The sequence below is a fragment of the Muntiacus reevesi genome, chromosome 2 (genome assembly GCF_963930625.1).
Source record: "Muntiacus reevesi chromosome 2, mMunRee1.1, whole genome shotgun sequence".
Lineage (NCBI taxonomy): Eukaryota > Metazoa > Chordata > Mammalia > Artiodactyla > Cervidae > Muntiacus > Muntiacus reevesi.
Window position 1 is genome coordinate 54978098 of NC_089250.1, and position 108658 is coordinate 55086755.

The following is a 108658-nucleotide window of genomic DNA, read 5'->3' on the forward strand; positions in this document are numbered from 1 at the left end:
GTGACCTTTCAAGGCACCATCCAGACTTAAGATGTTAGAATTCTCCCCTTTTGATTAAGAAAAAAGGTTTTTCTTGACACTTGAGAGTGGCTGAATCACAATGGGGGTTGGAGAGAAGGAAGGGAAGAGGAAGGGGAGAGAAGAGATGTGAAGTGCCACAGAGTCTGGGTTCTGAGTTAGGGTGCCAGGAGGTGGGGAGGGGCCCATGGTTTATTGCACACAAAAAGAAACTATTTGACAGTCCCGCTTCCCGACCTAAAGCAGCTGCCCGTGGTGCCTAAGGTTCAAGGGAACGAGCAGGGATGTGAACCCATGCCTGTCTGACTCCAAGGGCTAGCTGCATGAAATTGTACCACTGCTGAGGTCCAGGTTCTCACTCAGAGCTTGCTGATGAGATCAGGCTGCCAGGGCCAGACCCGGGGTCTGATGGAAGCTGTGGACACCAGCACCAATAATACTAGATGAAGTTCAAGACCAGCATTCCCAAAGCTTAATTTTTTTTTTTTAGTCCCAAATGTGTTCTCTAAGTCTTTTGGGGGACTTTCGTTTAATTAGAGAAGCAAGCAAGATCTGGCAGGGTGTGCAGAGACAGGTACTGTGGCCGCTGCCCTTGGGACAGAGGAGTGGGAGGAGACACTGAGAAGGGTTGCAAGGGACACATTGTTCTGACTTCACTGTTACTTCAAGAGACAGTGCTACACTTAGAAAAAGAGACATGAAACAACCAGTACGAAGTTTCAATCATATATCCTGGGACAGAAATAGAATGGGAAGAGAATAGAAGAGACAAGCATCCATGACTCATTAACCAGAACAGAGTCAAATGCCAGACTTGTCAATTCTTGACTGGGAGACCTCACACAAGTTATTCTAGCTTTCTAAGCCTAACTTCTGTTACATGGGGATGACTGGAACAGCATCAGCTCATGAGTGTGTGAGGCCAGATCCCTAGTAAGCTGATGACAACACAGCTTTCACTGGTGAGCCCCGGGGTCAGAGCTGCATCATCTAATCCTCATTCTGTCCCCTACTTGCTGTGGCCCTTGTTTGGTCACTTCACTTACCTGAGCTCAGTGCTCTCATCTGGAAAAAAAATCAAGAGTGGAAACAAAAATGTTAAGGCGAAGGGAGAACCACCTCCCAGGTTTGACCTGGAGACACACAGCTAATGGAAAGGAAGCTTCTCTACAAAGGGGAAGAGGGCACACAACTAGGAGCAGGACTACAAATGAGATCTGACTGACTGGGGCTGAAAATTCTCAAACTTCTTCCTCCTGAACCTTCCATCAACTAAAGACAACCTTGCTTTTGCTGGACCAAATTCTTCCCCTCCCTACAATGTGGAGACAGACAGGGTGGAAGAGTCAGGATCCAGTGTGAAGGGATTCCAACAAAAGGATTCTGGCCAGCTGGGAAAGTCCTAGGGTTCTCCTTTGTTACGAAGAACCTGGTTTTAGGTAAATTCAGGAGATGCTGCAGTGGCTGAAGAATCTACACAATGATAGGGGAGGCCAGGAAGAGGAGAGGAAGAGAGGATAGATTTGGGGTATCAGGAGATTTATTTGGGGGTTTGGCAGGTGAGAAGGATGGAGGATTTGAGGAGATTAGGGAGAAAAGGAAATTTGGAGAAAGGAAGCTTTGGGTTTCTAATAGGATCCCCATTAATGCTTGTGAAAAGAGGTAAGAAAAGATTGCAGTTCATTTCTAATCATTTTTAGTTGTGGATTTGCTTCTTTGAACATGATTCCATGCAAAGACAGGGCCACACAGGACACTGATGTGTGTTAGGGCATACTGCAGTGGAGTTCTAGGCTGACCTGTGGGAAACGCCTTTTTCACCATGAGGGCAGTTCATGAAACACTCTTACAAGCATTTTCTCTTTTGAGTTTCTACTGAACATTGTGAAAAACGCATAGTGTGGATTTTCATATGTGTGAATCTTTAGAACTGCGCCCATCATAAATACTAAACTCTGGCCACTCACTAAATGTTAGTTTTCATTATTGCATTAGTAAACTTGTTTAAGGAATGTGCACAAACACTCACTGTGTGCCGCACACTGTGCTTGGCAAACAAATGCGGTCATGCGTTAACTCCTGGAGGAAGTAGTACTGAAAACACTCCAGCAGGACGAACGGGAATTAGTTATGAGGTGAATGACCTGGGGAGTGTGTACGAGGCCCGGCAAGGATGAGGCGTGTGTAATCAGTGCAGCCACGGAGCTCTCCCAGACATGCAGTTGTTTGATTAAACCAAGTCACCACCGGCCAGAGCAGACAGAATCAATTGGCCTTGTTCCAGGGCAAAAGGCCAGGGAGGGGAAGGCTGGACCATTCTGGCCTCAAATAATCAAATGCTTTTTTCCTCCAAGGGTCAGCTGCCTAATATCAGCTCAGCTCTGCCTCCAGGGTCTGCATCAGTGTGAAACACAACCTTGGGGCAGAGGGGTTGCAAAAGCATTTGTGTTAGGGTAAGAGAGGTGCTTGGAAAGCAGCCTCATTAGTCTGTCCACTTCTCCAGGGCCTGAACCCCTGACCTGCAAGCAGCTCTGTGCAGGGTGCCCTGGGTTGGGGGTGGGGGTGGGCAGCAAAGGGACAGTCCTGTAGGGTGTGGCCTCTGCTTCAAGATCTTACTGAAATCTGCACACTCTACCCGAACATTTCTGAGTATTTTCTTTCTACTCTGTAATGTAACTGTGTGTGTCTTATGGGTTTCACAGTTGAAATGACTCTTTGCTATGATGGGTTGAAGGGTAACCTCCAAAAAAATATGTCCACACCTCAACCCCCGGAACCTTAAATGTGACCTTATCTGGGAAAAAGGGTCTGGTCTCTACAGGTGTAATTAAGTTAATGATCTTGAGATGAGATCATTCCAAGCAGACCCTAAGTCCAATGTCAAGTGTCCTTATGAGAAACAGGACACAGAAGAGGAGACACAGAAATGCCATGAGAAGGCGAGGCAGAGACGGGGTGAGGCTGCCACCACCATGGAAGTCCCGGAGCCTCCAGAGGCTGGAGAGGTGAGGAAGGCCTCCCAGAGTCTGTGGGGGAGTCCACCCTGCCCACCCCTGGATTAGACAGAGACCAGGCCTCCAGACTGCAAGATAATGCATTTCTGGAGCTTTAAGTCACCAAGCTTGAGGTAATTTGTTACAGCAGCCGCAGGAAACTGATACACCACCTGCCAACATACTCTCTGAATTACTTCCTTCCTGCTGAACACTGCCGTCTTGAAACGTGCTGTGATTTATGCGCTTACTTATTTACTTCCCATATTCCCGCTGGACTGTGAGCACCAGAAGGGTGTATTCTGGCTCCAGATCTGGTGCCTCATAGGTGCTCTGCAAAGATTTCTTAAATGAATACATGGAAGAAGGTGACATAACAAAGATTCAAACTCATCTTCGGATGTCAAGTAAACATTTTGTATTGTGCATGTGAACAGACTTACAAGATAGATGGAAGGTCGGTCAGCCAGTAATATACCTGGTGTGTGTTAAATAAACTAGATGGCCTTGATGGTGGAGCACACATCTCTTCTCCAAGCCCAAACCATTGGGTAAAATGGTTCAGACCTGAATAAATGGCTCACTGAGACCAAAGCAAGGTTTCTCAGCCTCAGTGCCAGTTACAGTTAAACTGTTGGAGCAGGATCCTTCTTCACTGAGATGGGAACTGGCCTCCCTGCACATTGTCATGTGTTTAGCAATTTCCTGTCTCTCCCCACCAGATGCCAGAAACACAGTCCTCACCCACCCAACCCCCAAGCCAGGTGTGACAACTAAAAACATCTTCCAGCATTGCCAGGTGTTCCATGTTGAGAACCACTGACCTAAGGACTCAAATGGACAAGTAAACTTGACTTCTTAAATAAGGAAGCAAGAACACCCTCCCCCAAGCCACATCCATGGACAGACATCCACCAGCCGCAGTCAGAACTGGGAGACTACCAAGGAACATGCATCATTTCAACTCGGTGAGAAGCTAGAGGAGAAGTGGTTAAGGCTGCCAGGGAGAAGGAGGACCCTCGGTGAGTGGGCTGTTCCAACAGCCAGGACAGAGGAGGGGGCAGAGCTACAGCCCTCTTATCACCACCAGCCCAGCAGGGCAGGTCCTGAAGTCCTGACCTGGGAGTCAGCAGTGCAAGTGGACGGAGCACACCAGTGACACATGCAGGGCCCAGTGAGCACCAGCGTCCATGCCCCCCCCCCTCACTGCTGCCGTGCCCACCCATGCCTGGAAATGACCACCGCCCAAGGGCGTCACACCCAGGCCGGGGGTGCGGAGACTCTGGGGAGACATGGGCAGTGCTGGAGTGGGGATGATGTCATCTAGGGCTTATGGGACACCTGCTCTGTCCTGAGCACTGTGCCATCCAGGTCAGGGAACCCAGAGAATATCAGTAATCACCAGCAGCCTCCATCTCCAATTCTGAAAAGGGCATAAGCAGGGGAAATGATCAGAGACATAACAGACGACTTTGGAAGACCTCTCTCAGCCCTTTATCTAGAAACCAGGTTAAAACTGATAAAGGCAGCAGAGGCTGCGGTAAGGCCATAAATGAAATGTGGTTAATATAGCAAATGCCCATGTCCCACCACTCAGCTTTAGGAAGTGCCACAATTGTTCTGTGTTTACAGCAGACCTTTTTGATTTAGTGAATAAAATAACACAAGACATTTCAAGGACCACTTCTGTTCCTCTCTTTCCCTCCCCAGTGGAAACCTGGATTCTTAAAAGTGGTGAACAGCCTTCCTTTTTGTACTTTTGATAACATATGTGCATCCAAAAATCTTACTGGAGTGTTGTTTTCTGTGTCGTTTTTATGCAAATCATATCTAAATGGACGTATTCTTTTCCCTTTCTTCTCCCTTCCCTCGTGTTTTGTTTTTGAGCATTTTCTAGGTTGATACGGGAGATCTAATTCAATCACTTTAACTGCCACAGATTAATCTATTGCATAAACTACCTTATCCAATCCCTATTAGAAGCTTTAGGTCATTTTTGATTTGTTAACCAAAACAACACTGCAGTGAAAATTCTTGTACATGTCTCCCTGTTCGCATAAAAGCGTTTCTCTAGGCTATAGATAGAGTGGTGTTGTGGGATTATAGGGTATAAATGTTTTCGACTTAACTAGATATTAACAAATTACTTTCCAAAGTGGCTGAACAATTTATACTGTAAATAGCAAAGCATGATCTGGTGCTTGCCAGAGTCCTATTTTCCCAAATCTTCAAGAACTGATTATCCCTACACTATTCCAACAATGCCAGTGCACGGAGAAACACAAAGATCACTTGGTTGTTTTTATGAAACCTGTATAACCTGGAAGCTAGGACATGGATCACCACAGAAAAGGTAGTTAGAGGAAGTTTCTGTGAACAGCTTGAACACACCATGACAATTTGCATAGTCCAGGAACTGTTCAGTTTAGCAAACTTTTAAAAACCCCTTTACCAAATTAACAAGATAAAGGGAAACAAGCTTGTGATGATTTCTTTTCTTACAAGTCATAAAGACACCTCATGAAATTTAGTACCCACTTCTGATACTTGAAATGGAAATGGAGAATACCTCCTTACAAATATTTTTAAGTACACATTTCAATCTAAAAATTACCATCATAATTCATTGTAAAAATGCTACAAGCATTCCACTAAAGTCACAAAATTGTGAGTACTCTTTGTCATTACTATTGTATAACATTTTTCCAGAAAAGCTAAACAAAGCAATTAGACAAGAATATAAAAGCAGTCGTGAATGTTGGAAGAGGCAAAATAATCATAATTTGTAGATAACAAGGTTGTATTTTTGGAAAAACTCAAGATAATAGCAAAAGCAGGCACCATGAGATGGGAGCCTGCCTCCTTCAGCCCTGAGTCTCCACAGCCCAGCACTGCCCTGACCCAGAGTCTGCTTGATAAATGCTTGTGGATGGGCGCAGGGTCTTGAGGCGGGCTTTACTAGAGCATGCTCCCTGCAAGGAGCACAAGCCCGTTATGGAATAAGGCACTACATGGACAAGCTGGACTGGGGATCATGAGATCAGACAGACGAGTTTGTTTACCTCAAAACATCTGAGATCCATTAACATGAGAACACACATCATGACCCTCCAAGAGCCCCCAGCCATCATAACCACAGAGCCGCTTGCTCGGAGCACTTTGGAGTAACCTGTATTATGGAACATTCTGGCATGGTGCATTTCCAGAAGAATATTCAGCATAGTATTAAATTAGGGGATGGGATTTGGATGGTCACTAGCTTCCCAGGTGTCGCTAGTGGTAAAGAATCTGCCTGCCAATGCAGGAAACACAAGACACGGGTTCAATCCCTGGGTCCGGAAGATCCCCTGGAGGGCATGACACTCATTCCAGTATGCTTGCCTGAAGAATCCCCATGGATAGAGGAGCCTGATGGGCTGCAGTCCAGAGATGACTGAGTCAGACATGACTGAGTACTTTGTGTATTGTTGTTAATTTGTCTTTGTACTTTGTGTTGTTGAAAATGTTTACAATGAGTGAGCAGGTATCATTTTACACACACACAAGATAAAAAAAGAGTAACACCAGAAGGCAATCTTTTGCTGTATCTCAAAACCAACTTTATTTTATAAAATCATGAGTTCTACTGAAGTTGTTTTGAAAGAGGAAAGGCCAGCTTGAACCCAGTGAAAACTTGTAAAATAGTAGAACCAGATATCCGGTACTTAAATCCCACCTCTCCCACCCACTTCTAGAGGGACTTTGGGGAAATCACTTCACCTCTTTGAATCTCATAATGTGACATGAGCTACCTCACCAAGTGAAGGATGCAAGGTGGTTAAGATGCAATAATCCCCCAATACTGTAGAGCAGGGAGAACTCTGCTCAGTATTTTGCAACAACTTAGATTGGAAAAGAATTTGAAAAAGATTAGATACATGTATATGTATAACATATGTATATATATATACATACACATGTATATGTATGAATCACTTTGCTATATACTGGAAACTACCACAACATTGTTAATAAATTATACTTCAGTATAAACTAAAATTACAAAAGAAAAAAATAATCATGTGTAACCATCAAAAAAAAAATCCACAATAAATATTAGCTACTTTCCCTGTCACTAATATTGATGGACTTCATGTAAATTGTACCATCTAAGTATGTTTGAATTTTTTAACATGTATTTTTATTTATTTGGCTGCACCAGCTCTTAGTTGTGGCAAGTGGGATCTTTGATCTTCATTGAGACAAGCAGGATCTTTTAGTTGTGGTGTTGGGATCTAGTTACCTTAGCCACTGGATCACCAGGGAAGTCCCTGTTTGAATATTTGAGTTAAATGTATTTCAATCTGTTTAAGTCATCCTTTTCAACACCCAGACCCCCAAGGATTGCTTAAGGACCACAGACAAAGGTTTCACATGTGTCCCAGGTTTAATCATGCTCACATTCAGCAGGTTCCTCCCAGCAGCCTCCCTTGTGGTGTGTGGTTGTGCCAACAGCCCCCTGCCCGCACGCCAGCAGGGGCTATGGCCATGCTGAGCAGCAGTCAGGACCCCAGCCTGGGAGGAGACTTCGGGAGGCACGTGAACACAGAAGTCGGTCCTACAGCTGGGTCTTCTGTTTGTAGAGCTGTCATTACAGGAACATCTGGATTCCTTAGATGATACTGGGAAAAGCAAAGATTATGTTTGGCTGGCTGGTGTATTTTAAGGGCTGTATCTCTTATTCTGCGTGATTCAGAAGTCATTAGCAGCTTAAACTTGATGCCTCCCTCAGAGCTGATTCCATGGCGCTCTCTGTCTTCCAGGGCAGGATGAGAATGTGGGGCAACTCCTTTTATTAATAAGCTACCATTGTCCACCCCAGATTTTTAGGCTCGATGCAAACAAAACTTTCTGTCCTTCTGTTGAATAATTGATCACATAAGCCAACTTTTTCATGGGGCCCCATGGATCTTGGGAAAGGCAAGATGGACAAGTCAGCCAGTGGCCTGAGCCCTAACAACCTGCACCCAAACAGTCCCATCCAGCTCCTACCGAGCACGAGAGGGACTACCTGGAAGAAAAGAGAAAAAAAAAATCAGAATAAAGACTAAACTACAGAGGAGTGTGGGACTGAAAGGATCTTCAGGCTCGTGACCGGCTTAATCTGTGCTTGGGTCCCACCTCCACCATGCAGCCTTCATTTCCATCCAGAATCAGCGCTCCCCTCACCTGCGAAGTGCGGCAGGTGACAGACCAGCCTCATCATGCTGTTGGGGAGCCCATGAAATAGACCACTCCCCAAGCCAGGTGTGGAGCGTCACACATACACACAAACACACACACACACACACACGTGAGTGCAAGAACATGTGCACCTGCACGCGTGTACACAGAAACACCTGAGCGATGAAGGAGGGTAAAGTGGGAACCGCCTTCAGGACGGCTGTGAAGAGTAAATGGCAGAGTGCGCCCAAAGCACGTGGACTGCAGCCTTGCATGTCACACAAGCTCAATGAACACTTATTATTGTTGTTATTGTTATTAATATTAGTCTGGTTTATATTTATTCACAAACCAAAATATGTCAAACTCTCCCCCCATCTCACCCTTTGGAATATACATGCTTGCTTTTTGCCAAGAAGAACTCTTGCCAAGAAGTGCTTTTGTTCTATGTATTTAGAAAACCCAGCCTAAACTATTCTTGGCTTTATACCAGGAACCGAGCTAACTCTGCCTAAGATAGCATGCAGACCCTCCCCAGAGGAAAGCCAATAGCCCCTCAGCAGACCACCACCAGGCACCACAGCTGAGGAGAAACTCCAGACCTCAGACATAAATTCTCCCAACCTTCTCCATATAAAATGGTTTTTAATTTTTTAAACTGAATCTCATTGGTTTAAAACTCCTCCATGTGATTCTACTCCTTTCCCTGGCATTCTTGTTGAGATCAGGAAAAATACAATTTTCCTTCCTGAAGAAAGTGCGGTTAGGTGTGCACTGATTTTCTCTGAGTAACACAGCCTCAGCCCTGTAATTAATATCCCGGCCGTCCGTGGCCTCATAATTAAACATGAGGCGCACAGGACGGGGAGAAGTCACAGGAAGGCAGGAGGTAAATCAGTGGGCTAGTTTCTGCCACCCATTCCTGGGAGCCACAAGGAAGGCGCGAGGGCCCCTGGGGAACAGGGTGCCCCTGCAGCCAGCTGGAGGTCGCCTGAGCCGACACAATCATTTATTTCCCACGGGGGCCTGTTTTCCAGGGTGCTTCGTGGAACATTAGACAAGCAGTGCCTGATAATGGCTGCAGAGTCTCTCTGTCCACCTCCTAACACATACACTGCCTGCAGAAGACACAGCTACTCCATCACCCGGGCCGGAGTCCATGCGAAAGGAAATGGAGGATTTGTCCTGAGTCCTTGCCCGGTGTTCGGTGAGACCATTAGTGTGTAGAAGAACACAGGCACGGAAGGTCTCAGGGAGGCTTCTTCCATGCTTGTTTCCATGGGTGTGGTTCCCCTCCCCTACGGAATGTTTGGCTCATAAATCTTCTCTCTCACACCAGATCCTCCCGTTCATGCTCACCCAGCATCCTGCCTACCTCCTCCGTTTTCCAGAAAGTTGGAGCCGTGTGGTTGGACTGGGCAAATGGACAAGAATAGAAGTGGTGCACGGGGCTGCCAGGCTGTGAAAGCCACACGCCTCCTTTTTCTCTGGATTCCTCCTCCTGGCACACTGCAGGACATTTAGTCCAGATGAAGAGGCTCTGAGGTGGCAGGACCCCCATTTAGTGGGACGGTGGCAAGCAGAGTTCCCCACCCATCAACACTAGGTGAGGGTGAGCCTTGTGATCAAGAAAGAACCCTTTCCAAGATGAGCCTCTGAGAGCATCAGGGTCATAGCCTACTGTACTCTTATTACCTCTTTAACTAAAATAAGCACCTACTATGTGCGAGGCCTTGGGTGGAACACCCAACAGCACAGTAGAAAAGATAGAAAAACAAACAAGTAAACATGTGTTAAGCAGTCTGATCATTTCTATGAAGGACACAAACAAGTATGTCTTGGACAATAGTAGGGCACCCCCTGTATTCTGCTTTAGGAAGGCCTCTCTGAGGAGGGATGATGATGATGATGAAATTCAAGAAACCTTCCTGGCCAAGTGTGGGAGGAAAGGCAGAGCATTGCGTCAGTGGAACCGTGTATGCAAAGGCCCTGGGGTAGAAGAGAGAGGGGGATTCTGGGAGGAGTAGAAGGGAAGCCAGTGCAGTTGCAGATTGCTACATTCGGTTCAGGCATGGACCAAGTGAGGTGGAGGACACAGGCAGGAACAGATGACAGAGGCTCCTGTTTCTCCCAGTGAGAGGAGAGCCCATTAGGGAATTTTCAGTAAGAGAGAGACATGATCTGATTGACTTTTAAAAGGACCACCCTGGCTGCTATAAGGAGGAGCAGGAGGAAGAGGAGAGAGCCTGTGGGCATCATCCTGGTGGGAGATGAGAGTGCTCAGGGAGAAGGGAAAAAGCTCAGGCTTGAGAAAACTGTCACGGAGACATAGTCAGGTGCCACCAGTGCTGCAGATATTTCTGCCCTGCGCCCCACACCCAGAAGTTCACAGCTCCCCTTGCTGAGGCCCCCGGCTCCTGCCAGCAGCAATTTGTGGCTTCCAGCCTGGTTCCATCGAAGGACGTTATGCCTTGACCCTAAGAAAAAACTGAATGTCCTTGGAGCCGGGGGAGGGCGTACTGAGGGCAAGAAGGCCTCTCATGTGGCTGCAGGTCACTGGAGGATTCTGAGCTCCAGCCGAATCAGGGGGAACTGCCCCTAGGCATCCGACACCCCCGTCTGCTTATCAGAGGCCCAAGATGCCAGGAATAAAACAAAGACAGTAACGGGCATGGCTATTTATCATGGGGTGTTACTTGCTGTGGAGTTACAGGAAGTTGAATTGGGAGAGGATTTGGAGAACATTCTGGAAAGAGCCGATAGGAGGGCTCTGTGAGTCTTGGGGAAAAGCAGGTGCCTGCAGGGCAGGCCGGACCCTGGGGCCTCCAGGTCTCCCCAGGACCGCAGGTGGGCAGAGCTCAAAGGCGGAGGAGAGGAAGAGCAGCCGTGTCCGGCACGGGGACCACGGTCTGTACTCAGGCCATGTGTCCACTTCCAGGTTCTGTGTTTCCATAGCAACTCCAGGCCCTCACCCTCCCAGCCCTACTGCTTCAGGCTTTAAATGGGCAAATGAAGGAGAGAGGATAAAATTTGACTTTTCGTTGAGTAGGACAGCGATCCAGGAATTAAATTGCCCCTATTTAAGGCTGTTCTCTCCCAGCCCTGTGAGAAGACGTGATTTCACAAATTAGCCCGAGAACCCCGAATAAGTTAACCCCTCGGAGGCAGGAGTGGGGCCCCTTCCACCACAGAAGGCTTGGGCCCACACGTTCAAGAGGCTTTCTGCCACCCTTTCCCCCTGGGCCTGTTCAAGTCACTTCAGCTTCTCTCCAAGGAGTCAGCTCGGTCTGGCCCGAGATGCTGCCAATTGCAAAGAGCCGTGAGCATTCAAAGTGGCGACCTGGGCGAGGAAACACAGAAAGGAGGAATTCTGTGTGTGACTAATGGATCCCAGACAGAGCCACTCCCCAATCACAGCCACGACTTTACAGTGAATTTCCAGTCGATTATAGCTGCCCAACTACAGATAGCTCTGCACAGAGGTGGCCAGTCAGGCTCACTCCCAGATGCCTGGGTCAGCGATTTCCGAAGCAGCCACTCAGCCGTTCCTGATCCTCCACGAGAGCCCGGCTCTCTCCTCCATCTCCCGGTCCCAGGATGGAATCTGGGGCTCCAGGTGTGGGGGGCTGCCCTGATCCGCAGCAGATGGCAGGCCCTTCTCCCCACTCTGCCTCCAGGCCCCCAGGTGAGTGAACTAAGAAAGTCTGTTTGAGTTCATTTGAGGCTGACAGGTTCTTCTGGTCCGCCTGACCTCCGCAAACACCTCCACAGTGAGATTTCTATTAGGGAAACATGACTTGAGAGTCTGTAATGTGCTTCCTGCCCCGATGCCGTGGTTTTAATTAACAGGGTCACCGGTGGCTGTCCCTGGCAGACATCACAGTGGAGGCCAGGGGGGCCTGAGGAGGAGGAGCAGAGCGGCTTCTGTCTGCCTGGATCCTGCCAACACAGAAGCTGCAGCTCAGGGCAGAGCCACTGTTCCAGGCCACAAGCGTATTCAGGCGGAACCCGAGCTGTTTCAGCTCCCAAGTGCAGTGGGCGCGCACAGTCCACGCCCCGGTGTCAGGCAGGCTGTTGGCTATCTCCAATTTGTTGCAGGATTGGCTGTGGTGAAATCCTGGTTGCAGCTGGCTCCAGGGCAGGCCAGGCTGCAGTTTGACCCAACAGACCCACCGGGCCTCCCGGGCCCCGGCATGAGTGCCAGCCTTGAGAAAATCAATCAGCTGCACTCTGATTAATTTCAGGCTCAGCTCACCCTGCGACTGGCACCGTGAGAGGCGGAGCCTACATCCCGGCCTGGCGCAGCTCTAGGCTGGACCAGTGTCCAGCTACAGCGTGGCGGCACAGTGCCCTCCCCTGCTGTGGTGGTGGCGGGGGGCTGCTACCAGACGACTAGCAGGGGAGCCCTGAGAGAGGATTTTCAGCAGCTGATCACTGGCAGTTTCCTTGAGGCGTTTCCTAATTTTCTGTTAATAACAAAGAGGCAGGGATTCATCGTGTGGACCCCTGTCCTCTCCCCGCTCTCAGTCTGTTTGGCCTCAGTCAATCAAAAGATGACCTCCACCAGCAGTTCAGACCAAGCAAAATACAGGCGCCCCTCATTATCCATCTATTATCAGTTCCTGAAAATGCTTTGCAGAGTGAATGTTCAGACATCGGAAGCTCAGATCCCATTATGTGAAATGGGATAAAACAATAACGCATTCCCGGACTGTTCAAAAACCCCCAACCAATTTTCCAAATATCACTAAAACACTCTGAAACACCCATATAACAACACACTAAGGGTTTTTGCATAATACAAGCCTGTAAAACACCTCCTTTCTAATTAGTCCACACTGAATGATCTCACAGAGGGGAGTGTTGAGGTGCAATATTTAACTGCACTGAACAGAATCAGATTCAAGTTGTATTTTCCTTCTCCACTGCAAAGGGCACATATAAAATGTAGCCCCACAAATGCAGATTGAAGAAAGGATCTCCTCAGGTTGAGCCCATTGGGAGTGCCCCCAGAGCCTGGCAGGAACAACCTGGGCACCACAGAGGGCTCAGCCCCAGGGCGGGGAGGCAGGGGAGGCCTGATAGGAGGAGAGCCGGGGTAGCGAGGGGGTCCCTGCGGTGTCCACCCGGCCACTCAGCTGCATGCCTATACCACGCTTTCCGCTGGCCCATCCTCTCAGATCAGTTACAGAGACTTTTTATTCTAGGGGTGAATTTGCATGAAATGTTGACTAGTCATTAAGGTGACTGTTCAGGTCATAGGAGTTTGGGTGGCATGGTGGTCAGTACTTGGACCTGTCTCCCAAAGTTCCTTGAACAATAGCTGTGTGTGACAAGAAAGGCAGTGACCATGGAGAAGGGTTCTGGCCCTCCTCTCCCCATTACCTGTTCCAGAAAATGGTACCTGTGCTGTTTCCCCGTCCACCTCCTCCCCGCACAAGCCCCAGGCTGGGGTGATGTCACCAGGGGGAGGGACCAGGCAGGAGCAGAAAGCAAGACAAACCCCCTGAGGGTGGCTCAGCTGAGGGTCTGGGAAAGAGAAAGGTTCTGGAAGAGGCATGGTGTGGAGAGGGGTGAGAGAGCCTGGGGAGCAGAAAGCCAAGGAAGAGGGTTAGGTGTGGTGAGAAGTCATAACTGGATCTTTTTAAAGTCCTTTGAGAAACCTACATTGAGACACCACTCACCTTGAGGGGGTTTTGTTCGCTGGACTGTGCTTTCCTAACTGGGACACTGATCTGAGTCGAGACAGGTGGGGCCCCAAGTTCCACTGGAAAGTTTGTTTTGGTTTTTCCTTAAATATCCTATGTTGTGCAGCAGTATCCAGTTTTTAACAGGACCGTGTGTGCCCCCAGGAAGTCTCATGTTTCAAGGGTGCCCCAAATGCACAGGCCCGGGTCCCAGTGCCCAGGCATCTTCTTATTGAAATGTGCTGTCATCCTGTCCAGCTGCAGGTGAGAACGAAGCCTACAGAGGGCCGGCAATTCCCTGCAGGCCTCCGTGAACCAGGGTTGGACCCAGGCCGGCTGATTTATGCAGGTATACATCTTCATGGTTTGTATAGGCATCCATATGCATGTACAGGTAGGCATAGGTATATATGTATGTACACATGCATGTGTGTCTGTGTATGCATGTATATACACATGCCTATATGCATGGGTCTGAGTGTGTATATGTGTATCTATGTGTGTATATTTGCATGTCTATGTTTATGTCTATGTGTGTATGTGTGAGTATACGTGTATGTGTGTCTATATGTATGGGTGTGTGTTTACATGTACTTCTCTGCGTGTGTCCACAGCTGCACTGTAAGATCCACACAGGCAGGAGGCAGGTGTTCCATGGCTGTGTCCCTGGAACACAAGCTCCCAGGACCCCTTAGTGACTACCTGCTAGGCTCACCTCTGGGTCCCCACCCGCCCTCTGGGCCCTGTCTTGGGGGCTCCCCGGCCTCAGCTCCACTGCACGGGTCCCAGTTTCCCCAGACACTGCCGGGACCTCGGCCGCTTCCCAGACCACATCGTGTGACTACAGCAGGCCAGGAGAGGCAAGGCCTTGAGAGGAGGCCTGGGAAGGAAGTGAAATCCCCTCTCACTTAACAGCCTAATAAGGATTTGAACTGAAGCCTGTGAGGAATTTTCAGTTTAACTGTTTTCTCAGGTGTGGAGAACACATCTCAGCTTTCCAGCACCAGGGGAGGAAGAAGTCAAGCTGGAGATGGAAGGATGCCGGCCTCTGGCACTGGCTCTGCAGGCCTGAGCCCCCCGCCCACCCCCAAGAGTCCCCAGCAAACTGCTCAGGGCCTCCCTAGACCTGGAGCTGGAGGCAGGGGAGGGGAGAGCATATGTGCAGGTGAGGGACGGGTCAGCCGTCTGCAGGAGACCAGGGGGAAATGATGTCATTGAGACACAGCGAGGAGCCGCTTGAAGATGTTTCCAGATGCCTGGGCAACTGAGTCACCTGGAGGGATGAACTGGCGGAAGGAGGGAGTCTACAAAGCTCTTGACCAGATCCTCAGGGATGTGTGTGGATGCACCAGGTTGAACCATACAGGCAATTTCACCTTCTCTGCAGGTGGAATCCACTCCTGCTCCTCCCTGCAGGTGCCCGGGCCCCCGTCCTGCCCCATTCTCCCCCCACCCCCGTGTATTCTGCTGTGGCTGGTTCTCAACACAGGAGCCACCCCACCTCCAGGATCAGGCCAGCCACCCCGTGCCTGGGACACCCACCCTCCTGCTCCCTGGGCGGCAGCTCCTTCTGCTAACTCAGGTCTCAGCCTTCCTTCCCCAAACACTGTCGCTAAAGCTGTCCCCCACATAAATCCTACTGGACAGCCTCTACCCTTCCTTAATCGGGTTTTCCTCTTTGCACCTAGCACCATCCTGCTTTATCTTAACTCCTCACAGGCTATTTCTTTCCATCCCACTGGAACGTGAGCTTTCTGGCGGTCACGGACCTGTCATGCGCTGGCCATGCTGCACCCCAGAGCTGGGAAGAGGACGGACATGCAGTCGAGGCCCATCAACCTTTAATGGTGAGTGAGTGATGAACCACGGCACCAGGACTGCCTGTTGGGAACACTGTCAAGGACTCCTTCTTAAAGAGAGCATCATGCCCTCACCACTCCCACCCTGAGCCTTGGTACTCTGGATGTTCAAGGAGCAGAGAGAAGGCCATCGTCTCTACAAGGGGCCCACTTGTGGAGCACGTGAACGTCAGTGCCTGCTGGGAGCACGCGGGAGCCCCAGGGCCCTGGGCGCCGGCCACAAAGCCTGCGCTGAGTTTGTTTAGAGTCCTGCTCAGAATGAAGGACGGCTCTCAGGCTGGAGACCTCTTAATACAACAAGCAAACACCACGGGGTTTTATAATGCAGCTGCCGCCCGACAGGCAGGGCGCAGGCTCCCTTTCCTGGCTCGCTTCTGCCATCTGCTGGCCGCTCCTTGACATGCATGGGAGAAGAAGAGTCCTGTTTCCCAGGCTCACACAGGCCTTTGTTTCCTTCCGGGAAGAATTCATTGCCAATTTAATCCTCCCTTGGCAAGAGCTGCCTGGCTGACCCATCCCTTGAGTAGAGCAGACTCTAGGCCCCAGGTAGACTGGGGAAAGTCACCTGACCCCGCAGCTTATGACTCCCCCACTTTATGTATTTACTCTATCAGCACTCGATATCAAACCTAAGTAAGGGGCACAGTTGACAGATGAGGGTGTGAAGTCAGAGAGACGCTGAGTAAGCTTGCACGGCAAGGAGGTGGAGCCAAGCAGTAAGGCTCCTGAGCACACATACCAACAACTATGCAAATGGCCCAGGTGACCTGCCCCTCCTACTCCAAGGGACCCCGAGGGAGCACCAAAGAAAGAGGGATGTGGGAAAAGTGGAGGACAGGGCAGAGGGGTCCTGCAATTCATCTCCATCCTCTCAGAGGCTTAGAGAAGCTTCCATCTTTTGACTTTCATCTTCTGATCTGGACAATCCAAGCATTGAACTGCATGATTTCAAGGTTCCATCCAGGGTTCTCTGGACAGAATAGAGAGACAGAGAGTATGATGGTTAGAGGACAGGCTCTTTGGTCAGACAGACCCATGGTAGACTCGGCAATTCCACTCAGTAGCTCTGTGGACAAGAGGGAAGTTGTTTATAATCTCTAAGCCCCAGCTATACGGATAAAGGTCCACATTGTCAAAGCTATGGTTTTTCCAGTGGTCATGTACAGATATGAGAGCTGTCCTGTTAAAAAAAAGGCTTAGCACTGAAGAATTGATGCCTTCGAACTGTGGGGCTGGGGAAGACTCTTAGGAGTCCCTTGGACTGCAAGGAGATCAAACCGGTTGATAAAGGAAATCAACACTGAATATTCATTGGAAGGACTGTTGCTGAAGCTGAAGATCCAATACTTTAGCCACCTGATGTGAAGAACTGACTCATTGGAAAAGACCCTGATGCCGGGAAAGATTGAAGGCAGGAGGAGAAGGGGACGACAGAGGACAAGATGGTTGGATGGCATCACTGACTCAATGGACATGAGTTTGAGCAAACCCCAGCAGACAAACCCCAGGAGTGAAGGTCAGGGGAGTCTGGTGTGCTGCAGTCCATGGGGTCACAAAGAGTCAGACATGACTTAGCTACTGAACAAGAGCAGCAGCAGCTTCTCCTGACCTATGGATTAATGAAGATAAAAGGAGGCCAAATGCAAAGTGGTGTACTGTGCTGGCTCAGAGTAAGTGCTTAATAAATATTACCTGTCATTATAACACTATTCAAGGCTCTGAGAAGTCCTGCAGGAAAGCACTCTGCTCGACTCTTGCTCAGCCTCTCCCCAGTGAAGCAGCCTGCAGTGCCAGCATGGAACCGAGCAAGATGCATCGTCGCACAGAAAGCGTTTGTCCTCATCAGTTTACATGGCTTCCTGAAAGTCACGAGAACCGCAGGCCCCACTGAGACAGAATCAGGGCAGGAACCTGGGCCTGTGGCTCCGAGCTCTAAGCTTTCTGCTGCCTTTACAACATCTCTCTACCCCGAAGGCACTTCTCACCACCAATAAACAAAGGAATTAGAAGCCATTCTCCCAGACTCCCAAAACTAAATATTTCACATTTGGATTCTGCAGTGCTTAGTTGTCAGCTTTACAGACCACAGGCAATTAAGAGTCCAAGCCCGGGAAGCCGGTTGTTAATAATTCTGTCATTATTCTCAATTTTCAGCACCACCACACATGAAACACCCATTTCCAATTTCTGTAAAGGTGCTAAATGGCTTTTGCACTGTGTCATGAAAGTTTACCATCAGCCAAATGGCTGCAAAGAGGCCCTGCGGTCCCCAGGCCGGGGGCTGTGAGAACTGCTGGTTGGCCTGCCTCCGGGCGATACCCTTTCTCTGTGTTTCATGCTCAGGACAGGTAACCTTCTGAGACGCGGCAGTCGTTGGTCACACTCAGGCTTGCAGGGCGTCACTGTCCCTCCAGATTTCACAAGGCCCAAAGCGCAGGATGTGAGCAGGAAACCACTCCTTCCTGCTGGGGCAACAGCCCAGAGCCAGATGGAGAAAGCTAGTGACCAGCCTCTGTGACTGGTCTGAGTTAAGAGGGAAGTGCGTGGGCATCAGGCCATGTCTGCAGAGAGAGCAAGTAGGAAGGTGGGCTTGAGGGCTGCTGAGGGTACAGGGCTGCATTTCCTTCTCACGATGAGGAAGCCCTTGAATCAGAAAGCAGAGCTTTTAGGAGCAGTGACAAGGCCTAGAGGTCGACAGCAGGAGATCCCTGCCCTGAAGCTGTGACCATAACCAGCACCAGGTCATGGCTACCGGTCTGCACAGTACGTCCACCAGCCAGCCTTCTGAGAGTTTTCCTAGAGTGACTGCTCCTGAGACCCCGTGGGCCACCCCTGTTAGTAAGACGGGACGCGGCGAGGCCAGGAGCTTGGGACGAGGCCCTGGGGATGCTGTCTGGCACTCTCCTGCCCGGGAGACACCGAAACTGCACGGTGAGTCACGAGGCTCCCCTCCCACGCTGCTCTGAGGAGGGAACGTGGTGACTTTGCTGAGTCAGGTAACTCAGAGGGGAGCATAAGCGTGGGCAGGTGAAGGGAACAGGTGAGGTGGGAGGGGGTGTTCCGGCAAGGGGAGAAGCTGTGACAATGGTGGCCTCGTGCCAGGAGGGGCCAGGCCACCACTGAAGGACAGAATGACGAGGAGTTGGGCATCAAGAGCCACGGGGAGGGGCCTGGTGGGCAGGGCCGTGGGCAGGGCAGCACCACAAGCAGGCAGTCAGGCAGGGTTTTGAACTGTGTGCTGTGAAGACAACATGTGGCCCCACCTAGGTGGAGGCTGAGAGCCCACCTCCGCAGGGAGAGGCCCCAGGCTTCTGTGTTCACGGGATGTTCTGCAGGACATGGGGCTCTACAAGCCTGCCCTAAACTGCCTGTCGGGAGAGGATGGAAGACCTCAGGAGTGGTGGATGTCCCCCTAAACACACACACACACATCCATACACATGCTTATACACATAGACATGCACGCTCGTACACAAACATGCACACATACACACTCATACATCTATACACACATATACACACACATGCACATACATGTGTATACACACATACACAGATATTCATACATTAACACATTTAAGCACACAGACTCACACATACCCCACCTAGGACACCCAGTTGGGGCGGGGCATGTGTGTCTCACACCTAAGGCTTCATCTGTTACAGAATCTCTAAGTTCTCGTCCAGTACAAGCATTTCCTATCTGGGTCCATTTAGTATGGTGATTAGCAGGCAGTGACTGAATAAATGTTCACCCACAGGTACTGATGAGACAAAGATGGATAAGAAATTTAACAGCAAACCAAACATCCAGGAGACACACCAGGTGCCCTTTTTGTCTACCCCCAAACTCAGAGACGAAATCAGGGAAACAAAGCTTCTAGGTCTGAAATGCCCAAGGACCCTCTCAAGGCAGCACTGGTCTCCAGTGGACATCAGTGCAGATACAAAGGCATGCTCTTGTACACGGGGCATTCTGACACAGATGTAACATGGCGTGCTGTGTGCCTGAAGCAAATGTTAATACTTCCTAATTTTTCTGACTCTAGAAGTAATATATTCTCTAGGCATAAAATTTAGGGTTTGTAGAAGCTTATAGAGAAGAAACCCAGCCAGTGAGCAGTAACCACCATAAATGGTTTAGATTACTCTCTTCCTAGTCACCTACCTATGCTCAGGCAGACATTTCGTCTTTTTTTAAAAATGGGATGTTTCGAGAGAACAGCATGGATATTATCTATAGTGAAACAGATCACCAGCCCAGGTGGGATGCATGAGACAAGTGCTCGGGTCTGGTGCACTGGGAAGACCCAGAGGAATTGGGTGGAGAGGGAGGTGGGAGGGGGGATCGGGATGGGGAACACATGTAACTCCATGGCTGATTCATGTCAATGTATGACAAAACCCACTGCAATGTTGTGAAGTAATTAGCCTCCAACTAATAAAAATAAATGAAAAAAAATGGGAATAATATAAAAGAATTATATTCTGGTTTTTCGTCAAAATTTTATTGTTAGTATTTTATCATCATAGTAAAATGTTTAACACTTGTAATGGCAGTGTATTATTCCATTTACCTGGAGGTACCATAATGGACCCCCTATTTTTAGACTTAAGGTGCTTCTAAGTTTTCATGCACATAGTTTGGGGAGAGATCTTCTTCCTAGACAACACTAGCCGAAGTCTCTGAACCAGTCCTCTCACTTGAAAAACAACAAAATCTGAACAAAAATGTAAAATCATCTGTTCGAAGATATCAAAGAGTTAACAGACTAATGAGAATATATGGGTCAAAATCTGGGAGAGAAAGGAACCCGTGAGGCAGGAAGACAGACGTTGGAGTGAACGAATGAACAAATGAATGAACAAGCTGATGAAGGAGGCACAAATGGGCCAACGCTGCAGGGCCTTTAAGCCACACACGCAGCTGCTCTGGCTCCATCTCCGTCTCTCAGCCTGCTGACTGGTCATCCGTCTTGCTTTTCCAGAAGCGGTGTGTGCAGAGAACAGGGCTTGTCTGTGCTGCTCAGGGTGTGCCTTCATTTGGGATCACGGAGTTTACTCAACTAATAAATGGATTGGGAAAGAGGCCTCTGCCTGGTAGACAAAACAAAGTGTGGAGCGGGTCTCGGGCCGACTCCTCCCGCTCCCAACTTAAAGCAGTAACTGCTCTCCCTGCGCGCTTTTTCCCCCTCTTCAGTCTCCTCCTGAGCACACGTGACACTGTCCGACATCCCTTCCGGAGGCAGTGAGCTTCCTGGCCACATCTCTCTTCTACAAGAATCGGGCTGTGAGCCTGTGTGAACATGTTTGCAGCTAACCTTGTGGAGTGTTATGTGAACGTATCTAATCCTCATAACAAGCCAGGGAGGTAGGAACCGCTGTTGCCATATTACAGAGACGGGAACGCTGAGACCAGAGAGGTTGATGTTACTTACTCATGGGCAAGATTTGCTCAGATTTAAACGCCAGCAACCTATGCCTTTTTGATCACCAGAAGCCTCAGAAACCAACATGATGATTTCCAAACAAATTCCAGCACATGTCTACTGCATTTACTCAGCCTGCTATATCCAGGGGCAGTAAGTTTCTTGGGTTTAACTTAATGAGATCTCAGTCAGTAAAGAATCTGCCTGCAGTGCAGGAGATCCGGGTTTGATCCTTGGGTTGGGAAGATCCCCTGGAGAAAGAAATGGCAACCCACTCCAGTATCCTTGCCTGGAAAATCTCATGGACAGAGGAGCCTGGTGGGCTATAGTCTAATGGGGTTGCAAAGAGTCGGGCACGACTGAGCAACTAACACTACACTATATTATTGGAAAAGATATTTTCATTCATTTCACTTATACATAAGCAGACAAAAGATTATATAGAGACACATACTGAATACATCGTGGCTATAATTATTCTTAAATAAACTGTTATCTTCTAGATCAATTAAGAATAAAAAAAAGAAAGGTTTTTATTTTACCTTGGCCTCTTCCTTCTCTGATGCTCTTCTTTCTTTATGTAAATATGAGTGGCTGACCTATATCATTGTCCTTCTCTCTAAAGAGCTTCTAACATTTCTTGCAAGGCAGGTCTACTGGCAACAAATTCCCTCAATTTTTGTTTGACTGAGGAAACCTTTATTTCCTCTTCACTTCTGAAAGATAATTTCACAGGATACAGAGCTGTAGACTGGTGGGGTTTTCCTGTCAACACTTCATATCTTTCACTTCTCTCTCTCGCTTACATAGTTTTTGAAAAGTTGGATGCCATTCTTATCTCTGCTCCTTGAGAGGTATTGTGTGTTCTTTCCTTTGATTTCTTTCAGGATTTTTTCTTTATCTTTGATTTTTCTGTAGCTTGTTTGAAAATGATAAGCCTAGATGTAGGTGTAGGGGCATTTTACCATGTTCAATATTCTCTGAGCTTCCTGGATCTGTAATTTGGTATCTGATGTTCATTTGGGGGAAGATCTCAGTCATTGTTGTTTTAAATGTTTCTTCCCTCTTTCTTCTCCTTTTATAATTCTCATTACATGTATGTCATACCTTTGGTAGTAGTCCCACAATTCTTGGATATTCTGTTTTTTGGTTTTTTTTAATCTTTTGTTCTCTTTCCTTTTAAGTTTGGCTGCATTCTGTTGAGATCTCTTTAAGCGCAGAGATTCTTTTCTCAGCCATATCCAATCTACTAACAATCCATCAAAGGCATTCTTCATTTCTCTCATGTGTTTTTGATCTCTAGCGTTTCATTTCAGTTCTTAGAATTTCTCTCTACTTACATTGCCCATTTGTTCTTACATGCTGTTTTTGTTATCTGTTTAAGCTCTTAGCATCTTAATCATAGTTGTTTTAAATTCATGGTTTGATAATTCCAAATACCCCTGCCATATCTGAATCTGATTCTGCTATTTTTCTCTGTCTTTTCAAATTGTGTTTTTTGTCTTCTGGTATGCCTTGTAATTTTTTATTGATAAGTGAATATGATGTACCAGAAGGGAAAAAGGAAATGCTGTAAATAGACCTTTAGTGATATGTTGGTGAGGAGTGGGGGAAGGGGATGAGTCCTTTAGCCTATTATATTCAGGTCTCAGTCTTTTAATGAGCCTGTGCCTCTGGGCTGTGAACTTCACAAACGTTTCTGACTTTCTTTATTTCCCCATAGGTAGGACAGAATGGCTGTTGTGAGCAGGAGTTGGGTATTTCCCTTCCTCCAGGTCAGTTGTGGAGGGGGTAGGGGGGAAGCTGATGAATCCCCTGGCGGACTCGTTTCTCCTGAGAGCAGACCTTATTGAAAACAGAATGCCCTGATGTATTTCAAAATGATTCCTTTTCCCCTACCCTCTCGGAAGCAAGAGTGAATTCCCCCAATCCCTCTCCTCTACCCGCCAGGCTCACTATGAAAACCTGGCCGAGCTCCTCCAGGTAAAATGCACACAGTGTCAGGACCCTGACATCTGGATCCTCGTGGAGCTTGCCCTTCTCAGACTTGTCCACACTGAGCTTCAACAGATCACCAGAGTTTAGGTTTCCCTACCCCAGGACTGACCACTGCGAGCTTTCTGCCCAAGCACGTTGTGTTTCTCTGTACCTCCTGTCAATTTCTCCAGTCTGAGGGCAACAGTCGGCCCTGTGACCTCACTACTCTGAAAGATCAAAGAAGAGCTGATGGTTTCAGGTTTTTCAGCTTTTTACCTGTTTGCAAGATGCACTGGCGTCTTTTAACTTCTTACTTGCAGAGCCAGAAACCAGAAGTCTCTAATTACATATTTCATATCATCTTTTTATGGTTTTCTCCCATTTATGACAAATGTTATTAGTTTTCCATTTAGAAGACATTTTCCATTTGGGAGGTTTACTTTTTAAGTCCATTTATTTTAAGGGGAAAAATGAGAGTGTGTTTGTTTTTTGTCTTTAACGAAGGAGATAACAGGACCAGTGTTACACAAACAATAAAGATCTTGAAGGTGGTATTTGAACGACCGAAGTTGGGGAGCTGGAGGTAGTGGATTTAACACAGCAGGACCTCAGTAAGTGTACTGTAAATTGGAGCTGTTGTCGTTAGGATTATTAGCCCTGGTTAGCTGGCCCAGTGTGAGCAGAGGAGCCAGCTTGTGCTAACCCACTTCGAGCCACCACCCTTTGGGAAAATAGATGGGCTCTGAGGGCAGAAGGGTAACTACACAGGGGACTGGAGCCACTGTGTTGGGTGGCAGTTCATTGCCTTCTCTCCGTGAAGCTTCCAAACAACCCCTGCTGGTGGTTGCAATCAAACTCCTCAACTTGGGCTTCCCTCCAGTCACAAAAATATGCCCCTTATGGCTCAAACAGATGCTCGTTGGGTTTTAGACCATGGGCAAATTAACAGACGAATTCATCCCCGCTCCATTAGGAACAATATTTCAGCCCTGTCAATAGCCACCAGCTCCACGCTGGCAGACAAGACCACCGACTGCTCAGGAGACCCAAGGAGGCAGATGGCATCCTTTGCCTGTGATCGTTCAGCAGAGTCCTGGGGTGGCAGACCCAGAGATGGGACACATCTCCTGGACACCTGGGCAGCAATCTTCCAGCCTCCAGAACCTCCCTGCCCTTCACAATCTGGTCTCAATAACCCAAGTTTTGACATCACACATTTCTCTGGTCAAGTCCTCCCCAGAATATTTCTGAGGATTCTAGGAGATCAGGGAGGAAGGCGTATCCTTTCTGACAGTCACTGAACCCTTCCTCTTACTTCTGTCCAGGACCCCTTATGTCTCATCTTTGTCATAGTTGGGGTCCACGCACTGCTGCATTCTATCTCAAACCTGAATATGCCTTCTTTTCCTTTCCCCAGTACATGACCCCAACCAAGGCTCATGCAGAGTTAGTGGGCATAAGATTGCACAATGCTTCTGAGTAGGGCTTCCCTGGTGGCTCAGTGGTAAAAGAAACCGCCTGCCTATACAGGAGACGCAAGAGATGCCGGTTCCATCCCTGGGTCAGGAAGATCCCCTGGAGAAGGAAATGACAACCCACTCTAGTATTCTTGCCTGGAGAATCCCATGGACAGAGGAGCCAGGCAGCTACAGTCCATGGGGTGGCAAAGTGTCGAACATGACTGAGCACGCACCCGAGCCTGCCTCAGGGGAGGAGCAATGTGATAAAGGCAAGGGATGGCAAATACAGACAAGTGGAAACAAGACTCAGAGGATAGGGATGGGTGAGCCAGCCTCATCCCATCACGGGAGCTCCAAACTGCTCTCCCCTGCCCCCAACACAGGGTCCTGTTCTCCCAGGGCCTCTCACCCCGCTTCCCTGGTGCCCCATACCTGCCTCAAACCTTCTTTCTCTGGGCCTCCCAATTCTTTTGGCCTCCCAAAAGAACTGCATTAGGGGCCACTGCTCAGAGGATCAGGAAGTGTAAACTACAATGGGGAACATTTCCATCCCCGAGAGTGAACATTTCTAATTGGAACATGGACTCATGTTTATCTTACTTTTCAGAATAATGTGGCAGAGATGTCCTTATTCTAGGCAATGCCCTGCACTTTGTCTCTTGTGACAAATAAGCCCCACTGTTTCTCTGACAGTGAATTTTCCTTCCACTTGGCAATGCAGTCAGCATGGTTTATGTGCAGTTTTCAAGCAGGACCTTCTCCTGGTCCTATTTCCTCTCAGAGTAGATCTCTGTGGCTCTCTGCTTCCATGCTGGGAGCAGTTTGGATGACCTCAGGCCAGCTGGGTTTTTTTTGGAAGGCTGCCCAAGAAGCTGCTAATCCCCTTGATCTTGGTCACAAATCTGTCATCTTCTATGTTGACCTTCTTGGCAGATAATCAAAATGTGCTAAATTCTAAAACCACTTTCCCTTTGGTGTCTGAATATCTTGTGGGTTTGGTGGGACTTCAGAAACCAGCAGGGGTAATTTGTTTCCTCTCTCTTCTGCCATTCAAACATGACTTTAAAGTCTGTCCCCAGAGTAGAAATAAAACTCGAGTGTGTGTGAAGCTTTGGACCCAGTGGGATGTGGCTGGTGAGGTGTGGGTCCTTATCCTGACATGTTGTAACCTACATCTCCCACATTCCCTTGACTGTGTGTTCCAGGTCAGGGATTGCCAGGAGAGAAATGTCTGGGCAGTTTGGAAGGCAGATGTGACATGGTATGAAATGGGCTCTGATGGGCCAGGCCTTGTGGAAGCTCCTGCCTGTCGCTGCCAATTGTCCCAGGGCAGCAAGAGGACCAGCGGCTCCTCCGGCTCCAGAGAATCCTGGCCCAGGTGCGTGACCAGTAATGTTGTAGGAAAGGGGACCCCTTCCAGGGCCCAAAACTGGGCTCTTGTCTAACACTCAGAAATGAATTGTCCTAGGAGACACATGTGAGACACGTGTGCTGACAAAGCAAAGAGATTTTATTGGGAAAGGGAACCCGGGTGGAGAGCAGGAGGGTAAGGGAACCCAGGAGAACTGCTCTGTCACATGGCTTGCAGTCTCGGGTTTTATGGTGAGGGGATTAGTTTCCAGGTTGTCCTTAGCCAATCATTCTGATTCAGAGTCCTTCCTGGTGGTGCATGCCTTGTTCAGCCAAGATGGATGCCAGAGAGAAGGATTCTGGGAGGTGGTCGGACAGGTGGTGTCTCCTTTTGACCTTTCCCAAACTCTTCTGGTTGGTGGAGTCTTATTAGTTCCCTGTTCCTTACCAGGACCTCCTGTCATAAAACAACTCATGCAAATGGTTAGTATGATGCCTGGCCAGGGTGAGCGGTTTCAATCAGTGTGCTTCCCCTAACAGTAATGTATGAAGGTGGCCAGCAAATCATTAATGTTATCAATTTGGGGATGCTATGAGACTGAAGCAGGTTCTAGTCCATCCTGTGGGCTCCAGTCTCACGCCACCCCACCCCTTGCTGCGTGCCCTGCCCTGCTGACCCCTGGGAGCTTTGGGCCAAACACCCAGCATGAAGGCATCAGCCTTCCAGAGGCTCCATCACCACCTTCATCACCACATAACTTCATCATCACGTCACAACCTCACCATCCATCTGAGAACACACAGGCCCCATAATAAATCTTATTCCAAATAGTTCACATAATTGGATCAAGGCAGCACAACTACTTATCAACACGGCCCCAGTCTGGATGGTCCTGAGGCCACAATTAAATTCTGGGGGTCACAGGTCGACGTGAGAATCAAGTGAAAGCCGCAGACTCCGTCACAGACATGTACTTAAACATAACACATTTTGCCCAGTGATAGTGGGTGTTAGTGGTTATCCCGCTTTAAGGTGCACACATAGCACCGGGGGATCTCAGACACTTACTAAAATGCAGACACAGGTGCTGCAGGCCTGAGGCGGGGCCCAGGGTTCTGCATTTCTAATAAGCTCCCTGGGCCGTTCTGGCACATTCCATCCATCGTTACCATGTATCCTGTGGCCATCTGTCCTCCACATGAACCGGCAAGGGGCTTTGTCACTCAGCTGTTACTTCAGCTCTCGCTGCTGAAGCGTCCAGCTTGCACCAGGCACCGTGCCGTGTAACAGAAGAGGGTGAGACGGCACTTGCCCCTGGAAGGCTTGCCTGTGGCCAAACGGGAAGGCAGACAAGCCAGGAGGTGGCGCACCTCGCCCGTGCCATGCTAGGGGGCCGTGTGAGGAGCCAGCAGGCCAGAGAACACAGCCCGGGCCTGGTGTTGGCCGGGCCACCTCAGCTGGCACCTGCAGACAAGAGGGAGGGAGCCAGGAGAATCTCAGTGTGACTGGGGTATAGGATTCCAGGCCAGGCGTGGGTGAGACAGGCTGGAGGGGCACTCCCAGAACCTGGCCGTCCCTCCGAGAACACAGCATGTGAAGGCTGCACCTCGCGGCCCAACTCTTAGGCAATGGGTGTGAATGGCCCACATTCTGCAACATCTTCCCAGAAGTATCATCCACTCTTAGGACCTAAATGAATATTGCCCATCTGAAGACTGTTTGCAATAAATGTCTTCACGGTTATTGAGAGTTTGCCCTGATCCCTCCAGCCCCATGCTTGATTTAAAATCCTTCCATCTGGAATTATTAGTTAAGGGCGGTTTAATCAAAGTAAAGATGGATGGTGGAAGCAGATTTCGCTGCTGGCATTCAGAAAAGCATGCTATAGTTCTTTAATCGCGGTTGAGTGAAGCTTACCCACTTTGAATTATTAGTTAATGGCATCTCTGCAAACGAATGATGTATTGGGCAAGGAAACTTTGCAAACGAACAGCAGATCCTGAACGGATGGGTATTTCGTCTGAAGCTGAAATGTGCGTTACTTGAACAATCTGTCTTCCTAGTGGAAACAAAGTCCAAATCAAAGGCTGAAAATTCAGCCTTGAGCTCAGATCTCTGTGTGCATTTGAGATGCTGGGGAACACAATGGGGTCCCTTAATTCCCTGTTCACCTATGTCGCAGAAAGCTCCCTCGCAGCAGGCCTGACCGCTTTGGAGCAGCCGTGGGACAGAAGCACGCTTTCTGTGACTGACTAGGTGGCCCTTCACTAGGGCCCTGTCCTGAAACAGCCGCCCAGCCAGGCCGGCACTTTTCACTGCCCACACACCAGGGACCTGACACCAGCCCCCAGCCCTTCCCAAGAGGGCCAACTCACCATCAGGGTCTCCTTGTCGGGACCTACCTCTACACTGCCTGTCATTACAGAGGTTCTCAGGGACCCCAGGGAAGGACGTGAGGGGGACCGGTCATCTCCCCAGGCCATCCTCCTCAGACGGCTCAGCATCAGATCCCTGGGGAGGGCTCGCTACTGCATGCAACACTGGCATCACCTGAGCCTGTAGGTCTGAGGCTGAGCCTGAGAACATGCACTTTAAGGAGTTCTTGGGTCACGATGTTACTGCTGGTCTTAGAGGCACCCCACTTTGAGAACCGCTGCTCTAGTCTGTGTCAGAGGCTCCTGGTCTAGGACAAAGGTCACCAGGAACCCAGCGGAACACCCCAGCAGGGACCAAAAGTGCACCTTCTATTTCAGCCTCAGGATCCTGGCCAAATCCTGCCTTCAAAAATAACCAATGAATGCTAGGATCATGACCTGGCCTCATTAATCACGGCCCATGAGATCCTGCAGTGCACTGAACCAGGGCTCCCTGCCTGCCCAGCCCTGGGAACATCAGCCCAGGCAGATCAGCAGAGTGTGGGAGGACTCTAGGCCAATCCCCACTCTCCCATGACCAGCAGGGTCATGTAGGCCGCCTGCAGGACCCCAGTGAGCAGAGGGTCCCGCCAGGTGCACTTGCCTTGAGGATTCATCACGATGGTACACGGAGAAGTGGGCTTTCCCAGTGGCTCAGTGGTAAAAAGTCCTCATACAATCCAGGAGATGCGGGTCCAATCCCTGGACTGGGAAGATTTCCTGGAGGAGGAAATGGCAACCCACCCCAGTGTTCTTTCCTGGGAAATCCCACGGACAGAGGAGCCTGGCGGGCTACAATCCATGGGGTGGCAAAGAGTAAGACACCGCTTAGTGACTAAACAACAGGGAGAAGCACTTTCGGCCTGGCACGTACTAGGGGCTCAATTAAAGCAGTGAGTTATACTATTAAGAGCTGCTCCACCCGATTCTGCCCCTGGAAATTTAGTGTCTGCTTGAAGAGATGGCCTGTGCTCATAAATCAGTTACACAACAGTCCTGCCTGTTTGTGCGGCTTCTCAGCGGAGCGTCTTCCTTGTTCATAGTTGGGGCATTAATCAGCTACTCCACCCTCTGCCCCAGGCTGGTCCACAGCAAGAGCTGGACAGATTTCCTGCCCACAGCCCCTCCCCAAGTGAACTGATTCATTTCCTGTCCACGTCTGTCCCTCCTCAGAGGCCGAGACCTGAAAGCATAATGCTCGCACCCACATCCCTGTGAGTTCTGCTGGTACTTGCAGGAATTTAAGATGCAGCTGCCCAGAGACATGGGGGCCCATTTCTGAAGCACTATGGGGTTAAAGCCCTGGCCCTTGGGCTTCCCAGATGGTGCTAGGGGTAAAGAGGCCGCCTGCCAACGCAGGAGATGTAAGAGACTCAGGTTTGATACCTGGGTCAGGAAGATCTCCTGGAGGAGGGAGTGGCAACCCACTCCAGTATTCTTGCTCCGAGAATCCCATGGACAGAGGAGCCTGGTGGGCTACAGTCCTTGGGGGTCACAAAGAGTCAGACATGACTAAAGGAACTTAGCATAGCATGCATGCTTACTTTCAAAGTGTTCCTTTGCAAACTTTTCCAGTAAAGTTTTGCTGTTAAGACAGTCAAGCCAAGAGGACTGGGTTACAGAGTTCTGCAAATCTCTTAAGCAAAGGCGCCAAAAGTGGCATTTCGCTCGAGCCTGAGTGCTAAGGCCATCCTGGCAGAAGCCAAGTGTGAGCCTCCAGAGCTGGCTGACCTTTGCAGCCAGAAGGCCTGCCTGCTGACCCTCGGTTATATCAGCTCTCCCCGGGCTGCCTCTGGAGAGCAGTTCTCTAAATGTAAGCCCTCAGCCCAGGACCAAGGTATTTTTATTTATTTATTTTTTTTAACCCTGGGCATAATTTATTTTTTGCATAGGCATAAATTAGAATTTGGAGATAAAAAAATTAAGAACCAATAGTGCAGCATTTGTGACAGGAGAGCGCAAACAAAACCTGGCTGCCTAGAGGCAGGGGCCGGTGCTGGAACAGCACAGGGGGTCTGTGGGGCCTCACCTTTGTTCCAGCCCCATCCTCTAGGAACTCTTCCAAGGGCACCCATCTATGCAGTAGCCCTTCCTGCCCCCTCCCCACAGGCCAGAATGAACCACAGAGGAAGAACCCAGTTAGTGCCCCCAGGCCCCTCTTGGCAGCCAGGTTACAAGGAACTGAATTCACTCAAGGCCCCACAGAACGGGGCTAGAAATCAAGCCCTTAGCTTCTCAGTTAAAAAAACAAGACCTTGAAAAATATTTACACAATAGAGCACGGCCTGCCGGGTCCAAAAGCTCCCACCTCAGCACCCCCTCCTTAACCACCCCCCACCCCCACCCGTGACTGCTCTCCATAGAAAATGAGTCAGAATAGAAACAATGAAGCAAGAGCTGAATGAGCCCCCAGGGGTGGCTTAGGATCAGGGGCCTGATGGGGTGGGGCAGGGCCGACAGTCTGCACCCCACCCCACCCCGGTGACACCATGGATGTCACTCTCATCGTGTCACTGGGCCACCACAAGAGCCCAGGGAGCTCTGTGAACACTGCTGGCTGCCCCCAGAGGACAGGTCTGCACCCCTACACCCTGGGGGAACGTGGCAAGCTTGCTCTGGGGAACAGGTGGGCCCAAGCGAGAGAGGGGAGCAGAGCGGGCCCTGGGCCCAGCATCAGGAGAGAGAAGACAACTGCTGTCCCCGGCAGAGGGGCTCCTATAGGCTCCCAGGCCAGACCCTCCAGGGTACAAGAAGGCCCTGGCCCACCTTGACTCAGGACAAGCAGTGTACAGAAGCCCTTCAGGAACGCTATGGGCCTCAGCTGATGGCACTGGTCCTCTCCCAGGAGCTTTGTGACCAAGGTATTTTTAGCCAATCGTGTGATGGCCACGGCTCTGAGGCTATGGTCAGGATGGGACCAGAGAACATTCCTGAACTGTGAGTCCCTGCTCTGGGCTGACTGGTTCCCATGGCTTCCTTCCTAACCCTTTCCCCAGAGCACACAGCTCTTCCTGACCAGTGTCAGGACAGACTTTGGCCCTAACGCCTATAACACATCATCCCTTTATGGTTAACAACACTGGGACACCGTTCCCCCCACTTGAAAGAATGTGGCGTTATTGACAAAAGAGCCACTCACACTCAGACAAACTCCAAGAGCAAGGTGTCCTACCTGGACAGGACAGAGACATCCTTGGACCCAGTTTCCTGAATCTTCAGCTCCCCTGGGCTCCCCACCTTCACCATTTGTACCATCCCTTTCACCCTCCATAATGGCATTTATCCCAATACACTTTCTTAAGGCAAAGTATTAGTTGCTAAGTCATGTCCAACTCTTTTGCAACCCCGTGGACTATAGCCCACCAGGCTCCTCTGTTCATGGAATTTCTCAGGCAAGAATACTGGACTGGGTTGTTATTCCCTTCTCCAGGGGATCTTCCCAACCCAAGGATCAACTTCTTTACCATCTGAACCACCAGGGAAGCCCTTTCTTAACCTGTGTCTTAACTTTAGCTACATTCCAAGCACTACCATATATAATATCATAGGATTGACATGTTATTATTTTCTCCCATGCCTAAAAGGAACTTTTATTAAAATTTGTAGAAAAAGAAAACTCTCCTGTGTGCCTCTGATAAGCAGTAATAAACCAGTGGAGAGGAAATCACACTGCAAACTTCACTGCACTGTAGCCCCCTTGGTTCACCCAGGGAAAATTATTTATCGCCAGGCCTTTGTACAAGTTATTTCCTCTGCCGTGTTCTCACTTTCTTTCCCCACCCCTCTCTCTCTTTCTCACACACACACACACACACACACACACACAGAGCCCTCTTGCCCTCCTGAATAATTGACACCTCCTCCAGGAGTCCATTTCCAAGGTACTAACCTCAGAGAATAGACATTCACCCCTCTACTAGCTTCTCCTCAGCCCTGGGTGGCCTGACAGTTTTATTACCTATTGTGCTTCGTGCTCTGGTGGCTCCTGGAAAAGACCCCTTTCTGTTAAGGGGTGATGAGGAGTGCAAGCTCTGGACTCAACTCCCCTCCTTATTCACTTCCGAGCTGTGTGGCCTTGGGTGAGTTACTTGTTTTCCCCAAGCCTACCACTGTCATCTACAAAGTGAGGTTGATAACAGAATGGGAGAAATAATGTAGGCAAACGTTTAACACAGGCCTGGCACTTAATCAGTGCTCAGTAGATATTTGTGGAATGCATGCAGTCTGTATACAGACTGAGCTTAAACAATATTCCACAGCCTATTTAAGAGCTCCTACAGGTTTTTGAGAAATCATTGGCATCACCATGATCACCATTTGACAGGTTCCCAGACCAGCAGCCAGACTTCCTAAGTCAGATCCAGAACCTGTATGTGTGCAAGCCCTCAGTGTGTTGTCTTGTTTCAGAACTCGGCTGTTTCTTCATAGGGACGGTGCTCAGCAGCTCAGTGGCCACTGACAGCCTGTAGATGGTTCCACAGATGCAGAGTCCCCAGGCCCACTCTCATTTTCCCATCACCCTCATACCCGATGCACCACTGCTTAACCTGGCCGTGGAGTTCTCTCTGGAGCTATGGCCACAGGCGGTAGATATTAGTATTTGGAGACCATTCCATGGGAATGTGGTGCCCAGATAATAACTAATCTGTTCGGGACCCTAAAAATCTAAGTTTGTTAATGTTGTTTATGATGATGGTGGTGGTGATGGTGATGGTGGTGGTGGAGATGGTGATGGTGGTAATAGTGATGATGATGGTGATGGTGGAGGTGATGGTGATGATGGAGGTGATGGTGATGATGGAGGTGATAGTGATGATGAAGAGGGTGATGCCAATGACAGTGATATCAATGATTTCTTGAAAACCTGTAAGAGAAGGACTATTGTTTTCCCCTCTTTACAGACCAAGCAACAGGGGCTCAAAGTGTTGAATAAACTTAATCAGGCAGGAGGTGAATGATGGATTTGATGCCAAGCCCTGGCTTTCTCCCAAACCATAGCAGATGTTCTAAACACCTACCACATGTCTTCTATTAATATATATAGTGTTTTCATCCCCTGTGGGGCACCACGGTTGGAAACATGATTCTTTTGTTAGGGTTACATTCAAGTTCTCCATAATTCTACCATCTCAATCAGAGTCTCAAGTTTAGTTCCTGACTAACAGACACAGGAATAGAAATCCATCTCATGGTGGTAGAGAGGTAACATGCTTTCAATCTGCGTGCGTTCCTCTCCATCTCCCAGTGAAAATCACTTGTGGCCAAGGGACCATTTCTAGCCAAAAGGATTAAAGAGCCACTGTGTTTCTTCATCTTTTCCCCACTGCAGCAAATTTGGAAGTCCAAATTGTACTGTTACTGGCCTTTGTCAAAATGAGAAATAAAGCTTTGTTAGGTTAAGGGAACTTGTGGATTTATCTATTCAAGCTGCTTGCTTTAACTTCCCTGACTGCACACAGAGATTAATTTCAGGGTTAATTTCTCATTCCAACTTCTCCCATTCATTGCAAAGCTCAGGCCTTTATTGGTGGCACTTTAATAATTAGAGTTACTGCATTATTTTAAAATTATTCTTAGTCTGTTTGGCTTTTGAGGAACAATTCAGTGTTTGCTCCATGTTTAAAAACTGACTTATAGAATGTGTCAAGTCTTACAGTCAATGTCACCGAAGTTATTAAAAGCTAAGAGAAGCAGACAGCTGCCTGTTGGGTCTTGATTTACAAGTCATGTGATGGATTAAGTTAATAAGCTTCCAAAGTAGGAGATAAAAGCTTCAGAAAGGCAGATCCAGAAAGTGAAAACACAAAGACAGTGCTGGCCACGCGGCCTCTAATAAACACCCAGAGAAGCCCAGAGTAGGGGCAGGAGTCCTATAGCTGCTCATCTTGTCCCATTCCTGCTCTCCCTCAACCTGTCTTCCAAAGAAACTTGCATATCCCGCAAAACTGTGCAAAAAATGCAACAGAAGAATATCAACTTCTGTGGAAATTACAAACAGAATTTCATGAATATCACCCTCCTTTCATCTAAAGAACCTAAGGAAGTTTTTACAAATAATTAAGTTCAATTAACCCCCAAATATTAAATCTCAGATGCCTGAATCCTTAACTGAATCTTTTTAAGGAGGAGAAATCCATTACATGCACAAACATAGACTCAGACGTTGATGGCAAGGAAGAACTTTCATGAAATTGGTCATTTGGATCAAAGCCCATTGTTTCCATCTTAGAGGTTCTGCTAGTCTTAGTTTCATCATTCATAACTGTTCTGCTGCAGCCCCTGTCCAGCTGGGGCCCGTCTCATCAATGTGGCCCCTTTAAGCCTCTCAAAGCAGGGGTAGCAGCTCATGGGGATCACAGGGGTCTCTGGGAAAGTTTGACTCCCAGTTAAAACTTCTGGAGCAATCATTTCATTAAAGGGAATTTTCTCACTTAGGCTTGTTTCTAAAAACTGAAATCAAGCACAGAAGTAAGCTAATTGGTACAGATAATTGTCCAGGGGGTTGTGGCATCATAAGTTGGTGCAGGACCAGAGAAATGGAGTTAGCCATTATTAGGGGTCAGCCTCTGTCCTTCTCTCTTGTCAGCTCCCCTCCATGCTGCCTGATATGGTCCCCTTGGCCCTTGAAACGCCACAGCTTCCCCTCATGGTTGCAAATGGCTGCCACTGCCCCTGCACTTACACCCACTCAGGTTCCCTACCCAAAGACTGGTGTAGAACTCCTGGGCCTGACCCTCATTGCCTCAGATTGGCCAATGTGCTCTTCTCTGAGCCAATTACCGCTGTGATCCTAACTAGCTTAGGTCATTCACAATCTACCTCTAGAGCCCATGTGAGCAGGGGATGAAGAAAGAGGACTGCCCAAAGGAATTCCCAGAAGAAGAGTGAAGAGATGTGTTGGAAAGACAGTCCTACAGACAGATTCCTACAATACCAACATACCAAAGTTCCTCTGCCATAGTTGATTCTGGGTCACATTGATGTCCTTGAAAATGCTGAGACTCTGGGGAGCTGAGGTGGGAAAACCATCCATCAGAACGGAACCTCAGTCTTACAAATAGATACTGATGCACAGATTGGGGAAGATTCCAGCAAGGGAGAGGCAGAGCTGGACCCCTTTTCAGACCATATGTCCTGCTGTGGGCTGTGCCTGGCTCTGGTCTCCGTAAATGCTACAGATTCCACATCAGCTTTCTGTTAAACATGGTACCTGGCACGATGAGCTCGTGTTGCTGGGTCAAAAGCATTTCACATATGAATTCTGTCTACTCCAGGTTTGTTTGGTCAGGGGCAAGCAGCTCCTCTCTAATTATCTTTATTCTGTTTTCAGTCCCTGCAGGAAGTGGCTTAAGAGCATTTTGACGACAGGGCAGTGTCACCCAGGGTAAGTGGTGGGAGGGGGGCAGCCCTGGCCCAGAGGGACCCCCTGAGATACACGACTGACCGCACAGCTTCTGTGTCTCAGCTAATCTGAGGGGGGGCGCTCTTTTAAAAGAGAGGTCATTAGCTTCCTGCCATCTGAACAGCATCTAAGATGGGTCCACATGGGTCTATGGCAGGGTTTTCCACCCTTGGCACTATTGGCCTTCTTGACTGGCTCATTCTCTGTTGTGGGCACCATCCTGTGCCCTGTGGGACGTTTAGCAGAATTCCTAGCCTCCACCCCCCACCCCCTGTCCATTCCAGGAGCACCCTTCCCTGAGTTGCAACAACTGAACTGTCTCCAGACATCGCCCAGGGCCCCTGAAACAAAATCACCCCGATTGGGACCCCTGGCCTGTGGAACATGCCTTTAAAGTACACCCCCCTCGAGTTCTCAGTGGCCGCTGACTCCAACTTCATTAAGCTGGCCTTCTCCCCACGGAGACAGCAAAATACAGAGTGAATTGCAACTGTCGGGGGTGGTTCATTAGGATGATGGGAATAAGAAGAACAACAAAATCACTCTTTTTTCCCCTCAGTTAGTTTTATAAGTGATCAATTAATGGAAACTGCAGCATCTGGAAACCACGAGTAGTGGACAATATCGTTCCTAAAACCCAGGAACTGCCCAGTGACCTTTCCCTGGTGTAGGCTCCTTCACGGGTTCAGATTTCTATGTGGATTTTCCTGATTGGCAGACATAGCATCCTCAGGAAATTACCTTTTTGTTAAAGCAAGTGTCCTGTTAACACAGCCTCCCCAGGTATGTGAATCCACTTAGCCACAGAATCCTAGGAGCCTGGTTGTGCACATCACAAAGTGAAAGTGAAAAGTGTCAGCGTTAGTCACCCAGCCATGTCCGACTCTTTGCGACCCCATGGACACCAGCCCGCCAGGCTCCTCTGTTCATGGGATCCTCCAGGCAAGAATACTGAAGTGGGGAGTCATCCCCCTCTCCAGGGGATCTCACAAGGCAGCGACTATAGAATTGATTGTTTTTAAATAGACATATGAGGAACATAGATGTCAAAGGAGCACTCCGCGCTCACCTGAGCCAGCTGCACGGTGATGTCCAAACATTTCCCAGGTTTTGAACGCCAGCCCCCCTACACCCCACTTTTAGCCCACAGAGCTATCACTCAGGCTAATTCCTCACCTGCTTACCCAGCGAGGCCCTGAATGACTTCTGGCACTTTCCAAAAGTCAAATCCCAAGCTCAAAAAGTACTGTGTGGCCAGAAAAAAAGAATATGTAAAATAATCTTGTCACAGGGGAGCAACAGCCATTTTGGAGAGTTTTAGAACCATAGTAAGTCATGCAACACAACGAATGAAACCTTCACTGTACAAATATTTGAACAAAATGGGAAAAAAATCTGTTCAATGCAGAAAACTAAACAAGGTAATTACTCTGAAGTATGACACACATATTTTGCTATGTCAATGTTTTTTCTATTTATTGGTTTGCTTTGTAGGTCATGTAACCTGCATTAATCAGTGCTAAGTTTCTGTGAATGACAGAACACAAACCCCGTAAACAGAGACAAATGTGTTTTTCGCTCATGAAAGCGAGGTGATTCAGGCCCTCATGGTCTCCAAGGTGAGGGGTGAGGCTTCTTCTAATACATGATTCCCCACTTGGAAGTCTCCATCCCCAAGGTCCCCAATAGCCTTCCTTCACGGCCACGTTCCCGCCAGCAAGGAGGGGAGAGGGCTGGAAAGACACTCCCCGCTCTCCTTCATCTCAGCATCTACTGAGACATGCTGCTGCGGTGTGAGGTCCATTGGCCAGAACGTGGTCATCTGGTCACATTGAGTTCAAGGAGGGCTGGGAAATGTCATTGTCATTTAGGGACGCCACTGCCCTTGCTCAGACTTGGGAAAGAAGGACAGAAGGGACAGTGGGGACGGGGGGACAGTAGTTTCTGCCTGCCACCCACCCTTGGGCACTCACCTATCTGTGCTCACCCTTCCTCCACCACAGAACACCCTCCCCTGCATCCCCCAAGGGAACCAGCTACAAGGCCCCAGCCAATTTCTGCACCTGGCTCCCAATCCAGGATCCCAGACAAAGCAGCATCCCCTCCAACAGATATGGATGAGGTTCTTCATGATTTCACAACCTACAAACTAGATCATAAGTTTCTGGTCTCAGCACACCAAACATAAGGTTGATGAGTACGAACAGGAGGATGCGGCCATTTGGAAAAAAGCAAAATACTGAACAGCGTCACCAGTGACCCAGATGCAGGAGCAAACCTGAGGAAGCAGGAAGAGTGGCAACCCCTCAGCAGCATCACCATGCCTGGCCTCACCTACGTCCCAGCTGCTGCCTCCCCTGCACTGGGCTGGGATGGGCACCCAGAGGATGCCCCTCCTGGGACCTGCGTGGTTTTCACAGGTTGCTCCTTGTTTTCAGGGATTGCTCTAGAGTTGAACAATCACAGGTTTTTTCAGACCAGGCTGTGGTTTCTTAGGCAAAGCACTTTTTCAAAAACATAAAGATGGCTGATCTATTTGTTTCCAGTGGGCTTTCTTTGTTGAGACATAGTTTATAACCCTGGAGCATCTGACCTTCCTCGTTGGCCTCCAATTTCACTCTCTCTCTCTCGGCTGACACCTTCCGTCCCTTGGTACATGCCACCACCCACCTCAAGTCACCCGAAATGACGGCCCCGGGTAGGAAGGCAACATCCTTAGAGAGACTCTTGCCCCCAGGCTCACAGATTGGTGGGACGGGGCACTTGTTTTATTTTCCACTAAGTGTACTGCTTTGCACAAAACCATTCCAATGACTGATGTCATTTGAGAGACACAGCAGTTGCTTTTTCAGCCCTGCAAGGCTCCAAATTACCCAGCTCTCAGTCAACTGAGATTGCAGGCTGCAGGCGAGACCGCCTCCATTAGCACAGCTGCCTACATTTCATGCCACTCCAGCCCTGGCCAGCAGTTGCCCATGTCCATCTCTCCTGTGGGACTTTGCTCTAATGCATTTCTACAATATGAATTTCTCCCACAACTTTCTTCCTCAATCCTTTCTCAGAATAAAGAAAGTGCAAGTGTTAGTCACTCGGTCATATCTGACTTTTTGTGACCCTATGGAGCCCTCCTGGCTGCTCTGTCCATGGAATTCTCCAGGCAAGAATACTGGAGCGGATTGCTGTTCCCTTCTCCAAAGGATCTTCCTGACCCAGGGATTAAGCCCCTATCCTGCATTGCAGGCAGATTCTTTACTATCTAAGCCACCAGGGAAGCCCAAGAACTGCTTTCCAAAAAATAACAGATGAGAGTTGTTAGTAAATGCTTTGTTTCTGCACGATATGGGTCACCTGTCCCCCAGACCCACTGCTTGAATCCCTGCCCCCAGATGTGTCTACAAGCCCATGCCCCAAGTTTGAGTTCTTCTATTTACAGCTTGCTTATCCTGCTCCTATATTTTATAACACTTAAAAGTACATCTGGCCTTGAGTGACAGAAAATCCAAAACAGCAGCGGCTTGAACAAAATGTATTTAATTTTCCTTCATTTGAGTCCAGAGTAAGGTGGTCCTGGGATGGGTCCAGTAGGGCTCCCTGGTGTTAGAGACCTCCACCCCTTCTATCCTGTCAGTGCATGACAACTAATGACAATGTCCAGAGCTGCTGCCCCTGTCTCATCATCTCCTCATTCCAACCAGTAGAGATGGAAGAGATGAGTCTACATCTCCATCCTTCCAGGACACTTCCTGGAAGTTGCCTTCCATTGACTGGAATGTAGCCACATGGCCACACTGGCTGCAAGGGAGGATGGGAAATGTCATTCCCATTCTGGATGGCCACACATTCTGGGTCTTTTATTGAGGAAGGAGAGGTAACAGATGCTGAAGCAATTATGCTGCAGCTGCATATTCTTGTCACATTCCAGTACCAGTGACCTCATACTGGGAAAGTGAAAGGACCAGTCTTTTCTGTCTTTATAGCGCCAGCATTCTTTCTCCTCCTCCTTCTTCTCCTGATGGCAGAGGCAGATTTATTTGGCCTCTAATACACACGTTTCAGAGGAGACTACAACCACATGAGGTCTGCCGTCTTCTGCCCACATGCCATCTTTCAGGGGACTGTTGCTATGCCTACTTAACAAGGACATAAGATAAAGTTTCCTGGGTTAGTGTTTCAGCTGGGAAACTTTTAACAACCAAGATAGCTTCTGTGCTCAGTAAATTAGAAAAGTAAGAAAAACAAACTCCCTTGATGAAAAACTCCATAAAGCCAATGAGACTGTAAATGGAAATGGAAACCCAAAATTGATGAAATGCAAAATAAATATTTAACTTATGAGACGGCAGCTATCTTTGGATTGCTAAGTAATTTGGAGGCTAATGTTCTTAAAAAAAATCACATTTTCTAGGAAAATATTTACTATTTCTGTTTTATTGCCTTCTTCATTGCCATTAGTGAGACTTGGTTTCATTCACGAGTGTACATAAATTCCACTGGAGGTTAACATTTTTTTTCCCCCAAAACTTCCTGGTGAGGCTGTTTCTAATGGAAAGCTTTTAAAGCATGGAGATAGACCTGGGAATCAATCTGTGGGGAGAACCAGCCAATATTCCAGAATGTTCCCTGCAGACGTCAGTTGGGGCAGGTGATAATATATAATATAGACTGGAATCTAAGGGGAAAAGTCAAAGCATTATTCCAGATGGGCTTCATAAACACGCCAACAGGGCCAGTGTCTCCACTGGACAATACACTCCAAAGGCTCGAGACCTACAAACACATACACACAGGCTTCAGAAAACACAAAGAAAACGGCAAAATCAAAATTAATAAATGTCTAATTAAATATCTACAAAATGTAACATTTTGTTCTTGCTAATTGTTCAATTCCACGTTCTTGAATTTTTCATGAGTATTTTATTACTTTTGAGAACAATTAGTGGGAGAGAGCCTCGTAAGAATGCACTAATAGGCACAACTGCCAAGATTTCATAACCATTAGTAAAGGAGTCAAGTTACCTACAGCCAAAAGCAAACTTATCTAAAACCTGTCAGAGATGTATGGCAATGTATTTGATTTTAACACAGAGTATAGATATATTTGGGTTTCCCTGGTGGCTCAGGAGGTAAAGAATCTTCCTGCAGTGCAGGAGACCCAAGTTCAATCCCTGGGTTGGGAAGATCCCCTGGAGAAGGAAATGGCTGCCCACTCCAATATTCTTGCCTGGAGAATTCCATGGACAGAGGAGCCTGGCAGGTTACAGTCCATGGGGTTGCAAAGAGTCAGATGCGATGGAGCAACTAACACTTTCACTTTTCAGTTTTCATGGATATATTTAAGTGTTAGATGAGATGTGGAGTTCCTAAAAAGAATGCCTTAGACAAGGGGGTCAGCGTTCTTGTTTTCTTTAAAAGGCCAGGAAGTAAATGTGTTGGGCTTTGTGAGCCATATATCTCCATCATGATTACACAGCACTACTACGGCAGCACAAAGTGGTCATGGATGGCCCTTAAATAACACATGAGCACAGCTGTGTACCAATAAAGCTTTATTTACAAAAACAGGTGGTGGGCCATGGCCATAGTTTTCTGTCCCTTGCCTCAGATCCAGGAAGGTCCAATGACTTCCTACTGACGCTCACCAACCATTCAGACTCAAGAAGTATACTGTTCTAAGATAGGACTATTGTCCTGAATTCCCCAGAAAACATCGTAGACTCTCCTCAGAATCATTCCAGAATTAGCACAGCTATTCTACACAACTCTGAGTCAGTTTTAGACTTTCCAATCCTTTGGAGATGGTTTTCTTCTTTTTCAGTTACCCAAAGCACTAGGTGACACATGAAATAACTATGTACTAATTCTTGTGATCTCTTTTAGTATTTCCACAGCTTCTTTAGAAAGAAAAGTTTTAACTCTGCATTAGCTAAAACTTGGGGCTTCCCAGGTGGCATTAGTGATAAAGAACTTGCCAGCCAGTGCTGGAGATGTACGAGACACAGGTTTGATCTCTGGGTCAGGAAGATCCCCTGGAAGAAGTCATGGAAACCCACACCAGTATTCTTGCCTGGAAAATCCCATGGACAGAGGAGCCTGGTGGGTTACAGTTCATAGGATCACGAAGAGTTGGACTCGAATTCAGGAGGGAGTGCACAAAAGACTATGCTCATTAATTATATAAATTTTTTAGAATTTGCCATAGGCTTTTAGATATCTAACATATACATTAAAGTGTCTTGGTATCTTTTAAAATTTTGCTTAACCAGCTTCTTATCTATTATACAGCCAAGAAAACTGAGTATATATAGGGCACATGTCCTACTATTTGCATTTTTTTTTTAATAAAGGACACTATCACCTCCCCCACAGTTTACACTAGTGGTAAGTGGACATGTAAAAATCAATTAAAGTTTGTGATGTTGTATAAAAATAGAATTTAATCAATTTAGTCACTCAAAGGCACCTAAGTTATTTTAATTACATAGTATATACAAGTTAAATTATGTCAGTTTTTTTTAATATTTACCACTCATAAAGTTTTAAGTTTTAATTATTTCTCTTATAATAATAAATTTTATCTATTTATCTACTCAAAAAGTGCAATGGGATTAATATATTTTTAAAAATCACTAAAAATACTAAATGCAAATATTCTACAAAATATTACCCTATTGTTTTTCACTTAAACTGAAGCAGAACCATAATAAAGAAATTTAAGTAAGCACTGAAAAATCTGTTTTCCCAGTATTACCTGTTGTTCCCAAATAATTGGGGTAATCTGTAGATTATATTTCATTTATTCTCAGAGTTGGGCTGCTCATGGAAGCAAGGAATTACACAATTAAATGCAAGTTTCTCTAGAAAATATGCCTGACAAATTTTTTTAAAAAGTATGACCTGCTGTTTTGTTTTGGTTCAAGGTGTCCCAGAATGTCCAATCATTTAATCCAGACTCAACTTACCCTCATTCTGTTAGAACTAGAAGGCAATTTTTTAAAAACAAAAGAAAAAAAAAGCATTCTAGAATAGTGATTTCCCCTTGTGAATTATTCCAATCAATGAAAATATGCATTTTGGGGGGAACGAAAAGCTGACTCAGAATATATTTCTTCTAGTGGAGCAGCCTTTGGCCCCAAAGAGTCCAGCAAGTCAGGCGGTAGGTCATGTTCAGAGCAGGTGAGAGAACTGAGGCTGTCTGCTTGCTCACACTCGCCCTCCTCTGCGTAGATGTGAGGTGGGTAGCCAGGATTACCCTCGGGGTCATGAGTGCCACAGAGCTGCCGGAGGAAAACCAGGGAGAGGAAGTGAGTGCCATGGCATGTGAGCCTCGTCCCGTCACAGGCCTTTCTACAGACTCAGATCAGGCAGCCAAGCTGAAGGCAGGGACCCCATCACACTCCTGCTGACCTCGGGGAGGGAACTCTGACAATGACGGTGGCCCTGACCTGGGTAGGATGACGGGAACACAGAAGAAAACCGCCCACCCCTTCTACCCTCTTACAGGGTAGACTCCTCCCTCACCCAGGCCTGAGACCTCCCCTCCTGACCCTACGCCTTCTGTCACCTTGAATGACCATCCCCAATATATGTCTGTGGGATGGATGGATGGATGGATGGATGAGGTTAAAGGGCTTTCCCCTGTTGACCTTCAAATACCCTAGAAGGTCACTAATGGAAGTCTGAGCCTGTTTCATAGATCGAGGTGGGGATGGGTTTACAAGACTCTTCTAAGCCATCACTGGCTCACAGCATTTCGTGTGAGAATGAACTCATCTAGGGTCTGAAGACGTTCAGAGTCAGATAGCTCAGAGCCCAGAGAGGCAGGAGGAAGAGGAAAGGACCCCCCCCATGTCCCCAGGCTCTCAGCCAGCTGTGTCCACCTTGCTCGGCTCACAGGGACCCCTCCAGGCTCTCCATTTAGTGGGAATACCGTCTCCTGGCCCTGTGTCTACTGGTGCCCAGACCTGCTGCCCACAGGTATACCTGGGAGCCTTCATCCTTACATCACACACCTGCAGGGACTGTGGTCACCATGTGGTCTATGCCTTGGGGCATGGGTGGGGGCGTAAAGCCAGTCGACAGGTGAATCCAGGGACTGTGACCCGGGTGTCACCAGTCCCATCATGTCCCCTCAGTGCAGCCAAGTAGATAACTAAGGATGGGCCTGGTGAGCACACAGCAAATCAGGATCTGCAGGGGGTCTGTGCTCAAAACTTCCGAGGCCTGTGACAGCAGAAGCTTCCAGCCCTGATTCAGCAGTTTAGAAGCCCTGTGAGATCAATAATTCATCATAAACCCCAACCAAGTTAGAAGGCTCACAAGGGAAAGCACTGGGCCTTCTAATCTGCTGTTTTTCCCTCCACTCACACCACCCAGCTCAGCTCCAACTTTGCACTAATGAAGGCTCCCTGCCTGCCTGGGGAACAGGAGGATGGGCCTCAGCAGGAAGCAGCCTCGTTCAGCCCAGTCAGACGGTGAACTGGTCCCCACCCGCTCCATCCACAGGGCACAGCTGTGTGGGGCAGAGAGGGCAGATACACAGATGCGAATGTGGGTAAGCCAGATGACACGTGATGATAACCAGGGATGAGACTAGAAGGGTTCTCACTTCCTGTGACCCATCTTCATCCACTCTAACAGCCGGAGGAAGGGACCCCGAGGCACATCTCACAAAACAGAGCCCTGGGAGGCTCCAATGAGCACCCAGACCCTCTAAAGCAGGATCTGTAGAGTTGAGGGCCTCCTACCTGACTCAGCACCTCCATCATCACTCCTGCTCTCATTTCCAGGGGTCCTCTGGGCACCGTGGTATCGAGGAAAACCTGAAAAGCGAAGAAAAGAGTCCTAACCCTGCAGGGTCAGCTCACAGCTCCCCTCAATTGATGGCCTCTGCTGGCTGGCACACGGGGGCCCCCACCAGGCGGAGGACTGTCTCAGCTCTCCTGGAGGGGACAACAGGCCAAGGGCAGTTTGACCAGATGTCACTTCCGTGTGTGCAGGGAGAGAGGGCAGCCCTGCCGGTTTTCACTGATGGACTGATGGACCCTCCGTGCCTTGGCTTCCAGGGAAGAAGGAAGTCAAATGAGCCTGGCCAGCAGGGTTTGGGTCTGGTCCACAAACAGGAATCAGCAAGAGGCTGACTGCCCCATGTGGGGTAGCTCATCCCACCACTGGTCCCCACAACGCACGGCTGGTTCCAAGTACTAATCCCCTTCCTCCCGCCTTGGCAGGTCAGCCGCACCTCGTGCACACAGGTTGCCGTGCAGCCTTCTCTCGCAAGCACCTGCGTCTCAGGTTCTGGCTGAAGAGGGGGGTAGAGCTGTGAGGAGGTGGGCTTAGCATGCCCCACGTGGGGGCCACCCGGGACCCCAGAGAGCCCCCCCTGCATCATGGAGTCAGGCCCACGCAGGTGAGGCCAAGCAGCCCCTCACTCAGGCTCACACAGGTGCAGGGCCTGCACCCAAGGTGAGAGAAACATAGTGATGAGCGTGTAAGGTGCAAGAGAGACCTCAGCCGCATGCACCTGGGGCCTCTCAGGAAGAGGAGGGTCTGGGGACGGGAGCAGAGGAAGGCCCACGAGGAGGGAAGGCCAGTAGAGGCCGGGAGGCTGGAGGCAGCCCAGACCTGCAGGCAGAGGATAGCGCAGGAGAGACCAGATGACCCCAGGCCTCAGGGCTGCAGACCATCCCAGGACAACGACCAGCTGTCAGGTGGGTTTAATTGAGAGAGCGACATGAGAGCATTCCCTGGTGGCTCAGAGGGTAAAGCGTCTGCCTGCAATGCGAGAGACCCAGGTTTGATCCCTGGGTCGGGAAGATTCCCTGGAGAAGGAAATGGCAACCCACTCCAGTATTCTTGCCTGGAGAATCCCATGGATGGAGGAACCTGGTAAGCTACAGTCCACAGGGTCCCAAAGAGTGGGACACGACTGAGTGACTTCACTTTCACTTTCAGAAACACACTGGTGACTTTTACAGCTGCGGTGACTTCTGATCACCCCTGGATTTAGGGGTACTTTGTATACTCCATAAGATGTGTATAAAACACTGTGAAGTTTGGGATAATTTTACATGTCCATGAAGATATACACACACACACCTGTCTGTACCCATATCTGTCTATACACATAAACCCATCCCATCCCACCATTGCAAATTGAACTAAACACTCTTAGCCAAAGAGATAGCAGGAATAACCCTACCAACAACCCTGGAGGCCTGCTGCCTGGCGATGCTGTGTTCTCAGTCACTGCCCTCCAGCCCACGCGGGCCTCTCGGAGGAGGATACAAGAGACACAGGCCCTTCCTCCAGTGTGCTTGCTGGTCAGACCCTGTGGTCCTTTCCGGGCCGGTGGAAGGTACAACACCAGTCTCCAGGAAAACTCAGGGTCAAGTTTGCCTTGAGTAGAGTTTAGGTTCTACCACATGCCATTTTTTGCTGCTTTTGCTTCATTTTGCTGCATTTACTGCACATGCCTCTGTCAAAGCCGAGAGCATTGTTTCCCTCCCCTGGCAGCTCGGCATGGAGCTGGTTTCAGGCATGTTCCCAGGACCCACGACCCACGACTCCCCAAAGGTGCTTCAGCAAGAGTGCTTGAATTTCATTCTAATTATGTGAAAGTTATTTTAATAATAATATTTAATGTTATTTTTCTAATATAATGGAGAAGGGCTTACATCTTTTTAACTGAGTCCTCTCAACATGTTAATAAAAGCAAAAATGTTATAATTTGCTTTTATGATACTTGAAGGAAGCTTTTTGTATCTTGTTTGTTAAATCGAAGAGAACCTGATATGATAAACTAAGCTCCCTTAAAAATATTTGAAACTGCTTATTGTCATAAATTGAAATCTTTTTGACACCTTAAGAATCGATTTCAACAATGTGAGGCAATGAATTAGGCGCTAAAGAAGAGCTCTGCAGACATCCTCCACAATATCCAACTTCCTTTTTGTTGTTATTGTTTCCAGTTGAATCACTATTTTTATTTGTTGCTTTGGTAACAGGTGTATGTTGTAAATGTCATTGCACTTCAAATCAGTACTAATAAAAAACAGCTCTTTTCTGTTTTATTTATAATGTCATTCTTTGTAAGATCTCATTTGTAAAGAAGGATTCTGCTGTTAGAAAGGTTTAGGAGAAAATGGACTAATGGCCTGTATAGTCCCCTTAGTTCAAAACTTCTATAAATCCATGAAGAATCAAAGCAAAAGAATACTCAGGCCTTCATCAAGTTCCCAGCTTCTCAGCAGCAAAAGAAATTTGTCAGGGACTGAAAAACTCTGGTGCTTTCAGGTCTAGAGGTGAGTACTTTATTTGGTTCTCATCTGCTCCCTAGATGTCATGGTTCAGACAGTAAAGAATCCGCCTGCCAATTCAGGAGACCCAGGTTCAGTCCCTGGATTGGGAAGACCCCCTGGAGAAGGGAATGGCTACCCACTCCAGTATTCTTGCCTAGAGAATTCCATGGACAGAGAAGCCTGGTGGGCTGCAGTCCATAGGGTTCCAAAGAGTCAGACAGGACTGAGTGATTAACATTTTCACTGCTTCCCACATTCACTGCTTTCAGCTTATTTGGACGTTGGTTGGGTATATTTTTACCACCTTCCCCCTTCCCAGTTTCCCATTTTCAGGGCTTCCCACGGCTGCCAGGACAGTAAGGTAACTCTTTTCATGGTAACTTCTTCATCGGTACTTACAGGAGTAGAGTATTTGTTTCTCACACTTGGCTCAAAAAACACGCCATGACCCTGAAATTATTTTAGAAAATGAAAAATTAATTAAAGTAAAAAAAATGAAGTGTTTATTGGCTTCATATAAATTACCCAAAGATGCAAACACATAACTAGAAATTCTGTAACCATAAGGCCTCCTGTTTCTGCACTAAAGGTATCTAATGAGAGTAGTGTAGGTATTCCTAGCAGAAATCCATGGGTGAGTTTTATAGTTGCTTTGTGCAGAGGGAACATGAAAATATGAGATTTCCAAGCCCATCTTGGGTCTACAAAATTCACATCAGACTCACGGTGTGCCGTGAGTGTGGCCTCAAAGTCTGTGAATGTGGCCCATTCATTCCTAAGACCCAAGACTGGTTACATAATTGGAAGGACCCAGCATAAAAAATGTGAGCCCCTTGCCAGATATGAAGTGTTTCAAGATGGTGACAGAAGAGTATTAACCAAGTACAAGGCCTTTCTGAGCATAGGGGCCTGTGGGACCGACTGGGTTCCAGGCCTGTGAAGCTGACCCTTCCACGGTCAGAGGGACATACCTATCAATGTACATGCCCTTTCAAGGATTCATGCTTGTGCAAAAGAGAAGAACTCTTTTATCTTGGCTCAAACGTAGCCTTAGAAAAATAATGAATTATAGAGATCTTGAATTCTTTCTTAAAAGCTTTCCGTCATGAAAACAGTGACTCTTTGGCCCTTGAGAACCCATTTTAGCTCTTGTTAGAAGAGTAAATATTACACTAGTTAAGTTACAGTAGTTACACTAGTTAAGCTAGTTACACTAGTGAAGTCCAAATAAGGTCTGTATTTTGAGGCCTCTGTCAAAAGTGTCGCATCAAAGTCAGTTTTCTGGATTTGATAACATTCTAGGTAGACTATTATTCTTGGGGAAAGCTGTGTGGAAGGTACACAGGAACTCTGAACTATTTTTACAACTTTGTGTGAGCCTGAAAATTCATGTTAAAAAGCAAAGCTCTAGTTTTAGAATATGTATATGGAGTGTATAAGGACAGCTCAGTTTGGCAGGAGGTGTAGAGTCACTGGACTGGAAGTTGGTTAGGGCCAAGGCCAGCGCTCTTAGTCTTATAGATGATCTCTGGTGCCCAGACATGAACACAGAGAAATGTATTTATTTGTGGGTGTCATATTTGATCAAAGCTATCAAATAACAACTCAGTAACAACCAACAATCACAATAGTTAGTTAGATATATGAGACGGTTTTCACAACTATGTGTTTGTTCTACCAGAATCACAGAATCTTCTAGAAGGGAACCCACTGTCTGTCACCAGTGAAGTCCCAGCAACAGGAGTAAACCTGTGCAACTCACTGGAGTTCCCGGGACAAGGTGTAGTTGGTCAGATGCATTCACAAAGAAAGCAGCGTTTCGTTTACATCCTATGGGAAAACGCTGGTTTACTCCAAAGGTAACACATTTCCCTCTAGGTGAAAACAAAGAAGCTACACCTTTTCCTGCTCAGATACTCACGTGCAAATAAAAATTAGCATTATGATGGGGGGAGGGAAAATGGGAGTAGAAAAGGAAAGGTGAAGAGAAGCAAGGAAAAAAAGAATAAAATAAAGTGGGTATGTGTGACCCAACGTGACTTGAAGATGTAGATTCTAACATTCTATGGATGACATTATAGACACCTGAGAACTGAATATGCACACAAGATCTAGAAGCTGACATAGACAAATGAAACTGTTCATATTTAGTTTAGGGATGGGATTGTGGACAATTTTCGCTTTGGGTTTCTATTTTTAATATAAGCCCTTCAATCATGAAATAAAATTTCAAAGAAAATAAAGCAGGCACAGGTCCTCAGTAACAGTTCTAAGGAAGTCCATACCTTGTCACAGATTTTAAAATAGCAGGTCACCTGGTAATCGTAAGTGACAATCTCACGGAGGGAAGGTGTGTAAATGGCTGACTATCAAACCAGCAACAACAGGTACACCGACTATTTGCAGGACATCATAAAGGGAACCTAGACTCACCAGAAAATAGAAGAGCAGCCTTGGAGTCCTCCCCTGCAGATGGGGGAGCAAGGTACCCTCCGGCAGGGTTTTGGTAAAGATGCAATGGGATTATACTTGCAGAGTGCAAACCCCAGGGCACGATGAGTGGACCAGAGTTCTTACTGTGCCTACCAGGAGCTCTGGCCTCCAGAAGCTTATAGACCAGTCAAGGAAAGGAGGCCCCTGCCAGCCCTCTCCAGGAGTCTCTCTGCCCCTCCCCCTGGGAACATGGAGTGGTGGGCAGATGCCCTCTGGACCTGGCCCTGCTCTCCCCAGCCAGGTGCCTGCATAGTAAATGACAGAAGCCCTGGGTCAACTCGCTCTTTTCCAAAGTGGAGTCTCCGTCCGCTTAGAGAAGAGCAAATTTAGACAGACTGGGAACAGGGTTTCAAACGACATTGAACCACATGGTGAGAAAAATCAGTCTCTGTCTAAGTCCTCTTCCATGCTCCTAATGACATCAAGGAGGACATGTCCGTCAGGTGCCAGCCTGTCCTGGCTCACTCTCTCTTTCCACATTTTCTACCTAGGACCACAGGGTTCCATTTCTGTTGGGTCTGCATTTCACACACCTGCTCTTTACACAAGTAAAACTGGTTTTCTGCTTACAATTGAAATATAAAATTTCCTGTTTAAAGAAATGCACTTCTTTTGGACCCAAGTCCATTTAAAGGAAAATAATGTTTAAAGTCGTGAAGTTAGCGCTGGACAGACTGGAGTGTGGGCCTGAGCCATCTGACACTTAAGCTGGGAGCAAAGGCATGTGAGGTTGAGCAGAATTGCAGGGACTTTGCAGGTGGGGCTGGGGTGAAAGCAGGCGTGGGGTGGGCCTGCAGGGGGACATCCCAGGATGTGGGTGGGGGAGCAGCCATGGTGTCCCCCTCACATTGAACAGTCATCAAAGCCACTCCTCTTGTTTCAACACAAGCAGCAAACAAGCCACACTCACCTTAGCTCCCAGCTTGGCGCCCACCTCGGCTGGGCTGATGGACGGGGCTGGCATGTGATCCCTGAGGTATGGCCTCCCCTGTGGGACAGAGGGAAAGAAATATGACTGGGGCTGAAATTACAGATGGCAGCATTTAACACAGAGGACAGGGAGTAACGTCTCCCCTCTGGCATCGCAGACAGCATCCTGACCCTGGAAAACACCGCCTGCGCTGTGAAGCAGGAGGGCGACCCTGGCACATGGACACTTTGTAATCACTGGTCAGGAAGTGAAGTTTCTCGTGGTTTAGCAGTTCACGTGAAGAGATGGCAAGAACAAAAACCAAGCAACCAAAGAGAAAACCTTATTTCAGTCAGCCTCAGCATCTCAAAACTGGTCCTTGCCCTCTTCTAAGCCTCAGTGATGGCTCTTGGGGTCGCCACGGTGGGCAGTGCTGTGTGGAGCCTTATCCATTTCTCACTCAACAAATATTCACTGAGGGACTCAGATGTTGAGAAGTGCTGCATTTCTTCTCTCTTTTAAAAAGATTTATTTATTTATTATTTCGGCTGTGCTGGGTCTTCGTTGCTGCGAGGGCTCTCTCGAGTTGCTTCAGGTGGGGACTATTCTTCATCTCAGTGCTTGGGCTTCTCATTGCGGTGGCTTCTCTTATTGCGGAGCACAGGCTCTAGGGCACACGCTTAGTAGTTGTGGCCCATGGGCTCAGTTGCTCTGCAGCATGTGGGATCTTCCCAGACCAGGGATCAAACCAGTGTCTCTCTCCTGCACTGGCAGGCAGATTCTTGACCACTGGGTCACCAGGGAAAGCCTGGATTTCTTTCCTAAGGGCTCACTGGCTTCCCCACAGAGAGGGGAGGCCCCCGTGCTGTCCTGCAGACCCTCCTCATCAGGGGGCATGTCCGGTGGCAGAAAAGGACAAGGCAGGTGGAAGCAGTGATGTTGTCTGGGTGACGGGAATCTTCTCAAGAGTGTGCAGTGTTCCCAGTGTGTGGATGCAGGCAGGTGTATTCACATAAGGTGGAATAACTGGGACGTGTGAACACAGTGGTGCAGCCTTATTTACCTGTGGCTACAAGGACATAACTGGTAACTGCTGTTACTAATACTAGAGAAACGCCACCTGAAAAAAGTCGTTTGGCCTAAATAAGGTTTCTCAGCCTCGGCACTGCTAACACTCAAGCGGGTGACCTCTCTGTCATGGGGGCTGTCCTGGGCACAGCAGGACGGCCTGCAGTGTCCCCCAGGCGGTTCTACTCACCAGACACGATAGCATCACCACCACCCCCACCCGCCCCGCCGACTGTGCACTCCCAGTTGAGTTCTAACCACCAACACGCCTCTAGACACTGCCAGATGTCCCCTGGGGTGGGGATGGGGGCCAGAATCGCCCCCAGTTCAGAGCCAGCGCCCTAAACAAATATGACGAGATGATGACATGAGTGGGCGGTGAACGAGAGCACTATGGAGAGCCTACCGCATCATCCTCATGAGACACAGCCCAGCCGCACTACCTGGGGAGGATCGGCTCTGCTTTCCTGGTTCCACGTGATCAGGGTCTGGATCCCCTCATCCCACGGCACAAGGTGACCTTGCCTCTCGGCTCCGGACACAAGGCGGCATCGCAGCAGGAGGAGCAGAGCAGCTGTGACGAGACAAGGGGGCGAGGAGATGCCGGAGCTCTGGCCGATCAGAGGTTCCCTCCCACAGAGGCCTGCGCTGCTGGCATGTAACTCGGCTGGGAGCTCATGGGGGCAAGCTGAGCCTTCATCAGTCTTTGCAGCCTCAGCGCTTAGCACAGCCTGGGGCACAGTAGGTGAGAGGTGACTATTTGTCGGACTGATTAAGTAATACTACGTGACCAGTAATATTTTACAGTCTCCTTGAAAATCGAGCTTCCCTGTTAGCCTTTGCCAAGCCTGGGAGCTTGTGTACATTGCTGTCCTCAGCTATTAAAAGCATCTCTGCTCTGTTGCTCAGTCATGTCTGACCTTTTGCGACCCCGTGGACTATAACCTGCCAGGCTCCTCTGTCCATGGGATTTCTCAGGCAAGAATACTGGAGTGGGTTGCCATTTCCTTCTCCAGGGGATCTTCCAGACCCAGGGATTGAACCTGCATCTCCTGCTTAGCAGGAATCCATAGACAGTGGACCACTGTCCTTAGACAATGTCCCTCTCTAGGTTCCATTGCTGTCAAGTGCTGCTACTGAGCAGAAGCCCCCTCTGCCAGGCAGGCAGTCTGTCTGAGCAGGGTGGAAACCTCCCATCCCAACCTGGGCCTCCCATGAACTTGGGAGTCATTCTCAAAGACAACCCGCTGACCTCGGCCATCCCCACCGCCAAGGACTCTATGCCCTTGGCTTACAGCCCGGGGAGAGGAGCTGCATTCCCAGGACAACTTCTGTCTATGCTGACCTGCCAGAGCCATGAACGCTACACCGAGAGGGGCCAGAGCCCCCTGCAGGACCCCAGCTCTCGCGATGAGGGGCTCTGCACAGGTGAATCCATCAGGACAGGAGCAGACCCTCACATGGACAGTCTGCTTCTGGGAAAGTCCCTGTTTGTCTCCGATGAGAAGCGGCACAGAGTAGTCACCAAGTGGAAGGCTTCTCTGCATTAGAAGTTCCACTGAATAACCTGCAGAAGGAGGGGGACCTTAGTTGCGTTGATGTGTTCATTCGTTCAGCTGCTCAGGGGTTATTTCCTAATGCCTCCCTTGTGCCAGGCTTTGTAGGATGTTTGAGGTGGCCACGACCACTCTCCCGTGGACACCAGTGGCATGTGAAGTGGTTCCCAAGACCACCCTCAGGTTGATGATTCTCTAGAAGGACTCAGGACTCTCTGAGAACTGTCTACTCACGGCTATGGAAACAGCACCCCTGCTTTCCTTTAGGGGTGCCTACACTTCCTGAACTCATCCCCCGTGTGGATCAGGAGGGGCTAAGCCCAGATCCCAGCCAGGTCCAGGTGTGGGCTCAGTACCAACCATCCAGCACATCTGCCCTCCCAACCCACACCCAATGCTGAGCAGGGCAGGTGGCTCCAGCCTTGCAATGATGTACACCTTCTTGCGAGGCACCAGAAAGAGTCCCAGGGACTCCCAGCCGCCACGCTGCTATCTCCAGAGGAGAGCCTGCCTGCAGATGAAGGGAACACATAGCCAAGGTCAGGAGCCACCGCCTCCAGGAAGTCCTCTGGGCACCCAGGTCTGCTGGGACACAGGTTTACCTGTCCCTTTCTTGGTGACATAAGCTAGCACATTCCTCTCGGCCTGAGTCTGTGTGAGTCAGGTCTCTGTCCTTTTCCAGCCTTCCTCTCTGGCCAGTGTGATACGCACCCCTGTTTTCCCCCAGTCTCCACATGTCTCCTGTATCTCCCCGCGTGCCGTCCAGTCTGAAGGTGAAGGGGTCGGAGTAGGGCTCCAGGTCGCTGTCCTCCGCCTCGATGAGGAGGGCCTTGTCTCCGGCAGACTGACAGATCTCCAGGTGCTGAGAGCTCGGACGGAGCATGGGAGCGTTGTCGTTGACGTCTGACAGGAAGAGCAGCATGGTCCCTGTTCCCGTCTGTGGAGGCACACCTGGGTGGGAAGGAGGGGGTGTCCCAGCAGGGCTGCTGATTAATTCCAGAGGTTGCCCCAGCACACAGATGCCTGCGAATGAGCGCTCTCGGCCTCTGCAGAAAAGAACCACTCTGCGGAGACACTGAGGCCAATTCCCTTTCAATAAGCTTTATTGCAAGGGCTGGATCTGTTTTCCTGCTTTTTTGAAAATCTGGGTAGGATAAGTTAATAAAACCCTTGCTGAATGAGGTACAATTATCGAGTAGATGATAATATCAGCCATGGAAGTTGTTAAGGCAGGAATGGGGGGGGCAGTGGGGGATGGTGTGATGTAGTTCTGGAGACCTCAGCTTCTATACTGGGTCCCCACCGTGATCCTGGTCTGGATCTTGCACTAGAGTTTTGCAAGGTGTCACCCCTGGAGGACACTGGGCAACAGGTTCTTGCGATCCCACTACCTTATTTCTAAAAACTGCATGTGAGTCTACAATGACTTCAAAATAAAAATTTATTTTTTTTAAACTATTCCACTGAAAAAACAGTGCCATTCATTAAAACATCCATAACAGAGTTATGGAACCCTCACCTAAAACCAATTAGGAACACAGATTTAATAGCTCCCTAAGCAACATTAATTATACAACTGTTAATTATGCAAATATGATATACAACCATGTATGCTTGGGAATCTGGGTTCATAAGACAACTCTTATTACAACTCTAATTTACAGATTTTCTTAAATACAGTCATTAAAATTACTTGAAATATTTTATTTTTCTAGCTTTCTGCTTTGGTAGGTTTAGAAATACAGCCTTGAGAGAGATTGTAGAGAAAAGTGTTAAAACATGCTGATAAAAATCACCGATCCTGGTTGATGACAAATTTGTCCTGCACAGTCACATTTTCCTGAGCTTATAAAGTGGTCCAAGTGCAGGGAAACTGCCCATGTTTATCATATGCAATTGGCTTTGACAAAGAGCTAGAGAGTTGTCTTATGAACAGATGAAAAAGATGCTGTGGTGGGGCTGTGTCCCTATCAGGCTCATCGTCTCTGAATGAACATCGTCCCTCTTTCTATGGCATAGCCCCCTAGTTTGCCATTTCAAGAATTATCAAAAATAATCATCAATATGGATGCACAATGATAAAAAGTTTATATCTTTCCCAGTTGTGCTGAAAGACACTCACCTGTGTCATTTCCCCTTAGGAGCAAGAAAACATAGCCCCCCTCTGACAATTCTGGGTCTGTGCTTACCATCATCAATAGCATGAGCGATGATTACGTAAATGCTGTCATTGACATGAGGAGATTCCCGGTCAACTGGCTTCACAGTGATGACCACCCCAGAGCGCTCATCTATGCTGACCCAGTTTGCAGGATCATAAGCCAGTTTGTATCTTGCAGAAGAAAACACATGTAATTTTTAAAATTAAAAAGTTACATTAAGAGAAAAGTCCAAACATACCACAGCAGACACAATTCTCATTGTGAATCTGGGAAATTGTAAGAACCTCTGTTAGGAGTGTTCCTGGCTCTGATGAAGGCCCAGAGACCTGAGACCCAACCAGAGTGTCAGATGAGTATTCACTGAACACCAGGTGTCCTGTCCTTGTCGGGCTGCACATAACTCTGTCCACCTCGGGGAAAACATTTCATCCTGGAAAAGAGCCAATCTTCAGTTGCCTGCAGGAGCTGGTGGCTTCATGTTAAGCCAAGCCCGCCCTTGCAACAGAAGCACAAGACTATATTACCCCTGGAGCCTAGAGGATTCACACGTGGGTAATACAGCCAGGGAACATGGCTGTCTACATCCTGCTTCACCTGTCTGCACCTGGTAACCATTTTAATGGACGAGCACACCTGGCCATCCAGAAGTCCCCAAGATCTGTCAGAGTCAGAGGGCAGCCATCAGAACCAAGCGGAAACATCAGAACCCAACCTACCTGCCAAGAGACCCAGAGAAGGAAAGGCCTGGACCCACAGGCAAACAGAAAAGATGTCACTCCCCAAAACAGCGGAAGACAGGGGGTTTCATGTGCCTTCTCTTCCTCATCACTTAAAGGCCCTGGAAAAGGTCAGTAACTCTCCCTGTCTGATATTTGTCAAGTCAGGGTTTACAAAGGGACCAACATACTCTAGGGACAGGAATACAGCCCTGAATCAGATTTGGGGTCTCTGTGGGTATCCCCCAGAAGAGGTCCAGGCAGGGACTAGGAGCATCGGCATCATCTTGGAACTTGTTAGAAATGCAAATCTCAGTCCCAACCCCAGACCTCAAAATCAGAGACCCCAAGGGTGAGACCCAGCAAGGGCCTTCCAAGTGACATGATTCATACTGCAGTTGGGCCTCTTTAACTCAGCACTTGCCTGCATAGACCTGTGGTGGTCTGGAACTCCAGGGTAGCTGCCCCCAAGGAGATAAGAGAGAAAACTGAGAAGCGAACATCAGGAAATTTTTATAGTCAGTGGCATTACTGTGACCACCAAGCACATGATCACGGTTTCTTAATTTATCTTTTAATATTTTATAAAATTATTATTCCACAGTGAACTGGAAATCTTAAAAAGCAACATCTGGTCCCTCTCAATGGTTAAGTCGAGAAGCATTGCTCTAAGGAAGAATCTCAAACTCTAGTGCTCACAGGGGTGTCCCGAGCAGGTGCAAGAAATGAGCAAAGCTGGTCGGATAAGGATTGGTGTCAATTGATGAGTGAGAAGTCAAAGGGATCTCGCCCCATGCCCCCAATGATCATGACCCCATTGGACACAGACCCAGTAATGCCAAATCTTCCTCTTTTTCAAGAATATTCAGATAATTCAGGTTGTTAGCATACTCTTGATTTTTAAATGCTTGCAGCTTTATTATCTCCTCCTTTTTATTGCAGTAAAATGTACATAACATACAATTTACCACCTTCACCATTTTAAATTGCATTTCAGTGGTATTAAATATTAATACATCACACTGCTATGCAACCATCACCACCATCCATCTCCACAGTTCTTTTCATTCTTGTAAAATTGAACTCTATGCCTACTAAACAATAACTCTCCATTTCCCCTCCTGCCAGACTCTAGAAATCACCATTATATTTTATTTCTTTATGAGATTTGACTACTCTAAGTACCTCCTATAAGTGGAATTGTACAGAATTTGTCTTTTTGTGACTAGTGCATTTCACTTAGCATAATGTCCTTAGGGTTCATCCATGTTGGAGCATATTGCAGAATTCCCTTCATTTTTAAGGCTGAACAATATTCCATTGCATGTATGGACCACATTTTGTTTGCCCATTCACCATCAATGGCTCCCTGGGTTGCTTCCACATTTTAGCTATTGTGATTAATGCTGCTATCAACATGGGTGTACAAACATCTCTTTGAGGCCCTGTTTTCAGTTCTCTTGGGCATGTAACCAGAAGTGGAATTACTAGATTATATGGTAATTCTATTTTTAATTTTTTGAGGCACTCCCCTACTGTTTTTCTCAGAGGCTGTATCATCTTATATTCCCACCAGCAGTGCCCAAAGATACCAATTTCTCCACATTCTCCCCAACACTTGTTTTCCATTTTTTGTTTTTTTTTTTAATTGGAGGATAATTGCTTTACAATGTTGTGTTGTTTTCTGCTGTACAACAGTTTGAATCAGCAGTTGAACTGAGGTGGTTCAAATCTGATGAACCTAGAGCCTGTTTTCTGTTTTTTTTTTATGGGTGTGAAGTGATGTCTCACTGCAGTTTTGATTTGCATTCCCCTCATGATTAGTGATGTTGAGCATCTTTCGTGTGCTTGTTTGCCACTCGTATCTTCTTTAAAGAAATGTCAAGTTTTTTGTCCGTTTTTGGATCAGGGTGGTGGTGTTGCTCTTGTTGAGTTTTCGAAGTTCTCTATAATTTCTGGATATTAATCCCTTATCAGATGTATGACTTGCCAGTATTTTCTCCCATTCTGCCTTTGTACTCTGTGGATAGTGTCTTCTGATGCAAAAAAAAAAAAAAAGAAATGTTTCGGTTTTCATGAAGTCCAATTTGACTATCTTTTCTTTTGTGCCGTTGGTGTCATTTCCAAGAAATGATTGCCACATCCATGTTGTGAGGTTTTGTCCTAGGATTTCTTCTAATAGTTGTATTATTTTAGGTCTTAACACTTACTTACTGGATCCACTGTGAGTTAATTTTTTAAATAATTTTATTTGTTTGTTTTTGGCTGTGCTGGGTCTTCGTTGCTGCTCACGCTTTTCTGTTAATTGCAGTGAGCAGGGCCTACTTTCTAGTTGTGGTGCACAGACTTCTCAAGGCAGTGGCTTCTTTCGTCGCTGAGCACAAGCTCTGGTGCACGAGGGCTTCGACAGTGGCATCCACCTCTAGAACACAGGTTCAATAGTTGTGATGCATGGACTTAGTAGCTCCACTGCATGTGGAATCGTCCTGCATCGGGAATCAAACCCGAGTCTCCTGCATTGGCAGGCAGATTCTTTACCGTTGAACCAGCAGGGAAACCCTTGAGTTAATTTCTGTATATGGTGTTAGGTTTTCTATTTGTGTCTTTGGATATCAAGAAAGCCTCTTGAAGATAACACAAAGTCAGATCATGTGTTTTTTATCCATTCTGCCAAGCTCTGTCTTTTAACTGGAGAGTTTAATCTTTACATATACAAATTAATTACTGATGAGAAGGGAATCAATGTCTGTTAATTTTTTGCCCACCCCAGCTCCCATAGGCTGTGTATCCAGTTCCAGGGACAGAGGCACAGCTGCCTTGCATGGGCTGGATGTGAGGGAGGTACTGCGCTAAGAGCCGAGATGAACCACAGTGAACCACGGTTTGCACTGTCTTCCCTGGAAGTTGCAATCCTTCCACAGATTCCTGAGTTCCAAATTCAGTCCATCAGACAAATTCTGCCAGCACCGTCATTGTCCGGATGGGGAGACTGATTCCTGGCACTCTCCACTCTGCCACCTTCCTGGGGATTGTGGCAACTTCATTTTTAAAAAACAAAACACTAATCAATCCACGTATCCATCAACAGATGAATGGATAAACAAAACGTGGTATATACACACAGTGGAATATTATTCAGCTTTAAAAGGACAGAAATTCTGGCACATGCTAGAGCATGAATGAAACTTGAAGACACTATGCTAAGTGAAATATGCCAGTTACAAAAGGAAAGTCTGTGTGATTCCATTTATATGAAGTACTTAGAGTAGTCACATACATAGAGACAGAAAGGAAAAAGGTTGTGCAGGGTCCTAGAGGTGGGGGAGAATGGGGAGGGGGTTTGTTTACTGGGTGCAGAGTTTTAATTTGGGGAAATGAAGAGATGGAGGAGAGATTTTGCAGATGGGTGGTGGGGAAGGTGCAATGTGACATACAGTATAAATGTACTCAATGTCCCTGAACCACACACTTGAAAACAGTGATAGTGGTAAACTCTATGTACATTTTGCCACAATTGAAAACACTTCTGCTGGCCAGAAGCCACAAGGCTGCCAGTTTACAACATTTGGTAAAGAGGGACTGGAAATACATAACAAATTATTTTAACACAGGAAAAAGACTGTAAAATAATTCTGTGCTCTATGCAAAGGAAATGAACAAGTGAATTCCTCCCATGAGGGTCAGAGGACACTACAGAAGGAAAACTGCATTGAACCTGGGCTAGGGGAGTTCTGGGGTGGGTGACTTATGGCATTTTCACAACTAGGATGGAGTCGCCCTCATGAGCACATAGAAGGAGTCAATTTCAAAAAGGAACCCTCTCTGGCACGTGGCTAATTCTGCATGAACTCCCACCCTTCCCACTCCAGTCTCCCCACCTTATCTGGCCAGCGGTTCTATCTGGATCTGTAGCATTGAACATTCCCAGCCGAGTTCCCGGCCCTGCGCCATCGACCTCACTGACGATGAAGGTCCCCGGGTGGAAGGCGGGCGGGTCGTTGGCATTGATCACCCGTACACTGACGATGGCGCTGGCTGAGGCCTGTGGGGGTCTCTGCAGCTGCCCCCCTTCACAGGAGAAGAGCGGCTCTTCGTTCTCCACGGCCACGACCAGGCTCCACGCTGGCTGAGTCTCATGGTCCAAAGGCTGCCGCCCCAGAGAGAAGGTTTCATTAGCCCCCGTGGCTCTGCTGGCCGGAGGGAGCCTCTCAGCGTGAGCTGTCACTGCTAACCCAGCGCCTGTGGCTTCTGTGCTTCATTTATTATTTACATTGTCTTTGATAATGATCAAAAGACAGTTGTCAGCCCATTTTCAAATCATTTATAGAGTTCTTTTTTTTCCCCTCCCTCCTCCTGGTTGGAAAGAGCCACCATCAGTCAAGAGGGTAATGAAAAATGCAACAAAAACCATAACCTAATGAAACATTAATGTGACAACTCTCCTGCAAAAACCCTGTGGCGCTCAGGGAAATATGGATATTAATGATCATAACTATTCAGGGGACAAAGTGGTCAGTGACTTAAAAGGGTTGAAAGACTAGGAATATTTGGGAAATCCAGCCCCAGGCCTTTGGCATGGAAAACCCACAGAGCCCTGCTATTCACAGCATGGTATGGCCCCTCAGCATCATCTGGGAGCTTGTTACACTGACAAGCAGAGTCAGCCCCACTCCAGATATACTCATTCAGGTCTGCCTTTGAAGCTGACCCCCAGACTGACTCACTTGCACTACACCAGAGGCACTGGTCATTCTAGGGTCTACTGAGAGCAATTAAGACTAAAGGCGCTGGAGTCAGACTGCTCCAGACAGAGCCTCTACTCCAGCGATGTGACTTTGTGAAAACAACCCAGCCTCTCTGGGCTTCAGTTTCCTCTTCATTAAATGAGATAATAATACTTTGTTGCAGCGCCAACCCTCTACTAGGCACAGCAGGCATAGTGCCAGGAGCATACAGTATTTTTACAGGTCCATGCAAATGTTCTAATTTCTTTCAAACCCAGAAGAAAAATGAACTCATGGGGTTCGAGAAAATGTCGTAAATTATTTTATCACATCAGGAGAAAGAAACACGTTAGGGACTACATAAATCTACTAAATTTTGTCTAAAACAGACCCAAAGAATTTAATGTTTAAGTAACTGGTCATATCAAAGATAATCTTGAATACTGATACGATTTTGATGGGAGGAGCCATGAAGGCAAAGAGCTGAGGATCCACGCAGCCCTGCGTTCCTCACTGGCCATGGTGACTTGTGACCCAGCAGGCCATGTGCTCAGAGCACATGGATCATCTGTTGGCACCTACTTCATTGTCAGGAGTCCTACAGAAAGGGTCTCGGCATCTACAGCCACCTGCTCGGATGCATTTACCTTGATAACACTTAAAATCCCTTCATTGGTCTCAGGATCCGTCGAAATGTCAAAATGTCCCTCTTCATTGCCATTCGTTATGTCGAACTTCACTCTCCACGCGGCTGTAGATGGTGAATCACCATCTTGAACCCCGAGACGTAACACACCCTGGCTGGCCCGGCCTTCCGAAATCTGAATGTTATACTGAGAGAGATGATCGTCGTTGTCGTGGAGAAAAAGAAACACAGTTGGAAAAGAAAACAGAGAAGAAGAAAGAAAACGTAGAGAGATGACAACTTGGATGCTTCTCCTATGATTGAACTTGACCACTAAGGATCTGGAAGCCTGTCTGTTACAGCAGAAAACGTGTCAACAACAAATATCTTGTCCCTGTGACTGGATGCCCAAATAACTGAAGAGCTGCGTAATTTTAAAAGTGCCCTTCTATCCAATGCAAGGCACCACTTTTTAAAATAATAGTACACGCCTTAGTTTATGCTGCCTACAAAAATCTAACTCTACTAAAATAAAGCTCTTATGTATTTTAATTAAGGTAATAATCTTTCTAATACATAATAGATCTTTAAAATAGCTCCTTATTCAATACTTTTGGTGACAAGATAATTTCTCCAGCACATCAAAATAACAATGTGTATTTTTTTCCAGCCCTACTTTCGCGAGTATAGCTTTTTACTAAGTCGGAGAAGGATTTTGAAACAAGACTCAGATATAATAAATATGTTTCAGTTATTACATACTGTTAAGTGAGATGCTTTCATTGGAAATATTTAAACTTCAGTTTATACAATTAATGTTTTTAAATGACACAGAAAATAAGTGTTTGTAGCATTTGTTTATTCAACAAAGACTGCTGTGTACCAGATTCTGGTTTAGATGCTGTGAACAAAACAGCAAAAATCTCATCCCCAGGGAGCTGAGAACTGAGTGTGTGTATGTTGGGGGGTTAGGTTGGGAATTTAACCAAGTCATCAGGAAAGACCTCCCTGAGAGGGGTCAGAAGAAAGACAGAAATACAATGGACGTTTTCCTCTTAAAAATTCATATGGAAGAGTGAAAAATTAAGAAACTAAAAGCAGATCATCATGGGTTTCTATTTCCTCTCTTAGCAATCTTCTGCATTTTAAGTGGTTTCGTATTCCCAAACTGATTGGGACAGTGAGTGCCAGCACCTTCTTCAAGCCTGAGGACCTAGCAGCCTGTGAAATCTTGTGTGGAGCCCAATATACAAACCAGGTGAGCTGGGGAAGGCCTGGCCCGAGTCTGCCTGCCCATCTTCTTATTTCAGAGCTCTGAACATTGTGGGTCAGGCTAGGGACAATTGGGTATGGTGGCAGAAATTTCTGGTTGTTATAACTTGAGATGCTACTTACTGTCCTCCAGCGGGCAGAGGTCAAGGATGCTATTGTTCAACATGCTTACAGGTCACTGGGCAGCCCCTCCCCACCCTCCCCGTGCCTCCCTCCACCTCCAAAACATCAGCAGTGTGGAAAGTGAGAGGCCCTGAAGTGGACGGAGCCTGGATCCTCCGTCCTCACCGAGCCTCGGCCTTCTCACCTGCAGGATGGAAAATGCGGCAGCTCCAACCAATGAAAACCTAGGGATTCCTGTCAATTCTCTGAGCACTGTTCTGGCACAAAATAGTAACAAATGGAGGCTCACATGATTGCTGTTAACTCGTTCCCTATCAATGCAGTTGACTTCTTGATTCTAGCTGAAGTTATTTTGGAGATTGCCTGTATCTTGGGTGATGGAGGAATTCCCTCAGCAAACAGAGCCCGGGGCATGGAGACTGTTCGTGTGGGGACTTACGTGGTCCTGGGTGAACCTGGGCATGTGGTTGTTGCTGTCTTGCACATGCACATGAACCGTGGCTGTGGACGACAGCGGCGGGTTGCCACAATCCCTCGCTTCAATGACTAATGTAAACCGAGGCGCCGTCTACGTGAGGAGGAAAAGGTAGGTGAAACCCTTCACACACGGGAAAAGGAAATCTAATACAGAAATGTTCCATTTTAGCAATTTCAGTAGCCAATCTAGCCACAGAGGGTTTCTCACTGCAAATGCAAACCCTAAGTCTGGGGCTCAGAGAGGGAGAAGCCATTTTATTTTTCCAAAACAATAAAGTGCACATAACCTCATAATCTAAGCATCCTGACAGTCGTATTTCTCCACTAACACGGTCAATCCGGAAACCACTCTCTCTCAGTACCGGTGTTTGAGAAACAAGGAAGTAAAGCACTTGAGAGTTTGGAGTATTTTCTTGATCCAGATCCACCGCTAACATCTGAAAAACAGGTTGACCTGGAAAGAATTTTTTAAATTGTTACTATAGGCCAACAGCAGCCCATCCAACCAGTAGGAGAATGATTCTTTGCTGAATGGCACTGGGGCTTACATCAGAATGGATTGAGTATGTAAATATAAAGGTCAAGCTATAGACATACTAGACAAAATGAAGAGGGATATTTAAATCGTCATAAGGTCAAGAAGGACTTTCTAATCATGATTGCAAATACAGAGGCTTAAAGGACAAAATCAATAGATCAATTTTTAAGTGTGTGGCAAAAAACTGTAAATAAAAGGAAGGACATGATAGACCAGGAAAATATATTTGGAATACATGTTGGCAGACAGAGACATAGACATTCTTAATGTCAAAGGAGGAGGTTGAAGTCAAGAAGAAAAAATGACAATGACGCTAACAGAAGTGGACAAAGAAAAGAAACAAGCAACTGAAAATGGCCAGGAACTAGGAACTAGTTGGCCAACTAGTTGGCCATTCCTGGTTCCAACTAGGAACCAGGTACTAGAAATGGCCAGGAAAGTTATCACATGTTCAAGCACTTGGTAATCAGAGATGAACAATACACTAAGCCCTGTCATATGCTGCTGGGCTATGGATAAATTGCAACACTGAAGTTGTGTGTGTGGTTTGGAACAGCAATTCTACCTTCTGAATTTGTGCTAAGCAGGCAATGCTTGAATGGCACACGCTTTTAGCTCAGATATGTTCACTGAAGCATGTTTTGTAAAAATAACAAAATGTGACAATGAGATGTAAATGTGCAACAAAAGAAGATTGGTTAAAAATCTTAAAGCACATCCATAAAATAAAATATGACACACAAGATGCTCTAGGAGAATACTGTTAGGTTATAAACAGTAAAATTGCATTTTTAAAGAGAAAATTCTTAAATATGCACACATAAAAAAGCATGCTCATATATTTGTGTGTGTGTGTCAGTCACTCAGTTGTGTTCGACTCTTTGTGACCCCATGAACCATAGTCCACCAGGCTTCTGTCCATGGGATTCCCCAGGCAAGAATCCTGGAGTAGATGGCCATGTCCTTCTTCTGGTCATATATTTATACATATGTAATATAAACACATATACATTTTGTACTATGATAAAGATGAAAAAATATGTAGATATACAAATATGAATTTGTAATTATGTGTATAAATCTGTGAATATATACACACATATAAATGTAACATACCATGTGTGTATGCTGCTAAGTCACTTCAGTTGTGTCCAACTCTGTGCAACCCCATCCCTGGGATTCTCCAGGCAAGAACACTGGAGTGGGCTGCCATTTCCTTCTCCAATGCATAAAAGTGAAAAGTGAAAGTGAAGTATACACACACACACATATGTAAAGTGCAAAGAAAAATATTGAAAGAATATAAACTAAAGCATTAACGGTATTTATCTCTAATTGGTAGCATTAAAGATGCTTCCTATTTTAGTCTTTTTGTTTCTTGGAATTTTCCAAATTTCCTAGAGACTGTTTTGCAAAATAAATAATGCTTTTTGTTATTCAAATAGATGCACATTTTAATGAGGATGGTTTGGGTTTCAAGACTGGAAGAATCCTAGCTCAGGAATTTTAGATGCTATCTTGATGCCATTTTATAGATGTTTACAGATGAGAACTTTGCAGCGATATGCAGGATCCCACCACCGACCTCTGCTTCTTCTTCTTCCTCCATTCATTTATTTTAGGTTGATATTTAGGGGTTAGCCCTTCCAACTGACAATTTCCACATCATTTTGCTCTGCTGATACAAAATGAAGCGTGGAGACCTCACGGCATTTTGCTCTCATCCTGGGCCTGTGACCTTTGGGATGTGAACAGCGAGAAGCCTCCCTGAAGACAACTAGGACTGAGGCACCCTGTCACTACAGAAGCTGGAAAACCGTCATGGCACAGAGAAGACAGGGACCCCCTTGGCCCCCCCATGCACACCTGCGGCATGGTCTTCCTTCACACTGATGTTAAATTCCTTCTCAGGGAACTCGGGAGCGTGATCATTCACATCATTGATCCTGATGTTGATAATCAAGGATCTATCCACGATGTGTCCTGTTAAGCGATGGGCAACATCACAATAAACCTAAGAAGCAGAGAAACCATATTACTGTTGCAGAACCATTGATTTGATGGCACGAATCCCATCCCAGTCAGTAATACTGTGTGCCCTGCATCAGTATCCTCCAAAGACTGAAAGTTCCTGAGGGCAGGGGTCACAGGCTCTCCTTCACCCTGTGACCCCAGGACTGAGCGCAGACTGGGCACTCAACAGTGTTTGTAAGACAGATCAATGAGCTGACTTGAAAAAATACTTCATTATTATTATTAATAGTAGGTTCAGATCTCAATTTCTCCACTTGTATCAACATAGGCAAGCTGTTATGAGCCTCAGTTCCTACATACTATATGTCTTGTGATGAGAAGTAAGCACACAATTGAATATTAGTGAAACGTTGCAGAGAAGACGCTTAAGCTTTGGGGAGAGGGAACATTTAAAAGCAACTAGGACTAGGAATTCCCTGCAGCTCTAGTGCTGAGGACTAAGTGCTTTCACTGCCATCGGCTCAAGTTTAATCTTGAGATCCCCACAAACCCCACAGCCAATAAATAGATAGACTAGGACAGCTATGGGCTTCCTTGATGGCTCAGCGGGTAAAGAATCTGCCTACAATGCAGGAGACGCAGGAAATGAGGTTTCAATCCCTGGGTTGGAAAGATCTCCTGGAGGAGGACATGGCAGCCCACTCCAATATTCTTGCCTGAAAGATCCCATGGACAGAGGAACCTGGTGGGCTCCCATCCAAAGGGTCGCAAAGAGTCCAACACGACTGAGCAACTAAGCACGTGCACACACACACACACACACACACACACACACACACACACATAGAGTATAATAAGCTGGAAATCATTAAGAAAGAGAATTTACAACCCCAAGTGTTTGGAAGTTAAGCAAAGCATTTCTAAATAATGTACAGATCAAAGAAGAAATCACAATGGAAATCAGAAAATGTTTTGAACTGAATGGTAATTAAAACACAACAAATCAAAATGCATTTTCCTCTCATCACTCAAATATCAAACTCAGACTTTCTCTGCGTGCTTTGATTCTGTAGAAGCTAGCAGCTCACTAAAAGCTTGCAAAAACGATTGTTTACAGACACCCAACCATTTTTGTGTTTGGCAATAGGGATTTTTGAGATGTGTCTGTGCTGTAACTTCTAGATCTCAAATTCCCTGTTGAAAGCATGTTACCAAAACACTTTTGCCTGAATTATATTCTGCTTACACAAAATGTTTAGTGAAATAAACATGTGGTTCTTTTATTCTTCACATCAAAGGCTTGGGTGTGAAGAAGTAACCGGAAGTCTTTCTGACAGCGTGGTGATGTAAAAGTTTCTGCTTTGGTAGCGTTCCTGAAGACTTCGGAGACTTGTAAAACTTAACTCACAGTGAATCAGATTGGAGAAGTATTTATGGAATGAAAAGGTAGAAAGGAAATAAGCCACACATTTGCCACCGACAAAGGAACAAACATGGCCATTGATCTGAGGGGTCGTGATCTCACAAGGTCTAGTGTATGACCCTGATTTGTGCCCCATAACAGAATCACTGTCAAAAGCAGAAAGCTCATGGGTCACATCCATCATTCTGTCTCAGCCAAATCACATCTGTAAGAGATTCAAGAACTACATCATCACCCACTTACACAAAACAGCTGTTACATGTGGAAACCAACAAAAAGCCTGCCTGAACCACAAGAGCCTTGATTCTGTTTTTTGAAAATAACAGTACCCATCCCAGCACTGACTAATGATTGCTTGCTGGAAAGGGCATTCTCCAGAACTGCTGAAGATGTAAGTGAATGGAAGCATCTTGAGAGGACAAGTATTCTTACACAACCCCCGCTGCAGAGATCCTCCCATCGTTCTGCTCTGAGCAGATGCTAAAATTGGTGTGTGTGCATGCATGCATGCATGCGAGTGTGCAACGAAAGCTGGGGTGCCAGCGGGAATCCTTGGGTCCTTCTGTCTCCTTGAAGGCCAATTACACCCTGTTGTTACCATATTTTTTTCAAATGATTATGTGAAGTTGTGCATGCATGCGTGCTAAGTCCTTCAGTCAAGTCTGACTCTCTGTGACCCTATGGGCTGAAGCCCACCAGGCTCCTCTGTCCATGGGATTCTCCAGGCAAGAATACTGGAGTAGGTTGCCATTTCCTACTTCAGGGGATCTTCCTGAACCAGAGATCAAAACCACATCTCTTGTATCTCCTGCATTGGCAAGCAGGTTCTTTACCACTAGCACCACCTGGGAAGCCCCATGTGAAGCTGTAAAGACACATAAAATATTAAATACAAAAACATATAAGCACCCCAATGTTCATCACAGCACTGTTTATAATTGCCAGTTATAATTGCCAACATGGAAGCAACCTAGATGCCCATCAGCAGACGAATGGATAAGGAAGCTATGGTACATATATACAATGGAATATTACTCAGCCATTAAAAAGAATTCATTTGAATCAGTTCTAATGAGATGGATGAAACTGGAGCCCATTATACAGAGTGAAGTAAGCCAGAAAGATAAAGACCAATACAGTATACTAATGCATATATATGGAATTTAAAAAGATGGTAACTGGTAACGATAACCCTATATGCAAAACAGAAAAAGAGACACAGATGTACAGAACAGACTTTGGGACTCTGTGGGAGAAGGTGAGGGTGGGATGTTCTGAGAGAATAGCATTGAAACAAGTATACTATCAAGGGTGAAACAGATCACCAGCCCAGGTTGGATGCATGAGACAAGTGCTCAGGGCTGGTGCACTGGGAAGACCCAGAGGGGATCGGATGGGGAGGGAGGCGGGAGGGGGGATTGGGATGGGGAACACATGTAAATCCATGGCTGATTCATGTCAATGTATGGCAAAAACCACTACAATATTGTAAAGTAATTAGCCTCCAACTAATAAAAATAAATGAAAAAAAAAAAAACACATAAGCAAAAGCAACATTCTTAAGTCCACTCCTAAGGACATTCAGAGAGCATCTTCCTCTAATGGTTCATTCAGGAGGGTGGTCCGGGAGATTGCCTCAGCACCAACGGGGCAATTGGTGCCAACTGTTGAAGGCAAAGTTTTAAGAGACGAGGCACCACTGTCTTAGTCGTTTATCTTTAGGGCAGAAGAAACAAAAAGTGACTCAGAGACCACATCAGAGGGATCCAGCAATGACCCTGCTCCCTGAAGAGTGAGCAGTTCCCCAGTATCACAAATGCACCTGTCATGTCAGGGCAATTTAGAGACTGTGCATGCAGAGAAATCACTGGTCTTGCATGAGGTCAAAATGCTTAAACAGAATCCTTAATTTTCATAAAATTTAATAAATATTTAGCCTATGTATATTGACACTAGACACTACAAATGCTCGCAAGGACACAGATGCAAGGTGGTCACCTCTGTGGAATCAGATCAGAGAAGAAACTTGGGAGTGAAGAGAGGTTTTTAATGACTATACCATTAACATAAATAAGTAAATAAATTCTTATGGAGTTTTAAATTCCATAAGAAGCCTTTATTAGCTTTACACCTAAAAAGTAAGATAAGCAATAGGAAAGGCTCATTCACTGCTTGTGGGAATGCAAATGGTGTAGCTACTTTGGAAGACACTTTGGCAATTTCTTACAAAACTAAACATACTCTTACCACACAATCCAACAATCATGTCACATCCTGAACATGGATGTTCAGTTTTATTCATAATCATCAAAATTTGGAAGCAACCAAGATGGCCTTCAGCAGGTGAACAGATAAACAAAGAGTGGTACATCCATAGTATTCCACAATGGAATATTTTTCAGCAATGAAAAGACATGGAGGAAGCTTCAGGACATATTGTCAAGAGAAAGAAGACAATCTTGAACAGGTGACAGACTGTACCATTCCAACCCTATGATATTCTGGAAAAGGCAAATCTATGCAGACAGTAACAGGATCAGCAGTTGCCAAGGGCTTGGAGGAGAGGAAGGAATGAATAGATGGAGCACAGGGGAACTTTAGGACAGTGAAATCATGATGCCAGAAGGGTGGGTACATGTCACTATACATTGCCAAAACCCAGAGAATGTACAGCACAAAGAGTGAATCCACGTGTAAATTATGGGCTTCAGTTAATGATTAAGTATGACATTGGTTCATTGATTATAACAAATGTCCTATAGTAATGCAAAATATTAATAACAGAGGAAACTATGGGATGATTGGGAAAGTGAGGAGGTATATAGGAACCCTGTGCATGCATGCATGCTATGTCCTTTCAGTCATGTCTGACTCTTTGCAACCCCATGGACTGTAGCCCACCAGGGTCCTTTGTCCATGGCATTCTCCAGGCAAGAATACTGGAGTGGGTTGTCATACCCTCCTCCAGGGGATCTTCCTGACCCAGGGGTCAAACTCACATCTCTGGGAGGTGGATTCTTTATCACTGAGTCACTGGGGAAGCCCATAGGAATTCTGTACTTTCTACTTTTCTGTAACCCTAAAGTGGTTCTAAGAAATAAAGTCTATTAATTTTAAAAAAGGGCCCCTGCTTGCAAAATAAGGCATAGGCAATCATATATTTTTTCATATATGTATTTTAAATAGGTCTACTCTGACTTGCTACTGAATCTGTCATTGCTTTAGGAAAAATAGTGATTTTATTTGTTGAAGACTGAAAAGATTTCGGGGAGTCTGCAGAGAATCAGAAGGAGCACCAAGGAGCTCTCAAGCCAACGACCCTTTATGGTGGGGATGCTGGTTTCTCCTCTCGAGGGGCCTCTGATGACCAGATGCAGAGCCCTGCTCAGGGACAATGAGTAGGTATGGGGTTTATTGCCAGAGAAGCTCCAGTGAGGCCCAGGGAGGGTGGACTCGCCCGAGGCCTGGCTGAGCCCTTACGTAAATCAGCTCTTTTCTTCTTTCATAAGTCCTGGAGGGAGGCTCCCTCGTATTCCTCCTCTGCCACATTTTAAAAATATATTTATTTGTTTATTTGAGTCTCAGTTGCAGCACACGAAGTCTTGGATCTTCTTGTGGCAGGGGAGATCTTTAGTTATGGCATATGAACTCTTAGTTGCAGCACGTGGGCTCTAGTTCCCTGACCCAGGATTGAACCCAGGCCCTCTGCCCTGGGAGCACTGAGTCTTAGCCCCTGGACCACCAGGGAAGCCCACCTGGTCTGAATTATTTGAGAGGGTCCATGGCTGTCAGGCTCAGAGCCTGGAGGCAGAGCAGCCCAGATTCAAGAGCAGTTAGGTGTGGGGTCGACTTGACGGTGCCACCAGCTGGTACTTCGTCTCTTCCCTGCATGGCCCCAGAGTCCAGAGCAGGCTGCTTCACCAGACAGCCACCTTAGGACCCTGAGAGCTTCAGACAGCCATCTGCCCCACCCTCCACTTTTCCTCGTAGCCCACATGGCCTGCTCTACTGCACTGTCTGTACCTCCTCAGGCCTTTATCCCAGCAGACTTGCTGCTCACTGATCAGCAACCACCTTGGTGGTCCCGCTCAGCATCTTAAGATGCTATCCCAGGCCCCATGTCCACTCTCGTTCAGCTCTCTCCTCTCCCGCTATAAGACAAAGGATGCTGCGAGGCTGCTAGTCCTGAACTTGTCTGCTTTGGGGACTCCAACATACATTTTTAAATTTCTGTGCAAGCTAACTGGCTTTTTCCAGCACTGTTTGCACATGCTCCTCCATAATTTATGACGGTGCTGGCAAAGCTCTGCTCCTTAATCACCCTGACTTCTGGCTCTAAGTCTGTGCCAACTATAATCCTCCCACTTAAAAACAAGAGCCACATGTTTGTTTTATGTTTATTATTTTATGTTCCATTTATTATCCTAAAGCTACGTCTGAGACCTTTAGTTCTGAAAGATGCCTGAGAGGCATAAGTGCTATTTGTTTTTGGCAAGATGCTAAGAATTTCCAGGGGCTCAGAATCACAATGGGGAAAGGAAATGTCATGGCTATTCTCTGCACTTTTAAAGGGTTTTCAGACTTTTGTTATAGCCTTCAGATTTATATCCTTGGATAAACACACCACAGGGCATTGACATGATAGCTACATGAAATTACATGTACAAGATCCTTTATCCTATACACAAGCATATAGAAAGAAACATCTTAAATGCCAAACACACAATATAAACTCACATCTATGCATAGGTTAGAAGTAGGTGAAGATAACTATGTTGGGATAAAGAGCCACAAATAATTATTATGAGGAATGTAAAAAGGTGACTTTCTTGAATGTACTTGTACCTTATGAAACTGAGCATATTTTGATAGAAATAGAAAAGATCTCTACACAGAAAAAAGACTTTTTTCCTCTCTCGGTCTTAAATCTTCTAGCAATTCTCAGTTGGTGCTGCTGCTCTCTTTTTTAGAATTTTTTTTTCTTTACTTATTTATTTTTCGTTGTTCTTGGTCTTTATTGCTGTGCAGGCTTTAGTCCACGTTCAGTGAGTGGGGGCTACTCTCTAGTTTCGGTGCACACTGGCCTCTCATTGCAGTGGCTTCTGTGTTGCAGAGCTTTAGAGTGCAAACTCAGTATTTGAGGTGCACGGGCTTAGTTGCTTTAGGGCATGTGGAGTCTTCCCAGACCAGGGATCAAACCCAGGTCTCCTGCATTGGCAGGCAGATTCTTTACCACTGAGCCACAAGGGAAGCCCCTGCTACTGCTTTCTTGTAGGTTTTTTTTATGAGATTAACCAGAAATTAGCTCCTCCCATCACCCCATTACCTTTGGAACACAAGTTTTAGCCAGCCAGTTTTAGCCAGCCATGTCTCCTTTGCTATCTGCAAGAGTAAGGCAGTGCTGCTAGAGCTGTCTTCTCGCCAATACATTAGGCTTACTGAATTTTTAATAACATCCTGTCCTTAAGGACAGTCAAAAAGCAGTAGTAAGCATTCTTAGAGAAGCCAGTGGCTAAGCTAGAGCACTCGGTGTGGGTAGTTGCACCTATGACACTCTGCTTGTCCCACCTTCAGGTCTGATAATCCTCAGCAGCCTGTCTCACATCTTGCTACCCCCCTGGGTTAGTCCCCTATGACTTTTGATTCAAGCTGGGTGCCTACGACAAAAAATGTATTCTCCTGCAGTTCTGGAGGCCAGCACCAAAATCGGGGTGTCTACAGGGTGGGTTCCTTCCTGGGGCTCTGTAGACTGGCCCACTCCAGGCCTCTCTTCTTACTTCCCACAGTGTCAGTGATCCTTGGTGTTTCCTGGCCTGTAGACCCATCACTCCAGTTTGTCTCCAGTTTCCCATGGCCTCCTCTTCCTTGTCTTTCTCTTTGTATCCAAATCTCCCTCCCCTTACAAGGATGCTGGTTTCTAGACTAAGACCTAACCCAATTCAGCATGGTGCTCAGATGCTCAGTCATATCCAACTCTTAGCGACCCCATGGACTGCAGCCTGCCAGGCTCCTCTGTGCATGAGATTTCCCAAGCAAGAATACTGGAGTGGGTTGCCATTCCCTCCTCCTTGACCCAGGGATTAACCCCGTATTCTTTACCACTGAGCCACCTGGGAATTCCGAATGCCAACCTTAGTACGTTAAAGATGTTAAAAGCAATCAAGCAACAATAACCAAAATAAAACCGCCCCAAGCACTACATGTTTTGTTCCATCCTTGCATGGCTTGTGCCTGTTAACTGTTGTATCTTAGCTCCTCCACAGTCAACCTGCAGAAGCCTGGGGACCAGCAGCAGCATCTCCTGGAAGCTTGTGAGAGATGCAGGAGCTCAGGCCTGCTCCACCTACTGAAAGAGAACCTGCATTTTAGCCAGATTCCTCGGTGACCAGTTTGCTCAGTACAGATAGAGAAGTGCTGTCCCAGGGTCCCCCTTATGACTTTATATTCCATCTTATTTTAATTATTTATCTATCTATTTATTTTTTTTTTGGCTGAGCTGGGTCTTCACTGCTGCATACAGGCTTTCTCTAGTTGTGGTATGTGGGTTCCTCATTGTGGAGGCTTCTCTTATTTCAGAGCACAGGCTCTAGGCTCAGGGGCTTCAGTAGTTCCAGCTCCCATATTCTAGAGCAGGTGCTCTGTGGTTGTGGTACATGGACTTAGTTGCCCTGTGGCATGTGGGATCTTCCTGGACCAGGGATTGAGCCTGGGCTTCCTGCATTGGTAGGTGAATTCTAAACCACTGGACCATCAGGGAAGTCTCTATATTCCTTCTTTTATTCAAAAATTGCACATTAAAAAAAAAAACTGCACATTTTATGGATGAGTTTGAAGAATTATATGGAGAGTGAAGACATAGACAGTCATCTTTGCATGTCCTCTTGAAGTTTCAGAGAATTTCTGCCTGCTTAAAAATTATAGAGCCCAAGACCATTAATGTGTTAAGGGTATATAGCTTATCATGTGTATAAATTTTCTAAGTCAGTGGAGAAAAGCTTCACAAATTACTTCTTGCCAATATTAAAAACATCTCCCCCCTTGAAGGAGGAAATGCTCGGGCAAGTAGGCCCGAGAACGGAGCCCAGGTTCCGGCAGAATTCAAACCAGAACACAGGCTGCAGACTTCTAAGAAGCCCTACAAGCTTTGGCTGGTAGCACGAGATACTACCACGTGGTTGGGGGCATTTTTATTTCAAGTTTCCTTTGCAGTTTTGAACTTGAATTTCAGCCTCATGGCAGACCATGGTACGTATGCAGTTGCTCAGTCATGTCCGACTCTTTGTGACCCCACAGACAGCCTGCCAGGCTACTCTGTCCATGGGATTTCCCAGGCAAGAATACTGGAGTGGGTTGCCATTTACTCCTCCAGGGATCTTCCCAGTTTAGGGATCAAACCCACGTCTCCTGAGGCCTCTGCATTGGCAGGCGAATCCTTTACCAACTGGGAAGCCCAGACCATATTCCTGAAGTGATAAATCATAAAGAACACCTAGACTCATAGGAACAAACCATCGCCAGGGCTGTAATTCCTCCTTCATCAGGTTACTACGTAATCCATGGAGTCCATTTACAGCCTCTCTCCATAGATTTCATCTGTGACTCACCAAAAACTGAGTCAGCCCATTTTATAAACATTCTATAGCTCTATAGCCAAACACTTTCAAATATCCTGATCATATCAGCATAGCAGTTGTTAGAAGGGGAACCTGCAGCAATTCACAGATTATAGAAATGGTGACAAAGCCAAAGTCCAGAACTCGAAGAGATTACAAAATTAATCTCCAGGTCCCAGGCACACTTCTAATGCATGTCACAGTTTATAAAATGTCAAGCTCCCAGAACCTGGCACACAGCCAGCTTACAGAATGCTTGCCAAATACAATGTTCCTGCACAATCTTTGCAGTAAATCCTAGTTTACCTGCTTAGTCACTCAGTCATGTTCGACTCCTTGTGACCCTATGGACTATAGCCCACCAGGCTCCTCTGTTCACGGGATTCTCCAGGCAAAAATACTGGAGTGGGTTGCCATTTCCTTCTCCAGAGGATCTTTCTCACCCACGGATCAAAGTGGGGTCTCTTGCATTGCAGGCAAATTCTTTCCCGTCTAAGCCACCAGAGAAGCCCAAGTTTAGAATGCGTCACATTTTAGTTACCTTAAAAGACGGTGTTTTCTCTCGATCAACAGAGCGGTGAACATATATTTTCCCATTCACATTATCCTCTATAGAAAACAAACCAATCTCTGGAAATTCATCCACACCAGGTCCTCTGATTAAATATATTATTTCCATGTTAGCAGACATATTATTGAACAGCTGGAAGGGAAAAAAAGGAGGGGGGAAATAAACAGGGTGAGAGTAAACTATTATATCTATCAAATATCTAGGCTAATATTTAAAGGCAGTTTTAAATTATAGTTTAGAGAATTTATCCTAAAGAAGTAAACAGGTAGGGAAAGATGCAGGAACAAGGAATACAGCAGCAGTTTGGTTCGTAATAGTGAAGAATTGGAAACAGCATAAATGTCCATCCCTATTGAAAGAATCTCAGGGGTCCTCCCCTCATATGACACCCATGCCTCCTACCACTTCTCCGCCTGGCGTCTTAGCCTCCTGCCAACAGGGACGTGCTGAATTGGACAGGGTGATGGGCCTTTCCCAAGAACAGCAGCCTTACCTCACCCACAAATTTGGGGAAGGGTCCCGGGTCTTCCTCCTCTAGGTCCAAGGTGGTAATAACCCAGCTTCTCTTGGATCGCTGTAGAAGCCGGCTGTCTCCCTAGGGATCACAGAGACTTTGATGAGGGGAAGGATGTTGGTGAGGGGCTGGAGGGGTGGGCACAGGGATTGACATGCCCTCCCTTTCTCATCTTCACAACAGCCTCCAATAACTAAAAATCCCAAGTGCCCATTCTCTTTACAACTACAGAGTTGGTACTAAACTGGGCCACGTGACACCCCGGGGATTTCACATTCATATGTGGCTCCTAAGATGTTTCAGGGGCTATGGAGAAAATGCTAATAAAGATCATTGTCTAGTGTGTGCTGGCACCTAAAGTCGACACGCACAGAGTTGTGGGATCAATAAGAAAATTACCCCCTCTCTATTCCTCGCTCTGGGTTTCCCTTGTGGCTCAGACAGTAAAGAATCTGCAATGCAGGAGACCTGGCTTCGATCCCTGGGTGGAGAAGATCCCTTGGAGAAGGGAATGGCAACCCACTCCAGTATTCTTGCCTGGAGAATCCCATGGACAGAAGAGCGCGGCAGGCAACAGGTCATGGGGTCTCAAGAGGCGGACATGACTGAGTGACTAACACACATTCCTCTCTCCATGTTTTTGAAATCCTTGGTTGAGAAAGCCTCCATTCAGTGCTGTGGGGTCTTCAATGCCTCTCTGTCTACACATCTCCCTCATGACAGAGACTGAGACTTAGATCCAAACATGAGGGTCAGAGATTTGTTGGGTAGAGGAATATAGATAGAATTGAACAATGGGGTTTTATGTGTTTTACATTTATTTTACTGTTCTTCAGTTGTTGAGTTGTGTCCGACGCCTCGCGACCCCATGGACTGCAGCACGCCAGGCTTCCCTGTCCCCCACCATCTCTCAGAGCCTGCCCAAACTTGTGTCCATTGAGTCAGCAATACCATCCAACCATCTCATCCTCTGTTGTCCCCTTCTCCTGCCTTCCATCTTTCCCAGCATCAGGGTCTGTTCCAATGAGTCAGCTCTTTGCATCAGGTGGCCTAACTATTGGAGCTTCAGCTTCAGCATCAGTCCTTCTAATAAATATTCAGAATTGATTTCCTTTAGGATTGACTGGTTTGATCTCCTTGCAGTCCAAGGGACTCTCAAGAGTCTTCTCCAGCACCACAGTTCAAAAGCATTAATTCCTCAACGTGCAGCCTTCTTTGTGGTACAGCTTTCACATCCATAACATGACTACTGGCAAAACCATAGTTTTGACTATACAGACCTTTGTCAGCAAAATAATATCTCTGCTTTTTAATAAGCTGTCTAGGTTTGTCATAGATTTTCTTCTAAGGAGCAAGCGTTTTTTAATTTCATGGTTGCAGTCACTGTCTGCGGTGATTTTGGAACCCAAGAAAATAAAGTCTGTCACTGTTTCTATTGTTTCCCCATCTATTTGCCATGAAGTGATGGGACCGGATGCCATGATCTTCATTTTTTGAATGTTGAGTTTTAAGCCAGTTTTTTCACTATCCTCTTTCACTCTCATCAAAAGGCTCTTTAGTTCCTCTTCACTTTCTGCCGTAAGGGTAGTGTCATCTGCATATCTTAGATTATTGATATTTCTCCCGGAAATCTTGATTTCAGCTTGTGCTTCATCCAGTCTGGCATTTTGCATGATGTACTCTGCATATAAGTTAAATAAGCATGGTGACAATATACAGCCTTGACATACTCCTTTTCCTATTTGGAACCAATCTGTTGTTCCATGTCCGGTTCTAACTGTTGCTTCTTGACCTCCATACAGGTTTTTCAGGAGGCAGGTCAGGTGGTCTGGTATGCCCATCTCTTTCAGAATTTTCCACAGTTTGTTGTGATCCACACAGTCAAAGGCTTTCGTGTAATCAATGAAGCAGAATTAGATATCTTTCTGGAATTCTTTTGCTTTTTGTATGATTCAACAGATGTTGGCAATTTGATCTCCGGTTCCTCTGCCTTTTCTAAATCCAGCTTGAACATCTGGAAAGTCTTGGTTCACATACTGTTGAAGTCGGGCTTGGAGGATTTTGAGCATTACTTTGCCAGCATGTGAAATGAGTGCAATTGTGCAGTAGTTTGAACACTCTTTGGCATTGCCCTTCTTTAGGATTGGAATGAAAACTGACTTTTTCCAGTTTTACTGTTAAGGTAGAGTTATTATTTTGGTTGGCCAAAAAGTTCGCTCAGGTCCATACGATATTAATGGAAACACCTGAACAAACTTTTTGACTAACCCAATATAAGTATAGCTGGTATCTAGACGCATTCATTTTCATTCAGAAGATGCGCTCCTAAAAAATTACTGAATTAGACAGTGAGTTGATCACAGGAACTACAGGAAGGAAATCATCACAAGGTGGATGAGGATGTGGCGAAACCTCGAAGCGGTGGTGGCCTGCACCCACACCCCGGAAGGCAGCATCTGCTCCCTCTAGCTCCCTAAAGTGGAAAAGAGTGTGGACAACCCTCTGGGCCAGGACCGTATACTCAACTTCTGACTTCCACAGATTGCTCCTCTTTTAATGAGACATAACGGCATCCTCTGCAAGTTTCCACAGTCCTTCAAGATTCTAAAAGGCCACATCTAGTTACTAATTTATTTTGTGGCAACAGAATATTGACAGGACACTAAAAAACTCAAAATTGCAAGGCAGCCTCTAAGTAAAGTACAATCTCATTTGGTTTATCGAACAACCAAATTCCAAACCGCACCTTTGTTTGATTAGTAAGATCATCGTTTTCTTGTCGGGTGCTGTTGACAGTGCTGACCTTAAAAATAAAAATGACATTAATTAGTAGGGAGTGTATGTAGCAGAACCAGGTAGACCCTGCCCGAAGTCACACAAATCTTCTAGAATTAGAGCAGAGAAGAAAAGGAACTGCATTCGGTTTTGATAACTAATTTCTTGCTCTTGACATCTCAATTCAAAATTGCCATTTGCCTTTTGTGACTGTAAGAGAAGTAACCAGAAAATTCTGATCTAGTGTTACCAATGGTCGGGACATTTAAAGCCCTACCTGCTACGTTTATGTGAGCATAACATAATAAGTGGGAAGTCAAACTGTTCAGGGCGAGCCAAGTGTATTTATACGCGCACATGTAAAATAGCACCAAATGTTAATTGCTGGTGGAATTCAAGTGGACTTTTTTTTAGGTTTTTTTATTTTTTTCCTTATTTGTAGGCTTATCCCTTATTTTTAGACTTTATCATAAAATAATAAAACTAAGGATCTGGTACTTTACAGTTACATAATGATTTGCATCGATAATTATGATATGCTAAGCTGCATCAGTTGTGTCCAACTCTTTGTGACCCTATAGAATGTAGTCCACCAGGTTCATCTGTCCATGGGATTCTCTGGGCAAGAATACTGGAGAGAGTTGCCATGCCCTCCTCCAGGGGATCTTCCCAACCCAGGGATCAACCCCTGTCTCTTATGTCTCCTATGTTGGCAGGCAGGTTCCTTCCCATCTAGGAAGCCTTGATAATTATTTATCATTTTTTCAACAACATTCCCCCTCAGGAAAAATCTCCACACATGAACAGTAGGAGTGTTGAATTTGAAAGAGACAAGCTATGCAATGCATGTCAAACCAACATAAAACACGCGTGCCTGTATGTTTGTGTATATGTGTGCATGTAGGTGTGCGTGTGCACTGACACTCATATTTCCTCCTCATTCATTTGCACTCTCATATAACTTTTAACTACATGAATAGAGGACAGTTTGTCATTCTCCTAGTGATGGCCATTTAGGTTACTTCCAGTTGTTTGCTATCACACACACACGGTGATGCTGTGGTTATAGAATATATATACAGAAAATTTCTCTGGAGCACAGTTTTCAGTTTGTTTCACTGGGGTCCCTGACTTTATCAGAGACTCCACAAGGCCAAACATGTTTATAATCATAATCTAAGACACTACTTGTCTATTCCTCTGTGTGACATTTGCACTGATGGTAGCAAATATTGGTGATAAAAATGCTGGTGCCTTAGGACCATTGGAGACCACGACACAAACTCCTCTGATAGTCTTGCATGCTTCATCACCATGAACAGGTAGGGAAGAGGAAAAGAGGGAGGAAGAAGGGAAGGTGGGAGGGAGGGAGGGAAGGAGAGCAGGAGGAACGGAGGAATGAAGGAAGAGAAAAAACGGTCAGTCTCATTTGAGAATGATATAATTGATAAATTCACCTCATTGTTGAAATGAGAATGGATGAGGCAGGAAATATTATTAATTATACCCCATGCCACCCCTGCCTCTGTATCTTTTAGACTTTCTGTGTGTCTAGATGGTGGTATGAAATCCAGTGCTGCCCATCAGTGTAGAAGGTTTGTCTCAGAGAAAAGCATGTGTGTGACTGTCAGAGGTGACAGCTAAACAGACATTTTTTTTTTCTTATGAAGCAGCATTTCCCCCAAAAGAATGACTGACCGACCTTGACTGTTCAGGAATGGTTACTTGATCGACAGGTCTTTGATAATGAACAGTCAGCCCATCACTTCGAGAAAAACAATGGACAGTGTCATGTTGCCAATGATAAATTTTAAGCTTTCAAGCAAAAAATTAGAACTTTGGAAAAGTTGAGCTTGACAGCTTCCCAACACATAAAGATTTTTCTGCTGATACTGGTGGACAGATTAATGAATGTGACTTTTTGATTTTTTAGAATGAAATATGGCAACATGTGGAAGAACTGTATAGCTCAGTGAGCAAAGAGTTTCCTCCTGATTAAGATATCACAGTCCAAAATCACACACAGGTGAGAGTTATTCAAAATTCAAGTGACTCCAATGGTTTTACTCGAATAGAGTAACGAAAGTTATTAATATGCTTTCAGGCTCCACATGGCAAGTGACTGTTAAAAATGGACTACTTGTCAAATTCTGGCGTGACATCAAAAATAGTACTCCCAGTTCCAGGCTATAAAAATATTCCTCCCTTTTCATATACATACCTATGTGAGTCAAGAATTGCTTCATATACTTGAAGCAAACAACATTTACAACAGACTGAGTTCAGAATCAGAGAGAAGAGTCCAGGTGTCTGCTTTTAAGCCAGACGGCCAAGAGATTTGCAAAAATAGGAAATTGTGCCATTCTTCAAACCGAATGGAAATGTGGAAAATACATTAATTTTTCATAGATGTTTGGTTTATATTAGTTTGTAATGGATTTATCATTACCTCTTTACAAATTTGTGTTTCTGCTGTACAAAGTGATTCAGTTATATATGTATCTACATATTCTTTTTCATAGTCTTTTCCATTATGGTTTGTTAAGATGTTGAATATAGTTTCCTGTGCTAGACAGTAAGTCCTTGTTTATCTGTTAATATTTTATATGTAGTAGCTTCTATCTGCTAGTTCCAAACTCCTTTTTAAAATTTTATTTTTATTAAAAATTTTTTTGAAATATAATTGATTTACAATGCATCCGCTTCATGTGTGCAGTAAAATGATTCAGTCACACATAGACATACATACATATACGTATTCTTTTTTACATTCTCTTCCATTATAGATTATTGTAAGATATTGAATATTTTCCCTGTGCTATGCAGTAGGTCCTTGTTAGTTGTCTATTTTAATCAGTATCTTTAATGAATGGAGAAGTACATTTAAAATTTTCCAGTCTTGGAAATTCCCTGGTGGTCCAGCGATTAGGACTCTGTGCTTCTACTGCAGGAGGCCTGGGTTTGATCCCTGGTCAGGGAACTAGAATCCCACAAGCTGTATAGTGTGGCCAAAAAAAAAAATTCAGTCTTAATTTCTAATATGAGGAGCATCAGTAAATATAACCACATAAACAACAACTCTTTGGGTTCTGCCTAAAGTTTACAAGTGGAAAGGCATCCTGAGAGTAAGAGGCTTGATAACTGCTACTCTAGGATTTATGAGGCTTCCCAGGTTGTAAAGGATCTGCCTGCCAATGCAGGAGACATAAGAGATGCAGGTTCGATCCCTGGGTCAGGAAGATCCCCTGGAGGAGGGCATGGCAACCCACTCCAGTATTCTTGCCTGGAGAGTCCCACGGACAGAGGAGCCTGGCGGGCTACAGCCCGTAGGGTCAAAAGGAGTGGGACACAGCTGAAGTGACTTAGCACAGCACAGTAGCACTCTAGGGTTAATACCTAAAATCTCCTGGGGACAGGGTGAGCCATCACCAGCCCCCCTAGATCCTGCCAAACATCCTTCATTGTGGTCGTGCCCCTGCCCCCACCTGTAAAGATTTATCCTTAGCCAAGGGCTTGTCACGGCATAAAGAACTGTGTATTAGATAACAGTATAGGGCTTCTCTTGTAGCTCAGTCAGTAAAGAATCTGCCTGCAGTGCAGGAGACCCAGGTTCGATCCCTGGGTTGGGAAGACCCTCTGGAGAAGGAAATGGCAACCCACTCCAGTATCCTTGCCTGGAAAATCTCATGGACAGAGGAGCCTGGTGGGCCGCAGTCCATGGCATCACAAAGAGTCAGGCACGACTGAGCAACTAACACTTACTATAGAGCATGAAGAAATATCCTTCAGATCTTCACTTCCTGTGGTTGGCCACCCTCCTGGTGGCTGGGGGATGTTATGTCATTTGGTTTTGTTAACGTCAAATGTAACCGTAATATTTGTTTCCTGCCACAGACTCTATTTCTGTCATTTTTCCTAAAGGCAAAGTTTTTTTTTTTTAACTCCTTCCATTCCAAAATATCAAATATTGATTTATTCAGACAACTGCTTCTTGATTAATGTTGCTAATTTTAAATGTAGGGCCTAACCAGGTGTGTGAGGCTTCCCTGGTGGTTCAGATGGTAAATAATCTGTCTGCAGTGCAGGAGACCTGGGCTCAATCCCTGTGTCAGGAAGATCCCCTGGAGAAGGGAATGGCTACCCATTCCAGTATTCTTGCCTCTGTCTGTGGACAGAGGAGCCTGGTGGGCTACAAACCATGGGATCGCAAACAGTCAGAAATGACTGCGCAACTAATACAACCTGGTGTGTAGTTTTAACATGGAGAAAATTGCAGTCTTGGGGCAGCATGAAAAAATTCATCCCATTTCTAAAACAGGTGTATTTCCAGGTGACCCAGGTCATGAACCAAGAATACCTTAAGGTTTTGTCTCCTCTCTGGCCTCGGTTTCCCCTTCTGTGAGCAAGGGTGTGAGGCAAGGTACCTTTAAAGCCCTTTTAACCAGAAAGCTCTAGGTTCATTTTCCTAGGATGACACATAAGGGCACAGCCGACAGTCACGTAGGAGTGGCTGGGGAGTGGGAAAAGAGGCCTGAGATAGTGTGTTTCTTCACCCAGTGAAAGTGAAAGTGAAGTCGATCAGTCGTGTCTGTCTCTTTGCGACCCCATGGAGTGTAGCCTACCGGGCTCCTCCCTCCATGGGATTCTCCAGGCAAGAATACTGGAGTGGGTTGCCATTTCCTTCTCCAGGGGATCTTCCTGACTCAGGGATTGAACCCAGGTCTCCTGCACTGCAGGCAGACGCTTTAACCTCTGAGCCTGAAATTTCACATCCTGTATGTACACATGTATTACTTCTCCTCTTGTGCACAGCTTAGAATTAACTTGCACCATCTTGTCTGGGTGAGGCAGAAAGACTGGAAAACGGTTACATTTGCCAGAATGATCTTGTAAGTATGCTCATTATATTTCCCATCCTTGACAATTTTAGGCTGTTTGTCCAAAGAGGATGCCATTCAACTGATTTACATAATGCTTCCTATAATTCAGTGGGGGAAAAATGTTCTCAAAGCGGTTCTCCGGCTGCAGTGTCCACCTATTTCATGGGAGTGTGGCAGGCGGGCAGTCACTGCAAGATCCAACCTGCCTATCACTTGAAAGGTGCTGCTGGACTTGAGGGAATGTCACCGGCATTGTGCTGGCCTGGCTGAGTAGCCGTAGCCACCTCAGGGAAGAAGTTATCTGAGTAAATAAAGGCTTTGTGTTTATAGAAAGTCCTAAAGAACTAAGAAGCCAATACAGAAATAATTGTTTCCTGCAAATATTTCACTTTTGATAGCAAATTTGAATTCAAGAACAACCTTTTTACTAAGGTATAATTGACATACACCGTTAAATTCCTTTCATAAGAACAGTACAATGATTCATCAAAATTTGTATGTATTTCGAAATGATCACCACATTGAAAAGTAGTGAAAGCGTTAGTCGTGTCTGACTCTTTGAGACCCCATGGACTGTATCCCGCCAGGCTCCTCTGTCTGTGGGATTCTCCAGGCAAGAATACTGGAGTGGGTGGCCATTCCCTTCTCCAGGGGATCTTCCCCACCCAGGGATCAAACCCAGGTCTCCTGCATTGCAGGTGGATTCTTTACATCTGTGGCACATCACAGTAAGTTGACTTAGCTGTCACCATTTATAGTAACAGGTATTTTTTCTTGTGATGAGAAGTTTTACCATCTACTCTGTTAATGAATTTCATATATGCATGTGGTCTTATTAACTGGAGCCGCCATGCTGTACATTTCAGTTACTTTAAGCCACCAGCTTCCTTTGCAATGGTGGCCCTTGGGGGCGAGTATGCAGTCCAGACACAGTCTCCACCTACAGAAGCTTGGCTGATCCTTTACAGGTGCAGATTCAGCACGGGGCAGCGGAAAACAGGGTTCCCAGGATTCTTAGGACACAGCCTGGCCATTCAGTCTCTGCTGAGGGCTCAGCATCACTTCTGACCACACGATTCTTCATGCCCTACAATCCACGGACTCTTGTTCTTGAATGAGGGGTTTGAGTGAATTAATCGGGCAGGGCATACATGCTAACATACTTTTTAACGATAACTTGACTCAGAATTTCCCAGATTAAAAAGTAACAACAACCCACCAACCATAACAGACTTTGTTCACTAACTTCATTCTCAAACCCTCCCTCCTCTCAGGTCCTAGAAGTTGCCCCAGCCCAAAGCTGAGGATGTACAAGCTCTTAGGTCTGGAAATGGCAAAGAGGGGGATAGGACCCTGCTTCTGCAGCTTGTTGTGGGATTTGGAACAAAGACCCACAGCAGAGTTGCTACTTTTTCTTTGCTTCAAATCAGGGTAACAACCTGAGGGTGGAGATTTATGGAGAACACTGTTGTAGACATTGCAACTCTTCAGCAGAATGGGTTTTAAATCTGGAGGTCAGGGGAGAGGGAGTGGGTGTCTTATTTGCATAACAGCAATGGTTAGAAGTCAGTGTGGGTGGGGGAAGGTAGGGACGGAAAGGAATAGGTTACTTATAGCCAATTCAGCAAAAAATTGGGCACCTCCTGGACACAAAGGTCTTCTCCAGTTGAGGGTCCTGAGTGCAGATTGCTCAAAACCACGGAACACTGGTGTATCCCATTATCTCCCTCAGCCTTGATCCCTGGAAGCTAAATATAATTTCGTCCACCAAACACAGTCCAGTCCTGCTGCCCACTTCCCACCCCACCCAGCACACCCTCAGTCAGGAATGAACCTGCCTGGGCTCTGTGCTAACATGCAGAAAGAAGAAAAAACTCTGTTTACTACTGAGTCCAGTTACGGGTAAGAGCAGGAGTAAGAAAAAGATAGGAACAAGGTTTGATTTGTAACGTATTCAAATCCAGGCTACTGTGGGCTACTGAAACAGAACTCTACTAGGAGTGAAGTCAGAAGGACAAAAACAAGTGTTGTATATCATGCATCTATGTGGAATCTAGAAAAATGGTACAGATGAACCTATTTGCAAAGCAGAGATAGAGACAGAGACATAGAGAATAAATGTATGGACACCATGGTGAGAAGTGTGAGGTGGGATGAATTGGGAGACTGGGGTTGACATATGTACATTACTATGTATAAAATAGATAGCTAATGAGAACCTACTGTGTAGCACAGAGGACTCCACTTGGTGCTCAGTGGTGACCTGAACGGGAATGAAATGCCCCCAAAATATATACATTTAGCTCTTTTTCTTTGCCTTACGGCAGAAAGTAACAACATTGTAAAGCAACCATACTCCAATTAAAACTTTTTTTCAAGTAGCCAGGAAAATTTTCTGAACATTAAGCAAAGGGTGGCGAGCAAGGCATCGAATTTCAGCAGCAGAATTGGCCAGACGACTAGGGGCTTTTGTTTCCTCTTCTGTTTTACTGTAATACCCAGCGCTTGTGTAAGCACCGGGAGCGAGTGTCCCAGCAACACAGGCGCTGAGTGAAGAGAATAACCGTCCCGCCAGGGCGTGGAAGACAGCAAGAAAAGACCCTCTGCATTTGCTCATTGACTCCCACAACCACCAGGTCAAGAAGTGCCTGCAGGAGCTCCATTTTCAGGCGGAGCCAACAAGGCTTAACAAGATGAAGGCAGAGCCTTGAGAACCCGGATGCCCAGACCGCATCCCCAGATCAGCTCTGCTGAATCCAGGGGCGAGTGGCCTCTGGGCACTGGGACTCTCGCAGCTGAGAAGAGTCAAGCTTGAACCGAGGTGAGGACCGAGGCCAAGCGACAACCACGGTGCCCAGCCGGGTTGCAATGCAGGGGAGACCCACCGTCCGGACCCCATCCACTGCAGGGCCTCCTGCTTCTGCCCTGGCTGGGTTTGTAAGGGAGAACCCAGGAGCAGTGCCAGAACCCCATGGCTCTTCCTCTCTGTCTGAGGAAAGCGGGCCAAACTCCGTCCACGGTAAGTACCAGCAACAGGCCCGGATGTGTCCATCTTGATTCTACTGTTTGTTTCCGGGTTCAGCCATGGCAACTGGTGGGGGGCAGGGGGTGGGGAGGCAGGAGGATTTAGCCATCCCACCCCCATGGGTTTGCTCAAACCCTCTTCCACATACACAGTTGAGATTTTTTCAGTCTTATGTAAAGTGAAAAGAGATGTCCTTAGGAAACGCCTTGATACAAATCTAAACGTATATAAACCTATAAACACCTATAAGCCTATATAAACCAGTCTTAGCCTGCTCCCACTACTCTGCCAAACCCCTCCTTGGTGTAAATTCTGGAACCCCTCTTTTCCTTGTACTAAAGCGTCCACCCCCCGCCCCCAGCTGCAGGCCATCACACTCAGCCCCGTCCCCCATCCTCGAACAGGCAGAGCCGGCTGGAGCTGTGCGGTCAGCTCCCGGCCCCTGGCAGGTAAATCCCACGCTCTGGGTACCAGTCCCTGCTCACCGGCATCAGCAGCGCGAGAAGCAGCGGCAGCGCGGGGTGAAGCCTGGAGCGCATGCCGCCTGCGCACCCGCAGCCTGCGGGCGGTGGCGAGTCCTCCCCGCCGTGGGCTCACCCGCAGCGCGTCCTTCCCAGCAGGCTCTCTTCTCCAATCACCCTCTGGGCACCTTGTCACAGACACTGTCTCAACTCTCCCCCTCCCTGCTCCCGAGCGTTCTTGTATTTATCGGGGTGGGGGGGGGCGGGGGCTGAGCCTTAGCCTTTGGCCTCATTAACCACAGGCAGAATTCTCAGGAAGGGAGTGGGGAGAAATAAAACCGCCCCAGCGACACGCACAGCAGATTTCGGGCTGGGAATCTGACCCCAGGAGACCAGGGCTCAATCAGAGGAGGGTGAAGCCAGTGTCTATGGGGAAGTAGGGATTTGGTTTCTTTGTTTCCAAAATCAATGGAATGCCTACTGACCGCTTCCTTGTAGCAGAGTATTTTAATGCTCATTTCCTTATAGGCTCTATTGCTTGAAATCAAAGAACTGGAAAAGGACTTCGAAAAAGGATAACTTTATTAAGGGAGGAAAAAAAAGGAAACGGTATAATTTTACTTTCCAAAGCATTAACCATCTTTATCCCAATCATGTCTTGAGGCTCTCGGGTTTATAGACTTCACCAAAATCTCCTTTACACTTAGATGAACCTGCCTTTTTGATTCTGAGATGAAAGAAAGAGGGAGGAGGGATGGGAAAGAGGCTCCCCATGGGAGGGTCTCTGTACCAACCTGGGGTCTTTACATTAGGATTCTGAAAAAAAGACAAGTTGAGGCTCTAACATACCAATACTTCAGGCTGCAATGACCAAGTGAAAAACAAGATCTGACACTCATTAGTCCTCATTACCTTAACATATTACCTGTGATCACATCACCTTGTTGAAAATACTAAATAGTTCTTCAAGAGGTGAAATAAAAGATAATCTTTATCTTGTCTTAATGTACTTTCATGACTCTGTGACAGGTTGCTGCACTGTTTAATTTGAATTGTTTATAATCTGAATCCAAGTTGTTTGTTACTAAAAAGAGTAACTAATGTAATTTTAAAACCTTTCTATATTTCCTGTACATAGGCTGGGTAGGAGGTTGGGAGGAGTGTTCAGGACACCTGTATACCTATGGCCAATTCATATTGATGTATAGCAAAACCCATCACAATATTGTAATTATCCATCCTCCAATTAAAATAAAGAAATAATTTTTTAAAAAAAGAAGCAGAATAATAATTATCAAATTTACAACTTTGAATAAATAAACCTTGCATTTACTTTCAACATGGATATTTTTATTCCATGTAAATCTATTGGCCATCTGATGTGAAGGGCTGACTCATTTGAAAAGACCCTGATGCTGGGGAAGATTGAGGGCAGGAGGAGAAGGGGATGTTGGATGGCATCACCAACTCAACGGACATGAGTTTGGGTAAACTCCAGGGGCTGGTGATGGACAGGGAGGCCTGCCGTGCTGCAATTCAAGGGGTCTCAAAGAGTTGTACACGACTGAACAACTGAACTGAACTGAAATCTATTGAAAAACTTGTTAGAGTCATGAATTCAGAACTTATATATCAGGTAAGTAAGCTAAGCCATGTAGAATGTTTGTGAGAGATGCATGTTGTACATCCCTAATACTGGGGCTGATAATGTTGATCAAGAAAGACAGTGTGTAAAGCAATTTCCCTCCAATAAAAAAACAAACAAACAAAAAAAAAACGTTTAAAAAGGCAGACACCAACACAACTTTGGAAAGCAATTTTCCTCCAATTAAAAGATAAATAAAAGTTAAAAAGAAAAAATAAACAGTGTGTTGGCCTGCAGAGATCCAGAGAGGGGCCAGGGAATGTGAGCAAAGGGTTCCACTTTTATATTTGCTTTAAGTTGTGGTATTTTAATATATTAAAACAACCAAATTTTCAACACTCTCAAACATTTAAAACTGAACAAGAAGCCAGTTTCCCACAAGACAATCCTCCTCAGGCTGTGTAGCTCAGTCAGCTGGTGACTCTGGGCTTCACCTGCCACACGTCTTAGGTGAGTCAGAGCTCCAAGATACCGTTTCTCTCTCTCTTCTGTGTAGGCACGATTCTAAAGAAGATGTTATGTTCTGTGTTCTTAGAAGTGCAGTAATGCCTTATGGCCACAAGGTGGCAGCTCCTAGCTCAATGAAAGCCTAAATGAAGAACGTGATGGTGAGATCAAAGTCACTTGATTAAAAGGAAGGTCAGGATGAGAATTAATTTCCTACAGTCTACATTCTACTCTTGATGAAAGTGAGAGGAGAGTGAAAAAGTTGGCTTAAAGTTCAACATTCAGAAAACTAAGATCACGGCGTCTGGTCCCACTTCATGGGAAATAAATGGGGAGACAGTGGAAACAGTGACAGACTTTATTTTGGGGGCTCCAAAATCACTGCAGATGGTGTTTGCAGCCATGAAATTAAAAGACGCTTACTCGTTGGAAGGAAAGTTATGACCAACCTAGACAGCATATTAAAAAGCAGAGACATTACTTTGCCAACAAAGGCCCGTCTGGTCAAGGCTATGGTTTTTCCAGTGGTCATGTATGGATGTGAGAGTTGGACTGTGAAGAAAGCTGAGCGCTGAAAAATTGATGCTTTTAAACTGTGGTGTTGGAGAAGACTCTTGAGAGTCCCTTGGACTGCAAGGAGATCCAGCCAGTCCATCCTAAAGGAGATCAGTCCTGAATATTCCATTGGAAGGACTGATGCTGAAGCTGAAACTCCAATACTTTGGCCACCTCATGTGAATAGCTGACTCATTGGAAATGACCCTGATTCTGGGAGGGATTGGGGGCAGGGGGAGAAGGGGACAACAGAGGATGAGATGTCTGGATGGCATCACCGACTCGATGGACATGAGTTTGAGTAAACTCCGGGAGTTGGTGATGGACAGGGAGGCCTGGCGTACTGCAATTCATGGGGTCTCAAAGAGTCAGACACGACTAAGAGACTGAACTGAACTGACATTCTATTCTACATTCTCACCTTGGGCATCAAGGGGAGCCCAACCCACTTCAAGTTCTCAGTATTTTTTATAATATAAACGCATCATGACTGCTTCTAAGCAAGGATTAATTTTGTCTTGAATTATCTTTGTCCTTCAGATTCCTGAAAATGCCAGGCACAGGTATGCAGTGAGTTGCATTTTCAGAGTTGTCAGTCAAGACAACCGAATCGGATTCATTTTCCATCTTTTCAGGAAAAGCCTGTGGTCCGGGAGGTTTCTACTTGCCCAGAAAGTGGTGAGTAGAGCTCTTCACTGAGAGTAAAGAAGCAGTCAGTTCATGACATTCTAGAGAGACAGCAAGAGTCAGGACCAGACCCCTCTGGCGTCCCCTGAATGGCAGAACCGACCCCGTCACCCCCAGGTCCAGCCCCGCCCACCGGTCAGGAGTCAGCTGGCCTCCTTGGGCCTCAATTGCACTGAGGGCCGATCCCACCGTCCCTGCTGCAGACACATGAGATGCTTTCTTTCCACCTCGGAAAGTGGACGGGGGCGTGAGAGGGGGTGGGGGCCTGGGGTAGAGGAGGGTAGCGGGATGGAGTGGGGTGGATTCTCCAGTGAATGTGACAGGAGCTTCCTGGGAGTCACTGGTTCCACAGGAGGGTCCCCACCCACCCCAGCTCCGGCTTCTGCTTGGTCAGTGGCCCTGTTCCCAGCTGAGATGAGGCCCTTGTGGTATATAGCAGGACTCAGAGAAGGATAACACAGAAGTGCCCATCCCTTCCTCCTTTTGGCATGGCGAGGAGACAGTTGATCCTGTGGGTCAAGTCAACATGGAAGACAGGAGATGATCTGGTACCAGCCTTCTTCCTGCCTCCCCAGAGGGATGCTGCTGCGGGCAGGCGGAGGACACCCCCAGGCATGGAGACATTTAGATGCCCTCTCTACAGAGGGAGCCAGCCTCAGTGACCACCTGGAAAGAGAAGAGGGAGGGAGGGGTGGTGCCCGAGCAGGACCATCCCAGCCACGTCCTCCTGTGTTGGGGAGCTGCAGAGAAGAGGGGATAAGTCCATTTCTTCACAGTGATGCAAAAAACTTAACTTCTGAAACAGCCTCCAACGAACAAAACAACCCAAGGAAGGGCTGTGCTTAGAGAAATGAGGTGGTTCCTACAAGCCCAGCCCTGCCTTGAGGAATGATCCCCTTTCAACAGCATATAAGATAACAGCGACATGGAGGCTCTGGAGAGAGACCAGAGACACAGCAACTGCGGGTAGCCAAGCTCCTAGAAGAGGACAGACGGACAGAGGATGAACAGACAGGAGCTGGGATCTGGGTACTAAGTTTGTGGGTGTTCCCTGCATGGTTCTTTAAACTTTTCCATATGTTCAAGATTTTTTTTATAATACAGAGTTGGGAGGAAAATCATTAAGTGATTTTGACTCCAGCAGTAACAAATCCAAGTTATTATTGTGTCGTTTTACCCCAACATCAATATTGTACATCCACTTGTAGCCCAGTGTCTAACACAAGTATGAGCCAACACATCTAATGTTTGTTAGATTTCACATCGGAATAAAATAATCCATCATTTGTATTTCTGGATCTATTTTCAGTGACTCAAGTCACTCAGGTTGATCAGAAGTGGTTCCTTACGTTTCAGTATTCCAAGTCCTCCCCCAAGAACTGGTTGGGAAATTTCTTTTGAGAGGTTTTAATTTCGTATCCCTGTTTGTTCAACTAATCGTTGTAGATGAGCAATAGGGGAGGGAAATGCTGCCAAATACAACAGATTGGAGTGTTTTTCACTTTTTGCAAGTATAGTTTAATACTAATAATATTGATGGTGGAGTTACCAAGCTCTGTCTTGAGTTGTTTATGTATGTGGATGTTTCTGTGCTTTGGGGGGAAAGAAGAGGGAGATAGCAAGAAAGATTTGAGGCTGTTTACTTTATCTTCCCACATCAAAATCATCCTCTTGAGGTAAAAATATATACTTTTTTAAAAATTAGAATATGTTTCAATTAAATTTAGTGGATCATTCATTTAATTATTGTGTGTGTGTTAGTCACTTAGTCACTCTTTGTGACGCCATGAACTGCAGCCCACCAGGCTGCTCTGTCCATGGGATTCTCCAGGCAAGAATACTGGAGTGTTGCCATTCCTTTCTCCAGGGGATCTTCCCCACCCAGGGATCAAACCCAGGTCTCCTGCATTACAGGCAGATTATTTACCATCTGAGCCAGCAGGGAAGCCGTCATTTCTTTATTGTAGAAGACCTATTAGCAAAAAGCATTTCATTGCAGTATTGAGAAAATTGGAACAACACAGGAAGAAAGCCAAGTCTTCCTTTCTTTCCCTTTACTTTATTAAGGTGAACGTCTCTAGAGAGATTAGAGGAAAAACTTGGTGACCCTTCCAAAGGCAGTGATGACCCTTCCAGACCTGGCTGGAGTATTGAATGACGTGTGTGGGAAAAAAAAAAATCAGCTGAGGGGAGGGTGAATTCTCCACAACTGAAGTTTAAAAACAGAAGAGTGAAAATAAATAAATAAATAAATAAAAACAGAAGAGTGTGGATGTAAGAAAAACATACTCAAGGTGAACATGTTCTGAAAAACCTCCACTCCTCCATATTCACCTGTGGCCTAGGTAATCAGAGTCATAAACCATTTAGATTTGTGCCCTACTGTATTTTTTATTGCAGTATAATTGATGTGCAATACTAAATGCTTTCCCAGATAACACTAGTGGTGAAGAATCCTGTCAATGCAAGAGATGTAAGAGACTTGGGCTCCATACCTGGGTTGGGAAGATAGCCTGGAGAAGGTAATGGCACTCCACTCCAGTATTCTTGCCTGGAAAATTCCATGGGCAGAAGATCCTGGCGGGCTACAGTTCATATGCTGTACATATATCCTTGTAGCTTATTTGATACATAAGAGTTTGTACCTCTTAATCCTCCAGCCCTATACTGCCCCCTTCCCCACTGGTAAGCACTAGATTCTCTCTGTATCTGTGGGTCCGTTTCTTTTTTTGTTGTTATAGTCACTAGTTGGTTATATTAGATTCCACATATAACTGAAATCATACAGTATTTCTCTTTCTCTGTCTGACTTATTTCACTTAGCACAATGCCCTTCAGGTCCATCCATGTGGTTGCAAAGAGCAAAATTTCCTTCTTTTTTAATGACTGATGAGTGACCTATTCTTGAGGTAAAGAGCCAGCTAGCTGCCTTTAAACCCTCGAGAAAGCAGAGTGAGGCAAGCAGAAGACTTTGTGGCCAGAGCACAAGACGGGACTGGTCCGGAGGGTGGGATGCTGTGAGAACAGCCAATTCAACCTCATAGACTTAAAGTGCTATAAAGGTGAACTTCTCAGACTTTAACCTCCAGAGATCTTAAAATGTAGCCTCTGATTCTGGAGGTCAATGTTTGCCTTTACCCTCATGGGGAAGGAAAGATCATGTTTCCCCTGCCCTTCTAGCGTGTTGGCTGAGATGCCCTGTAATAAAAGACAGATTAACAAGAGAAAAAACCAACAGAAGTTTAGTAACCTGTGTGTCCCCTGTATATGTGGGAGAGACCCAGGAAAAGTGAGGGACTCCCAGAAAAGACCAAACTGCCAGAAATAACATCTCCAGCCAAAGAGGAAAAAGGACGTGTGGATTTTGGGGGAGCAACTGACAGGAAGTTGTCAGGAAAAGCCCAGAAAATGAGATTATAGTTGTTAGGCAGATTTAACTCCGGCCTTAATATGATCAGAGTTGATAAGATGAATAGGAATTTCTGAAATTTCTAGATTTAGCTCATCCTTCTCTTCCAGGTACAGACAGGAAGATATCCTTACAAAAGGAGATTTCCCTTACAAGTTCAAATGTCTTTTACTAAAAGGTAACTCCTCAGTTTTCAGAGCCTCTCCAGTATCTGCTGTTTCTTACAAATAACCAGCCTAGAAAACAATCCTCACGCCAATGAGGCATATTTTGGGATGGCAGATTCTTCCCTCCTTTACCCTTTTACAGTTTTTTTTTTTTTTAAACTGGGCCTGACAGCTACACTGACAAGAGATAGGTCAGCAGAAGAAAAACACCAATTTATTTAATATTAATACATGACACTCTAGACTTCACAAAGAATGAAGACCCAGAGAAATGGCAGCTCTTCCTTGCTCTCATATTAGGTTGAACAAAGTGGAAAAGTGATGAAACTCAGGGGAGATGAGATGATGAGTGTCAGGATACATTTAACAGGAGGCTTCCTGTGTGGTGTTTTGGATCTGTCATGAATCCTCTGTTCCTTATTAATTCCTGACTATTCAGGAATTAAGAGGAGAGGCAAGCCTCTCCCAGGACTGAGGAATGCATGCATTTCCTTTGTTAGTTTTTCCTTATGGTGAAAAGTAACTATTTCCGACCCTCCTTTGATACGGATTGCCTTTTGGCCTTATGGTTTCTATTGCTCCTTGCTTCCTTGGTAAACTTGTCAAGTCTGGTCTCTTGATCTTTATCTGAAGAAGCTACCTTGTATTACGGTGTATATAATCTTACGGAATTCAATAAAGCACCCTTATTCCATCATTGCTTGGGTCCCCGTGTCTTTCTTTCTATCTCTCTTTCTCTTTCTCTCTCTCTCTATTTCTGGCTGATTCCCTGGAACACGAAAGCTGGCTGCGTAACCCAGGGAATATTAGCCCCTCTCCTTCTTTCACTTTCTCATCGTCGACTCTGGACCACTCCGATCCATTAAAGGACCCCAACAGATGAGTATCGTTTGAACAAATAATGTTTGTGTAGAATTCTCTTGGCCTCAACTTCTCATCCCTGATGATAAATATGTTGCTTTCCTCCTGGTATGGGGAACATGTCTTACAGGAATTTCATCTCCTACCTTTAAAGAAAAGAAGGAAGATAGGAGTGTTTTTCTTATATTTGCTGTCTTTCAAATGCCTTTAACTCAAAATCATCTCTATGCCAGAGCGATTTTGGCATACATGGTGTGTTCTGAACTCCTTCAGATTCAGTGGGTCTGAAGTGGGGCTCAGAATATGAGGAACAGGCATAGAATAGTGCTAGCTGAATGGAATCAAAAGTTAAATATGCATCATTAATTTTCTCTAAAATATCCAACAAGCTGGGACAATGATATATATGACTATCCTGTTTTTAAAATTTCAAGTATATTTTCCAGAGTTATCTCAGCTAATCTCTTAAACATCAAATTGCTGAGGACAGAGATGTATGAATTGGATCTTTTGAGTCTCTATGAAGATTTTTATAAAACGCATGATTTATGTCCCTTCATTGAGCATTGTTCTATAAACAGTGTTTTATGATGTCAAAGTAATGATGCAAGGAGGCTTTTGGACTGAGGTGGTTTTTACCCTTTCCTTGCCTACCAAATGGAACCAAACCCTTAGTGGAGTATTTCCTGTAAATGCCTCAAGAGTAAGAAAAACAACCCAAACACAAACAGCCAGTCAGGGTTTCCCAAATGGTGCAACCACTTAAGCCACAGCCAATCAAATATTTCCCTTGTTTTGCATCTTCTCCTTGCCTTCAGGTCTTGTCTGGGAAGTGCTCCTAACCTCTAAGCCTTTGGTACTGCCCAATACAAATTGATTTTTGCTCAAATGAGTTCTCAAATCTTTCAGAGAAAAAAAGCTTAAAATGTTCTTGTTTCTGAAATCAAACACTCCTCCTCCCTCCCCATGTCTTCTGGATCACAATAAAAATCTTTCATTTAGAAAGCATCACAGAATCAATTCAATGCTGCCTGAAAAGGATTAGTCGCCACCTTGTGGATAAGAAAATTGCCACATCCAAAAATAATCTACCATTTTATGTACAAACTAATGATGTGAAACCTCCAGCATGGTTCATTTTCAAACTATCAAACAGTTATTTGTAAGCCCCCTGTTAAAAATGAGACAGCGAGCCCCAGATGAGTCGCTTATGCTAAGCCCTACTTCACCCAACTGAGACTGACCGTTTCGGCTCTCCTGAAAAGGAACGGTAATCAGGAATAGCCTAGTCAGGTAAGTCATCTGCCTGGTTGCCCCTTGCCATCCTGGCCCCTGAAGGAAGGCGACCTTGCCACAACCAATCTGCTCTCTGCTGGTATCACTTTCTTGTCCGGTCCCTTCTGCTTGTAAAGCTTCCGTTTTGTACGGCCCCTCCCTCACAGCTCCTTTCTGTCTGCTAGGTTGGATGCTGTCAATTCATTAATCACAGGATAAAGCCAACAAGATTTAAATTTACTCAGTGAACTTGTTTTTTAACACCCCCAAAATTATTCTTTGTAAACTGCCACTGTTTGGCAGACCCCAAAGAGGACACCTCATTGTCAGAGTGAATTTAGAAAGAGGAACAAAAAGGTTTTCAGAATGTTCACAGCAGTAGCTACTCACAATTGCTACTTCCTAACCTGGGGGCTCCCTCAAAAGACACAGGGCTCGACATTAAAATGCAATTTATTACTAACACATTAATTTTAATGAATTTCCATCTGTGTCCCTAACCACCCTTGTGTATAACAAGAGGAAGAGGGACTCAGCAAAGGTGCAGCCAGAAATCTTCCTCAGATGCGTCCAGTCCTGTTGTCATGTCTGTGGCTCAGAATTATGAAACTAATTGGGACAGAATTTCCCCCTCAGCAGTTTTTTGAACGAATCAGGGAGAATGAAGACAAATTCTGAAATAGAACTGTATAAAAAGCAAATCAAAACCATACCAGAAAAATCCACATAGTGTTTTCCTGATATTCAATTGATCTCAAGGAAGGAAAAAGCCCAGATTCACAAAAACCTGTGTATTGTTTTATTATATATAAAACCAAGCATACAATAATTACATAGCAAATAGCAAACATGCTGAATTTTGAATGGTGCTCCATACATGTTCATGAATAAATAATAAATACTGCTTATTACCTTGAAATACAGTACCACCAAGAGGTTTATATTTTTGTTTTACTACTCTTGTAAATGAGCACAAAGGAAAGAGAAAATATATGATATTTAAACAGGAACGGTAGAAATTCTTCTCTCTGGAAACTAACCAAATAGGCCCAAGAACCACTACAAACCAGTGATACCCTCTCCCCCCATCTTTTTTGTCATAGGTTGCCAACCCCATGCTATCCCAGTTAAGCTACAAACTTTCAGTCAGTTTATAGTCATTAAATAGTCCCAACCTAAACAATTGTAGCTAATATTGATATATTTTTGTAGTTCCCTTCTGTAGTTTTTACAACTTTTCCCCCTGATTCCGAGCTTGAAACAGTTCTTAGCACTTTTTCTAAACTTTGGGGTTGTTTCTTTTTTTGCTACCATTTTATTGGTTGCTTTAATTGATTTAAATGCAACATTTATGTAAACAACTGCACAGAAATGACAGGCACTTCTTAGGAATACAGTGACTCATGTCACAAGATTCCATGACTTCGATCTGATGGACTGAATGAGTTCATGACTCAACTCTGTAATGTGGTCTGCTCAAGTGGCAAGATTTTTATCTGCAGTATTTAGTGCATTAAGATATGCGCATCAGAAATCATAGAAGTGTGTTTCTGCTCTGGAATGAACCTATATTCATTAGGAGCTGTGATCCAATCACAATAATGTCTCTTAAAATTACCAACCAGAGGCCAAAAACTAAACAAGCAAAGTCACTTTTTCAGGCTTTTCAAACTGTCCTAACATGTGGTATTATAACTATGCTTCCGAATTAAGCAACCAAGTCAAAGAGCAAGGAACAAATGTAACATCCGAGATATTACCTCAACATTTCTTAATCAGCTCAGACATACACGAGGCCAGGAAACGTAAACCATGTCACTGTCCAGATCTCCTGCACAGGTATGTTACTGCGAGAGGCAGCAGCTCAGCATAAACCCTGGGTTTTTATCAGGATTAATATCAGGATCATATATGTGTATATAACATGCTTACAGAGATTTATTGGCCCTGCAACTTCATACAGAGCTGCATGAACACCTAGCAGAAAAAGAAATCATGAGTGGGGTGTAGACAGGACTTGCCTATCAGTGATCACAGAAGCAGGGCCGTCAAAGGACATGTAGGGGAATGCTTAGGAACCACAGGAAGGAACAGTTATGAATAACAATATGTTTTAAAAATACCATACTTACACTGAGTACAAAAGTTACAGTATAATTGTAAACCATGGAAGTGATGCTGGGCAGATATATATCTTTTGTTCATTTATAAAAAGGCCTAAGATCTTACCATAACCAGTGCTTTCTCTAGTAGGGCAGTGTGAAGAAGAAAGACTATAAGAGTGAATCTGGAAATAGAGTCTGAAAAGAAAAGGACTACCATAAACATTTTTGTTGTTTAATATTATTAAGATCAGATTTTCATATGGCATCTTAATATTCAATTTTGACCTATTATTTTTTAATTATGTATAAATGCATCTTGTCTTTATGTTAACTTAAACAGTGACTTGGATGACACTGAATTGCTGGGTAAAAAGTCTGCCAGTTGGTAAATATTTTCAAATGAAATGTGCCAAGTTTTTCATTTGCCCCAAAGATGAAAAAACAGAGACATATATATAAAGAAAAATAGAAGAATCGTTTGAAGGAATAAAATCAGCTATAGTCATTAAAACATACTGTACATCAAGAATTGTCAACCAAAGGTTTTAAAGATTTTTACAATAATATCAAAAGCAATCACTTCACACAACCATAGGGACAAGTAGATGTGACTTAAGTTCAGTTCAGTTGCTCAGTCATGTCCAACTGCAACCCCATGGACTGCAGCATGCCAGGCTTCCCTGTCCATCACCAACTCCCGGAGCTTGCTCAAACTCATGTCCATCGAGTCAATGATGCCATCCAACCATCTCATTCTCTGTTGTCCCCTTCTCCTCCTGCCTTCTATCTTTGTGACTTAACAGCAGTAACATAAGAAGCATTTAGGAGAGTCAGGAAGCCACAGGGCCATGTAAGGATGTGAAGACATTCATTCAGTAACTTTAGTCATGCTCCCCCCACCCCCAACAAAGTCCTGCTCTTGCAAATGAAGACAGATCATCATTTTAACGACAGAAGAGGGCCCAGGTCCCAAATCAGGAATGTAATAACGGTTCCACTCAAAGTGGTTCCGTGTCTATCTGTCTGATTATAGGCCCTGCATTTGCAAACTCTAAAAAGCAGTTTACCTGTGGCACCTCTTCAGAGACACCAGCCGCCAGGAATTCTAGGTGTCAACATTTCATTCTTCCTCCCACCACATGCCAACAACCATGCTTAGACCCACCAACCTCCACTGGGATGAAGTCTGCATGCTGACAGAATACAAAAAATTGACTTCACACCACCTCTAAAAGGCCTTCTTAAAAAAAAAAACAACAAACCCATGTTAGGGAAAGTCCATGAAAGCCCTAGATTCCACTGTCTCTTAAGACCAGGAAACTTAGTGATAAATGACTTTGCTCAAAATAGATGCTGTTGAGGAAGGGCCCAAGCTTCCCCTGGGGTGAAACAGCCAGAACTTCTGTTTGAATCCTTTAGGGCCAGGGTGCAGAGAGCCCTGTCTCAGACACTCAGGATTCTCTACTGTCTGAAGCCATACCCACTAGCTCACATGTGCTGTATCTAGCCTGGCTGAGATTTCAGAAGTGGAATTCACTCAAGTCCCGCTAGAGAGCAGTGGTTTTCTTTCTTTCTGTGGCACAGACTTTGGCTGATGTTTACCTCAAGTTTGCCTACAACTGTCAACACAAAGTATGATTACCTAAAGATTTCCTTCTTTGAAAACAACCCTGTGTGGCCGGGGTGGAGGTGAGGGTGGGTGGACTAAAGAACTGTCCACCCCTTCAAGCTCAGTAAACCCAAAGTCTCTTACAATTCACTGGTGGGGAACTTTTGGAAGAGCTTTAATACTGAGTCATCTGCAGGTCCTTGCAGCTCATCATCTCAGTTATTTCTTGAATTTGTACGTGTTTTGCTTTCCTCCATTCGTTTTGAGCTTTTTCTCGCTGGATATCGTGGCATGAGCACAGTTACTCACATTTCCCTTCTTCTTAAGACCTGTGTGTGCTGGTGCTTGGGCGGCCCTGCAGCTGTCTGAGGGATCCAGGATCATGGCTGGCGGTTGGGATGCACGGAGGTTCCCATTGCTCTCGATTTTGGGGCCACCGTCCCCGCAGGATAAGTCCCAGGGCTGCAGCCTGGAGTTCTTGTTAAATTTCTTTTTCTTCTTCTCTGTCTGCACCTCCAGGGTTTGCTTCTGAGAACATAATCGGCTACTGCTCAGCACATCAAGGGGCCTGGGGGAAGCCTCACCAGTGTAACAGAATGGATAGACTTCCTCACAGAGCGTGTCTTTCTTTCGTGAAGGGCCTGACTTCGGAGGCCCTTTCTGCTGAGGCCTAGACAGAGCGCTAGGCATCAGCTTGCTTCTCCCAGGGCTCTTCAGGGCCCCCGAGGTTCCAGGGGCAGTGGGAGGCCTCCCTTTGGCCACCTTGCCTTTCTCACACTGGATGGTCTGGATCTGCAGCCACTCGAGCTGGACAAGCCTGTCTACGTACTTGCCCAGGAGCCCCCCAGCTTTGGGCACGGCCTCTGTCCTGCACTCGGAGTGCAGGAGCATGGCCATGTCCCGCAGGTCCCAGGAGTTGCACGGGGGCGGGAGGAAGTCGGGGTAACAGTATTCAGGCCGGGTGGGGCCCTGCCCCGGGTGCAGATCAAAGTGAACCGGGTCAATCTCTTCTGCTCGAAGGTGAAGATCAGGAGGCGTGAGGGGGGATGGGGAGATGGCAATCCTTTCTGAATCAGAGAGGTCACTGGCACTGTCCTCCTCCTCGGCATCTCCTTTGATGATTTTCATGGACTGAAAGTCCAGAAACAGCTTGTTCCCTGAGGGACCCCGATACCTGGGGCTGAGGGGACTCCTTTTGAGGTTTCCTTCTGGGGAAATGCTTTCCTTCAGCTTATCGTCAGTTGGCTGGGGGACACCTCCTCTGAGACTGCTTTTCAGCTGGGAAGATATGTGGGGGACTTGGGGTTTACTCTGTCTTTTTCTGGAATTCTTGGGATGTTGTACTTTATTCCGAGATGGGCCTGCATTCATATTGCTGCGAGAAATAAAATTGCAATTCTTAGTCCATGTGACACAAACTGGCCTTCTAATGATTTAAGAAAGTAATCAAAAGAAGGCTCTAGTTGTACGTTTCAGCTATGACAACGGGTTAGAGAAGGTGAGGCCTCTAAACTCTCAAGTTACAGGACAGTTTTCCACTTGGTAATTCTATTTAAGAAATAATATTAATATAAAGCAGGTGCCAGAAGTAAATGCATAGATTCATTTTGCAGCAAATATTAGCTTTTAAGAAAAACACTAACATTTCATAAAGTACTTATATTATCATCTTAAACCCATTGTGTGTACTTTGAAAAATATCTCTTGCAGAACACTCAGTCTGTTGTTAATGATGAGCACTGTTTAACAACACAAACAAGTAAAATCCACACCTTTCTTTTATATACCTATTTTAAATTAAACATAAACAGGATGTAAAAGACACATTTTACAGAACTTAATTGCTTGGTTGGTGGTAACTCTGAGTCAGCAAATATCCTAAGGAAAACTGTAGCATATACAACCTACACCTTAAGCCAAAAGCTTATCAAAGCGTCAGAGTATCTTCAAATAGAAAACACACTAGGGAAAACAGTGTTTAGAGGGATAGGAATAAAATCACACAATGCCTGATAACACAATATGAATTTTTAAAAAGGTTTAAATGCTACTTTTTTTCTTTAAAATTTTATCACTTTTAAAAATTGAAGTATAGTTGATTTTCAATGTTGTGTTAGTTTTTGGTGCACAACAAGGTGATTCAGTTATATATATATGTATATATATATACCTTCTTTTTTTAAAATATTCTTTTCCACTATGGTTTATCTTGGGATATTTTTGAAGACAGCTCCCCATGCTCTGCAGTAGGGCCTCGTTAATACTGCCCTTTGAACAGTGGGGAGGCAGATATGAATACTGTACACATTACTAGCATGGCAACTGATTCCTCTAATTTATTTCTGAGGCAGCATCTCATACCAGAGGTGAAAATATTTTCTTTTCAACTTATTTACCAAGAACAATGCACTTTACCAAGATGAATAGCACTTCTCAGCAACATCAGTCTGGTGTGGTTAAAAAAAAAAAAAATGGATGGTAAGCATGCTTTGTAGAAACCTCAGAGGTTCACTTGCTGGAGGTCTCCACCACAATAAGTGATTACTTGAAAATGTACCACCTCTTGATAAACATGGAGGAGGTTAAATAATTGCCAGCAGCATGACATGTGCTCAATAAATGTTGAAAAAAATGAAGAAATGGATAAAGTAACTGCCATGATTTAGAACTCATAACCAACATTGTTAAAACTTTCTTTTACCTCTAGCTGTCTATGTGCATCCATAAAAGTTATTACTAGTATCCTTTTTAAGAAAAGGAAAACAAACATAGAACGATGATTACCCAAAATTGTGGATTCTGCTAACAGTGCAAGAATTATGACCTCCTAGAATTTTTACCAACTAGTGATGTTCAAAACCATTTCTGTCAGACAAGAAATATAGTGTATATACTTCTGTCTACAGACATATTTTTCTCCCAACCACACATATCAATCTGAAGAACTGAGATACTGAGCCTTTTGCAAGATAAAGCAATTACATGAAAAACTATTTACCTGCTTTTCTGATAAGATTCATTCACCCTATTCCCTTTCTTGAAAAAGTCACATGGCTGATCATCATTTAGAGTTGGACGGACTGTCTAAAAAGAAAGACATATAGTTAATAAATACCCTAAACACACGAACACACACAAGAAAGAAACATGAAAAACTAGAACAAATCTAAATGAGATTTTACGAACACACACAAGAAAGAAACATGAAAAACTAGAACAAATCTAAATGAGATTTTACTTAAGTTTACATCACCTTTTCTGTAGTGCTCGAAATATTCTTGCTAAATCTGTTGGAAGATGCTGACAGCAGGGGAAGTGACTTCTTTCCTCCTCTAATATTTGGGAAGGATGCCTTACCACCGGAACTAGAAGCAACAGAACAGTGTTGGTAAGTACCAATTGCAAACGCCCTATCATCCTTATCGTGTTGCTTTTCACTTTTTTGTTCTTAAATATTCAAATTGTATAAAAAGTTTGAATGGGGGGATATTGCCTTCTATTTATGGTTTAGTCTATTTTGCTTGTTTTTCACAGCAGGTATTAGATACAAGATCACACTACTATAAATGGATTTCATCTCTCTCCCTATACACACACACATACACATGCATGCACACACCCACAAAATCTCCTTGGAAATAATTTGTTGAGGAAATCTGTGGGACTAATTAAGTTTGGCTGTTACTCCAAAGTTCCCATGTCCATTCATCCATTCCTTCCTTCCACAAAGAGTGTGCCTAGAAAACAGCAGGGTTAGATACCTATCCTGCTCTCACGGAGCTTGAATTCTATTGGAAAGGGCCCCTTTCAGGCCTCCAGCCTTCACTATCACATCAGTCCAAGAAAAATTTATCAGTATAATACATATCACACAGTGTTCTCTCTCTGTGACATTTTGTTGATTGGTACCACCCCAAGCTGCTTCCCCCCTCTTGAGTGGTCTACTAAAAGTGCCCCATTTGAATGTGAATCTTCCTTCTTCCATAAAATCCCCTGCCTCTGAAAAAATGGAAGAGTTGGAATTATACATTTTTATTTCCTTCCTAAAACTCTGGTCTGTTATTTTTCAAAATAAGCATGTATGCCATTTTGATCTGTGTACATATGATGAGAAGGAAAATCACATGCGGGCCCTTATAATGAATGAATGAGACCATAATCAACTGCTCGATTCGTTTCAGATGTAGAAAACGTTCTTCGCCAAATCAATTCATTAGTCTGGTTTTCCTGCTGCCTTGTCCCTTTGGATGGTACAGGAACACTCTAGAACGCTCTAGAAAGTGCACTCCCATCTTCTCCACTTCATTTCACCTGGCAAGCTTTACACCCCGGGCTGTTCTGTTTTCTGGACAAAGTTACTGAGAGAGAAGAGGTGACAGCCTGCGGGGTCCCTAAGGATGCAGAAAGCAAGCTCAGGTTTCCCTGAAGGTTCGGGAACAAAGCTAAAAGTCTGGATTCTGCCTACAAAAATGCGTCCCAAGCGCCAGAGGCTGCTTAAAGGCAGCCTTATCATTTGTCACAGGGTCTTAACCCTCGTTCTCATATCTTCCTCTCCAGTTTGGAGCCTCTGTAGAGACAGCAGTAGCAGCAGTGCCGCCCCCTCCCCACCCCCCAGGGACAGGGACAACGGTCCCCGCGGCAAAGCATTGTGGGTGACGCGGGGACACGACGCTTCTCCTCTACGCAGCCAGGATCCCACGGTCTGGCCTAGGGTCCGTGTTGCAGCGCAAACGTCCAGAGAGCTAGCTACCCTCGAGGCTTAAAATGAGCCGGGGACCTGCTCCTGGGCAGACCGAGTGGTGCGCCCCTCCCCCGCCCGCATTAGCCCAGAAATCCCGGGACCGCAGCGTGCACGCTCCGGGTCCTCCGCGCGAGCAGACGCCGATCTCACACCGATTGGCGCCCCGGCCGGCCGACCGGCCGGACGCAGACAGACACTGACCAGACCTGTTTCGCCGCCGCGGAGGACACGTGACGCGGGGCCGAGCGGGAGGCAGACGGCTGCGCTGGGCTGCGCCGGGCGGCGGGAGTCCGCGCCTGCCGCGTCACGAGGGGCGGGGCGGAGGCTCGCCGGGAAGTTCCTCCAAGTCGCGGCCGGGTGAGTAACGCGCGGCCGGGGTGGGGCCGCTGGGCTGACACCTCCTTCCTCGCACCCGGAGGAAGCCCAAGGCCGCCGCCACCTCGCGCTCCGCTGCGGCCCCGAGGAGCGTCTGCGTGAGCAAACGTTCGTCCTGGAAACCAGCTGGTTTGTTTTTTTTTCCTGCCCAAAGCGGAAAACCCGGGGGAGGACTCGAGGGACCAGGTGGCGGACTGGGGGAGCGCGCAGCCGGCCCACTGCGTCCTCTGCCTGCGGCAGTTCCAGCGGACCCTCCCCAGGGTCGCCGAGCACATCCCGGGACACCGAAGGAGCGGACTCAGGGTCGGGAGGGAGGCCGCCCTTCGGTTCCGCCTCCCCATCGCTCGACGGTCGGCTGGGCCATGTCCAGAGGCCCGGGCTCGGCGGTCCTCCCCGCCACCGTCGGGTTCCGGAAGCCCGCCCCGCGGAGCCTCAGCTGCCTCTCGGACCTGGACGGCGGCGCGGCCCGGGAACCGCGTCCCTGCCGGCCCCCGGGGAGCCCGGGCAGCGCGCCTCCGCCGCCGCCCGCGCCGTCTGGCTGCGACCCCCGCCTGCGGCCCATCATCCTGCGGCGGGCGCGCTCGCTGCCCAGCTCGCCCGAGCGCCGCCAAAAGGGCGCGGGCGCTCCGGGCGCTGCGTGCCGACCCGGCTGCAGCCGGCAGCACCGCGTGCGCTTTGCGGACGCGCTGGGCTTGGAGCTGGCACAGGTCAAGGTGTTCAATGCGGGCGAAGACCCGTCCGTGCCGCTGCACGTGCTGTCGCGGCTCGCCATCAATTCGGACCTGTGCTGCAGCAGCCAGGACCTGGAGTTCACTCTGCAGTGCCTGGTGCCCGACTTCCCGCCGCCCGTCGAGGCTCCGGACTTCGGCGAGCGCCTGGGGCGCCAGCTCGTGTGCCTGGAGCGCGTCACCTGCTCGGACCTGGGCATCAGCGGCACGGTGCGCGTGCGCAACGTGGCCTTCGAGAAGCAGGTGGCGGTGCGCTACACCTTCTCGGACTGGCGCAGCGCGCACGAAGTGGCGGCGCGGTGGCGCGGGCCGGCGGGCTCTGGGGGCTCCGAGGACATCTTCGCCTTCGGCTTCCCGGTGCCGCCCTTCCTGCTGGAGCTCGGCTCCCGCGTGCACTTCGCGCTGCGCTACCGTGTGGCCGGAGCCGAGCACTGGGACAACAACAACGGCCGCGACTACAGTCTCACGTGCCGCAACCACGCACTGCACATGCCGCGCGGGGAGTGTGAGGAGAGCTGGATCCACTTTATTTGAGCTGCTTGGCGGGGCTCGCGCGTCTGGGAGGTGGCCCTGCCTCACACCGCACCCCCAAGCCGGGACTGTCGGACCTCACTTCCCGCAGCTGCAACGTGTGCTCGCTGTGGCCCGCCTATGCTGTCTTTCATTTGAAACGTCTGGGTCACTTGGTCTAAGCCGTGGCCTCCGATCCAGAAGGCCCGGCTGTGTCATGTGCTGGGTGGGGTGCTGGGTGAGTAGATGCACGAGTGAGTTGGCCCTATGAAGGCCCAGACAGGTGGTTTTGAAAAGGCCTGCACCCTTTTCAAAGGCGCTGGGAAAGCCTGTGGCTTTTGCATGTGTCCTGATCGCGTCTCTGTGAATATAGCTCTTCTTTATCATCACTGTGATGTTGAGACCTTTTACCCTTAGCCCATGCCTTCTAGGAAGCATTCTGAATTCAATAAGCTAAAAAAAAGAAAAGTCATTCTCGTGTGTTTGTGCGCAGTGTAAACAGAATGTATATACTGTGACCCCCATCATGGTCCCTTGAGGCATTCCTGCCCTGGGACAAGGAAAACCCGAAGTTACATTTGCATGCCAAAGTCTGTAGGCTTCTAACAGCCGGGAAACTATTAATAGGCAAGAAATTGATGCCTCTTCAGTCATCATACAGTCATTCCTGGGAGTTCAGGCTGCTCCATTAGGCTGTGTGTCTCCTCCATCAGCAACTGCCAAGAAGGAAAACACTTAGAACTTTTAGTTAGCAAAACAGCCCCTTCTGCGTGTTTCTTTGCACTTTATGTATTTTATTGTACATGTTTGATAATTGTGTATCTGCACTTTATTAGTCATTCTGTTTAGGTTTGAGCTACCTAAGTATTTAAAGAAATTCTGCCTTATGTTATTTCAGTTTTCAGGCAACTCTGTGGAATTTGGGCAACAATGCCCTTTGCAGTTACCTTTTTGACGATTATGGTGACTCTCTTGATGTCTTCTTAAGTGTCCAGGGTTCCAGCAGTCATCATTCAGAAGTCACATTACCAAGTGGAACTAGCAGGTATTTTCAGCAACAACCAGACTGGAGGAAAAACAATACACAAATATTTATACATTTTAATTGTTTTAAGCTGTATTTGTATATGCCTGGTTTTATCAACTACCTGCCAACTTTATTCTTTGTGCCTTCAGATAACTTTGTAACCTTGTCTGGACTTGTTTCCCAATTTTAAAATGTTAAATGGTTTGTTTTGTTTTTTTTTAACTCTCCAACCAAGAAGTCAAGGCCATTGTCTCCTGCAGAGTGCCGCAACAACTTAAAACTCTCAGCGAGGGGCTGACTATTTCTCTTGGTGCTGAGTGGTGGTCTGATAGCAGGTGCTAGCACAGAGGTGTGAAAACCCAGCTAAGGTGTGTGGTCTCCAACTTGGGAAGCTGGTTTTCAAGAGCTGAAGCCAGCGTGATAAATCTTGTGATAGCTGTCAAGTGAGTTAACTCTAAATATTTGAATGCTTGTTACCGTTTGTCAAATAAGTATGCAAAGGATGAATTTTGCCTTTTAACCAATTTCTTTTTTTATAATGGCAACTTCAGTGTTTTAAAAATTCCAGCAACAAGGATGGCTTTCTTTGGTACCTTCTGATCTAAGAATATGGAATTCTGATTTAAAACATGGTGACTGAATTGAACAATCGCTGGCTGTTAGCACTGTGAACTCCATTGACATGCAAGAGGTAGAGAAGCCTGGTCGCATTTCCTGCTGCTTGACAAACTGTCCAGTTAGGTCTGTAAGCCCGTGAGGGCCTCAGCCACTATGCCCTGGATCCTAGCCCAGTGTGCAAAGCAATTATCCACAGCGTTCACGTATGAGCAAGAGCTGGCAAATATATTGCTATGTAAAGGCATGTGGGGAATCTTATAATCTGTGTAAAGGTCATTTGCCAAAAAAGGTCTGGTCAAGGAACATGTAGTAAATATTATATCTTCAATATTAAGAAAACCTCCATGTGCCTTTGAAAAAAGATCAACATTTTAAAACTTTAAAGCTTAAATATACCTGCCTAGTTAATAAAGTAGCTTTGGAACAGCTTAAGGAGATTTGCAGGCCTGAAAACACAGTGACATAGCCTAGAAATTCAAGTTTTGTTGTGACCTGTGCAGTTGTTGGGTTGTCTCTTCAAACATATTTTAATACCTGCCATTTAAGATGACTTCACCTAAGCCTCACTATTAAACTATATGTGCACAAGTTGTTGGTTGAAGTGTGTTTTTCTTGTGGCCTGAATAGTGTGAAAAAAGGCTTTAGAAATGTGTAAAGAGGTTTCACATATGTCTTATCCTTCCTAGAATGCTGTCATGTTTAGTATCTTGCCAATACAAATAAATGCATTTTATGATGGCACCTGAGCTTCAGCAGCACAGTCCTGTGTGTCTTTGAGAAACTGAGATGCATCCTTTTATGCCAGGTCACTATTACATAGGAAGAAAGCTCTAGGAAAACACGGGGGATGGAATAGTTATTGTACTTCATCTTAGTGCTTATTGAAGCCCATGTAGGAATAACTACTGTG

General features: G+C 46.2%; 3 protein-coding genes and 2 long non-coding RNA genes across 12 annotated transcripts; 2 read left to right on the forward strand and 3 right to left on the reverse strand.

Annotated features, from left to right (window-relative positions):
- Positions 1–25968: 25968 nt before the first annotated feature.
- Positions 25969–38004, forward strand: LOC136158985 (uncharacterized). The gene is made up of 3 exons (XR_010661383.1): positions 25969–26003; positions 35721–35774; positions 37796–38004. It is a non-coding gene; the product is annotated as an uncharacterized lncRNA (long non-coding RNA).
- Positions 26162–29197, reverse strand: LOC136157918 (uncharacterized). The gene is made up of 3 exons (XR_010661287.1): positions 28995–29197; positions 27894–28035; positions 26162–26432 (listed from the first exon to the last, which is right to left on the reverse strand). It is a non-coding gene; the product is annotated as an uncharacterized lncRNA (long non-coding RNA).
- Positions 38005–41325: 3321 nt separating the features above from the next.
- Positions 41326–87193, reverse strand: CDH26 (cadherin 26). Of its 3 annotated transcripts, XM_065921674.1 has the most exons (17): positions 87014–87193; positions 78595–78651; positions 75828–75929; positions 75305–75466; positions 65620–65767; positions 63503–63669; positions 63178–63306; positions 61366–61551; positions 59873–60141; positions 55306–55448; positions 53828–54067; positions 52906–53127; positions 52004–52134; positions 50493–50570; positions 47489–47539; positions 44537–44611; positions 41326–43066 (listed from the first exon to the last, which is right to left on the reverse strand). In XM_065921674.1, exons 1-17 carry the CDS (start codon positions 87065–87067, stop codon positions 42845–42847), a joined length of 2436 nt encoding a protein of 811 aa, XP_065777746.1. In that variant the 5' UTR covers positions 87068–87193; the 3' UTR covers positions 41326–42844. The 3 variants fall into 3 exon arrangements, with proteins under 3 accessions (XP_065777746.1, XP_065777747.1, XP_065777748.1); XM_065921675.1 differs by lacking the exon at positions 78595–78651; XM_065921676.1 differs by lacking the exon at positions 52906–53127.
- Positions 87194–98358: 11165 nt separating this feature from the next.
- FAM217B (family with sequence similarity 217 member B) lies at positions 98359–104796 on the reverse strand. Of its 6 annotated transcripts, none has more exons than XM_065921681.1 (4): positions 104697–104796; positions 103003–103114; positions 102748–102829; positions 98359–101124 (listed from the first exon to the last, which is right to left on the reverse strand). In XM_065921681.1, exon 4 carries the CDS (start codon positions 101118–101120, stop codon positions 99969–99971), a length of 1152 nt encoding a protein of 383 aa, XP_065777753.1. In that variant the 5' UTR covers positions 101121–101124; positions 102748–102829; positions 103003–103114; positions 104697–104796; the 3' UTR covers positions 98359–99968. The 6 variants fall into 6 exon arrangements, with proteins under 6 accessions (XP_065777753.1, XP_065777749.1, XP_065777754.1 ...); XM_065921677.1 differs by having other exon boundaries at positions 102748–102833; positions 104697–104790; XM_065921682.1 differs by having other exon boundaries at positions 104692–104764.
- Positions 104797–105093: 297 nt separating this feature from the next.
- On the forward strand, positions 105094–106254 carry PPP1R3D (protein phosphatase 1 regulatory subunit 3D). The gene has a single exon (XM_065921683.1). It carries the CDS (start codon positions 105228–105230, stop codon positions 106125–106127), a length of 900 nt encoding a protein of 299 aa, XP_065777755.1. The 5' UTR covers positions 105094–105227; the 3' UTR covers positions 106128–106254.
- Positions 106255–108658: the final 2404 nt, after the last annotated feature.

Bases quoted from the DNA above. Each gene is read 5' to 3' on its own strand.
- CDH26 (XM_065921674.1), bottom strand. From the start codon at position 87,067: ATGCGCTCCAGGCTTCACCCCGCGCTGCCGCTGCTTCTCGCGCTGCTG. The intron at 60,142-61,365 runs GTAAATGCATCC...CTGGGGCGGCAG, and splicing joins GGATTTTAAGTGTTATCAAG to CCTTTGGACCATGAGACTCA. The intron at 50,571-52,003 runs GTAGTGCGGCTG...TCTGTCCCACAG, and splicing joins GCAGAGCCGATCCTCCCCAG to GGGAGGCCATACCTCAGGGA.
- FAM217B (XM_065921681.1), bottom strand. From the start codon at position 101,120: ATGAATGCAGGCCCATCTCGGAATAAAGTACAACATCCCAAGAATTCC.
- PPP1R3D (XM_065921683.1), top strand. From the start codon at position 105,228: ATGTCCAGAGGCCCGGGCTCGGCGGTCCTCCCCGCCACCGTCGGGTTC.